This window comes from Castor canadensis, chromosome 15 (assembly GCF_047511655.1).
Source record: "Castor canadensis chromosome 15, mCasCan1.hap1v2, whole genome shotgun sequence".
In the NCBI taxonomy this organism is placed as follows: domain Eukaryota; kingdom Metazoa; phylum Chordata; class Mammalia; order Rodentia; family Castoridae; genus Castor; species Castor canadensis.
Genome location: NC_133400.1, coordinates 92,163,918 through 92,308,096, shown reverse-complemented (window position 1 = coordinate 92,308,096; position 144,179 = coordinate 92,163,918). Strand labels below are relative to the sequence as shown.

The 144,179-nt window shown below is 38.7% G+C and overlaps 2 long non-coding RNA genes and 1 other non-coding gene across 7 annotated transcripts; 2 read left to right on the top strand and 1 right to left on the bottom strand.

Annotated features, from left to right (window-relative positions):
* Window positions 1–34,643: 34,643 nt before the first annotated feature.
* Window positions 34,644–107,322, top strand: LOC141417551 (uncharacterized). 4 transcript variants are annotated; one of them, XR_012442199.1, is made up of 6 exons: window positions 34,644–34,729; window positions 42,364–42,468; window positions 67,836–67,995; window positions 69,672–69,781; window positions 74,842–74,960; window positions 106,775–107,322. It is a non-coding gene; the product is annotated as an uncharacterized lncRNA (long non-coding RNA). The 4 variants fall into 4 exon arrangements; XR_012442198.1 differs by lacking the exon at window positions 106,775–107,322 and adding an exon at window positions 80,943–81,940; XR_012442200.1 differs by lacking the exons at window positions 67,836–67,995; window positions 106,775–107,322 and adding an exon at window positions 80,943–81,940.
* On the bottom strand, window positions 76,994–77,098 carry LOC141417645 (U6 spliceosomal RNA). The gene has a single exon (XR_012442296.1). It is a non-coding gene; the product is annotated as a U6 spliceosomal RNA (small nuclear RNA).
* Window positions 107,323–113,430: 6,108 nt separating the features above from the next.
* On the top strand, window positions 113,431–139,082 carry LOC141417313 (uncharacterized). 2 transcript variants are annotated; one of them, XR_012441836.1, is made up of 4 exons: window positions 113,431–113,618; window positions 137,306–137,513; window positions 137,633–137,710; window positions 137,805–139,082. It is a non-coding gene; the product is annotated as an uncharacterized lncRNA (long non-coding RNA). The 2 variants fall into 2 exon arrangements; XR_012441837.1 differs by lacking the exon at window positions 113,431–113,618 and adding an exon at window positions 125,873–125,956.
* The last annotated feature ends 5,097 nt before the right edge of the window (window positions 139,083–144,179 follow it).

Here is a 144,179-nt window from a genome sequence, read left to right as displayed (position 1 = left end):
GACCCTTTCCAACCCATCTCCCCTGGTTGCAATGCCAGAGAAAAGAGAATGGGTGGACCCCAAGTGGATTTGACAGCTGCTACCTGTAGGTGACACCATCGCTTCTACTCCCATTTAATTAGCAAATCCTATGGCAATGCCTGTGCTCAAGTGTTCATGCTAGAATAAGACAGATTTGTAAGAGTCACACAGTTGGTCTCCACTAGGACCTCCTGTTCCTGTTAGGTAAATTGCATATGTAGAAAAAGTCACAGTCTCACAAGTGTATTGAATTTCAAAATTGCCTTTCAGGAGCCTCGTAAAACCTTCAGAAGTCTCATAAAACCTCCTAGAGTATGGTGAAGACCTAATTCTTGTGTCATTTTGGTATCTCTTAAGGGCATAGGGACTGAAGTCATTGAGTTGTGTTAGAGTTTAATCAGTTAGATTGTATGGAAAAGAGCACTTAATCGTCTGTTTTGTTGGAGCACTTATTAATTGAGACACACAAGCTTGAGATACTGAAGCATATTTGTGCAGCCCTTCAGAAGGAGAGAAGAATGATGTCCATGTTCTCAGAGTATGTGAAATGTGAACCACAGACTCCTGGGAAAGGGTGAGCATACCCAAGGAAGACATTCCCAGAAGGTCGGGGATTTGCAAGAGTAGAGCTGGGTTCCTTAAGATTTAGTCCAATTAAATGGATTAATTGGGGGAGGTTTCACTCAGAGCCTACACGGTGCAACAATGCGGTCTTTACATCAAATGCAGTCTGAGGTGTGAGGAGAAATGGACGTGTGCAGGACAGCAGAGGATTGCTAAGATCTTTGCCAGTCTTGCGCAAGGTACAAGTGACTCTTCAGACTTTTCATTGAACATGTTCTCTTACATGTTGGACAGGAATGAGGTAAATATCAGGGGGAATAATAACTCAATTGCCTTCATACTTGGCACACAAGGAGGTGCAGATAGAAAAGTTTGTTAAATACATAGCAGAGAGCAGGAGGTGCATTTACTTCTATGGGACTAGAGCAAAAAGAGAGGTTTGATGCTGGCAGAGTCCCCTGGCCGTGCTTCCATATGGAAAGTATATTGCTAGGTTGGGTGTCTGTCACCCTTCTGAAGAATCTAATGGTGCTGGGGGAAAAGCCACAGTTATGAGTACAGGCACTACGACATCCTCCTCACCACACACACCTCTGCCAAATCCCTGAGCATCCTGTGAGCTGATGGAAGACTCCTTTTCCCATAGCACACCTCTGACAAAGGTATCACATCCTTAAGTCAGATTCTATTCGAATAAACCAGAAGAATTGCTCCTAAGCTTTTATTAACTCAGTGTTAGGTTATTGTTAAATGATTTGAAATTGTTGAACAGGTCAGGCATCTTTTATTTGGAGAGCAAATTTTTCCCTTAATAATTTTCCTTCTGAGCTTTTGGCAGTCTTATAATTCCTCATATTTATTTTTGCCCTTGTTCTCAGCCCACAGATGTTGTCATCGCTGAGGTAAACCCCCAGTCTAGAAATGAGAGCCAAAATTATGGTTTCTCTATTTGCTTTTTAATGTAGCTTCAGAACTGTTTATTATTTCAACCTCTCCTGCTAAGATACTAAGAGTTCAGTGAAAAATAGACATTCTTAAATCAAATCAGCTTTAAAGTAGGTCAGTTTTGGTGCTACTATAATCGCATTTGACATTTTGCTTTAAACAAAGTCACACATTGCTAACAACTTAAATAAACCGTATTCTTTGAAGGCAAGATTGAAAAATGGACCTGTCCCATCATATGAGTGAGGTTTGCTCTACTAGCTGAACTTGTAATAGAAAGAGGATGGGAAGAAACTTACAAAAACAGAGAACAGATCTCTGCGGCTTGTCAAATGGAGTTCCCTTCTTTCAGCTGTTGATTTCTTATTGACTGGGAGAATTCTCTGCTTTAGTCAGATCCTATTTCTCACTCCTATTCTGAATTCATTTCCTTCTATCCATCAATTATTCATCAGTTAATTGCCCCAAGTCCTCTTTTTCCAAAGAGTTTCTGGTATTTTCTTCAGGTATCTTGGTTATGTGGGATTTTCTCTCTCCTATCTTCACAGCTAGGTATAAAATTTTCAGGTCTCACATTTTGCATCATTATGGCTTCATTTAGGGCGGTGAGTATTGCATCAGTGTTTTTATGTGTTGCTTTGTAAATTGATAATCTGCTCCTACTTTATCTGCCCTCCTCACCTCCCTAGGTCAATCACCTGCACATTTGCAGATTTTTTTCTTTTAAATGTTATCATTAGCTCATTTGTTAAAAATATATGCAGAATGCTATTGCTTAGCTCATTGTAAGCACTGAGCTTGCATGTCCTAAGATGTTTGCTTTTAATTTTTTCTTTGCTTTTTGCTCCCTCCCATTTATTTTGGTCTGCTCTAGAAAGTTAATTCATTTCCATATTTATTCTCCTTTCCTGCCATCGTAGACATACTCATATCTTCATCGTTTTCCTCTGTATTCTCAAGCTTATTTACCAAGTGACTGGCCTAATTATTCAGCAGCAGCAATTATATTATTTACTGTTCTAGGCATTTTATCTCCTCCTTATTTTGCTTGTGTGGGTCCTAAATTCAATTTGTTCTGTTATGTAGTGATCTCTTCTGAAATTCAGATGTGCTTCTGCAAATCAGGTCTATTCAGCATAACTTTGTGAGGGTCACATGGTTGGTCTCCCCCAAGACCTCCTGTTCCATTAGGTAAATTTTCAGTCCATTTACACACATGTTCCATCATTTTTATGGTTTTTCATCACCCCTTTTTTACCTTGTGACTCTATACTTCTCTCTTAGGGAGGTCATATCCTTGTGTGGTCTACTAAAGACACTGATGGGCACTCCAGAAGTCTCCTCTGTGTCTCCCCAGAAATCCCTCTCAGGGATGAGTCCTTCTTCTGTCCCTCAATCTCTGGCACACACATGCTTTCTTTTTTTTCATCTTGTTAGTTCTCTCTTAACTCATCCTCAAGCAAAACAAGATGTGGGATAAGAGCTTGCCAATAATAAGATAAAGGGTCAACTCAGGGGCCTACTCCAGTGGTGTGAGGCCTGATTCTGTATCCCTGTTAGTCCCACTCAGAACTGGTACTGATGCTCTTTTAATTGTTGCTTTGCACATAGCACTATATAATTTAGGGTACTCCATTTTCCAGAATGTGCTGCAGTAAAGTAAGCTAATGTCCGACTGTCACACAATTTTGAATTTTGAGATGTTTAATTCCCACCTAAATATCATGAAGAGTGTTGGTAATGGTGTAGCTGAGGATTGTTTTGATGGTTTTGGGAATGGTTATGGTGTTGGTGTTGGGATGATGGTGGTTGATGGTTTTCCTGAGGAAGACATTTCTTTGATGGTATTTGCCATAGTCAAACACCATCAAAGAAATAACCATAGTTATTTGTGATTGTGTTGGTAACCATGGTGACAACTTTACTGTTTGTGATGATGTTCCCAATGGCATTTTGATGGTATTGATGATGTTTGTAGTGTTACTGGTATTGGTGATGGTAGTTTTGAAGTTGGTGATAGTGGTTCTGATGGTATTTTTGGTGACAGTGTTTGGGTTGGTGATGGGGTTGGTGGTGATGATGGTTTTGCTTTCTGTAATGATGTTTCTGGTGGAATTTTTGGTACTGGTGATGGTGTTAGTGTTGGTGATGAGGTATTATCCTGACCTTGGCCTTACCCAGGACCTCACAGTGGGACAAAGGAGTAGAGGACAGTTGCCCAGATGCATATCAAGGGACGTATATTACCTTGGTTGTTTTTCTTGTGTTTGAGAAGTGTGAAGGAGTTTAAGAATCTGTATATGGATTTCCTAAGGAATATAGGTTCAGAAGTATATGTGCTACTGTTTGTAGGCATCCTACACCAGAAAGTAATTATAATCACTTATGAATTTTATAGTAATTTTTATTAGCATACATTAACAGTCCTAAGGAATTTTGTAGTGATAATTCCATAGATGTGTACAGTGTACTTTGAACAAGTTCACTCCCTTTATTATATTTCCTTAAGTCCCCTTTTCAAAGTAGTTGGTGGGCTTCATTATTTACATATAAAATGTACTTCCATCCTCTTCACCCTTATTACTCAGTCCTTTCCTCACCCTTCTTCCAGTGATCTCCCCCAAGCAATCCCTCTTTTACACTCATGGCTCATTATTATTATTGTCATCATAACTTTAGGTCTAGATTCCACATATGTCACTTATGATTTTGAACCTTGCATCATTCACTTTGCCTCTCTTTACTTCTTACTACAAAACATATTCCTTAGAAGACAAAATGATCTTTTCTACTCTCTATCATCTGGCTCTCAGGACGAATTTCTCTAGATCTTCCTGGAACAGTGATGCATCTTCTGAGAAGTGAGATTGGTTCTTCTTTTGTACATTCCTGGCCAATCACTAGTATGTATCCTGGGCATCTGTTGGCAGGTCAATCTCAGAGGGATCTTTTATTTGACTTATTTTCCTGCCTTTCCTCTTGCCCTGGTTTCACCACTTATTCTATTGTTTTTAAAGTTTATATACTGTTATAAGCTTTTTTAAACTCGTCTTGGAAAAGACAAAAGATAAGTAAAAAAATAAATGGATGAAATCTAATTTCAGTGATAGAATACAAGGTAGGGAAGGGGACAAATCAGAAACCCATGGTCCTTACTCAAAAATGCTTATTTTCCTTTCATCTGGATACAGCATTACTTAACGCATCAAACTGTCAAACTCCAGATTCATCTTTTGATTCACCATTTATTTATTTATTTATTTATATTTCAAAAGTAATGACATGGTTCCACATATCTAATTTTTATGTAAATTCAGGGATGTGTTGGTCAGACTTTGATGATCCAACAGGCCTTGGGGCTCTGGAAGGATCCATGGTTTACCCAGTTCTGCAAGGCCTTTTCTAAATCTGTGCTGGGCTGTGCTTTTATAATAATTGGCACTTCTGTAATGGCAACCTGTTACCTATCTTAGGTTAGGCTGATGAGTAGCTGAGAATCCATGCTCTGCAGATGCATAGGCTCATTCTACTTCTTCCTAGCCATTTTGACTTCATTCTTCTTTTGGGGCACTCAAAGAATCTACTTTTTGCTGAATATAAATATCATAAATTTGATAATCATTATAGCTAATATAAGTAAAAGGAAAGATTTGTTTTCCTCACCTTAGCTTGCTTTTTGAGTTATTCAATGATGTTAGACACCTGGGCACATAGACTTATTTTTTTCTAATTATTTCAGGTATGGTTCTGGAAAGTTGCAGTGTTCTGACTATTTCTGGAATTCAGACATACTACAGTAGTCTGAAAATTTCCTCTGACATGTCATGAGGGGGAAAGATAGGATACATTTTTATCACAGGGGTGGAAGTTGCTCACTCTACTCCAGAGACAGATCTGAATTAGAAACACACACACAAACTTATTATATGAAAATTTCAGACCTATGCAAAAATAAATTTATAATAAACTTCTTTATATGTTTCAGCCAAATTTCTGAACTCTCCGTTGGTGGCTGATTTTGTTTCATTCATGCTTAACCTATTGTTTCTTCTCTGTCTCTGTTGGGATTACTTAGAAACAAATTTCAAAGATGTTTCCTTTTTGCCAAGAAAGCCTTAGCAAATAGCCCAGTGGAATGATCTATATTCCTCATTTCCAGTTCTACAATAGCAGGACTCCAGCTTTTCTAAGATGCCAACAAGTATGGTGATGCTAACTTACTTTCCACAAACACAAGAGTCTTGAATTTTATGGCAGTTTTTTTTTTAATAGCGCATCTTTTCCAGCAAGTAAAATTCTGTCATTCATTCTCTAAGCTTAAGAGTATCTGTGTTTCCACACCCATCTAAGGGCCCTCTTGCCAATCACCAGAAGGGTCAAAGTTCCTGCTTAGCACCCACTAATATTTAAACATTCTTTTACTACTTTTGATTCTCTTTTTTAAAATTCCTCCCATTTAGAAAAACATGGAGACTAGAAGCAAGGAAAAAACCTGCTTCTCACAGATAAAAATATCCTCCCAAATGGACTGTTGTTTCCTTGTATCTCAGCTTTTGAAACTCATGAGCTAAGAATTTGCCTATTGTTTCTCTCTGGGATCCGCTGTGTCTTTGATTTCCTGTTCACTAAGACAAAAAAACAATAACTATTTGGTCAGGGTGTGTAAAACAAAAAATTGCTGGGAGAAATTGTGAGTAAGTCAAAATGTTCATCACAGTGATTCTGTGAACCCCAGAATTTCAAACTTAAGGCTTATGAAAATTTGTGAAATAGGTAAAAAATGTCTTTCAAAACAGTAATACCCTCTGAGGATACCAATATCAAAGTACGTGCTCTATGCTAGGTCTTATGGCAACTCCAAAGATGAGTCAGAGTTGTCTGTTATCCTTAAGAACATGATTGAGTGGAGATTATGTGTATTTATAGATATAAATAGATATGTACATTCACAACTGCACACAAGGCGGACCATGTCAAATGATATAATGGAAGTAAATCCAAGTGCAGATGCTGTGGTTTAATCCTCATAGCTATGCTATGAACTAGATGCTGCTGTGTTCCCTGTTTTACATATAGGAAAATTGAGTTGTAGAGAAGGGAAATAATTTGTCTGTGCTACACTAACAAATGATAAAGGCAAGTCCACCCTGGGTCAGATTCCAGAGCCACTTGGGGTAGGGTGGGGTGAGTCTGGATCCCAGGAAGCACATAGAAAACCTACATTCCACAAGGAGAGTGGCATTGGGGATTTGAGAAGCAGGAAAGCAGGGGCTAGACTACAACAAGCAAGTGTGGAGAGCAGCATTAGTGATCCTAGAATCAAATTGGAAACAGAACAAATGTCCACATATTCTTTTTGACCACAGTCATGTAGGGGCTTCAGTCCCCACCTCTGCAGATGGGGACAAGAAGAGCACCTGCTGATTGAGGACCTCACCAGGCAAGTACTATTGCAGTGTGCAGGAGGTAGCAGCTCCACAAATTGGATGCTGGAGGCAGCTGCAGAAGTACCTGTGGTAGATCCTCTGAGTGAAAGAGCATACACAATTGGCACTATTCCAATCACATATTTGAAAAACAAAATAGTCCTGGCCCTCACTAGCCACAGAGCATTGGTTCAGAACCTCTGAGAATACCGATATCTGAGGATGCAAATATTCCTTATGAAAATGGGTATACTATTTGCATATAGCCTCTACCTAGCTTCCTGTTTACTTTATATCACCTTCAGATTGCTTATAATACCAGAGACAATGTAAATAGTATGTAAATAGTTGTTATACCCTATTGTTCAGTTAATAATAGCAATAAAAGTCTGTATATGCTCAGTACACTTGCGATTTTTTCCAGCATTCTCAATTCATAATTATTTCAATCCATGAAGGGGGAATCTGCAAGTACTCAGGGTCAACTGTAATAGGAAAAACTCCTGATGTCAGGCCATGGTAAAGGAAAAGACATGCCATAATATGATCCAGGCTAAATATACAAAAATATCAGAGAGCAACTCATAGAAAGTATTAGCAGTACTTTTTCCACTGCATGTGGTAGTTCAAGCCTATAATCCTAGCTACTTGGGAGGCAGAGATAGGGAGTATAGTAGGTTGAGGCCAGCCCAGGCAAAAAAGTTGTGAGACCCTATTTCAAACAATGACTGGGTACAGTGGTGCACATCTATCATCCCCAGCTACATGGGGAAGCACAAATAGGAGGATCAGAGCATCGTGGTCCATGCCAGTCTGCGCACAGTGTGACCCTATCTCAAAAATAACCAAATCAATAAGAGCTGGGTGCATGCTCAAGTGGTAGAGTATCTGCTCACCTGCCTAGCAAATGCGAGGTCCTGAGTTCAGCATGAGTACTGCCAAAAAAAAAAAAAGCATTAACAGTGCTTTTTCTCTAGCTGAGAAAACTGTAAGAGAGTTTTTCTTTCCTTATTCATTTCACGTTTCCTGATTTTATTCAGTAGAATGCCAGTTTTGTCATCCAGACACATTTTGATATTTTTCTTAAGAAAACAAAATTGTGGACATAGATAAGGTACACACATATCTTGTTGTATTGGACTTTGCTTTATTGTGTCACAGATATATATATATATATATATATATATATATATATATATATATTTGGACTTTGCTTTATTGTGTCACAGATATATATATATATATATATATATATATATATATATTTACAGATTGTAGGTTTGTGGCAAAGCCAGGTGAGCAAGTTGTACTGGCGTCAATAGTCCAATAGTATATGCTCATTTTCTCATCTCTGTATCATATTTTGGTAATTACAACTATTTGAAACTTTTTATTATCATTGTAAGTTTTTTTTTGGTATAGTTATTAATGCAAGAAAATATTATATAGTTTATGTAGTGATCTGTGGTGTTAAGTGGAGACTGAAGTGGCTATTGTAATTGTTTGGGGATGTAAGAAGACATGCCTGTAGAAGATGGTGAAATTAGTTAATAAATGCTGTGTGTGTTCTGACTGCTCCATTTATTGGTCATTGTCCCATCTCTTTGGGCTTCCACATTCTCCAAAATATTGAAATTAGGCCAACAAATAACCCTACAAAGGACTGTAAGTTTCAAGGGGAAGGCAGAATCACACATCTGTCACTTTAAATCAAAATCTACAAGTGATTAAGCTCATTGAAAAATGCACGTCAAAAGTAGAGTCAGGGTGAAAGCTAGGCCTCTTGCATAGAACAGTTACCCAAGTTATGAGTGCCAAGGAAAAGTTCTTGAAAGTTAAAATGCTACTCTGTGACCACATGAATGATAAAGCAGAACCACCTCATTGCTGATAAGGAGTAATTTTCAGTGATCTGGACAGAAGATCAAACCTGTCACAATATTCCCTTAAGCCAAAGCCTAATGGAGGGCAAAGTCCTCACGCTGTGAGGGACACGGGAGGCAAAGATGCTGCAGAAGGAAATTTTGAAGCTAGTAAAAGTTGATTACTGAGGTTAAAGGAACATACAAGTTGGGTGAAGCAGCAATTTCTGATACAGAGGCTGGGCAGCGAATGCTCCAGAAGATCCAGCTAAGATCACTGAAGTTGGTTAGGCAATGGATGCTTCACGTAGATGAAACAGCCTGCTATTGGAAGAAGCTGCCATCTAGAACGTGCATAGCTAGAGAGAAGTCAATACCTGGCTTGAAAGGACTGATAGACTCTCTTACTAGGGGCTAATGCAACTGAGGACTTTTAAGTTGAAGCTTATGCTCATTTAATGTTCTGAAAAATCCCAGGTTCCTTAAGAATTATACTCAACCTACTCTGCCTGTGCTCTGTGAATGGAAGAACAAAACCTGGATGGATGCACATCTGTTTACAACATGGGTTTGTAATCCAGACACATTTTGATATTTTTTCCTAAGAAGACAAAAATGTGGACATAGATAAAGCATAGGCATACCTTGTTGTATTCTAAGTTTGCTTTTGAGACCTATTGCTCAATGGAAAAGATTTCTTTTAAAACATCACTGTTCATTAAAGATGCACCCATTCACTCCAGAGCTCTGATGGAAATGTACAATGAGATAATGTGGTTTTCATGCCTGCTGGCACAATACCCATTCTGCAGCCCATGTTGCAAGGAGTAATTTAGACTTTCAAGTCTCCATGTTTAAGAAATAAGGCTCTAGCTGCCATAGAGAACAATCCTTCTAATGGATCTGGGCACAGTAAATTGAAAGTCTTCTGGAAAGGATTTACCATTCCAGGAGCCATTAAGAACATTCATGATTCTTGGGGAGAGGTCACAATATCACATTAATGGGAGTTTGGAAGAAGTGGATGGCTTTGAGGAGTTGAAGACTCAGTGGAGGAAGTCTCTGAAGTAGTGGAAATAGTGTGAGAACCAGAATTAGAAGTGGAGCCTGCAGATCTGACTGAACTGCCGTACTCTAGCGATAGAAATTTAATGGATGAGAAGTTGCTTCAAATGGATGAGCAAAGAAAGTGTCTCCTCAGATGGAATCTCTTCCTGATGAAGATGCTAGGAATATTGTTGAAATGATGATAATCCTAGCTACTCCAGAAGCAGAGATCAGGAGGATGGTAGTTGGAGGCCAGCCTGGACAAATGGTTTGTAAGACCCTATCTTGAAAATACCTAACACAAGAAAGGGCTGGTGGAGTGGCTTAAGTGGTAGAATGCCTGCCTAGCAACTGTGAGGCCCTGAGTTCAAACCCCAGTACTGCCAAAAAAAAAAGAAGAGAAGAAAAAGAATTTATAATATTGCATCAACTTAGTTGATAAGGCAAAGAAGAGTTTACAAGGGTCACCTCTCATTTTAATAAAAAGTACTACTGAGGCCAAAATGGTATCAAATAGCATCATAAGCTACAGAGAAATACCCCATGAAAGGAAGAGTTAATTGATGCAGCAAATATCATTGTCATCTTAGTTCAAGAAATTTCCAGCAAATGCCAAAAAACACATGAAAAAGCACTCACCATCACTGGCCATAGAGGAAATGCAAATCAAAACCATGCTAAGATTCCACCTCACCCCTGTTAGAATAGTTATCATCAAAAGTACCACCAACAACAGGTTTTGGCAAGGATGTGGGGAAAAGAAACCCTCATTCACTGCTGGTGGGAATGCAAGCTAGTGCAACCACTCTGGAAAACAATATGTAGGCATTTTAAAAAGTAAACATAGATCTGCCATATGATCCAAAAATCCCACTCCTAAGAATATACCCAAAGGAATGCGACTCAGGTTACTCCAGAGGCACCTGCACACCCATGTTTATTTCAGTGCTATTCACAATAGCCAAGTTATGGAAACAGCCAAGATGCCCCACTGCTGATGAATGGATTAAGAAAATGTGGTATTTATACACAATGGAATTTTACTCCATAAAATTCAGTCATAAAGAAGATGAAATCTTATCATTCACAAATAAATGGATGGAACTCGAGAAGATCTTCCTGAGCGAGGTTAGCCAGGCTCAGAAGACCAAAAATCATATGTTCTCCCTTATATGCGGACTTTAGCTCTAGGGAAAAGGCAGTAATGTTGTTGGACTTGGGTTGCATGCTAAGGAGAGAGCTCATATGGGAGGAATGGGGACAGGTAGGAAACCCAAAACTTGAAAGTGTTTGATGTCCCCACTGCAGAGGAGCTAATACAGTAATCTTAAAGTGACAGAGGTCAATATAGGAAGGTGACTGGGAAGTAGTGAAGAGGTCAGGTAGAGATGAGTCAAGTTGGGTTGTAATACACTTGTGCATGGAAGCAAAGCTAGGAATCTCTCTGTATAGCTATCCTTATCTCAACGAGCAAACACGCTTTGTCTTTCTTATCATTGCTTATGTCTTCTCTTCAACAAAATTGAAGCAAAGGGCAGAACAGGTTCTGCCTGGAATCGAGGGGGTGGGAAGGAGAGGAAGGGGGCGAGGAGCGGGGGATGGGGGCGAAATGGCCCAAACAATGTATGCACATATGAATAAATGAATAAAGAGAAATTTCCAGGTATCCCAACTTTCAGCAGCTACCACTATGATCACTCACTCAGTTGCCAGCACTGAGGCAAGACGCTCCTCCAGCAAAACGTTATGCCCTACTGCAGACTAGCATGATTTAGCAATGTGGTATGTTAAAATTCAGGTTTGCATATTTGTTTAGACATAATGCTACTGAATACTTAATAGTCTTTAGTGCAGTGTAAACATAACATTGATACATTTTGTTTTCCAGAAACCAAAAACATTGTGTATCTCACCTTATTGTGTGGTCTGGAAATGAATTGCTCCAAATCTGCAAGGTACCCCTGTGTACTCAATTGATTTCTCACTACTGTTTTTAGTAGGCATAATAAAAATTAGCCAACTCATAACAGAATTGGGATACAGGAGCTTATTATAGAAATATCAAAGATATTCTAGCTCAAACCAATACTCCACAGAAGAGGAAACTGAGGACCAAAAAGTGGGTAACACGTCCAGTTTCAATGGTGCCCATAGGGGAAGGGTGTCTAGCTGTCCCAGATTGTGATCTGGTGACATCTCCATCTTCCAGTTCCCGCAGACTGAAGTAAAGTCAAGTGTTCGTTACTCTCCTTTTCTTCCATGAACATGCTCTCAGGTTACAAGATCTCCTGGTTTTTAAAGGTTATACTCACAAGTGTCTCTTTTTCAGCATTTTAATTTGCATAGATGTATATATATGAATCTTAATCCATGGCTAGGTTTCTAAAGACAACAGTCTCCTGTCAACAATACTTAAATATGTTCAAGCAATTTCTATTTTCCCTTAACATAGCAGAAGTGCATTAAACATTTTTGAGGTGGTCTTTTGTGATTCAGATATTCCATAATAATAGTAATATTTCTTTTGAAGGCACAGAATAGGTTTATACTTTATCACAATTTTCAGCACTTTGCCTGGAAGGACTTTAATAGTCACGATAAAACAATCTACTCTCCACAGTTCATGGCAAAAATCCTCCTGGAGACCATTTGTAACTCTTTGAGGAAGGACCCATTTGTTCCATCAAAAAATAATAACTTTAGCCGGGTGCCAGTGGCTCATGCCTATAATCCTAGCTACTCAGGAAGCAGAGATCAGGAGGATCATGGTTCGAAGCCAGCCCAGGCAAAAAGTTCCACGAGACCCTATCTTGAAAAAAAAAACCCTTCACAAAGAAGGGCTGGTAGAGTAGCTTAAGGTGTAGGCCTTGAGTTCAAATCCCAGTACCACAAAAAAAAGAACTTTCATGAAATAAAATAGCAGTTTAATGTCACGGCACTCAGAATACCAATAAGGCAATGCTGTCTTATTCATGGACACCCTGGGACCTCATACAGCACTGATCATGGCCAGCAGTTCCTGTCCCTTTGGGTTTGGGCTGTAATGACTTTCTTCCTAGGGGCTATGTCCCAAGTTGGAGGCACATTATAAGGGCAGCAGAGAACTTTGCTAATCCAGGGATTCCTTGGTCAGAATATATTGACTTTTTTTACACATCTGTCCTAGGGTTCATGAATGACTTTGGACAAGGGAGCAGGCCACTGGATGTAACTGGGCAAGATAAAGGACTCAGCACAGGGTCTTGCAGGCAACTCATTCAGATACATATGACTCTGTCTTCTCCTCCTCCCTCTCCCCCTTCCCCCCTCCCCCTCCTGCTCCTCTTCCTCCTCTCTCCTCCCTCTCCCCCCTCTTCCTCCTCCCCCCTCCCACCCCAGGCCGCCTCCTCCTCCTCCTCCTCCTCCTTCTTCTTCTTCTTCTTCTTCTTCTTCTTCATTTGAGACAGGGTTTTGCTGTTTAGCCCAGATTGGCCTTGAACTCACAATCCTCCTCTCTCAGCCTTAGAAGTGCTGAAATTATGAGTCACCATGCTCAGCTATGAATCTCCCTTCTAAAGTATGCACAGGGTTTAGGGATTGAGGCTATCTAATTGGTATTCGGGTTATTAGCCTTCTATATTTTATTTCTTAACTAAAATGCCTTTTTCAAGTCTTGCTTTATTATTTCAAGACATTTGCAGATGGGACATCCCTTTATGATCTTATACGACCCATTAAGAGAAACTTAAGGCATAAGACGGGGCCTTATTTTCTTTTAGTGACGAATTAGGCACTCACCAGCCAAAAACGGTGTTAAGCATATCTAGTGCCTCATAAAAAACAGGGCCCATAGGGGAAGTAAACTCAGTGAAGAGCAAAAAGATAGATGAGCTAGACATAGAACAACTCTCAGAATTTCCCAGGAAACCTCATCTTTTGGAAATAACGTATTGTTTTTTCATAAAACATTTCTTGGGGGCAAGTCAAGTTAATTGAGGGAAGCTCTTTTAGCTTTCCCCAATTTTTTGTTGCAATGATGTGAACATGGACTCAATGACAAATGCCATATATAAAAAGATCATGAGCCTTGGTTCTTCTAGGGGTTGAAGAAGATAGAGTTTTAACTGATCCTTGTAGGCAGAGCTGGGAGTGGAGCTGAAGTTATGACGTTGTTGAGGTGATGTTCCTACTGGGGCCATAGGGCACATGATAGAGTACTTGCCCAGAAAGTGCAAGGTTCTGAATTCAATTCCCAGTACTGCCAAAACAAAACAAAACAAAACAACCTTGCCCCAAAACTGCACATTAATCTCAGTCTTGCCAGACTCAGAAAAAAAATAATGTGGTACCCAGTTAAATGTGAATTTCAGATAAACAAGTCAATATTTAGCATAAGTATATCATTTAATATCAGGAATGCTTATACTAAAGCCTTGTTCGTGAAATTCAAATATATCTGCGTTTCTTGGCAACCCCAATCAATGACTATTTTACACGAGCAAAAAATTTAGCAAAGATATCTTGCTTGCAGAAAGCCCTGGGTTTTCTCTTCAGCACTGAAAAAAAAAAGAGGAAAAGAACCCAAACATAAAGTATGAAATTGCATTAAGATAACTTCCTAGCTAGTATCAGACCATCTGAGCCACCCCACTCCCAGAGCTGACTTGGGTCAAACAGGTCACTCCTAGGCTCCACGACTTTGCTAGTTCGGGGATGTGATGTGTGTGTGTGTATAGGCAGGAAAGATGGAATTAGTCCTAGAGCCAACTGGGAGAATGCAAAGATCATGTCAGATTCAGCTGACCATTAGATTCAGGTGGCTATCTGAATCTCGTCTGAACAATCAAGATCAGGGATTGGACAGGCTGACTGATCGATTCATGGGATCATTTATTCATGCCTCCATGCTACTTGTTCCATAGTACAGACGATGCTGAGCAGGGAGTTTGCAACCAAGTGTGGCATGTCTTCGAAGAGGAAGCTTAGGGGGCTACTGAGTAGGTTGACTCAAGGGTTTCATCAGGGTGGTTGATTGGGGACATGAGGCCCAGTGCTGTGCTGAGCCATATTGGAGTTGGAGGTCAAAAAAAAGAAAATAGGAATAGCAATCTTGTTTAAAATTTTGATATATATTATGAGTTTTTGCATTAATTTTGATTTTTTTAACACATTCCTTTGGCAGTACATCTTCTCTCTGAGTAGCTCTCTCCCTCCCTATTTTTTGGTTGTGGTGGGTTTGAACTCAGGACCTTGTGCTTGCTTGCCAAAGACTCTACTCCTTGAGCCGTCTCCCAGCCCTTTTGCTTTTAGTTTGTTTTTCAGATAGGGCCTCGTGCTAACTTTGTCCAGGCTAGCTTCAGACCAATGTCCTCCTATCTGTGCCTCCTGAGTAGCTGGGATTAGATGGAGCTGGGATTCTAGATATCTACCTCCATGCTCAGCCCTTTCTCTGTTTCTTAATGGCAGCAGGAAGTGGCTGTGGAGGAAAGACTCCAGAGGTTTTATTTGGATGGGGCCAGAGAAATGTCAGAAATGTCACTACACAAGGTTAGTACAGAAATATTCACTCCTACATTTTTTTGGGGGGTGGGTAGTACTGGGGTTTGAACCTGTACTTGCTAGGCAAATACTCTACCAGTTGATCTATGTGCCCAGCCCTTATTGTTTTAGGTTAGTTTTCAGATTGGGTCTCACAGTTTTGATTGAAGTTGGCCTTGGATGGTGATCCTCTTACCTATGTCTCCCTCATAGCTAGCATTACAGATGAGAGTACGGTTTACTTGTTGAGATAGAGTCTTGCTAGCTTTTTGCCAGGGCTGGCCTTGAACTGCAGTCCCTCCCATTTATGCCTCCAGAGTAGCTGGGATTGCATGCTTGAACTACTATCCCTGGCTCATTCATGCTTTATTTGTTCATCTTTTCAACAATCTTTTACTGGTCCAAGGCATCAGTCAGTCAGGATCTGGTTCTGGGACCAAAGTACACCAGGTCTTTGTGTTACTCTCCCTTCCAGAGGAGAAGGCTCTGCTTCCTGCCCTACCCTCTTCAGCCACTAAAAATGAGCCCAGTGCTTTCATGGCTTCCTTCCTTCCTTTCCTTTCAGTCTTGGCTAGCAGAAGCAGGAAAAACAACATAGCTTTGGCAACTATTACATATAATTGCTACTCTGCCTGGCGACAGGCGCTGTCCCTGTCACCTGGTTTCTAGGGGGCCTAAGGATGCAGTCTCCAGCAGAGTTACCCTAGCCAAGGTCAAAGGTAGCTGGCTGGAATCAGGGCAGAAACAGGGCAAGTTCTGTGTGGCATGTACTTTTGCTTTTTTTTTTTTTTTTTTTTTTTGGTGGTGGTTCCAGGGTTTCAGCTCAAGGCTTTGCACTTGCTAGGCAGGTGCTCTACAAATTGAGCCATATACCCTCCCCCAGCCATTTTTGTTTTAGTTTGTTTTTTAGGTAGAGTCTAGAGCTTTTGCTCAGAGATCCTCCCATCTCTGTCTCCCATATAGGTGGAATGGCAGTCATGACAGTCATGTACCACCATACCTGGCCTGTATTCTTGCACTTTTGAAACCCAATTTAGGGACCTTGTGTGTATGTGGAAGCCTGCAGCCACACAGCACCTTAGCAAGGAGATAGATTTACACACTTAAATGCAGGGCTGGCTTTCCTGCTGAAGCAGGGAGCAAGACAGGAAAACATGAGAAGGGATTCGAGTGTGGAGTTAAGGGTTGGATTACCCCAGAAGGACTTGGGCTTCTTCCAAGCCCTGAAAATGAAAGGGGGATAGAAAGAAGTCTTTCTTCCTCTTGAGACCGGGAAACACATGTTCTCTGATTCAAAGGGCAGAGCCGCAGTGCTCAGCTCATGTGTTATTCATGAGCCATCCCACTTCTAGGTTTGAGGGACAGTTATTTATAGCATATAATCCTTTTTACAAAATGACACTACCCAGGCTGCAGGCTGAATTACATTTAAGGCAAGTGTCCCTAACCGGATGGAAATCCTATTGATGATTCAGAACATATCTAATGTGTGCTTGAAAACGAGTGTGTAGAACTCGTATTTTTGCCACATGTCTTCACAATAGAACAGGTTTTCGGCAGCCAGTCCCAGTGGTGAGCTATGGCTAAGAATGGAATAGCTCAGTGTCTATTTATATCTATTTTTAAATGCCAGGAAAAACCCCCCGAAGCTTTATACAGTGGCTGTGTGATGCACAGTGTCGCACAAAGCCCTGCTTGCAGGACTCCATCTTGATTTTCTTCACGTTTCCCAGTCCTGACAGCCAGTGGACAGCATAGTCACAGTAAAGGACAAACCAAACAAGTTAAGTTCAGCCAGGGAAGACCACTGTCCAGAATACATGGCCACCTACCTCCCATACACCTTTGCACTGCTGCATACAGACACAAGTCTGGCTAAATATTACCCTTAGCATTCATTAGAAGAGATACAAAAGTTAGAACAGAGCAGATGGAGAGATTGACTAAGACTGGGAGAGGTGGAGCTGAGATCCAATCAAGTCATCTCATCCCATGAAGTGATCTTTAGCACAGGGTAGAGAAGACGTTGATGGCCATGAGGTTAAAAAGTGTATTCTGTGTGTGAAACCCACATAGTGCTGTTTTGTTTTGTTTTATACTAAAGAAGACTATCCTTATTGCACAGACAACCTCCCATCATGGCAGATGGTAATACTTCACTTTCAAAATAGATAATAATTTCTGCATGATGATCATTTTTAATTAGAGGATTACAGAGAAATGGATCAATTCAATCAAAATCTGTAATCCTTAGAACAGGCTAGAATTCGGCCTATTCCCAGGATTTTTTTTTTTAGCAGTACTGATTTAAAAAACAATGGGAGAGCCAGGCATGCCTCTCAGGTATGTCTCTCAGATGTCTCTGTAGGAGCTTATTCAGGACATCAGATTGGCTGAAGTCTATATCAGAGCAAGTGTAGGAGTGAAAGGAAAAATTTTTCCGCCCTCTTTAGTTTCCATTTTCTGAGTCTACAAAAATAAACTGAGAATAGACAGAGAAAAAGGCATACAAATTTATTAACATGGGAGTCCCACAAAGTGTGAAACTCAAAAAAGAGCTTAAATACCCTCTTTATAGAGAAGAGGGGTTGGGGTTGTTGAAAATTTTAGAGAAAGAGTAAATTAATTTTAAGGAGCTTGGGGTAATACTTGCCTGGGCTCTGGTGAGTGTTACCTTCTCAAGGACCTGGCTTTTAGGTAGACAGGGGAACCTAAGAGAAAGCTCCTGGCACCTCAGGAGGGGAAAGTGAAGGAGAATCAGGATAGGATGGGATGGGAGAAGGTCGGAGATCTTTTTCCTCCTTTAGTTCAAATTATTCAGTAAGTCAAAGCACCATACTTTGGGATATAATTTTCCGAGTTCCAACATAAGCATCTGGAGATGAAGTAGCCTGTGATGGCTGTGAGCCCTGAAATCTTTGTCATAATCATAGACTTGTCAGGAAACTCCCAATGCAGAGAAAGAGATATGGAAGAAAAACACTGCTTTATTCTGGAAGTAAATCTTGGCCTTAGATTAGGAAGTGTGTTTACAGAGGAATTCCCTGCTCAGTCTCATTTCTTGCACATAATTGTTCTCCCAGAAGCAAGGTATGCGAAAGCAGCAGTCCAGCCTTTCAGGTCCACACCCCTAGCTCTCTGGCATCAGTCAACAGTGATGACCCCTGCTCTACCTTAGTGGTCATCTGGGTCTCCAAGCATATCTGTACTCAAGAGTCTTTCAGTGACAGTGTGTGTGTGTGTGTGTGTGTGTGTCACTGGCAGCAGTCTCATGCACAGACACATGCACAGCCCCCCAAAGGACACACAGTGCTTGACATTAAGGGCACAGTGGCATGTGTGTCCACATGGATGTCCTGGAACTGAGCTGCTTCACTCTGCAATGGGGAGGAGGAGTACTTGAAGGTAAGAAGGATGGGTAGGTAATCATTGATTGCTTCCTTGGAGCAAAGCAAAAAACACTATTAGAGAATGAACTGGCCCCAGGGACAACTAGAGATGGCATTATTTCTATACTTTGATTTCCCTGGTACTCTTGTTCCTCTCTCATCCTTAATCTTTTTGTCTCAAGAGATCTGCATTTTCCTGCCCTCCTCTCTTTTGTATGATAGGAAAATGGATTCACTGCATAAACGAGGTCTTGTTTAGGGATGTGATGAAAACATAGTTGTTTAGGGATATGAAAACAAGTTAAACTTCATTCCTTACAGTGGGAATTCCAGGCCAGAGATCATAAATCATTTCACACTTTGGAAAATAAGGAAGAGCTGCCAGGCTTGTTCTGTCTTGCTCAGAAAGCTGTGGTTTTAGCTCTTGTCTAGAACACAGAGAAAGGATAGAATAATACGTATGTTAGACTGGAGGGTATGAGGAGGGTGTGTAGGAAATGAGAGAGATTTAGTTAATCACATCTATGTTATAGTTGGCATATATTAAAAGCTAGGATATTAGGAGAGGAAAATTAAATTTAAAGTACATCCTAGTTACTATGAAAAACTAGGGAGGCCCAAGAGATAGGAAAAGAATAATGACTCCTAGTTAGTTTTGTTAGAATAATAACTCCTAGTTAGAGACCAAGAGTGCCTATGACACCGTTTCTAGGTTTATAGAGGATTTTGGAGGCTCATGGAGGTTACAGGTCCTGTGGAATTTCAACTTTAAAAATACCTATGGGCTTGTTTTCAGTTTTGGTCCTTTTGATCATGAAGGCATTAGTCTGCCACAGTGAAGTGCTTGGTAGTAGCTGAGATCATGGTGATGCCTGAGAACATCAGGCCAACCCTATGCCGTTGGTGACCAAACACGAAGGTGGGAAGAGAATGGGCCTTCAGTGAGCTGTCACTAGGTGTCGCCATCTTCCTCAGAATGGAGTCTGCGCTGCTCCTTCTGCACCATTGAAATGAGCTAGAACGAAATTTTCTAGATTTCAAGGAAATCATTCTTTCTAATAATAATGAGATGGTAATTAGTATAGGGAATGGCATAACATTATTTCACCATTTAGGAAAACCATGATGATTCTAAACTAACAGAAAAGATGTCTTTTTAAAAGTTTATTCTGTGAGCTTGTAAAAACATCTAGGTTTTCTCTTCTGGTTTAACTTGGCCGATCATGCCTGTTGAGGATCTCATCTCTTCTCTTGCTAGCTTCATCCTTGTCCTGTTACACACACGATTAAGGGTCCATGGTCTGCACGTTGCAGATCCCCAGTAGGCTCCTGAGGGAGACTTGTGGAAGACTTCCAAAGGCTAAAATTCTTATGTTCTCACATGGCATAGAATAAAGACCTTTGTGGCCCCTTGGTAAAGTGCAGGACATTCAGATGACAGGGAACTCTTAGCAGGTGCGGGCAGGAGGCTAAGTACACCTCGGTAACTTCTCATACAACTGACCTCTATTTTACTCATGAAGATGAGGACAAATTTGCAACTTTTTGCAGAGTCAAGTTCAAAGTCAAAGTGGATTTCAAGATGTATGTCTGTTTGGCTCCAAGGTCCCTGCTGTTTCCATTATGCTTCGAAGTCTCCTGTGGTTCAAAGTGGCCACCTGGTAAAAGATGTGGAAAAGAATGGAAGGCAGAAATGAGAATTCTTCTTCTTCTTCTTCTTTTTTTGAGAAGAATTATTTCTTAAGAAAACCCCCCAAAATAAAGAGAACAAAAAGACCACAGCACTCTTTACAATTTAGCTCTATTACTGCAAAGAAGGGATTCCATGCTGAGGAAAGAATGAGACTAGTTAGGCTTTGCCAAATGGGATGTTTTCTGAACCAATCAAGATAAAATGAAAACGAGTTTGGGACAAATGTCAGTGTCTCCAGAGAAAGTGGCAGCTTCCCTCCCAGTCAGGCAACTATCAGCCAGGGAGTAAAAATAGATGGGGGCTGGGCTTCGCTTGGCTATTGTTTCCCAGTTCTGGCTCTGAATGCTTTCCTATCATTTTGTTTGAGAGACTCCGCCTCATCCTCTTACACCATTATGTGCTTTTCTCCACATGCAGAAATAATTATGCATAGCAGACTGGAACAAGAACCAACCTTTGTAGTTACTTACTGGCTGCAATTGTCAGATTGGAGCTGTTTTCCCGTCAGCTCTAAATAAGAGACACCTGATCTCAGGTTGGGAAAATTGCTGCCATAGGTTGCAGAGGTACTTTGCGAAGTATTTTTCTATTAAGAACCATTGCACATAGCTGTGGTCTGCCTTTCCCTTTGAGGGATCCACAGAGAATCTGCACAATAAGTGGGGCATTTTCCCTGCAGCTTTATTCTGTAATTTGGCACTTGCTCCAGGGCCCCCATATTTCTAAGAACTGTAGCCCAGCGTCATTAAAGGAGGTATTATTTTGTGTTTAGTAGAGCACTAAATTGGTGATATATCGTTGTGATTCTGGTAGTGAATACCCCTGTTACCATGGCAATGATATTACGCTATGTTAGGTTGTCCTGGGTGTTTCTGTGAGCAACCAGGTCTCCAGAAACTCCCCCATTCACTTTGGAGATTGTAATAGCTGGCATTTATGCAAGCTGACTAAAATCAGGCATCTTAGGCTGCAGCGCTGAGAATGCATCTGACTCTGTTATTATGCCAACTTACTACACATTCATGAGGCATTAGCCTTAAAGTAAAATAGACAATTGGTGAACTGCAAATGACTAATGCACATATACTGTAAGAATTTGTCTTCTTCATATTCTAAGCACTTATGAGAGCTCCAAGTTCTGCATAGTCAGCTGCTGCCCTCAAGGGTCTGCATGTGAGACTTGGCATGTTGAGCACACACATTCACGTATGTGCACGCATGCACACGTGTGCCTTTTCACGCACATCCGCACACACACATCTGTGAGGAAGTCATTTGCATGAAGCAGCCTCTGCTGTATAAGCTATGTCTGAATGCAAAAAGTGAAAGAAAATGTAACAACACATCGGCTACCTTGGAAGAGGAAATGAAGGGAAGGATTTTGGAGTAGGAAAAATAGGCAGATACTATAATCAAGAATTTTCTTCTCTGCATAGCTGTTTCTGTTGATCCAGTCGTTCATCCTGGCATCCTTTGAAAATGATGAGGGCTCAGTTTAAGGAGTATTTGAAGGATGTGTCTGTGCGTATAGTGTGTATATATATATATATATATATGTGTGTGTGTGTGTGTGGTGTGTGTATATGTGGTGTGTATGTGCAAAGGGTGTGCCAGTGTGAGGGTGCAGGTATGCATGTGCAATGTGAGTGTGGTGAGTATGCGTTTGTGTGAATGTGTGTCTGTGGCATGTGTACATGTATGTGTGTATGTGTTAGTGTGGGTGTGCATGGTGCCTAGCTGAGTGAGTGCATGTGCGAATCTGTGGTGTGTTTGATGGAGCAAGAAGCATGAAGAGACAGAGAATTTGGAAAGGGGAGGAAGAGGAGACAAGGAGGCAGAGGAGGAGGATATCACTGTGACACTAAGAGGAGTGACCTTAGGCATGTGTGAGGGAGGGCCTTGCTGGCCTTGTCGCATTCCAACACGTGCTCTGAATCTCATTTTCTGAACCAAAAGCTCAGAGCACTTCCTGGCTGGCTGCCCATTGGTTTCAGCCTCCACTGAGCAGACAGAACTCCCAGGAGAAGACCCTGATCCTGTGCAGATTGGGTGAAGCTCAGTTTGACAATGAGTCTTGAGTTTTAGTCTTGCTGGGAAAACACATCTGGGGTGACTTTCCCCACTGCCCCTGGGCTTTCCCCCTGGGGAGTTCATGACAGGAGCTTTTGCAGGGTATGCCAGCAGGCTGCAGTGTGACCAACAACTGTCTTCTGGGATCCTTCATTAAACACTGTTACCTGCAGGAGCCAAAGGAAAGGAGCTTCTTTTCTCATTACTAACTTTGAATGTCATTGAATGATAAGGGGAAGAAACATGGCGAGCTTTGAAATAGTAAAGCACAGCAGACAGCATTCTCTTTCAGCTTAAGAAATACATATTTATTATCACTATATTGAATAAGTCATATTAGAAACACAGGTTAGCAAATTTCATGACTTCACAGGTATACTCTGACCCCAAGGTCCTAATGCCATTAAGTGAATCAACAAAAGTCCAAACAATTTTATCCCTGGTGACTCCAAAGTTTCAAGAACATGACATGAAATGTAAATTGCTTACAGGTGAAAGTGATTTGTGGCAAGAACTGGCATCTTTTGGAATTAGGAAACTTTACAGGGACATATATGAGAATGAAAGTTGAAGAAATCAAGTGATTTTTGACAACAATAGAGTTTGCCTGTGGATAATATTTTGAGTAAAAATAGAAAATATACACCTCACATACAGATGTTTTGTCTGTATAATGTCAAACATCTTAACACTTAGATTGACCACAATTTAGTCTTAATATCCGCCTCATTCTTCCCTAGGCAGCTAGACTTTTAGTGTGGGTTAAATGTGATATTGTTTGACATTGGGCAAGCAATTTTTCACTTTTTCTTAAGGGAGGCATTTTTTGGAGTGTGATAAGTTCGGAATATGTAAATTCATGATATCGTTTTCCACAGATAAAATATGTTCAAGCCAGAAGGAGGCTTGCAGCACCTGAGGCTCTCCAAATGTCTCCATTTGGAGAATAAAGAGTCCTGGTAGAGGAAGTGGGGATCATGGGAGATCACACAACCCTGTATGACTCAAGTCTCCTGTTTCCTAGGTGTGATGCTTTGGGACTATTGTGGGAATGGTCTTAAGGATTTAACAGAGCCCTCCTTGAATAATACATAGGGACACAACTCCTGGTTAGCCATCTTTCTTTGTTTAACTAGGTTTTGTATTCACACATACTGGTTATTCCTTCCTTTTATGTCCATAAATTACTGCCGTACCTTCCCTTTTTTTCGGTGAAGTCATTACCTGCAGGGTGCTTTATGTAAGTGAGATGATTATTGGCTTCATCCTGCCCTTCAGTGGCTTCACTTAGTGATTACTGGCAATTTCACCATTACTGCAGGGCACAAGTTCCCTTGTTTATTTTAGCAAAATTTCTTAATAGCCTTAATCTGCTGTCAAATCAATAATGTGTTCATCAGCTTTTGTGAAAAATATAATCATTTATTGAAAGAAGCCTGATGAAGTGTTGGTCTCTAAGTACTTAAAAAGACTAGAATATTTTTTCCAGCTTTTTATCTTGTGTGTTGGGATGCCCAGAACGAGGTCATCCTCAACCACTTTGTTTTGGAAAGCTTTTATAAGAGCTGACCTAGTTCTTTTACCCTCTCCTTTTAAGAAGACGGACTTTTAACTTCAGAAGAATTGTGTTCTACAGAGCTAACTGTAGATTACCAAGAGGGGACAAGTTTCCATGTGGTCAACTGGTATGATGCTGAAAAACTATTTACAGGTATATTTCCTTTCTTTGCTTCAGGGGTCAGACATTCCATTAGTTGGTTCACTCCTTTGAACCAAAATATTAAGTCTTTAAAAAGCATTAAACCTACTGGATAAGGAGATTATTTTCCTCCAACCCCATGGAAGTCAGATAAGGACTGGGACTCTCCACCTTGGAGACTGGTGGTGGGAATTTCTCATCAGTCTCTGTGTGATATGAAAACCAATGAAAAGCCCAACACTCCAACCGTGCAAACATGGAGCCACAAGTCACGTGGGGTAGCTGTGATGAAGCTATCAAAAGGCATTGGTAGGGTTGCCCTGGGGCAGATGAAAAATTCCAAGGCCATAACCAAAGTCAAGGAAGAGCTAGAGACTAAAAACAGTTACAACATGGGTGACTACTGAGAAGATCTGCAGGCATTTGTAGCCAAATTTGATCAGTCTACTTGACTTTAATAAACAGATCTGGGAGAAGGTTAGCATGGACAGGGGAAGGCTTGGCTCAGAATCACAGAGCCTCAACACTCCCCAAGCCACATAAGGCATTAGGTAAGTGGGGATAGGGAAGGAGTCAAGCCTACCTGAGTTGGCTTTATGATTTCCCCAGGGCCCATCTCATTGCCATATACAGAATGTGTCTATTAGTGCACACCTATTGATGAGGGAAGCTGGGCATTCATAGGTTTCAGTTGTTGGGTTCCAACAGCTCCTTGGTATAATGGGTACAAATGAAGGGCACTAGGGTGTCATTACAGCTGATTGGCTTTCTTGTATTCTCATTGCTCAATTATTATTTCAGTTAATGTGTGTCAATATTTCAACCTCAGTGGACTAGTGTCCAGTAGTCTTGTGCCTACAGAGGCCATGATCTATGCTGGAGTTCTGACTTTTTTATGTATATTTATTAATAAAATCCATTGTTCCCAGAAAGCAAATGTCAAGAGAAAACAATCGTATATTAATGTTGTAGGAATTTCCCTGATGTCAGATGAAGAGATTAAAACATTTTGTAAAAGAGTAGGGGATAGGCAGTCTCTTCCTTTAAAGAAATTTCAATTTATTGCACACTTGTGGGTCCCAGTGAGGTGGAAAGCATAATGTTATCTATTGTGGGTACAGAAAGAAGAATGAGGCATTCTTCCTTCTCTGAAGCAGGCTTTACACTGAGGGGAGAGGGGCTCACACATTAAAATGCTAATACAAGAAAAATAAGGAGACTGGGGTTGTGGCACACATCTGTAATCCCAGCTACTTGAGAGCAAAAGCAGGATGACGGTGAGTTCCAGGCCAGCCTGAGCAAAGTTATTGAGACCCTATCTCAAAAACACAATGCAAATAAAAAAGGGTTGGGGTGTGGCCCAAGTTCAGGTGGTAGCACTTGCCTATTGTGCGTTAGGCCCTGGGTTCCATACAGTACAGTCAATGGGAGTGTGATGCAGAGAGATTTTAATTTAATTATTTGTTCATTTAATTCTTTGGTTCTAGGATGATCTGGAGTCTTGAGCATGTTAAGCATATGCTACGTACACTGCAGCCCTTTTTGGATCATTTTAATGTGTGCATTTAATTTTGCAGTTATATAGAAGGCCCCTGCTCTATTAATCATGTCCCAATTCAAAAAGAGAATAAACCCCAAACAACACAAGTGCTTTGTGAACAGTGATGGGAATGTTCTTAAGTGTTTCAATCACTTAATCTTGATTTGACCTTTCCAATGTAAAAGAGAGATTTATTGTTTATTTGGGTGTCCAGTAAATTCAATAAAGTTCAGAAGCCTGGTCAGTGTAGCTTAGATAAGAAAAAGAAGGCAACAATGCCATTTTTGTCCCGAGCAGCAGTGCTCACCCAGTGCTGGTCTGTATTTCTGACACTGGCCCTCGTTCTGCCTTTGGTCCTTTCTGAGCAGTAGAAGACTGGACAGACTGAATGTAGCCAAATAATGGGTGTAATTTCAGAAAATAACCCATCTTCTTAAAGGTTTCAGAAGAAAGTAACTGTCTTTTACATGTTTTGAAGAGACTGCAGAACTCACTGCCCAGCACTAAACTTAAGCTCCTAGGCAAGGGCTCTGTGTGAGCTAAAACCATACATTTTTTTCTGCTCTTAATTTTCAGTGAAGTAAATGTGAGAATTTAAATGTGTCATCCTTCATATGATTTGCACAGTCATATAAAATGCAAAGCATGCCAACTCTCTTCCTTGTGACCATTTGAATCCAGAGTGAGTGCACAGACAAATGTGGTTTAGAGATCCATTTGCACAGCCTAGTTCTCTTCTTGTCCCACAGAAAGCTCTGTGGCTATATTTATGAGTGTGTTTATGATTCAGGGACATGGGAGTAGGGTGATTTCTCTCCTCACTGAAAGAGATTCCTGGTCCTCAAAGGTAAGGCCTATATGCTCCATCCTTGCTTCAGTTCTTAGAGGTCTTTATAGTGACTTTCTATCATTATGGAAAAGCTTTTTCTGGAATCTTTGATGGCTGTTGTGGCCTCAGAATCTCATGTAGAATTGATGCATATATGTGTTCTGATGTGATTTTTCTGAAGTAGATCAGGGATTAACTTCTGAACTTCACATAGAGGAGACAAAGATTTACTGAGGACAGTTGCAGTGACAATGTAGTCCTGCTCAAGTCAGGCAGGTTTGAGAGGGGAGGCCATGATGATGCTACATGAATTCCAAGGCACATTTTCCAACCTTTGTTGGTTTGAAATGGGATGTTCCAGTTTTGAGTCTGCCCAGGGTTCCTAGTGAGCCATAGACGTAAATAAATGTTTGTCCCCTCCTTTTGCTCCTCTTTATTCTCTTTCCATTTCTTGTCTTCTCTGGACCTGAAGTGAATATTCCTGGCCCACCCAAGATTAGGTTAGATGTCCATGTCAGAGGTCTGGACACCTTACTACTGGCGCACGAGCCATGAGTAGTGGCAGCAACAACAAACTGGACTTACGGTTTCCTTCACATCAAGGTTATTATCTCAAGCAGTGTGCTTCAAATCTGTGTTACACTTCAAATCAAATGTGGGGTATGCTCATGAAGTCTTCTTTCTCCTAAGGGAGAAGGAAGAAATAAGGCACAAGAGGGAGAGAAGGAGAAGAATGAGGAAAAGAGTTAGGGAAGGAAGGAAGGTAGACCAGAGGGGAGGCAAGAAGGAAGGAAGAAATATGGATATGGGAACTAGAATAGAAAATATTTGAGCATGTTATACACAAAAAGCATAGTTGCATGTGCTAATATATAGCTGTATATAGTGTATGAGTTTACTGAATCACAGCATAAAATCATATTAAGGGGACTTAATAATTATTTAATTTGATGTATTTCAGGTGGCACATACATGGGTTCCCACATTTGGATTTTTTACTTAAAAATAGAAGGAATTGAATTAAAATTTTGTAAAATAATTAATGCCATATATATATACACATATATATATACATACATACACATATATATATATCAAGATTTATATTATTAGAGTTATCTTTGAAAACATCAAAGAGGAGTTTTTCCCTATCAACTAAGTTCCTTTCTTCCTTCCTTCTTTTTCTATTTTTCAATTTAATTTAATCTTTTTTGGTGGTCCTGGAGTTTGAACTTGGGGCCTTGTGCTTTCTAGGCAGGTGCTCTACCACTTGAGACATGCCCCAAGCCCTTTTTTGCTTTAATTACTTTTCAAATAGGATTTCATGCTTTTGTCTCAGACAGGCTCAAACCTTGATCCTGATCCTTCTAACTCTCCCTCCATGTAGCTGAGATTGAAGGTATGAACCACCCACCCAACTTGTTCTTTGAGACAAGGTTTTGAGCTTCTTGCCCAGGCTGGCCTTTTCCCTCTGTCTCCCAAGTAACTGTGATTACAGGCACAGGCCACTGCACTTGGCACTTTTTCAATCTTTAAAAAAATTTTCATCTAATATAAATAGTTTTTTAAAAGTAAAAGCAGGATTATTGTTGGTTCCAATCCAGAGTGCATCTTCCTAGCTAGGAAGCCTGCAGGATTATATAGTTTCTATTTTAAAAAGATGGAGAGAGCAGAGAGCAGAAATTAGGTAAGTCAGGCGCAGTAGGGAGAGAATATTGGATTCAATTTCCTCTGTTATGTTTCCTGACTCTGAGCGGCTGTGGCGGTGAATGAATGACCTTTTAGCTTTATACTCTGTTTCCCCTTTACTAGGTTAAACTGTAATTTTTCAGTACATTCATTCCAGTAACATGCTGTAAATCTACTCTTACTTTAAGAAAGAACTCATTTCACAACATATTTTCTTGACAAAAGCCTGTGATGAGGGTAGTTTGCAAAGGTTTGTTCTCCCTGATTTTTCCCCCTGTGAGTAAGCAGCAATCTGGAGAACAGTTAATGGAGCCCGTGACTCAGCTCATCTTTTGCTATGGTTTCTGTGCTGTGATCAGCAAGGGTGGCTTGGGTGGTTGTTTTCATAGAAACCAAGGAGAGTCCTGGAAAAAATGACAAGGGTAGGTGTGGTACTCCAACTCAGAGATGCACCAACTCAAATTTTAGTTTAGAAATGTTGTACTTTAACACTTGCTTGAATTGAAAACAATTTCACTTCCCACGGATTCAGTGTTGAGCTTAAAAATTGAGATCTAGTGGGAGGAATAAATGTTTTCTTATATGATTGTTTAATTCAGTTTGTCTTCTCATCTTTGTATAGATGAGTTCCAGAGTAAAATACTTTACTAAAAAAGGGCAAAATAAGGTTTGCAATTGCAACTATAAAATTTGTAAAGGACAACGATTCATATTGGATAATAAGTGGATCAAGATGACAATGGTCATTTATTTGATGGAATGACTCACTGCAAATTCCCTAAAATAGTAAACCAGGCTGAATTTAGTTAAATTACAGTATGTTTGACCTGAAACTTCTCAGAAATAACAAATATTTCCTAAGGAGACATCCAGCTTAACAGATTTGACTTTCATGATTTTTATTCATATAAAGAACAGTGTCTTTTGACACTCAAAACAAGTAATTGAGAGGAAAACTTGAGCAACATATTATGAAAACTGGCAAAGTTGATACACAGATTGATAAGTCTGTAAAACTGCTTAAATTTATTGGATAGATTTAATTTTCCAAAGATATACACTGTGTTTAATTATTAGTTAAATATTTCTTATAAAATTAAGTTAGAAAGTAGATTTAATTCTTTCTCTCCGTTGCTATTTTCAGTTAAGAATTTCTCCCAGGAACCAATCTGCACCAGGGATAATGATAAGAATTAGGGTGATCAATAATATTTGAAGACTGATGAAGCTTCTAAGGTAGCTATTGTGTCTTACAGATCTAAGGACAGTCTTAGCTAAAAATACTTGATTACAAGTTTATAGTTGGATGGGTGTGAGACTACAGACCTTTCAGATATAGTAATCAACTTAATGTCAACTATTTATGTTATAAATATTACTATAGCCATATTTAAAACAGAACATTTATTAATTCAAAATATACTGCTATTATTGGTTTTTAATATCAATATAAATATATATGCACATATACACACATATAGGCACATGTATATATGAACATTTATACACACACACACACATATATATATAAAACTTGAATTTTTGGAAACTTTAGCTATGCTGTCAACTTTGGAAAAAATTACCCTAGTTTACTGTATTGAATTGGCATTATACAAAAACTGATAGCCATATTGGTCTCAAAACATTAAATTTAAATCTTTTTCATTTGTAGGAGGCTAATATAAACACCTTGTATTAAGTATGTAAGGTCTCATCTACATGTCTACATGGGTTTGAATATAGAGACTAATAAAGTGTTCTCTACATAATAAAAAATAAAACCAAACATTTTAACCTCATGTTGAGGCAAAAAGTCACATCATACTCTGTGACTTGGATGCTTCATTATTGTCTTTGCAAAGGGCTTCATGTTCCATCTTTGGCTTGAGGCTGGCATGCTAGCTGTTGTGACAAGCTTGTACATAAGCCTCCTGGTCATATTCATTTTCTACTTAAAGCTGGGTAAGAGCTGAAAGCTCAAATGTCAAGTGCCAAAGCAACAGATTTGTGGAAGACAATGTCAAACAGAATTTGTGAAAATATCCACTATCCACGTGCAGGAAATAATAATCACAAAGCCTTGCATTAATTCAGTGCTTCACCAAGCAATGTGAAATTTGCCAAATGTTCCAGACTCATTTGTTTTTCACAAAAATCCTACAAGAATAGCTGGTAGACATCCCTGTTTTATGGATGAGGAATCTGAGGGTCAGGGATTGTCAGGGCTTTGCCAAGGCTACTGATAGAGCCTGGGATCGTTCTGAAGCTTCTGGTGTTAAGTTTTAGCTCTTGCATATCCTACATTGACAGGCACACTCAATACTTCTGAACAGCAGTAATGATCTTGTAATTGGATAATAGGACACTATAGCAGAGCCAAGCAACCAAAAGTCAGACCAGTAATTCAGTAGTCTGTTTTAACATAACAGAACTCTTTTGGTTTTGGTGTTTGTGAGTTTGTGCAATTGAGGGGGCATACAAAGGAAAAAAATATGATATTCCATTATTTCTTCTTCCAAACTCATTGTGTCTTCATTTCCAAAGCTTCTATAACTATCTTGTGTTCATATTCTATTTCTCTCATCTTTTTATCGCAATTATAAATTTGAATATTTGAAGGGTATAAGTTTGTTTAGCACAAGTAGAATTGAAGTAAATACATATAAAGGAGAAAGAAAAGTGCACGTTTTACACCAATATAATTTTCTGGCTTTGCCAACAACAATGTTGAAAAAATGTATACCCTAAAACTAGAGTAGGTAAGACCCATAACTTAGCTGCATAGACTGAGATTTCCAACACACAGAAAGGGAGAAAGGAAAGTTGATGATAGATTACTCTTTTGTACTTTTTTCACTTATAGATGGGATTCTAGATTTTATGTACTAGTCTCCTGTTTTCTCTATGACTATACAGGCATAAACAAATGAAAAGATGGATTGATAAACCGGTGTTCATTATTTAGAAGAAATACTATGTTTGAATTCTGATGATGCATTAAATCAATTAAGTTTGTACACTCAGGAAACCTGCCATTTAGAATTTGAAGTGATTCATTTGTGATCTTTTGCAAATATCAGTAAAAAAATAAATTTCTGAGCTAATGAAAACTTAAATTTGAGCAAAACAGAGGTTTAGTTATTATTACTAAAGATGTTATCAAATTCCCAAATGAAAGCTGAGAAAAACAAGCAAACAAATAAGGATCTGACCAATTAAACATTTTTGCAGGTAACGTTGGTGAAGGCAGGACATGTGCCCTGAGGACATTTGGAAATTTGGACTGTTGGTACAATAGCCAGTTTCACATGTACTAAGATGTTGCAGTTCAAACAGATGCCCTCAGGCTTGGGAAGCAAGCTTGGAGTTTCAGATGCTGATTATCCAAAAATCCATTAGAATGGGGAGAAAGGTTGGCAGTCCACTTTAGAAACCATTTCAAGGGATGGCATCATTCCTCTGTTGATTTTGTGTTGGGGAGAGACAGGATGAAGTTTAACATGCCTCTTGATTTAGCAGAATTGGAAAATGACCAAAAGCTTCCACACCTTTCAAAGAAAAGCCATGTAATGAACTCTTTTGAAAAGTCACTATGTCCCTCGTGGTTTGGCAGTTGGAAGCAAGAGCTAGGGAAGCCTGTAAAGACTTCAAATCTCCCTTCAAATTCAGTTTTTCTTTCCATTTTTACTGGAAGGATAATTACTTATCCTCTTGTTGACCACAGTCATTCTCCGTCTGCGAGTTGTAGCTGATAGATTTGGACAGAATTACCCAGAAAGAACACGGGACTGAGGAAATATTGCCTATTCCCACAGAACATTGACAAGCCATTCATTAAAAATGGCTACCTCTAAAATAATGAAAGTGAAGTATTAACACTTTCTTATGTTGTGATCTTTCAGACAAGAGAAGTTTGTGTATTAGTGACAGATCAGTTAACAATAACTGTATTTTTTTAAAGTTATATTTTAAAGAGAATTACTGGTCTATTTTCTTTTTCCTATCAGCTTATAATTAGGGATAATAATTTTAACATTTGGGGCTTACCTGATATTCTTTGTGTCTGTCTGTCTATCTGTCTATCTATCTATCTATCTATCTATCTATCTTTCAACTTATCTGTTTACCCATCTACCTGTTAGCCTATCTACCCATACAACCACCTGTCCATCTGTCTGTCTGTCATACATGCACCAAGCTGTCTCAGTTTTTCATGGTACAGAGATGTTGTTTCTTTCCTTTCAAGCAGAATCTGAAAAGGAAAGAACAGACAAGTGCTGAAAGTTAGTTAGCTAAAATTGGAATCAAGGTCTTTGAACTCAATTATCTCACTTTTCATCAAATCCAGTAAAATAATGAGAGTACTTCTGCTCTTCTGAAATAAACAAACAAAAATCTGATTTTCAACAAGTGACATTATATAATGAAGTTCATAAATTTTCTTTCTGTATTAAAAGAATATTGTTGAAATATGGAAACAATGGTCAACTCTTAGCTGCACACACTCAGAAAGTTTGTTTTAAAAGAGTAACATTCTTTAGCTATCCCAATCATTACATAGCCTGCTTCCCCATTGCTGGTTGCATAGAACAATCTCCTTTGACTTTTTTTATTATCTTGTGTTATTTAACATTTTCATTCTTATTTTTTCTTTTTCTTTTCTTTTCTTAAGGGTCTTGCAATGTAGCCCAGGCTAGTCTTGAAGTTGTGATCCATCTGTCTTGGCTTCCTAAGTGTGAGGACTAGAACCACATCTGGTTCTACTCTATCTTATTTATTTATATATTTTTTTGGCAGAACTGGAGGTTTTGAACTCAAGGCCCCTAGGCAGGTGCTCTACCAATTGAGCCACTCACTAGCCCTTTCTGCTTTAGCTATTTTTATCATAGGTGGGGATATGGTCTCATGTTTTTGCTTGGGCCAGCCTTGCCTGTGATCCTTCTTTTAAGCCTCCTACCTAGCTGTGATGACAGGTGCACGCCAACATGCCCAGCTTTTTATTGGTTGAGATGGGTTCTCGTTAATGTTTTGCTCTGACCTCAAACTTTAATCTTCCTGATCTCTGCTATCTGAGTAGCTAAGATTACATACAAGAGCCACAGCCCCTGTATATTCTACCACTTTTTAAGGCATCAAAACACTTAATGATTTTTTTCTTCAAGAGCAATTTTCATCATATTTTACTCTCCCTGACTTTTAAAAATGTTTTTGCAATATTTCAGGTTACCTATTGACTGGTAGCAAAAGTCAACAAATGCATACACTTCCCACACTGTGAGACTAGATTAATACTTCATGTAATTAACCAAAGGATTCAAAATATTTACAAAAGAGACCTGACTTTGCAAACAGGAACAGATGCCTCCCATTTCTATCCAGCTTACTGTGCCCAGAGAGTTGAGAGTGGAAACACACAGAATTCTTGTTTCCTCTGACCATGCAAGGTGGAGGTAGGCCACATCTGAGCTCAATGCTTTGGCAAAGATGCCCTTGGTTGTGGTGACCTTGCTGAACCATTCAGGATCATAACACAGAATATATTTGCTTCTACATAAAGGAATTCTCATAAACCCTCTGTTTCTTTACTTTCTTAAATTAAATTGTTCCTTGGGTAGGGCGGAGAGGGAGAAAGCCCAGTCCATGATCAGGGAGCTCTAAATTTACTGCCTGCAACTTTCCATGTCCCAGACAACCATTTCTTCACACTGAGCCTGGACTTGGATTTGGGGTCATTTCTGGAGTGGTACTCTGGGAAGGAAACCCACCCTCCCAACCTGAAATGACTCTATGTCTTGTAGAAATATACTCAAATAAGTGGTATTTTCCAGCATTTTGTAGTTTTCTGTTTGCATCAAGTTTACAATGCTACTTATAAATTAAAACAGATGTGAACATAGAACTTTGGTCTTGAATATTGAATCCTGCTGATAATGTGTTGTAGGTTGATGGTCATCTCTGGTTTCATATTTACTTTGAATGGCTTCATTTTATAGTTAGTTCTCAGTCTAGGATTTAATGGATACATTTTAGTTGACCAGACGTAATCTTAATTTACATAGTTGCATGCCTCTAGTATTTTCAGATTTGAATGTAAAGACATTTAGAACACATGAGAAACCTCCAACTATACAGAAATCAGCAGGTATGTTAAAGAACTGTAAAGTAACTTTTATTTATGTTTATATCAAATACTGATCAGGATATTTATTTGGACTCTAAGTCAGATGAAATTCTTGTCCTTCAAACAATCCTCTCTTTGTCTATAGAGGACATGGCAGTGCCAACCATGTGGGGCCATTGGGAGGGGTGAATTTTGTGACATGTCCCTCTTGAAAAGCTCTCACAATAGCTCAGAAGAAGCAAGTCTCTGGATGAAAAGGATGTGAGGGTGATTATAACTGCAGTGACCATGGAACATTTCAGAGAAGTGGCACTGTTGTGAGTACACTGTGGGAGATCCTTTCTCAAAATCATCCCCATGGTCTCATTTTTTTAAAATTTCTGATGTCTTTGTAAGCACTTGCAGCAAATATCATTTTTAAACAAATATTAATATTTTAAAAATTGAGGTTACTGTGTACTCTTTTGCATCTTTCTTCTTTACTTAATGTACTCTCTGCTTACAAGGTGGTTTATGTTTATTTTTCTTCCTAATAATTCTTGGAAAAAAATGAAAATATTATCAAAATCCAGATGAGAAAATGCATAAAAAAGACATTCCTGCCTATATTCAGGATCTCCAAGGGCTGGGGGGAGAGATTTCTCTTTCCTGATGTCCTCCAACCCCCAAGTTTTCTAGGAATCCTGTTACTATAGTTATGCCTTATCTTATGGGAAAGGCAGAGGTGAGAGAATATTTTAAAGGAATACTGTTACCAACTCAACAAAACCTTTGGCATTAGATCTCTCTGAAGAGACTTAACACCTTCTCAGAGGGGTTGAAGTATGTTTTTTTTTCAACTACACCTTCTGTAGGGAGAAATGGAAGGGATAGGGGAGATTTTATGCAACATAGTTTTTGTCAAAATAAGCTAAAATAAAATATGTACAGGAAGTCATTGACCTTAATGAGATTGTGATATATTTTTAAAGTAACAATGAACCTTCAGCTCAAGAGCACTTCCCTGGACCAGCCTGAATTCTGCATCCCATCCCTGTCAAAGATGAGCTGAAACTAGAAACTCTGCAATGCTGATTGTTGATTACTGATCTTAATTCCTCCTTCATGTCCAGGCCAATCAAGCAAAAGACCATGTTGATGTGTGCAGAGGTGGTTTTCTCTTTCAATCTTTATCCTAGGACACACTAAAGAAAGCCACAGCCCAAGACTCTGGCAGACAAGAGAGAAGAGAAGGGACACATCCAATCATTTCCAGATTGGGTGCTCAGCCATATTGGACCTCACTTACTTTCTTGATTCACACTCTCTTCTCCCTAGCTTTATTAACAGTCTAAAGAGAACAAGCAAAATATGTCTTCTTGGAGCTTGAAGAAATTTGTTTGTTAGTTTATTTGTTTTGAGGTAACTGAGGCCAACTAGCTTACTTTATAAATAAGAGTAACTGAGAACAGAGAGGCCAAGAGATTCCTGGGCTTTGTTAGGGGAAATCAGTAAGGACAAGGCACAAATCCATCTTTGTAAATATGGTTCTGAACTCATTCCTCTAACCCACAGCCTTCTCACTTACTGCAAATGTCAAAGAAAATCCTGTTTAGAGCAACAGAGATTTCAAAGGAAGCCTGCCCAGCTAAGATTATTAGTCCTGTTGTAAGTTATGGGTCTTGAGTGGACCATAAATTCACACTAAAAAGACTATTTTTCCTATATAATACATGCTTTGGCCCTAACTGGCTATAAAATTAATTCATACCCTTTTCCATTATCATTTGATTAAAATAACTGGTGACTCCATGGGGTTCAGAGACTGCTGGGAAGATGTGGGCACAGGAGGGATAGTGATAAGAAATGTACTCCCCTACAGTGACCCTAGGGGAGGAGTCTGAAAAGAAGTCAGTGTTGATTGGCTAGAGATAGATCTCCACCTATGCTGATGTGTTCTTCTTATCACCCAGGGACTGGCTGCATCTGGGCAAGGTATCCTTCAGCTTATGAGTCTATCAGCGAGAAATAACACACAGGGTGCAGAGGATCACATGGGAATCTTAGTCAGCACATAGTTTTTCTTCCCTTTTCTTTGGTCTTCTCAAGTTCTATTTTAGCTCCTAATTCCTGGAAATTCTCACTCCAACTTGGTAATTAACAGAGGTTCACCCTAACTTTCCTAGCTATGTTTGGTTTCCATGATTATATTTTTAAAAAATCTAACTAAAAGTTTTCTAGAAAATGACTGAAAGAATTGAGCTTTGTCATGGTGTGAGGTTCCCTGGGACTTTAATGGAGTCCCAAGGACCTATTTTATTGAGTGCTAGCTAAATGGCTATGTTCTTAGCCAAGACAAAATGAGCCAATTCAATCCCAAGCCATATAGCTCCATTATTAAGAGCCTCAAATAACATTTCTCTTTCACTGAGCTGCCTGCACGATGATACAATCTCCAGCAAGCCTGTGGAAGGAGGCACCGGGGGTTCTTAGGAAGTAATGGACATCCCTCACCTCTCAAACCCACTCCTGTGGCGGCATAGAGCCCAGGAAGCACGAGTACTTTTCACGTGGACTTTGTTTCACTCTGTGTCTTCTAAAGCCAAGGAGAGGGAGGAAACACAGAATTCAAACACTAACTCTCTATCCTTCATGCTTTATGGATGTTCTTAATATCCCTCAACAGAACTGTAAAGCAGGTTTTGTGGTTTTAAGCAGATTTAGCTAACTGTTCACTTAGCAGTCTGTGCATGACTGTGTGCCACCACGAATAGCTGTCATATAGTATCAGAAATTAATTAACAACCAATGCCAAAGGAAAACTCTTTGGGAGAAGGAGACACAAGGGGCTGGTAAGTGGCTCAAGTGGTAGAATGCCTGCCTAGCAAGCATGAAGCCCTGAGTTCAAACCCCAGTACTGCCAAAAAAAAAAAAAGACCAATTTTCAACTCCCTGTATAGCTATCCTTATCTCAACTAGCAAAAATACTTGTTCCTTCCTATTATCGCTTATACTCTCTCTTCAACAAAATTAGAGATAAGGGCAAAATAGTTTCTGCTGGATAGCGAGGGCATGGGGGGAGAGATGGAGGGGGCGGAGTGGGTGGTAAGGGAGGGGGTGGGGGCAGGGGGGAGAAAATGACCAAGCATGTATGCACATATGAATAATAAAACAATTAAAAAAAAAGAAGGGGACACAGTGTCTATGATGCATTTTCTCTTCTGTGTTTCCCAGCATAAAGTTGTCCTGAATTTTAGCACAGCTTCTCCTGGGCAGAACTGCTGATGACAAACACCTGTGCCTCTTTCCCCACCACACCTACTCTGAGCAGCCCAAGGTTCACCTCTGCCTTTGTTCCTGATTCTAGCTGCTGTGCTCCAGGCAGGCACTGTGCTCAGTGCTCCTACCTAGCATCTCATGACATCCTAAGATAGCTACATTTCACTGTGTTTCTTAGATGAGAAATTTATAGCCCAGAGAAGCTGTGCATTTGTTGTTTTTGTATTTTGTTTGTTTGTTTTTATTCAGACAGGGTCATACTATGTAGCTCAGCATGGCTTTGAACTTTCTACGTAGCCTGAGCTGGCCTTGAACTCATGATCCTCCTGCCTATGCCCCCTGAAGTACAGATATTACAGGTGTATGCCACCATGCTGGGCAAGGCTGTGCATTATTAACAGATCCCCTAGTCAGAGAAACCACAGACTGGGTCCTCTGAGTACTTGTTTTTCTCTGTCAAAGTCAGGGGAAAACACAGAAGCATGTAAGGAGGAAAGTCAAATTCAACCAATACCCCACAGCTAGAATTCACTACTCTTCTACAATGCTGGTGCTTTTCCTTGCCAGGTATTTTCAACAGTAATCATGTATGTGTGTGCACATGTGTACTTAACATGATTTGATTTATAAAAGGCTTCATGTATGACATTGTGTCCAGGTCTTTCACTTAATATATTAAGTCATGAGGTTTGTCATAAATTGTTAACTGAACAATGTCACCACCCCAGCTACAACTGAGAGAGGTCCAACAACTGGTCCTATTGTTGGGAAGTAATAAAACCAGAATCCTGTCCTAAGCAAACTGACTAATAAGGCCAAGGTTTCCTCCCATATCAGAATTTCAACAGCATCATGAGCTGGTGAGGGAAGGAGCGAGCATGGGCACTTCAGGTACTTCCCCAGGACCTGAGCAGTACTTTCTGCCTTGGCAATTCATGTCCATTAATAGTTCCTTGCAGTTCCCTGAAAAACTTGAGTTTTTCTTGAACCCAATTGCCTTTGAGTGATTTTGGTCTGGAGTTACTAGGCCCATGTAAGGTAAATATACATTTTCCTTATGTCAAGGGGCTCATTTGATCATGTTGGGTTCATTTGATCATTTCTGAGTATACGTGCAATGGCATTGTATTACATACATCTATTTTGTTTTGCTACCATCATGACCATTCAGCTCCAGAAGGTTTCATCTTCAAAATCTTTAACTCTGTCCCCACTAAATAACTTCCCTTTTCCTCAGTCCCTAACATTCCCCTTTCAATTTTCTGTCTCTGTGAGTTTGACTCTTTTAGGTACCCTGTAGACGTACAATCATGAAGTTTTTGACCATAAGGTACTTTTTTTTGATAAATTAAAATACCTAAGTCCATAATTACAATGTGTTGGAGATAAAAGTGCAAGGTACAATACAGGTGCATGACGAGAGTTCTAATCCAAGCTAGAGCCCTGAGAAAATGTCACTTAAGTGGGCACCTTCGGGGAGGGTGACAGGAGCTGCAAGACAGGCTGTTCCCAGGGATGTATCACCAGCAGAAAATAGTGTGACTATTGGCTTAGGAAGGAGGTTAGAATATTCAGATGATAAACAGAATGTCCTTGACTTTAAAGTAGAAATACCTGATTAGACAAGTAATTGATTCTTCCTTTTTGTCACTTACACTCTGAATCAGCAGGAAGCCATAAAAGGAGTTGAATTTGCAGATGTGAGGGAGGATCAGTGGGAGCTCACAAATATTCAGCCATGAAGGTTCAGAGATCCAAGCTGTTGCTAGATTGAGAGGTACAGTTGGGTCGGCAATGGCTGATGGAGGTGAAAGGCATGTGCCAGAGTGCCTGGGATCATGGCCCACATCTGCTCTGCCCTGGGCCTCTTGCCCTGGGGGCAGAATGTCCACAGAAATAAGCTACCTCCATTCCCGTACAGAAATGAGCATAGCATGCCATGGGACCAGGCAAACTCTTATAGTGTAAAGTGTTCTCAGCACTGTGATATGTCACATGCACTATTGTACTTATTTTCACCATCAACTGAAATGAGGAAGATGCTATTACCATCTTTATTTTCTCATAAGAAAACTGAGGTCTGAGAGCTTGTGTTTCTGGTAAAGGCATCCCATTGAGTAGGAAGCAGGACTGGCTGCAGAAGCCAAGTTTACTTCTAAATGTTACAGTCTTTGCCAGAGGGTTCGTGTGGTCTATTTTAGCTTTAGATTCAGTTCCAAATGAGAGATCGTTTGGATGATTTCTCTCTTTATGAGAGGTATTTTAATACTGCAGGATGCTATTCAGGCAACATGGAACTGGGGAAAGTAACTTCTTTCTCTTTGCCAGTGTTCATTTAAACATCAACAATGTTGCAGTGAGCTCTCTTGCGAAGATTAGCAGGGAAGCATGAGTCCCTCAGACAGGCAAAACCACGAATTCAAAAGTGCTGTTCTTTTTTAAACAAGGGATAGATGGACTCACAGTGCACATTTCAAAAGGTTAAATCCTATATAGCCAGGCCAATATTTGTTTAACTACACTAAGTGAAAGATAATTTGACTGAGGGACCAGGGAGAGATCTTTTATTTGATTTTATTTTACACAAACCTTTCTGCACACAGAGAGGGCAAGAAGGTTCCAGATCCTTATCATAACCATCATTAGATATCTGCTCAGGGGATGGTTCATCTTCACTCCAAATGTCATTTCTTAGATGCTGACTTTAAGGCCTATTGTGATAACTCAAGTTTATCCATATCTGATGTACTCAGCTGTGGACACAATACCTGGAGACCTGCTTAGGTAGAGATTTTGACTGCTCTAGTGAAAGTTTTTGAATAGAAAATATGTAGATCAAAATGCTCTGCAGTACAGAGGTTATTGAGAGAATATTTATAATTATCTGAAAAGAAAACAGCAACTGGAAGGAGCTATCTTACATCCATTTCCCTTTGTGTCGGTGGGATACAAAACCACATGAATAGCTGTGCAGCCCTGAGATCTTTAGTAAGTGGGTAACTCTTATGTATTTTAAGAGATAGGATGAGATAAATAAACTAGACCTTTAAATAAACTACAACTCCACTAATCAGAATGATTAACCCACTTTCTGTTTGCCAATTGCATTCTATATTTAGAACCAAGAGCTAAATCTCAAGGAAAACAGATTAAATTATGACTTGATCTAAAAAGCCACTTTGAGCACATATATATACCAAGGTTGGCTATTTCTAAAATTTGACTTTACATATAATTTAAGGGTTGATGAGTTTATGGTTGAAATGATGATCCATGGTATTGAATGGTATGAAATCATTAGAAGGATGCTGGAGTAGCTCACTGACTTCTGTGTTTTGAGTCAGGGAATAGAGAAACTAGCTCATAGTCTAAATAAAGAACTTTACAAGTCGATGGGAACAATTCAGCAATGCTTATTTAAAAGACTATTACTGTCTAGAATACTTGGCTCTATTAATCTCATAGCAAATCAAAGTTCAAGAGACAAGGCAGAATTTTGGGAGCACCTGAGGATATTTCATTAGAATAAGGAGGAGGAGGAAGACAAGAAAGAAGAGGAGGAAAAAAAAACTGAAGTGCAGTCAGGAGTCCTTGGCATGCAGGAGCCTACAGCTGTGGTATAATGACTTACAGTTCTCTGTTCTCTGTGGGGCAGGGCTGAAGTAATGCAGAATGAATTGATTTAGGAGCATCTATTGTGCAGTTACCCGTCTATTATGAAACATGCCAGAAACCAACCAGAATAGTTAATAGCTTTGCAGTGAGAGACACCTGAGTGCAAATCTTAATAATATCAACTGTTGGCAAGTTGCCTAAGCCAAGCTTCCCTCCCTCCTGGGGTTGACATGAAGTTTAAACTCAACAATGGGCATGTATCTCTTCACATGGTACCTGTTCATAGGAGACACACACAATGGGTGTTAATTATTAGTTTGGAAAGAGGTAGAGGAGATCAAATAGAGCAAAGAACAAAGAATTTGCCAAGGACTCCTGGTTGCTCTATGGTATGCGTTCTCTGTAAAGACAGCATTTCCAACCCTCCTTGTAGTTACGTATAGTATGGGACTAAATACTAACCAGTGAAAGAGGTTTCTTTAAAAGAGAGGAGGGCAAGAGTGTAGTAGGGAAGAAGGATATGATCAAAGCCAGGTATATGCATGTATGAAAATGTCACCATGAACCCATTAAAATGTAAATGTAATAAGAGTTAATAATCATAATAAAAAAAGAGAGTGAACTCTTCCTTTGCTCCTTTTTTCTGACTTCATTGTAGAAGGTTTGGATGGTACTTGAGCAACCATTTTTTTGACCATGAGACAGGGAGGGGCAACATGTGAGAGAAGAAAAGATTTTAAGTCAAGTGTGGCGTCAAGACTCTGTAGGTTAACAAAGCAACAGCATCCTTACACATGTCTCAGGATTCCCTCTTCCTAATCCCATCTGATCCCCTGACACTTTTCTCTGCCTTGGACTTGAGAACTCCCTCTAACAGCACTGGCATTGCCACCTTTGCCAGCTGCACAATAGTCATGCCACTGCTGTATCAGATAGGGTTCTAGTTGTGATGTTAATCTCAATTAACTTGATTGCATTGAGAAGTGCCTCGAAGATTAGTAAAGCAAACCACTGGGTGTGTCTGTAAGGGTGTTTCCAAAGAGGACTAACTAAGGTATGAACTACACCCCTAACTTAGGTGGCATCATCCAATCGTCTAAGGGTCCAGAAGGAAGTAAAAGGGGAAGAAGGAGGGAGTCCACAGTACAGGCCTTCTCTCTCTCTGCTTCCTGGCTACCATGAGGTGAGTAGATTTCCTCCACTGCACCTTTCTGCCATTTGTTCTGCCTCACCACAGGCCCATAGCAATGGACCCATCCAAACATGTACTGAAACTTCTGAAATGATGAGCCAAACAAATAATTCCTTTTTAAGTTGTTTTCCTCAGGTACATGTCACAGAGGTGAAAAGTCTGACTAACATGCTAATGATCAGTGCTAAATTACTTTATAATCACAGCAACAATGATAAACAATAAATTATTTGTTTAACCTCTATTGCTATCAAGTGATCTGAGTGAAAATAGGGCCTGCAGGCTCTGTGCGGTGGGGACAAGGAAAACAGTATCACTCTGAGAAACTCAGACTTGTAGATAGATAAAATGGGAGAGAAGAAGTTGACCCCCAAATCAGAGAAGGGATTGGCTGAAGGAGCATGGGTTCCCATTCTAAGGTGTAAGGTGGCTCCAAGAGGGAGGCTGGGAGGGATATTTATCCTACACTTCCATTAAATTATACCTATAGGTGTTTTATACACACGTATGTTTCATATGAATTAAAGCAGCATTGGTTGTCCTTACAGCAACTTGGCAAACCAAAGGAATGATATGTTTTTTTCTTAAGGAAATGCCAATGAGACTCTGGGATTGAAGAGTCTGGGACCTGGATGGATAGCTAACCATCACCCTATGGGGAGAGGGAGCATGTGGGAGATAGGAAATTGTTAGGCAAGAGGTGGGGAAGAATAAATCAGCACTAACCAATTTTCTTTTACCACACACAGGAAACCAAAGACCTTCTGAGGACTAATTTTTGTGTAAAGCAAACACTTGGTTCACTCCATGCTAATGTGAGGTAGTGACCATTAGGATGAGGAAGATCTTGGAATGTGGCTTTGGGATACACTCTTCCTGGTCTGCAGTTGTCTGGGGGAAATGCTGCTGGGCTCACTTTCTGTGAGCAATAATGAATGTCCACATGTACTGCCTCTGTTCTATTCTAGGTGCTTCCACAGAGAAGAAGGCTTTTGACCAAATTACAAGTAGCAGCAACTGGGTCAAGTCTCAGGTCCTCAGTGGACAGACATCATGTCTGTGATTTGGCAGGATGGATGGTCCCTGGACACAAGAGGGGGCAGCTGACTGCCAAGGAGAAAGCCCCTTCTAGCCCTTCACCTCAGGAAATCAGTATTAAGGAGTTTTCTAATTGCAGGGATGTTTTCATGAATCCTTTCCAAAAAAATCAAGCCAGCAGGTACACTGTGTACTTAATTCTGGTAACCACACCATGTATTGGGTTCCCTAACCCCCAACTTGCAAAGATTTTGTTTCTGATCATCTGTTTTTCAGATTTGTTCCACAAAGTGGAGGTTCTTAGTTCCCTGTGGCCATTTATTTTGTTGCTTTCAATGGAATGCAGAATGACTTTTGCCTTCCTTGTCAATCTTTTTTTTTTTCTTCCTGTTTTGCAACTTGTGGCTGCTACACATGACCCAGAAATGACTTCTGAGGGTGGTGGTACCACCTCGCTCTGACCCTCTAGTTTAATTGCTTCCTCTGGCAACTCATATTTTTACAAACAATCTCTGGGTCTCCATCAGAGTCCCCTCAAGAAGTGTTCATTTTAGGCAATCACAGAACAATAACAGGATACAGTCCTGGCCTTTCTCAGAACCTTTTCTTTGTTTGATATTTCAACCCTCCTTTCCCTACAAAACTTCCTGACAGAGCCAACCCATTAAAGCTAGGTCTCTGCAATAAGGCAACATCAGTTTTCTAGACAGGACCTAAATGAAAGCTGGCCTAAGTGATGTACAGTCTGTTTATTTCTTGAGCATTGTTATTGGCTCTTCCATGCCTGGCAGCTCCCCCACTGCCACACATACAGTGTAATGAGCATTATTAGCAAATGAGGGGATCACATATTTTGGTGATATGTTAAAAACCTCAGTGAGCCAGCATAGGTGGACTTGCAGGTTGAATGATTCATAGGCCAAATGACATGGGAGTAGGTATCTGGGAGCACAAAATAAGTTTCTCCTGTCCTTAGATCTCTCTCCCTCTCACATGGGAGAAAGGAAAGTTTAAGGTTAAAGAAAGCATGATCATATTTGAGAAGATTAAATGATTTGGTGACCCAGCTGGACACTCCCTACACTCTACTGCCTCCCTACTTCTTTAGCCTGGAATTAAGGGTTATTTACTTCCAGGATTTATCATTTAAAAGTCAAAAAAATTCTAATATAGCCAAGGGTGGTGGTGCACCCTTATAATCCCAACCCTTAGGAGGCTGAGGCAGAAGAATCGTGAGTTTGGTCTAGCCTGGGATATATGCAATACCTTGTCTCAAGCAACACTACAAAATTAATATAATAATTTACAGTAGATTAAAAAGTCAAATTTAATAGAATTAAAGTGAAAATTAATAAATTTTACTTCTTTAATTTCTTATTTTTTTCTTTTTTGTCCATTGTAACTCATTCATTAATCAGCAGTATTTGTTAAATTCCACTGCATGCCAGGAATGGTTCTAATTATTGTGGATGCACTAGACTAACTAACTCCCTTATGATGCCCTAAAGATGGTGGTGGCTGTGACCACCAAAAATGACCCAGCAAGTTGATAGTTACCATGGGTCACGTGATGATCTGAGAGGTAGCAAGTGACAGGGCGAGATGCATGTTGCTGCAGATAAGGTGGATCAGATGCCCTCTCTGATAAGTCAACATTGGAAAGTGTCTTACAGTAACACTCTTTGCTTTCTGTATGCCTATCTGAGTATAAATATTTGTTCTTAATATTTTTAAAACATCTTAACCAAAGTACCATCATGTTTTTTGAAACGTTCTTCACATAAAAATGTACCTCAAGATCTACCAAAAATATTAAAAATAGAATTGCCATATAATGCATCCATTCTAATTCTGTGTATATATACCAAAAAGGATCTCAAAGAGATACCCATACAGCATTTTCACAGCAGCCAAAAGGTGGAAGCAGCTCAAGTATCCACCAATAGATGAGTGGATAAACAAAATGTGGTCTACCCACACCATGGAATTATTCAGCCTTAAAAAGAAAAGAAATTTAACACTGAGGACTTTATGGTACGTGAAATAAATCAGTCGTAAAAAGACAATACTGTAGAATTCCATTTATATGTGGTATCTATGGGAACAGAAAGTAGAATTGTAGTTGCTAGGGGTTGGGGTAAGGGGAGAATGGACAATTAGTGTTTAGTTGGAACAGAGTTTCAGTTTGGGAAGATGAAGAGTTCTGTGGATGCATGGTGGTGATGTTTCCACGACAATGTGAACATACTTAATGCCACTCAATTGTGCACTTAAAAATAGTTAAAACGGGGCTGGATGTGGTAGCTCAAGTCTCTAATTCTAGCTACTTGAGAGGCTGAGATTGGGAGGATCTCTGTTCAAGGTTATCCCAGGCAAAAAGTTAGTGAGGCTCCATCTCACTAACTCTCACTAGTGGTTGGGTGCAGTGATGCTCACTTGTCATCCTAGCTGTGTAAGAAAGAACAAATAGAAGGATCATGGTACAGGTTGGGTTGGGCATAAAGTGAGACCCTATCTCCAAAATCATCAGAGCAAAAGGTCTGGTGACTTGGCTCAAGTGGTAGAGTGCCTGCCTAGCAAGCACAAGGCTCAGAGTTTAACCCCCAGTACTGCCAAGGGAAAAAAAAAAGTCTAAATGAAAACCTTTATGTTATGTACCTTTTATCACAATTGAAAAAGTACCCATGAAATATATCTCACACTTTATTCATACATTTAGTATTATAAATATGATTACTTACGTTTAAAATTGTAAGATTAATATATACAACTGTGAAAAATTTTTAATCCGGATGGAAGACTATGATAAAAATTAAAACCTCCTGGATTGCAAGTATAACTCAGTGGTAGAGCTCTTGCCTAGTATGAGCAAGGCCTTGGGTTTGACCCCAGCACAATCCAGACATTCATCTCCCAGAATTTCTGATCTTGTGCATTGGATAAAACCACTTTAAACCATTCCCACATCAATTTATTTATTCCTTGTTGTCACCCAATGTATGTTGATGCCTGTTAGGAGGAATTAGTAATCTAGCAGATTTATAGGTGCCTACCCAACACTTCTATTTTTAAATCACTTTTTTCTACTATTCTTTTAGAGGTTAGTTCATAAATTTAAATAGTGCTTCTAAAATGACTTTAAAAATTGTCAATTTATCTATATCTACTCTTTGCATGAAATATGAGGATCTTAGCAAATACACATATTTTCACTTTCTTCTTCCAACATCTTCTGATTTTCCTGTGATATTATTCTTTCTACATTTCCAAAGCTTATATCACTTAGATTTGTTTTACAAATATAGTTAAGTATTTGATGCTTTGTTTAAATGTGGTTTCTTTTAAAAATGTATACACAATAAATACACTTCCAATATCATAAATATGTAAGTACTTTTTACTTCAAGGAAATAATAAAAATGTGATTTCTCAAGCAGTTGGGTTCTAATATGTATCTTTTTTTTTTCCATGTCTGTTATTACAAGAGAGATAATGTGACCCTTGGTTCTATGTACTTATGAAATGGGTCCAGAAATGCTTTTCCTGGTGGGGGACTGGAGGACAGTAGAGAGAAAAGATGGCTTTATTTAAATCTGTGAAATTTTATTGATTAAAGGTTTGGGAAAAGATAATCTTGAGTCATAAGGAAAGAACTAAAGTTTCTGCCATTTTTCTCCCTTCTATCTCAGAATTCCCTAAGTTGTGCTGTCCAGGTATTTGGTCCACAGTCTTTATAGGGCTCTCTGGGTGGGAAAGAAACATTGTGACTTCTGAGAGAGACTATGAAAGTTGTCCTGGTCCAGCTGCTTCAAGTGCAGGTTCCTTAATAATTGCCATACGGATTCTACTAGGTCCTTAATTATCAACTTGGCGTCTCTTACACTCTATGGGTATAATCATTTTGCCTTTGGTGTCAGGGGCCAGGTTTTCTTTATCAATCCAGTCCAAGATTAGGAATTCCCTTTGAAGTCACTATTGATACCTAACACTTTTGCAGGACTGTTATGATTTGATTTATTCTGAAATGCACCTTTTCTGTTATTTTTATGAGCTCTTAGGAGACATGAAATGTAGATGTATTTTCAAGGGCTGTTTTGAACGACAATTCTTCAAAAATTCTTTGAAATGATGACATAATAGTACAATGTATGGATGTCTTAACTAGGCCTTTTGTTTTCTGTGTTCTGATTCTTTGACATCTGAGGTTTGGCTGACCCTGGAGGACTGGCTCTCCAAAGATTAGCCAATTCCTAGAGATAGTGTAGGACTCATCTGTGAGTATGGTTTTCATATGCAAATGTATCCACCCACCTCCTTTATTGATCTCTGATACCAGGGTTACTATTCCCCTGTTCTAATCACCCCAGTGCCAGTTGCCAGAGAACAGCGACAGGCGACCTGTTTCAGGTTGCTGAAATTATTCCAAGCAAAAAACCTTAGCTGCTTCATCCTGCCTCATCCAGTCCTTCCCAGAGAAACAAAAATAAAGGTTCTGGCCCATGTTTTTCCCTCCCTAACCTGCCTCCTGATCAACCCAGGTGCTGCCTGTTGTGACCCACACCATGGTGCAGTGTGCCCTCTCCTCCTGGAAGTTGTAATACATGGTTGTTTCAATAGCAACTGTCTCCTGATCTGTTGGTCCTACTAGATAACAAATTTCCTATTAATATACTGTTTTAAATAATGCATGAACTATGATTTGTTGTCATATTCTAGCTTTTTAGAATTTTTAGAAACTTGAATTTTTGAAAGTTTATTACCTGAAATTCATCAAAGTATGTGCTTTTTATAAGTTGCTATCCTTTAGAACAAATATTGCTGGAAAGGCTTAAAGCCTAAAATCTGCTACAACAGAGATCAGCAGACTGATCAGTAAGAAATACTTAATGAAAATTATGCAGATAACTACATCTCAATGGACACACAGGGAGGATTTTAGATAGCTATAGGCAGAATTTGGGTTTACATACTTGGTGGGCCTCAAAAGATACTTTAGAAAATTGAAAAGAGGTATAACAAGTTCACAAGGAAAAAACTGCTTTACTATTTTGCCTTACACATGCCTCATGCTCAACATTGACTAGTGATATTATAGAGGTTGTAATTATTATTAAAAATAGCATTCAACATGTCTATAAGGATTTGCATTTCTGTTCCAGATCTGAAGTTCTATGAATCCATGTCAGATACAGATATGATCCACTGATGTTCAGTTGTAAGCAATAATCAAGGAATAGTGCTAGTGTTTTAGATATTTCTAAATTCTCAGTATTTTAGAGTATAGAAATTAATCCTTAAAACCACCCCATGAGTTTGACTAATTTTCATCCTGCTTTTCACGAGAGGTGTTTTAAAATCATGTTTGATTATTTTGTCTACAGTTATGTAACCTGTAAATGGAGAAGCCATAATGTGGAGTTAAGTAGTCTTGATTTCTTTTCTGAATCCTTAAGGTGGGGATTGTTGGGGTATATGTGGGGGGAGGGGACAAAGATTTGAGTTGAAGAGAGACAGTGGATATTATTTGCTCTTATGTCCTAAGGTGACAGGAAGCAAAATTTTGACTTCTAGTTTATTAAGTGCTCAGTCTGCTGGTTTTTGTTTGATTAATGGTCCACCTCTCTCAGATCTATAAAAAGATTGGATAGAAACTTCACCCTATTGCTGAGAAGCCTAATATTAAAATTGTGTGAACTTGTGTTTGTTTGGGCCACCAGTTTCCATTCTTCTCTCTGCTATTTCTTTACTTCTACCTCCTCATGGACTCAGTTACACAAGAAGACCCCTTTCATTGAGTCCCCCTCCTACTCCTTTCCAGGTTGGATTTCACTGCAGAATTTAGAGTAACATTGTCTTAGTTTAGACTTTCCCCAAACTCAGACCCCAAGACAAGAGCTTGACCATAGGTCTGTATTTTCAGGAGTTGACTCTGGGAGGCACAGATTAGGGAATAAGAGACATAGAGTAGGAAAATATGTGCTCTGACTGCAAATTGCTCTGGGCATTGGTGCCTGCTCAGTTCTGCTTTCTGAGGACTGTGTTGAGCATACCTCAGAATTGTCTCATGATGGGAACAGGAATCTAGTGCATATATTCTTAGGCTCGGCCCTCATTGCTGAAGCGCCCATGTGGATGGTTTTCTCCCTGCCAGTGTCTCAATGTCCAGCCCACATGGTGCTAAACACCATTAGTTAGCAAAGCAGAGAGATTTCCCTGATGTGATGACCCATCCAAGTTATGGAAACTGCCCAGGAGGCTGCAGGAGGATATAAGTAGGCAAGGGGGGAGGGCAGTGGGACATCCACTGAATCTGACACCACCTGTGAGTATAGGATATATCTCAACACCTTAAGAAAAATTATCACAACTGGGCCACCAATGGTAGTTTTTAGAAGACAAGGAGAAAGGTTTTGGAAAAGCAAAGGCCAAGGACTTTACATGGTTTGTCTCAGGCTCCTTTCTCCTCCACTCTGTTCATTTGCATTGTTCTCCTAACCACAGATGACCACAAATTAATACTACTCCTTTTGCTTCAGTGACCGATGGCCCTGTCCCCTAAGTCTGAGTGTTCCTCTCTTTCCTGGTTTCTCTTGGTTTGCTCTCCCTCACCCCAACAGATCATCTTTCTGTCTGTATTATTTTGGCAATCACTTTGTTCTCACCTTTTAATCTTTTCTTCTTGAACTTGACAGACAACATAGAGGAAAGGATGGGTAGGGGAGGCTTCCCGAGAGGTTTATCCAGTTATCTTGATAGTTTATACATTGTATTTCCCTAAGGGACCTAGAATACCTGTTAACAAATTAATTGTTCTCAACTTTCTGTGCTATTATGTATCATTTTAATGCATATCATTTGGTATTTGTTTTGCATTTTGTTTTTCTCCCCAAGGGAGAAGTCCTTGCAAGAGAGGAATTGCATCTTACATTTTTGAAAGTCCACTGGTATCTAATAGGATGTTTGAAAGGTGGCTAAATGTTCAATAAATATCTATTGATTGCTTAAAAAGTCAATGAAGTATAGACTAAAGATGATTCTGAAAACTGTTTTATAAGTCTTTCCTTTAGTGGGGCTTCTCTCTCTCTCTGTTAGTTTTTCTTTTTTGCTTTGTTTTTTGAGACAGTCTCACTATGTAGCCCTAGCCCAGGGTGGCTTCGAACTTACATTCTTCATCTCTCAGCCTCCCGAGTGCTGAGATTGTAGGCATGTACCACCATGCCTGGCTGGCCTTCCATTTTACTTCCAGACCATAAGATTTCACTGCAATTGCCAGAGGCATAGAATTGAAATCTGTTTAAAAACTCAGAACTGCCAATCTCTTCATTTCCCATTGGAGTAGCAATACCTAAGACTAACATTCAAACCTTTCCTCTCCCTATCTGGGGGGGGTTGTCCATCCAGGCAGAGCATTCACTTTCAAGGAGGGTGAACTCTATAGAGGTTGCTCTGTCCCTTAGCAAACTGAAGGCATCTCCTTTGTTTTCCAGTACAACGTATAAATGTACACATTTAAGCAAATGTAGTACTGTTATGGAGTGCAGGTTTATGTCCCCTCTCTCTCCAAGTTTTTATGTTCACCTCTTGACATGTAATGGAATAGTATTTGGGTAGAGCCTCTGGGAGGTGATTAGGTCTTGAGAGTGGAAGCCTAATGAATGGGATTAGTGCTCTTATTAAAAAGATCCCTGTCTCTTTTTCTGTCATGTGAGGATGCAATGAAAAGGCAGCTGTCTGAATCAGAGAAGAAAGCTCTTTCCAGACACTAATTCTGACATATTGGTCTTGGAGTTTCCAACTTCCACAATGTGAGAAATAAATGTCTGCTTAGAAAACATTCAGCTTTATTTTGTTATAGCAGACTGAATGAACTAAGACATTACCAAAGCATTATGAAATAATCCTTCCTTAATGACAATCAGAAACTAGCAACTGTAGTAGAAAATAATGAACAAAATGGTAAAAATCTGTGCTCATTTTTGCTGAGTCTTGTGATAGCTCCAGCATCTGTGCATCCATGAGGAAGACTCCGACTCCATTTGAGCAGGAGCATGTCTCCTTCCAGATGCCAAGTGGCCTCTGGACCAAATAACACTGGGAGAGGCATTGAAACAATGTTGAAGGGTAGGAAGAGCTGTTAGAGACTCAAGTACACTCTTGCAGGGCTCTTTGAACTGACTTGATCACAATGCAAAGTGGACAAGATGTAGCCTTTGGGTATTACACCCAGACCAGGGAGATAAACAGATGAATGGTATTTAAGAGCTGGAGAAGAGGTGAGGATGCTATGGTTTGAATCTAAAATTTTCCCAAGGGCTCCTGTGTTAAAAATTTGCTCCTTAACCTGAGGTACTATTGAGAGGTACTGGACCTCTCAACATTTAAGAGGTTAGGCCAATGCAAGGAAGTTAGGTCTTTGGAGGGCATGTCCTTTGGACTCTAGCCCCTCCTTCTCTCTCTCTCTCTCTCTCTCTCTCTCTCTCTCTCTCTCTCTCTCTCTCTCTGTCTCTCACTTCCTGGTCACTATAAGGTGAACATATTGCTCTACCATGTGATCCCTGTCACATTGTGTCCTCACTAAAGGCCCAATAGCTATAGGATCAAATGACCTTAGACTGAAACCTCTGAAAACTATGAGCCAAAATAGACCTTTCCTCCTTTTATGTTTATTCATTCCAGGTGTTTGTTATAGTAACAGAGAACAGAGCCACAAAGTTTACCCTAAAACAAAGAAAATAGCATGTAACTCAATATTTTAAAAATCACAGTTCTGCAATGCCTGTCTGTTCACCATCCCCGGAGAATTTGTGCATTTACACAGTCTGTCTTCTTTACAACTCTTCACTTGGCTTTTCTATTTCTCTGTCACCCCTTCACCCTCCAGATGGGACAACCACTTTCTTCTCACTCTTCTCCACCTGCAGGATCTGTACACTTCGCACATGAAACTGCTGCACACTCAGTTTTACCTTCCCAGAACTGATCTGATACAGCACAACCAAAGGGCCTTCCCCTGAAGCTCTGCCAGTAGCAAAATACCAAAAAGAAATCTTCTTTGCAATGTGAATTGCTTGTTCTGTTCCAGGTCATCTGATAAATGTGTTTCATGTTGATCGTCTTACTTATCCTCCAAATAATGAAGTCAGGCTCAGAAGACTCTCTGAAGACTGAGTCACATTGCTGTAAGTGGCAAAGTTGACATTTGCACCTGAGTCTGGCTGACTGTCTACAGATCACAGTGGCGAAGGTATTTGGTAGCCAGTGCTTTCAAAACCCAGCATACAATATCCAGCTTCCATCACAATCTCTTTGCAGAAGACACTTAACAAACACTTGATCAATGAATGAGGTACATACTCTAACCTACAAGACACTCCTTTGTGCATTACCAGAATTCCTGTGCAAGGCAGAACTCAGATCAAACAGCTGGTTCAGTATAACCGTGTGCTCATTTTTGAAATAAACAACACCTCCATGTTGCAAATCATGCACTTCTGGAGATCTGATGCATTGTCTTCAGAAAGTTAGAGCTCCAATCAAACCTAAAGGATTCAGGAAAACTCTTCATACTATAAAGTAATGCAACTGTTTGACCTCAGTTCAAACTGCATCTTGGGCCACAGGAATATTTTGTGCCTAATATTGCATTTGAATAACCTCAGTTCAGTTCAAGTTTGAGTTAAGTCTTTCAGTTTAATTTACTTAACTTTTCCTGTTTTCTTGTTTTCTGATGAAACCGAACATTACCTCTTACACCTGCAGGTAGTCAGAGTGGTATTGCAACTCCTAGTTTCTCCTCAACTGATTCTTCAAACCTCTTACAAATTACAACTCTGTCAAATAACCCTGAGGTGACAGCAACCCCAGTGGATCAAGCAGGAACCCTTCTGGCACTAAAAAGTAGTTCTGGCATTGACACTCTGTTCCTTGCTGTGTTCATTTAAGTTTGGCTATTGGAATCCCCATGGCTCCCCAAACACACACACACACACACACACACACACACATACTTAGAAGTTGTCAATTTGGTAGATCCACTTTGTAAATTTCCAACTCAATTGTCCCCAAATTCTACTGTTTTCCTCTGCAGAAAAGGAATGTCAATGAATAATTTTCTTTTTACAAATCTTTCACAAAAATGATAGTAGTTACAGACATGACAACTGTATAATCAAAAGAAAACACCATCAAAATGTACCTTTGTACATAAAATGTAAAAACTGAGACTATTATTGTTTTTTCTGGTGATATGATAGAAAGAGAAAATTGTGACTTTTCTTCAGCAGCAGGAAGTTGACCAAAGCAGCTGTATGTGTTCATTTTGGTTTTCATAGATTTGAATTGGAGAGGTGTAGAAAATTGTGCCTGCTGATTCTTGGCTCACACCAAGAACAAGGGGTGGAATCTGGCTGGAGTGTTCCTAATATGGAGGAATATTTATTTTCTGTAGTCATTTTTGAAATTAAATTACAAAGACACAAAGTAAGCATATAAAATAATAGCTCTCAAAGAGTCTTCTAAGAAATTAACTTTGAACAAAAATCTGTTTCTCTTAGGTCTTTTCTTCTTCCCCATGTTTAGTGGCATCTCCTAATTTCTGAATATTAGCAGGTGAAAACACTAAGTAGAGTGTCAGGTTCAAAGCAGTTTAGGCATCACCTTTCTGTCTGTGTAGAGATTCGGAGGGTTATTTGTTTTGTTTTGGTGGCACTGGGGTTTGAACTCAGCACCTCGTGCTTGCTAGGTAGGTTCTCTTACCACTTGAGCCACTCCATCAGCCCTGTGCAGAGATTCTGTAATCTCTGTTTCCTTCCTTAGCCAAGACTAGAAGGGGATCCATGCTTACTTGTGTTTATCTCACCAAGCATCCTAAAATTTTTGACTTCTAAATCAGCATTCTTAGTATGCTTCAATGCCCAGGTGTACAATGATTGGCAAACATCCCAACTTTATAAAAATGTCATACTCTTAAAAAGTTTGTTCAAGATCTTGAGAAATCTCTGAAGTGAAAGAGATCAGTCAAATACTAATTTTCAATCAGTCTTCTTACACCAGTAAACCATAATTCTGGTGAAGAGGATTGTGGTTGGCCTGATGGGTGCTGGCCTCCACTTCCAGTACTCTGTCCTTCCTGGAAGCTGGAAGACTGGGTATGTACCTCATGGTGCTATGTGGCTCATTTGCCATATTGGGTGGTAGCTGGAAGTCTAGGGTGTCACTTACATGCCTAAAGTAATTTTCTACTTTTAAGGACCCAGGGGCTGACAACATTTGTGACAAATGTGCTCTTCTTTGGAATGGATGTTGAATGAAATGCCTGTCGGCCACAAGAGACACAATGGAGTGTGCCTGGCAAAATTATACTGGTAATATCAGAAACATACAGTCAACAAACCAGCAGATAGGTCTGGGAACCACTGCAGAAGGTCAGCAAATATATATAAATTGCAGAATTTTAGAGTAGGAAAAATCTGTCTTGTTTATATCAAAGAGCAATGGGGTGTGTAAAATAGACAGTGAGTCATTCTGGATTCATTCATGAGATGGTGGGGTGACACAAAATAAGGATTAGAATTAATGAACTCCTTAGAATTCCAAGTGAGGCAAAAGATTTTCTTGGCTTACCCGGTGTGAACAACATTTAGTTCATGCTGTGTTTCTCTCTTCACTTATGTTAAATCTTTTTTTTTATATCAATGATGTTTTGTGCCTGCATGCTACCTGTCTGACCTTGAGAGAGCAAGAATAGAAGATTTTCCTTCCCTTGCTTTAAAAGGGCTTAAATGTTATTTTCTGATATTTTGTAAAAGTAGGAGCATTTCTGTTGCACTAAAATATACTTTAAAGGCAATTTGGTAAGATGGGGTAATACAATTCTGGGCTAAATTCCTGGGTCAGGTGTTTTATCTCAATGCAACTAGATATTCTTGAATTTTAATGTGTTCAAGCATCTTTGGGTTGAATTTGGCTGGGTTTTGATCAGAAGTTCTGAGTTTCATACTGACACAAACTTTTTAAATGGTGAGGATATGACCATCCAACATTAATTCCTTATAACCTGTTTGTTCAGGAAGTGGGAGTAGAAGGTATTGTGCAAGTGACTGAAGATATAGAATTATTCATTCAATTAGGTCTACACTTTATGTACAGACCCCTGGGACCTTGACAGATGTTTTGCTATGAAATGCATCAAAATTCTTACCTTATAATGCCAGCCACATGGAAGACAGCAAATCTGTGCACTTTGAGTGAGTGAAATAATTTGGTCTAACTTCCCAAAGCCCCTAAAATAAATACATACAGTTTTAATACTAGAATATGCACATATATTCTATTTCCTTAATAAAACTGAAGCTTCTTAGAGAAATACAGAGGTAGACTCTCTTAATCCGTTAGGCTGTTATAATAAGTTACCAAACACTGGGTGACTTGTATACATTTATTTCTCATAATTCCAGAGGTTTCAAGCCTAAGAAAGGTCATGGGCAGATTTGGTATCTGGTGATGGCTGCTTCCTGGTTCCAAGAAGTTGCTTTTTTTTTTTTTTGTGGGACTCAGATTTGAATTCCTGGCTTTATCCTTGCAAAGCAGACACTCTACCCACTTTCTCTGGTAATTTTAGAGATGGGGTCTTGTCAACTATTTGCCCAAGGCTGGCCTCAAACCATGATCATCTCAATATTAGCCTCCCAGGTAGCCAGAAATGCAGGCATGAGCAACCAACACTAGGCTAGAAGTTGTCTCCTTGTCATATCTTCACTTGGTTGAAGGAGAGGGGCAGTTCTGTGGAGCCTCTTTTGTAAGGGCACAAATTCCACTTATGAGTGTTCCACTCATAAATGATGGCATACTCCATCTCCTAATACCATCACTTTAGGGGTTAGGACTTCAACATATGATTCTTAGGGAGTTGCAAGTATTTAATCTACAGTGTGAACTATGAAAAATGGGGGAGATGTGACCTAATAAATACACCTGTTGATAGTTTGTTGGTGCTAACTAAACAACTTGTGAGTAGAGACAGGATTTGTCTTCAAGTGAAGTCCAGGTCTTCCTGAGACCACCATACTTTGCAAGTGTTTACTTAGTGCCCTCCTCAGGTTGTTGTTTATTGGGACTTTGCCTCCTTGGAAACTCTTGGATATATGACTCTTGCTTTGAAATAATTTATTCCCCTGAAATTATCTTTACAATAACATGGTATCATATTAATCCATTCAGAGATAACTTGAGCAATTCTGACTCAAACACAAGGAAATTGGCCTTTTGAGGATCAAATAACTCATTATTTCACAGGCTGGACTAATAACCTCAGTTCAATGTCTAGATCAACTCAGGTGATGAAGTTTTCATCCTTCTTGTTGATTTGGGTGAGTTCATAAATAACTTGATATCTATAGATACAGATGTCAGGGAACTGCCAGTTTTCCATAAATATTGAATCAATGGAAATTTTGTTTTACATAGATAGATATGATTTTCAGAAGAAAGAAGTAGGCAAAGTAGATACACTTGTCAGCAGAAAGTGTTAAGATAGATAGTACACCCTGAGAAAAATATTTTGGCAGCTTGATTTCCTGTTCAGCTGCCATATCTGAACACAATTGCCCTGACAATTTTCAGTTTCAGGCAGCATCTTTGAAGGATGTTTGTTTTGTAAGTCATAAGTCCATAATTGTGTCACCTTCACTGCTATTGCTTTTTGCTTTTGCAAAGGAAGAGGCATCCAGGTTCATTTCAGTATAGCAAAACTATGTACGATGACTTGATGGGTCAGAAACCCCACATAGGCACAATTAGATAAAATAATTTGCATTTCAACTGCAGAAAATGGAGTATTGCATTTCATCATAGGATGAGTTTTATTTATCTGGTGTTTCAGAGACTCATTCATGAGTGTACTCTGGGAATGTTTTCAACAATGAAAAATTAGGTAGGCTATTGAATTGGCATTGAGGAAATGAGCACTGTTTTATCTGAGGTTTGCCTATTTGCCAGTTATAAAAAACAATTTTGACTAACTTAGAGCTAGTCTTATTCTCAGAATCCAGCTTCTCCTATTTTAGCAGTGATATCCAACCTGGGCTCAAAAATGAAGATTAATATTCATATTTCATTATAGGATAAAATGTTATTAAACTGCTATTGGTTTATTCAAAACACTGTATAATTTGATGAGATGGTCATTCTCTAGATGGATAGATACCTTCCTTATTTTTTAATTAGAGTACTGAAAATTCTGAACATCTTTCACTCCAGGACCATTTCTTCCCTACATTCTAAATCAATGGTATTTTTACCAGCCTGGTGCAAGCCACAGTCTATGATAGATGAGTTTGTTTTCGAAACTGTTTCTTGTATGGTGAATCTTTGTAGCCTGATTAAGAAATTTATACATCACTTACTGAGTTAACCTTTGGAGGGAAATATCTTATTTTAATGAGACCCTCAGGAGGCATGAAGACCATATTGCTTAATTTTAGATTTTATGTTTTGCCTCGTGCTAAAACTAGCACTCAGAGAACTGGCTACTATCATCTTTCAACATAACTGAGGCAATCCCAGTGTGGTGTCCTCTGAAAGTGACAAAGCTTCATTAGGTTCAAGCAAAATTTTCATTTCTTCTTAACTAGAAGAAGTGATTACATAGCAGTGTCTCCTGATCATACAAGGAGCATTCTTGGAGCTGACCGTGGGAATATCATTTCTCCCAGATTCTTGGTTTGGCTGGAGCTGCTTCTGTCCTTTCTTACCTTGTCCACTTTCAGTTTCTTAAACACAGGCTAGGAAAGATGGAGCCAGCCTTCATCAGCTTGGAGCCAGCAAGCTAGTGTTCAGAGAAATTAAGCTAATTGAGTTAATAGTAGGGGTAAAAGTGAAGGGCCTATCATTTACATAACAGCAGCAGTTTCCTGTGCAATGTGCATTGCACATGTTACCAGTCTCAGGAGACAGTTATGATCTGTATGGATTTAAGTATCTAGGGCTGAATAAGGATAGAGGTTTTGGTGAACAATAAGCTAACTTATTTGTAAACCCAGCAGATTTTTCTCTAGCTGTGTAATGCTCTCCAGATTTGGGCTTTAGAGATTCTATAATCTACTTGAAGAAGGGAGAAGGACCGAGCTAAATCCCAAGGTATTTAAATTTGTCAGGTGGCTCATCATGTTAGTTAAGTGGAGGGAATTTTTCCTCATGGTAATTGTTTCGTGAGTAAGTGACACTTCTTACAGCTAATGATTTTGCTGCTTTGGAAAAATACAGAGAGCAGTCAATCAACAAAGCCTTCCTGGCCTATGAATTCTAATGTAAACCAGAAGATTTTCTATTACAGTCATTTGTTGTTACATCACACACAGATCTCACTAATGACCAACAATTTCCTGAGTAGAAAATGGAATTGTTATTGGCACTTATTAAAGGAGAGGCGGGTGGATCCTGGTGGGTTAAGGCAGGGCCAATGGTTGTGCCATTTGCAACACTTATGAGAAGGTTTCCTTCCTAAACTGTAGTCATAATTGTTTATGAGCATTTAGAGGCAGGCTAAGAAGGAAAGGGAGAAAGAAATGTACAAGGTACAAAGAATACTTTTGTGTGAAAATGAACAATTGGTAAGAAGCCAGAACCAATCAAAAAGGATTACTCCAATATGACTGACATTGCTCTCACTTCCTATCTTACTACTCATTATTATCATAAAAGGTTTGATGGCCCATATTCCCATTATTTTAATATTGTAACAAAAGAACACCATTTGCACAATTTCTATTCTCTTCATATTAACACCTTTAGTATTAGATGCTCAGATAAGAGGAAATGAGAGTGAAGTCTTTTGAATTATTAATAGATATTCTTAGCCTAATGTGTATATGATATCTAAAGGATAGTTACAAGCATAATATTTGCTTATAGTAAATTCCCATTTAAAACAATTATTGTTACAAACAGGCCTGAGAGACACAGTTCACTTAAATAATATTAACTGGAAAAGTTTGTCATAAAACAATTCTCTAAGCTTCTTCTCTACTTACACTTTATCATCATATTTAGTTCTCTTTCTTAATCTCTTTCTCCTTTACTCTCTCCCATTACCCCACACACAGATATGAAGAATCCTAGTGTTTGAGCAAAACCAAATCATTTTTGTTGGCTAAACTGAAGCTAGGTAGAGCTGATGAAAGCTTCTCTTTGATGTAGAGCTGCTGTAAAGGCTTCTGCTTCAAGTTGCCCATGTGGAGGGCTGATCACAGTGTGATAGGAATCTTCACTAATTTAATCTCTTTTGGTAGGGTTCTTATGCCTATGAGAAGTTTTGTAGCACTACCTGCATTTCCTGCACATTTATCTGTGAGTATTTCCCAAGCATACCTGTGCTATTGTCCTTGATTCTTGGATACCTGAGGAGTCTTCAGTTTTAAACAAAGAACACACAATTCCCCCAAGGAAAATGACAAAGGACTGCATCCCCCATGTTTTATTTTTAATAATTTATTTTATTAATTTTTAGGGACAAGTCTTTTACAAATAAGTTTCACAAAAATATTTTTGCATTAGCTCTTCAGTAAAACCACTTGGCCCCGATGTGCACATTTTATTTCCAAGCCGCACAGAGGACAAAATGGCAAGAACCAAAAATTGCTACACAATATACCACAATTTTACTTGCTTTTTGAACCTCTAAACACAAAATTAGTCCAGGGACAAAAATAAGGATTATATCCTATCTTCATATGGTGCTTAATTTTTTTTATTTTTAAAATTTATTTATTTAAAAATTTTATTTTATTAATTAAATTTTTTTATTGTTCTTCCTTTTTTTGGTTTCACAATGATCAGGTAACACAGTTTAGGACATTATTAGCCCTAATTCACAGAGGAAGAACTTGAAATCCAAAGAGGCTGTCTGTCATCATACCATGAAGATGAATAGAGGAGACAAAGGAGAAAAGAGTTGAAAGTGTAGGTGGTAAAAAAGTCAAAGCAGCAGTAGATAAGAGGGAATGATATAAGTGATGAATGAAATGAATGATGTTGAAATGGAAATGCATGCAATAAAGAAGAACAAGCAGTGACCTTAACTGTCACTTACACATGGTTATTTAGTTACAGTTGAGTCAGGATTTCAATAATAAACACTGTCATCATTAATAATGAGAAGAATCTAAAAAGGGCTGCAGAACTTCTCATGTTTCCTGCAAGGGATGGGGCAATCCTCTACCTCACCTTATCCTTATTCCTTATATCCACTTAGAACCTGTCATTTATGTTCTCTCTGAAGCTATCAGGACCAGCCAGTCTCGCAAGAGTACATATTACCAGGGTCTTCACATGGTGTACAAGACACACTGGTTCTCTGACTCCTATATGATTCTACACAGCCTCTACTCTGATCCAAGAATCCCTCCTCCAAGATTTCATTTAACCTTGTGAAATTCATGGCTATCAGCTGCCCTATAGCTTCAGTCTTTTCTCTAAATATTTAATTCACCTATAAAAAAGAGAGAAGCATCAGTAGCAAGTGGGGCAGGAGGAAATTTGGGAGGTGCAAAGACCCGAGAGTCTGGTGAGGGAAGTGATGGAGTAGAAATGAGGCTGGCCAGTTATGAGTCAAGCTGCTGAGAGGTCAGAAGGGGAAGACTCCACATGGGTTTAGTCACATGGATGCCACTGGTGATTCCGGCAAAAGCTGTCTTTGTGGACCACTGTGGGTAGAAACAACCAGAGTGATTCAAACAGAATAGGAAGAAAGGAAAATAGAAACAGTAAACATGGTATGGTACATATTGGTTAGTGTAAATAGTGCTTCCTTGTCACTGTGACAGAATGTTTGACATAAACAACTTAAAAGAAGGAAAGATTTCTTTAGTTCTTCATCTCAAAGGTTTCAGTCCATCAGAGTGGGGTGGTGTGATGGAGCAGTTCACATTATGGTGAACTGAAGGCAGAGAAAAGGGATTACAGGAAGGGGTCAGTCCCCAAGAACACACTGACAATGACCTACTTCTCCCAACACCTCCTACTTTTCACCACCCACCAATAATGCTATCATATTATGAATGCATTAGGGTTAACCCATTGATTAGGTCAAAGCCCATGGAATTCAGTCATTTCCCCAAAGCCCACCAGTTGCCAAACAAGTTCACAGTACATGATCCTATGGGAGACATTTCATATTTAAGCCATAACATAAGGCTTATACCATTTGAATGTGTACTCTGAGGGATCATGAGTTAGAAGCTTAGTCCTCCGAATGGCGGTGCTGAGAGGCAGTGGGACCTTTAAAGAGGTACGCCAATGGGAAGTCCTAAGGCCATTGGGCTAGCTTCCCTTGGAAAGGATGAAGGTAGCAGTCATGGGATCACTGAACTCTCTCAAGAGAAGTTGTTCAAAGAGAAACCTGAGCCAGGCACCAGTGGTTCACACCTGTAATCCTAGCAACTCAGGAGGCAGAGATCAGGAGACTCTCACAGTTCAAAGCCAGCCCAGACAAATAGTTGGAGATCCTATGTCAAAAATATGCAACACAAAAAGTGTGACTCAAGTGGTTGAGCACCTATGTATTAAGTGTTAGGTCTTGAGTTCAAACCCCAGTCCCATCCCTCTACCCAATAAAAGTGAATCTGATCTCTGAATCACTCTCTGACTTCGTTTCGAGTTGTGATCTCTTCCCCCCATAACAACTCCTGTCTCATCATTGTGACCCTATCTATCATTAGATTTGATGGACAACTAGACATCTGTCATAGGAGAAGGAAGGCATTAGTTGGTGTGGCACAAATGGAGGGATTTTAAAATAAAATGAAATAAATACCACATGTTTTTATGCTGTTGGGAATGATTCAACATGTAGGACAGAGAGAGAGATTGCAGCTGATGAAGAAATGTTCTTAAAGCAGTGAGAAGAAACAGGACCTAGGATATAAATCACAGGACTGAATCACATTAGCATACATGAATTTTCTAAGAGACATAGAGCTGGTGGGAGCAAGCCATTGGGGGCTCCTGACGGAGCTTGTAGAAGCTCTCTCTTTGGTCTACATCATTCCTGATGGAGATGAGGGCTTCAAGAAGGGAAGTGAGGGTCACAGAGTTACCAGGAAAATGGAGCAGTGGTCAATAGGGCTGGATAGGAGATGCGACTTCCATCCACTGTTTGCTCAGTAGCACCATTTGACTTTTTAAATGGATGTCAAGTTTAATGAATATAACTTTTTGAGATCTGCTACCTTAACTGTGTTCTAACTCCATCCCTTCTTATTTCTGTAAACACCATCACTATTTATCTTTTGTTTAAGACACAAACTTGGAAATAATTGTGGATTTCTCACTCTCCTGGACCAACATCAGTGAGTCGAGGTATAGTAGGCCTTACATTTTGGAAGCATCCCACAACTTGAATCAACTTTGTCCTTTATTTCTCATTATGATCTCCTTCCTTCCTTCCCTACTTCCCCATGCTCTTCTCCCTGCTCCTTTTCCTAAGTTCCTGGAGCAAAAAGTGTTTAACTCTCAGGCTCCCAGAGCCATGTGGATACCTTTACCTGTGAACACTTGCCCTGCATTCATTCTGCTTGAGAGTCTGGAAACTTATCAGTCTTTTACTAATTGTACAAGTTAAAGAAAGGTGTAAAAAAATCACATAACCTGAAAATGCAGATTGTTCCTTTCCAATCCTTTTGCTTATTTTTCTTACCTGCAAGTACCTGCAGCATATTTCAATACAGGTGTTGAGAGTGGTCATTCTTGTTCCTGATTTGAAGGGCGAAATTAAACATTCAACAGTAGATGATGTTATTGTAGTTTTAATCTTTTGTTAAATTTAGGACATTCCCTTTTATTCTGAGTACATGAGTTGATTCTGTGTTTTAGGGGTGGAGGTTTCTTTCCTACTGAGAAGGTAGCTATTTCTGCTCACAAGTTTATTAGGGGATGACTTGCTGTGGAAGGCCCCACTTGGGCACTTTAAGCATTTATGAAATTTCAGTTCACTTTTACTGGTGCCCTGAAGACACAGCTGTTTGCTTGGCTAAACCCTTGTTACAGGCTTATATTCTACCAGGGTAATTCTCCTCTATCTTGTCAGATAGTCAATAGTTTTTAAATATGTTTCTATAGAGTTCCATTAGCATTTTATTACTTTCAAAGAGATAAATGACCTGTGTAACCTAGTGTGCCTACTTACTGGAAATGGAATTCTCTCGGCTGAACTTCAAAATGCAGTTGCTCCTATTTTCCGTCTTCGTTTTTAGAAAAAATATTGCAAGTTTAAATCATTCAAAGAGCTGTTTCCCATTTTATAATGGCAGTCAAGAAAAGACCCATGGTGGCCTGTAATACAAGTTTATTGGGAGGCAGAGATACTAGGATCATGGTTTGAGGCTATTCTGGGCAAAAATTTGTAACAAAACTCCATCTCAATCAATAAGCTAGGCGTGGTGGTACACATCTGTAATCTTACAGCAGGATTGCAGTCCAAGGCCAGCCCGGACAAAGTGCAGGATCTTATTTGAAAAATAAACGAAAGCAAGAAGGGCTGGGATGTGTGCTCAAGTGATATAGCCCTTGTCTAGCAAGTGCAAGGACCTGAGTTCAAACCCCAGCACTGCCTAAGAACAAAAAAAGGCCCAAATAAATGTGCATGTTCACCATTCCTTAAGTAAAAGTTTTCCGAAGATATTATCTTTGTGGCCAAGGAAAACATGAAGTTCCAGAAATCAAATGGATGATCAGTAGCTGAACTGAAATAGGAGAAGAAAATATTTTTTAAAAAAGAAAAAAACAGGTAATTTTCCCTAGCATTTTAAATTAAAATTGCCACTTATTGAGAAGAAATTGTTTACGTGTTTTGAAGAAACACATCTAACATTAAAAAGTACTTGCCTCCCCCAGGATAACCCGAGTCATAACAAATATTTTGGAGTCTTTCTTTTTAAACTCTGGCAGTGTATTCTATGCAGTGGAGTTGAGTTTTTGAAAACAGCCAACAGTTAGATTCAGTCAAAAATGGTGAATCAAGAGTGTTGGATTAACATGTTGCCAATTTTTCATAACTACCTTGCATGCGTGTGTATGGATGTGTGCACCACTAAAGAAACGTCATTCTTGGTAATTTCTTGACAACTGGAGGCAGTTATAGATGGAGGTCCCAATAGATGTTTAGAGGCTATTTGAGAGTCTGATGGAGGTAAATGGCTTAAATGGAAGAGAAATGTGTTAGCAACATGTGTCTTAGTGATGCTCACTGGGAGGACAGTCTGGATTGACATGACTTCATCCTTGATCTTCTGAACATTATTGTTTTTGGTTTTAATTATTTTATTTTGAAATAATATAAAATGTACAGAAAAGTAAGAATTACAGTGTGAAAAAGACCTTTCCCCCTGAACCATTAAAGACTAAGTTGCTACCATGATGCCCATCACTGCCATGTGATTTAGTATAATTCCCAAAAATTAAGAGCATTCCTTCATACAACAATCAACATCAGGAAACAAACCGACTCCTTTCAAGATCTCCCAGATGTTTCAATAACAGCAAGATGAACCAGACACATATTGTACTATTTGGTATCAGCTCTGGTTCCAAAATGCAAAGTTCCCTAGACAATGTAGACCAGAATGGTGCTTAGAAGCCAAATATTACTTTCTGTTGGTGTTTATTGCTTTTGACTGTTGCCAATATCAGGCTATCTTAGGAGACAGAGCTAAGATGCACTTGTGTTTGTACATACACATTCATATCTACATCTAATTATTTGTACATATAAAATCATGAGTTCATATCAATACCTATAATTTCAGCCTAACACTACAGAATTCGTTCCTGTTTTAGCCCTTTTGATATTTATGTCTGTCCTACAACAATGGGAAAACTGGTTCCTATTACACTTAATATATTTACTCATTTGATCAATTCCTTATACACAATCCATTGTCTCTGACATCACTGATGCTCCCCTCACCCTAGATAAGCTCTGATGAATGGCACTATGCTGCTTCTTGCTTTCTTTACCTCATCTAACATCCCACGATGGAGTGCTCTCCCTCATGAATGTCCTCCTGAACCAAGCTGTTCCTCCAAGGTTGAAAATGATTTCCAGAGACAGTACTATGCTTTGAATACTTCAGACTAGCTCCCTGGGCTTCCCAGTGATCTCCAAGTCATTGTTTGACATAGAAGAGAAGAAGCAAATAGCAACAATTAATTGAGCAGAAGTTGTGTCAAGTTTGAAGTGTGCCCCTTTGGGGAATGTGGAAATATTCTATGATCAGTGATTCTGCTGTTAAATAAAACTAAGGGTCTTGTACTTTCTTATTCTCAGGAGCAAATGTTGTTAGTAGTTCTTGCATTTTCCTATACAGCTGTCCCAATGCACTGTCGATCCCACAGTAGCCTATGAATCTATGATATCAGTATGTTTATCAGTAAGCACAATGCCTTTGTGCTTATTCAGGGAAATGGCTTCACAGCTTTTAGCTTTGGGTACTGCCATGACAATGTTCACATTTTAACTTTCATTTCCCATTATGTCCCCCTTGGGGGATATTGCCATGGTGTTCAAAGAAAACTTCTAGAAAAATCTTAGTTCTTGTGTGAAGTTATGTTTGATCTGGAAGATAAGTATTTTAAGCTTCCTCTGCTGTTTCTCATGGTAGATTTCTCATAGCACTGACAACAGAAATTCCAGTGATTCATCTCCTTTCTTGGCATAAAATACATATGTTTCTTTCAGCTTGCCAGAGAGTCCTACAAGCTCCCTACCCCAAGTCTTTCTGAAAGTGAAGAATTCTACCCTTTCTTCAAGGAGCCATGATTTAAACATCACCAGTAGCAAAGAAGGTTGGAATCAGAGAATCTCTTCTGATCCACTATTCTTTTGGTAGAAACTTTCAATCTCCACCAAATGTCAAATGTGAATTAGAGTTCTTCTTTGTCCCTCCTCTGTTCTCATAAGTGTGAAAAGGAAGAGTGCAAGGGCAAGGACAGAGAGGGCAAGGTCTCTGGATCTCTCACAACATTGCACTCTTTTCTGTCATTTATTTTTCGTCACCCCCATTATTGAGCTTCCTTTTATCCTGGGGGTTTCTTTCTCCTTCTGGTGGTTTAGGCTCAGCATATGTTGTAATGTTTGTGACTAAATGGGACAGGACTAAAGGGGCATAAAACCTCTTATATTAACAGTTAATATAAAAATAAAAATGTGAAATAAAAAAAGTGTCTGCTTTTTTTTTTTTTGGATGTAGCTAAGCATACCAGAAGCATTCCTGTAGCGTATCATTGTCTGTTCTGAACAGTCTAAAAGTGGCATAATTACTTGCTGAGCTTCATATCAACTTCCTTTTCTCCTGAAGAACTCCTTTGCTTAGCTCTTGCCTTATTCCAGGAGTAGTTTCCCAGTAATAAAAGTTCACCAGACTGCCTGAATTTATGTCTTCCTGCTACAGTGAGAGTTTGTTTCCTAAGGTTGTATCAGATTAACTCCTAGAAAAGGGAAAGACTGTTGGCAGCTTTACCTGGTCATCATGTGACCTGCCAACATTTGCACCATCCAGGAGGAATTTGAGGAAATAGATAAGAAACCACTTGTTTTAATGTTAGAGTAAAAAGTATATAAATAACACTATGGAGAAATTTGATGTCTGTAGGCAAAAAAGAACATGTCTTTTACAAAAATGATCACAGATTTTTAAGTTCTTAATCATTTAATGAAAATTATAATCCATAAAAGAAAAAAGATTGACAAACTGGAATTCATCAATTTCAAAACTCCCCCGCCTTTGAAGGACCCTGCTAAAAGCCTTAAGATGAGCTGTGGTAAGAGATGAGCCATGGCCTAGAAGAAAATATTTTTGAACCACCTATTTAGTAAAGTGCTGGTATCTAGAATACATAAAGAACATTAAATTCAACATTGAAATGAATAATCATGGGTAAGAGATATGAGTAGACATTTCACTGTATATGATGTATGGATGACAGAGTAAATGGTAAGATATTTAATATTATTAGCTGTTAGTGAGTTTCAAGTTAAAATCACAGTAAGTTTTTATTAGACATCTATTAGATTAGCTAAAATAAAAAATAATGACAATGTCAGCTTGCTAGTGAAGAAGCAGAGAAATTTGATCATCCATACAGTGCTGTTTGGGATAAAAATGGCATGAGCTGTCCTGGAAAACAGAATGTTTCTTAAAAATACTAGACATACACATATCAACATGACCCAGAGGTTGCTTTCCTGGGCACTTACTCCAGAGAAATGAAGATTTCTGTTTATATAAGTAACTGTACATGATTGTTAATGGCTGCTTTATTTCTAATAGCTAAAAACGGAAAACAACCAAGATGCCTCTGGATTGTTAAATAAACCTGGGATGGCCATTTCCAAGGACACTATTGGGCCAAGAAAAAGTAACAAAGGATGGACACAGAAAACGATGTGGATGGAACTCAAGGGCATTAAAGAAAAGCCAACCTTATGAGGTCACTAACACTATAATTCCATTTACATAAGATTACTAAAATGACAAAACTATAGACTGGTGACTGTCAGGGATGGTAGGGGAATGGGGCAGAGGAGGTGGGTCTAACTATAAAGTGGCATTGGTTTCATAGAACTATCATGACAAATTATCACAAACTACATGGCTTAAGCAACTAAACTTCAAAGTTTTGGAGGCCAGGATTCAAAAATTATGATATTGACAGAGCCAGCTCCCTCTGAAGGTCCTAGGGGAAAATTCAGGATCTTCCTTGCAGGCATTCCTTGGCATCCTTGGTTTGTAGATGCATCATTTCAATCTCTTGTCTCCCTCTTCACATGCTCTTATCCCACGTGTTGGTATCTGCGTCTCTCCTCCTCTTCCTACAAGGACAACTTAATCCAATAGGGGTCTACCCTTCTTTAGTATGACCTCCTCTTATCATGATTACATTTGCAAAGAGCGTATTTCCAAATAAGGTCACATTCACAGTTACTGAGGGAGAGCACAAATTTTTTTAGTTATGCAATTCAGTAGGTAGCTCAAAGGAAAGCTTAATGGTAATGAAATATCCTTTATGACTAATCCAGTAGTAATAAAATGACATAAAATCAGACACACACATTGCAGACCCTCATATCACAAACAAATGCGTCTTATGTCTATGTTATTGTAGGTTGACTTGAGTTTTAAAAGAACTTTGTGCATGGGTATGTGACTGTTTCTGTGGAAGAAGATATCATTCTTCTAGTCAGAAAATTCATAGTTCAGTTGAGGAAATCATGAGCATCGATTGCAGGACAATTCCAGAATACTTCACAGAATTTCAGCATCTGTCATCGTTTTTCACTGTCCATAATACTGCTTAGTTCTCTTAACATCTCATTTTGGGGTCAGAATTTGCTGGAGTGACCAAGAGTTTGTTTACTGAGAACACTTAGGATCCTTTTGTCCCTGTCAGATCAGAAAAGAAATTAAGATTTTTGGTGTTCTTGGTGGCAAAAGTCATTCTTTCAATAAAGTCTGGTTTACTTCTAGGCCACCCACATTTATTTTACCAAATCTGAAAAAAAAAAAAAAAGCTATGAGATTCCTCATCTGTGTGCTCACAATAGTTTATAGGATCAGTTTGTTTTTGATGTTGATTTTCTTTTGGAATACATAAAAGCTGCTGATTCATTTTGGATAGAAAAACATTAACCAAATACATTATATTACAATTTTTTTATTGGCAGGAAGAGGCAGTCATTTTTTAATGTGGTCTTATTCAGAGTGTTTTAAACCTCATCACATGGGAATTGAGAATATGATTTTAGCCGTAAATGTAAATGTGTAACAGCTTCATTGAGGAATAGCTCTGAACTTGCTGGTTAGCTCATACTTGCTCTTTTTTAAATGGCCATTTCTTGTGTGGCATAGAAGTGATGTATGTATTTCTTGTCTCCTATTGATGAACTTTCTACAGGGAAAACACTTTATCCTCTCTCAGCATACATAGGTATAAGGGTTGAGGTCTGAATGGGTAGTTTTCTTGATCTTTGATGTTCTGATTGTACAGTCCAACTCACATTGTGGAAAATGGAACATTTTATGAAGTTCATACATTTTCAAAATTGCTCCCACAATGATGCTTTCATTTTGTGTTAGAACTGGAATGATGGCTTCTATCTGTTCCAGGAAACTTCAATATTGCCTCAAGCGCAAAGGAAAAGCTCATATTTCAAGGCCACTGACTGCAGCCCACTCACAGTCTACAAGGGAATGCACGGTTGCCAGCGCCTCTTAAGGTAAAGAAAAGGGATGCATTGTAGCCCCATTGCCTATCTTTCCACCGTTTTCTTGGTTTGTAGATCAGCCTGCGGGGCTGCTATAACAGGATTAAAATGTAATGTCCCCCAGTGAGCTAGTGAATATCAACACTCTTTCACTTTCTGTATGTAAACTCCCTCTTTAGTGGATAAAGCCATTAGAAGACAAAGGTACTGACATTTTTATGGGATTGTTTTTGGAAAAGAATAACATGTAATTTTAAATTCAACATATGGTAGTGGTCAAATTGTGTTTCTACTGTGTAAAATACTTGAATAATAACCTACTGCATTCTCTTGGCCAGTACACAGAGAAAAACTTGATTAATTTCACCAGTATCCCTTAATCTCCTTCCTCGGCTCACATCCCGTTTTGCAAGGGTTGATAAATCTTACATTCCCTGAAGATTATTACAGTTTCTAATAGTGTTATGACATTAGAAAGAAGCTAGGCTCAATGGCAAAAATACATCCACAAAATGAAATCACATCAATAATTTAGTTTTCACAATTTAATTTTTATGGGGTGTTTTTTAGTTGTTGTTGCTATTGTTTATGGGGAATAATAAGGACTGTTGGCTTACCATGCAATAAATAAAGAGGAAACATTTTGACACCAAAAATTTCAGTGTCATTCCTGCCTTTCACTATTGGCAATGCTCAACCACTCAGTTTCAACCTAAGGTCATGCAAATTTCCTAAATCATACTATCAGAGAGGCAAATGCACATGGAAAAAAAACCTGTCCTCTGTTTTTTTTTAAACAAAATCAGCCAATCTTCTTTTCTTGTCAGAAATATTTTCCTGTCATAAGCCTAGGGTAAATTATTGCTTATCTTTGTTTGGAAATAACCAGGCCAACTCAAGATCATCAGTACATAGCTCTTAAGAATCCTCTGGCTCTTAAAAATAATGTGTATTACTAAGCTCTCTCTTCATGTCTGAGACACTGCTAAGTACTACAGTGGATGTATGTAATTAGGATGAGGGCCCTTATTCTTGAGAAGTTACTCCTTCATGAACACATGAGCATAAATGGCAAAATATAAGTGCTTCCAAAACGGCAAGAGGTGATATACAGCAATACGTAGTTAACAAAGGAATGTAAAAAAGTTTGTTTGACTTCACAGATCCTTGTCTTTGCTTTAGAGTAGCTTTCAATTAGTCAAGTACAAATATTTGAGGTGAACAATACATAAAATTTGCATTGCATTTACAGTGAAATTAATGAACAAGTAATATTTAGATTATGTTGACATGAGTTAGTCATGTCACCGTAACTTCTCAATCCTTAGCTAATTGATGGTCAGTCTGAAAGTTGAAATATGTCTTAAGGCTTAGTCCTTTTATATAAAGACAGCTGAGTTGCTTTGATTCAAACATCTTACGGCAGGTATAGTGGTCACACCTGGAAATGCAAGAGAGCCCAGTGCACGTTCCCATTCTCTAGCTCTTCCATCATTCCTAAGAATGATGGGGAAGAGATGTGAGGATCTCTGTCATTCATTGAACAACTGCTGTCTGCTGCCAGGAAATATGACAGCAGGTATCTCTTAGTTTTTTCCTGCATGCATGCACGAAAACCCTCAAACTTAAAAACTTTAAGTGAGACTTCAGGTATTCTCATGAATGTGGATAATTGGTGATCTTTCTGATGGTATTGTGAGGTCACTGTGGTGACTGGGTTCAAGTGGCAGTTGGGCTGGGGGAAGATCTGAGGTGGTCTGCCCAGATGCTTGGGCCCTAGAAGGTGCCCCTCAATTCTTCTTCATGAGCCACCTTCCTCTGGGAGACCACTTGGCTTTCTCACATGGTGCTCAGGACCTGACCCATAGCAAATACTTTCTAGATCTCTTATGATTTGCCTAGAAAAGGCACAGAGTCACTTATACTGCATCCATGTTAAACAAAGTCACAAAATAAGCCCCAATTCAAGGGTAGGGGATGTACATCACCCCTAGTGGAAAAGAGGTGCTCGTGAGAGTGGAGTTGTTGGCAGATGTACCTCTGTGCATCAGCCCACACTACCTTCACAGCATTGAGTTAAAGGAAGGGATTTCATCATTACTATTTTGTGCTATTTTAAGGTGATAAAACTGAAGATGAGAGACATAAAGAAATTACTTAAGTCAGGCTTTGATAGCACACAGCTGCAATCCCTGCATTAAGGAAGTTTGTGAGTTTGAGGCCAGTATGGGCTTCAAAGCAAGATCTTGTATCAAAAGATAAAATAAAAAAAAGAAAGAAATTACTTCACTACTTGAAAATCCTTAAACACTGTTGGGAGTATTTGTCATGGGGCTTAAAATAAATGGAATGGCAATTAAATACTTCTGCAAATTACTGTTTGTGAAACTGAGGGCAATTTGTTTATCTTCTCTGTGGAATGGGCATAATAATACTTCTCTTACATAATTCTTTTCAGAAATGAGCAGGATGGTGTATGTCAAAGTCTTCATTAGTGCCCAGAAATATTCAGTCAGCCTGGTGGAATACTACCAAGGAATGCTGATTTGGTAGCCCAGGGCTCTGATGTCTTGCCTGAGGGGGTCACTATTTGGCTATCATGTTTTGAAGAGAGTATGTAAATTCTCTAAAACAAATGTCTTAATTTATAAAATGAAGAAGTTTGATGACTTTTAAAAGATTTCTTCCAGGGATATATGTCCTTCCCAATCTTACTTGCAGATTTGTAAACAGCAAGGATACCATGGCAATTAAAATCAGAGTGGAAAAAAGGCAAAAAATTAGCATTGCTTATAAGGTGTTATTTTCAAGCCAAAAGAAAATAAAAACATGTTAGTAGATATATGGTGGATATTGTCAACCATTTCCACAAAAGTCAATTAGTGAAAGAATTACAAATAACCCATCAATCCATTCGAACACAATTAACCTCAATAATCAGAGATATTCAAATATAGAGGAAGAGATCAACATTCACTTATTAAATCAATAAATTTTTTAAGGTGCCCAACATTAAAGTCTAACTGTCCTAGATTATCAGAGCTAGAGTATCAAAACTTCAAGAGAGGTCAGTTATATCATTGTCAAAAGCATTAAGAATTCATCTTTATTTCATCCCTTAGAAATGTGGTGATGTCTGCACCAAAAATCAACCCATTTATTGCAGCATAACTAATAATATTTCAATTCAGAGAGCTACTAAAGTATTCAAAAAATGGGGAATTAAATATATTATTATACATCTTGGTACTAATAATACAGCCTTTTAAATCTGTACCTTTAAGAATATTTTATACTATGTGAAAATGCTTGCTATATAATGGTAAATGAAAAGAAAGAATAAATTCAAGCAGAAAATCCAATCATATCCTATCTACAGAAAAAAATGTAAACATATACCCAAAGTGAAATTTTTAGGCACCAAAATGTCGAGTGCTTATTGAAAAAATAATTGAGTAGCTGATAATTTTTATTTTATTCTCTATATTGCTCTGATTTTTCTGTACAGAATCTGTAGTCTTTCTTATAAAACCAAACAAACAGACAATGCAAAGACAAATGTCTTTCCCCTTCAGATATTCTATAAGTCATCTTGGCATAACTACTTGTCTTAGTCTGTTTTATGTTGCTATAATAAAATACCAGAGACTGGACACTTTCTAAGCAAAGGAGGTTAGTTTGGGTTTATGGTTTTGATGACTGAAAAGTCCAAGCTTGAGCAGCCACATCTGGCCAGGATCTCATGCTACATCAATAACTTAGCAGATGGTGTTACATGGTTGGAGTGTGAGGAGAGTGGTGTGTGTGTCTGAGTCTAAGCACATGGGGAGGTCTTGCTTTGTAACAACTCACTCTTACAGTAAGGTGATGGGCATTAGTGTGTTTTGAGGGTGGTGCCCTAATTACTTCCTGCTAGGGCCCCTCTTAAATGTCCCTCTTGCACTGGGAATCAAGCCACCAGCACACGAACCTTCAAAGTCCAAACCCCATCTACACCACAGCAAGCATACTCTGCTATGTCACTCTGTAGGACTCTGTGGCCGCTCACAGCCCTCAACTGGTCCTACAGTCGTGCTCAGGAACCGACGGCACCATCCCAGGTGTAGAGCCAGTTAGCAAAATCAAGGACAGCTGGGCTTCTTGGCGGCAGAACTGCAGTTGATTGCTTCCAAATGCAAACCACTTTTCTTGTTTTTTAAGAAAAACTAATAGATTTTTTTTCTTAGAGTATATTAGGCTACAGAATAATTAGCCATAAAACACAGAAAGTTCTCATATATGATATTTCTCTTGCATGTTATTTGGGTTTAAAAAGTTTCCAAGTGTAATTTAGCACAGTGTACATCAATTAAGTGGGGGAAATGTTCATTTTATTTTAACTGCTCCAATGCTGTGCTTAAAAGGAGAGTTAATTTTGTTGATAAATACCGCACACAGCATTTCTGGCCTCTTTCACCAGCAGTGAGCTAGAGAGCATGTCCTAAAGTAGCTTGTCCATGGAGATATGCCACAGTCTACCTGTCATGTCAGAACTGAAAAGCCAACCTGGGACCTCCTTTCACTTCTCTGAGCTCTTTGTCACATGGCAAAAGGGGTTGCTTTCAGAAGAGCTAAATGTCACCATAAATATTTATAAGGGACCCAGTATTGCTGAACTGGAGGGCAGTTTACTGTTATAAAAGTCACAAATAGAATTGAAAAATCAGCTACGTGTAGGTATATGTCTGTACTTGTGTGTGTGCATGCCTATCTACATTTATATACACATAAACATGTTACATCTGTGGAGTTGAATTGGATACAACTGAGCACTTCTACACCTGGATTATTTTTTAAAAAACCAAATACATTTATCTCATTTTAAAATTTAACTTTTATTGCTGTTTATCCATTCTATAACCCATATAACATACATGCATGGGTTCCATTGTACGGTTGTCTTTTTGTTGCCCTGTGGCCAAAATTGTGTGGTGTGCAGACAGAATTTCTCAGTGTACAATGGAAGATTTCAAGTATTATTTCTGAATCAGATTAAAAGCTAGGACTCTCTTAATGTCTCATCTGTTTTCCAGGTGTATAAGGGACACAGAATCATAGACTTTGGTGAACATGTGTATACCTCTGAGAAACTGCTCAGGTTGCTGGAGAGTCCTATGTAATAACATGGTCAGCTGTGACGACAATATCACAGGTAATTTGCAAGTATTAATGATGAAAATACCAAAGTTTACTGTTTGGTAAATAAAAACAAATTACTAAAAACAGTTAAAGTAACTTTAATCAAATTATCTCTACGACAATGCATTCTGGTGTGATTTGGTGTGACTGAGGAGTGAGTGTTTTACAGGCTTGCATACTGCAGTGCTAGCAGGAGTCCCCAGTTTTCATCTTTGGTGCCTTCTTGCTCCACCAAAGTCCTCCAATAATGGCCATTTTCTTGGCCACCCCGACTGCCAGTGCTAAATCCAGCCCCAATGTCTCCAAAATCATTATGACACTTGAAAAGTTCTCCTTTAACTCTTTCTCTTCTTTGGCATTGGGTACGCACCTGTCCCTGGTTTTCTTCAGCCGGTGCTCTTCCTCAGCACTTCTGACTGGACTGTCCTCATTTCTCCAGTGAAGCTTTGCCTTGCCCATAGCGTACCGAGGCAGGAACTTCCCTTCAAAGCCATGCAGAGTATTTCTGCATCTGCCTCCACCTCACAGTCTCCTCCGAACAGCATGCAGTGTACCAGATATTTACTGGATATCTTCACTCTTCTGTTCAGACTCAGTGGATCCAAGCTCCCAATTTCCCCTGCTCCTAAGAAAATTGGACACTTTTGCTCTCCAAGTTAGTAACCAGCAATTCCATCCTTAAAGCTGCTTAGCCAAGAATATTTGGAGCAGAGTGAGAATGAAGAGGTCCTTGCTACAAGCTGAGTTATTTCTCTGCAAAATTTATAAGCAGAGACCTATACTCTAGAATCTCAGAATGTGACTGTATTTGGAAGTAAGGTCTTTAAAGAGGTTGATAAGGTGAAAAGAAGTCATTGAAGTGGGACCTAACCCAATGTGGCTGGTGTTCTTTTAAAAAAGAGGTCAGGAGACAGACAGACATAGAGGGACTACCAAATGAGGTCACAGTGAAAAGATGGACATCTATAAGCCAAGAAGAGAGGCCTCAGGAGAGATACACCCTCCTGACACCTTGATCTCAGATTTTCAGTCTCCAGAATAGGGAAAGCATAAGTCCCTGAACTTAAGTCTCCCAGTCTGTTACATTTTGTTTTGGCAGCCCTAACAAAATTTGACAAGACCCTTGTTAAAAATAATTAAGTATTCTAAGTGACCCAGCAGGGCGGGCACTAAACCACGCACGGAGCTTTCTGAATGTGGAAGCCATGTGCAGACTGAGTCACTGCCCCTTCAGACCAGCCCTGTCCCTATGTCAGCTTGGCTGCTCCCTTTCATTCACACTGATGTCCAATCCACCCCAGGTCCCATTCTTGCTGCCTTCAGAACACACTAAAAACAGGACTGCCTCCTGATTGGCTATTGCTGTGGTCCACTGTATCATCTCTGATCTTGTGTTTTCCTGGCCCTTTTCCCTGCTCCTTTCAGCTTGCTGACTTTTCTTTTCCACAGTAGAGTCAGAGTCAGTGTGATCCTTTTAAATCACTGGCCAGGTTCCCTCACTTCTCAGTATAAATCCCTTCAATGCCTTCTCATTACACTCAGAATGAAACAGTGTCCTCCTTTAAGTATGTATGCTTGATGTATTCTTCCATCTGCACCTTGACTTCCTACCTGCTCTGCTCTTGCCTCCTCTCTTCCTCTTCTTGCCAGCCCTTTGACATGGTTGATGTGATTCCCTACTGGGCCTTTCACATGTCGCTTGCTGGACATGATCTTCCCTCCGTACCCACAGCTCTGAGGTCTTACTCCTTTTGGGTCATTGCAAATGTCCCTCTATAAATAATTCTCACAACCACCCTTGTCATCCTTCTTATTTACTAGTCTCTCTATTTATTTTCCCCTGAGCACACATCCCCATTTGGCATTTTATGTACCTATTTGCTTATTCCCTGACTTCCTCCAGTGGAAATTAGCTTCTTGGTGGCTAGGATTTTGAAAATGTCTTCTCTATTCTGTCCCCAGGGATTAGAAAATTTCCTGGCATTTAGAAAGCACACAACAAATATTCACTGAATATTAAATGGAATCCAGTGTTTATCTTTTTTTTTTAATATGGAATGCTTCATGAATTTGTGTCATCCTTGCACAGAGGCCATGCTAATCTTATCTGTATTGTTCCAGTTTTAGTACATGTGCTGCCGAAGTGAGCACTAGTGTTTGTCTTGAAGTCTATATGATTCAGTCCAAAGTGAACAAGATTTTCAAATGAGTTGTCATTTTTTCCCCAATAACCTGATTGGGACTTCTATTGTCTCTGGCAATAGTGTGTGTTCTCCCCATGCAGTGGCCTCTGGTGGTTGGTGGAGGATAAGAGCAGCTATTGGGAATGAGCTGGGAAAGAACTCTGAGAGTGCTCTGGCCAAGTGCTCACTGTCAACCTGGCATGGGTTGGGCTTCTTGGAGGGGAAAGTTGTCCTTTGCCCCATACACCAGGCCAGCCACTATTTGCTGCCTCAGCGCCAGCCTCATCCCATCCTTCTACACTCCTGCCTGAAGGACTTAGAGCCAAAGATCTTCCTACCTTGAGGCCTTTACTACTGGGCTTACGTCAGGAAGAAGGATGGGAGTAGCCATTATGCCCCTGGTCAGTTCAGGCAGTGTGGCCTAACGGATGGCCTTTCTGAGGCTTTACCCAAGGCTTTGAGTATTTTTCTGAATATGAAGAAGCATCCCTATGGCCTTTCATGAACAGAAACCTGAAATGCATCTTCCTGGCCTTTTCCTGAGTGGCTTTGAATCATTTTCTGTTTTAAACCTCTTCTCCCTCAGTAGGCCATTGTGTCTCACAAAACCCTAGTGATAGCCAGGTAGTCTGAGCAGAAAGTAGGACAACTCTTAGTTTATCCATTGGCCAGCCTGGATGATACACAAGCCCTAGGATGGGTTCAATCTTTCCAATAAAGGGGCGCATCATTGACCAGCTCAACAGACCATTGTAACAGCCCACAAAGCAAAGCCTCAGAAACCACAGCTTTTAATACCAGGGCTAGGAGTGGATTACTTTGGACAATGACTTCCTTTTAAAACAGCCCCTACTGTCCAAATAGACTAAAACTGCATTTTTCCTTTGAAAATATGTTATAAGCAGTAAATGAACTCCGATCATTGGGAGACAACCTGGAAATTTCCAAACTTAACAATAGAAACCTATTCTAACTTCCAGTGATAACAGAGAAGAGCATAGACATATACTGTGTCTGGTTAAGAATGCAGATTGCCAGGCACCAGTGGCTCACACCTGTAATCCTAGCTACTCAGGAGGCAGAGTTTAGGACAAATCGTTATGTGAGATCCTATCTCGAAAAAAACCCATCACAAAAAACGGATGGTGGAGTGGCTCAAGGTGAAGGCCCTGAGTTCAATTCCCAGTACCACAAAAAAAAATGCACTTGTTAGAATTTGATGCCCAAATTCCTTTGTCACTTATTAGGTGTGCAACCATAAGTGAGCCACTGCAATTTTCTGTGCCTCAGAAAGTTGCAGGGACTGCACATATGTACTGCACACTGCAATTTTCTGTGCCTCAGAAAGTTGCAGGGACTGCACATATGTACTGCACATAGCAGTACATATTTTACAGAAGCATTTTACAAATGTGTTAATCTGAAAATACTTAGAACAGCATATCATATGTGTAAATTGTCATGACTACTATGAAGACAAACATGGTATACACTTTTATCTTCTATCAAATAGAAAAGAAACAATTACTGCTCAGATAGAGAATAAAAGCAATCAGATCAATGATGCTAATGTGAATTATTTTAATGCTTTAGTACATAGACTGTCAAGCATGCAAGATGTTTCTGTTTCAAACATTTTTAAAGCAACCATAAATCTTACAATATTTAAAAGCAATTTTAAATTTATCACTGAAACTAAACCATCTTCACATGTAGTCTTCAGAGAACCCCGTAAAGTAAGTAATGCAGGTTTTAGTTCCAATTTAGAGATGAGAAAATTTTGCACAAGGCTTAACAGACCTAAGTTCCTGGCCAATATCCTTCCATTGTTCCAGGAAGTATCCAAGATCAAATGAATGCTGGAAATGAGAAAAGTCATTGAGGAAATGTGAACACAGGGTGAGGCAGAGGAAGTCCTTGGCTATATTTAAATAACATTGCAATGGATGAGTGGACTTGTACATGCTTCTCTAGGAAATGATGGGTGTTCCTATATAATTAACTATAAACAGTGTGCATGCTGTGAACCATAGAAACATAAATAACAGTTACTGCTTTTCTCAATGTGCAGTCCTTGATACACAGCAGCTCTATGTTTACTATTACAGAGGTGTGAATAGGGCGAATCCATGAGAATTTTCACATTCAAGGGGTGGAAAGGCAGGGCATTGGAGATGTTCTAATTAGAGAGGAGATGTTTGGAAGTGATTGTTCTGTTGCAACTTGCTCTGTTACTGTTGTGCTTTATATTCTTTCTTTGCAGTTTAAAAATCCATTTTAGGGCAAGCAAGCAACTGAATGGAAGTAGTAAGGAAATTCATCAGCAAAAATCTGAGATTGGGTGTCTTCTACTTAAAAATTCTCTCCTTGCCTTCCTAGTTGCTGGCAGAGAGTAATAATTATTTCCCATAAAGCAACTGGCTCAGCCATCTACTTTGTATGCTGTGGGGAGGTATTTAAGAAGAAATAGCTATGATGCATTCTCAAAAACTTTCTTCATTGTTCTCAAAAGGTTTCTTCATTGTTCTCAAAAGATTTTTTTTTATTGATCATACATCTGTGATTGTGTGTGTGTATATGAAGAAACTCTTTTACAGTCTTGATCACTCAACTATATTCTATAAGGTGTTTCTACTTCACAGAAGAACAGCAAGGAGTACATTTAAGTTCTAGTTTGTTTGGGTACTCATGGCAGATATAAAATAGAACATGCTGCTATTTGACAGTGCATTGGAGAACTTCAACTCCAGAGGCTGAAAGAAGTGTAAGTCACCTCCTACTTTTGCAGTTTATGATGTATCTCTCTAATAATAAGTCACCCTCTGCCCCAATAAAGGAAGACTAATTTACACCAATAACTAGGAAGAAAAACTGCCCAGAAAGGAAGGCTGGAGTATCAATAGGCTGTGCTATAATCTGCCATGATGGCTTCCTTGGCTCTAGGAAGCATCCTTCTGACTTCCCACCAAGTGTGCATGAGTGTCACTTAGGACCTCACATTCAGGGACATGAGAGGAGGCTATGACACAAGTAAACTGGACACCCCAAGCCAGGCATTTCAAAAGGCTCATTGGCATGCTCTTGGAGATATGTGAGTACCCAGGAAGGCACGTGTAGATCACGTGACATTCCAGCTACAGAATGGGATCAAGTGAATGGCAGCACACAGACAGACAGATGGAATTTCCATGCCATTGTTCTGTGCCTGTATTTCCTTTTGCACATTGTGAATTCAAGCAAGGAAAGAGAAGGACTCTTAACTGTGACACAAAAAACATAACTACAGTAACAAAAATCCAACTCAGACTTGGTAATTATTAAGGGTAACATTTTTCTTGCTACATTGAATCACAGTGGTCAGAAAGTTATAGGCATGCTTGAAAATCCAAAGGCAGAGCTAGAAAAGCAAAACTCCAGTTCTGCTTGCAAAAAAGCCAAACTGCAACTGGCTTTCAAATAACAATTTGATATATTGTTCTTAGAAATTCTTACTGGATAATCCGTCTGAATTCTTAACTGGTTCAGAGTTGTTAATAAGAAAGTCAAGTTTTCTACCACAAGTGACCAAAAGGGTTTCCAAGAAAAAAAAAAAAAGAGAAAAGAAAGAAAAGAAAAGAAAGGAAAAGAAATACATTCATATCCCATGTTAACGCAATACTGCTGAGGTGCCTGAACACAGCAGGCAGTAAGTCGTCCTTGTCATTTCCAGGGACTGGAGGACATCAATTCAGAGGAGCTTCACACACAGGGACATTTTGTCATAAAAGTGGTATGTCCAATAGTCTGACATTTTTGTTTTGGTCCATCAACAGGGAAATGTTCATTCCTCTTTTGTAAGAAAAAGTGAAAGGAGAAGACTTGAAAGAACAATTCCAGAAAATACATCGTTGCCAAGCAGCTGAGAGGGTTTTATTACAAACACTGGGAGTTAAATGTGATGCCATCATGGATTGGACTCAATGGACCATGTCTTTCTGACCATTTTATGTTAGAAGGTTGAATGTGGGCTTTCAAAAGACTATGAAGGCAAGTGGTTTCATTGTTTGGGCAGCTGCAGGACATTCATATCATTTGTTCCCCAGAAATATTAATAGAATTACGTTTTCAAGCAGAGGTTTCTAAAGTTTATTAAGAAAATGGCAGAATTCTTTGTGTTATTTGGGTTTTAATTCTTCAGTTCATGAAATGTCTGGATGACTAATAATAGCAAGTTTATTTGGTTCCAAATGTGCCTACCGGGGACAGCTACTGTCAGTAGAAATAGGGAGCTGCTCTGCCCAGACTTCACACAAATGCAGACAAAGAATGGAATTGTTTCCTGACACAGCTTTTAGAGAACACTTCTCTGACATTAAGTAAAGACTGGACTGGCCACATTTTCAGAACTGCACCTTGATGTTCTTTAAACTAATCCTACATTTTTCTATTCTCTTTGGGTATTGGCACTTTGGCTAGGATGCAGCATTGGTTTTCACGGGGAGAATGCTGACCACCTCATCTGAAGGAGGAAGATGCATTAGCCTCCCATTACATTTGCTATGTGCTCATTTGGAAGATAAGTATGTCTGAATTTACATTGGAGCTAGCCACCAGGATGCAGTCAATCAGTTGAACAAGATGTAAATCATGAGCTCTGGTACCATTAACAAAAGAGCAAATCAATATTTGTGCAATATCAGAAACCTCAAGTGTATTTATGTCTATTCTTCCCACATGAAATCTCCCACCAAGAAATCTGAAAAAACTAGTAATGAGATGTGCACATGACAAGAATTCCTTTTTCATCAAAAAGCACTCCATAGGCATTAATCGTGACAACTCCATTATGTGGTGTGCAATATATGCATTCACTTGAGAAAATTAGGAAGCAAGACAATTTCCCCAAGTCCTTACACTGACTTAAAATCAGCAAAAGGCAGCAGGAGCTGGGGTGCTCTTGACATATGTCTTTCATCTGAGATGTTATGTGTGGCGTGATTTTTCACAGCCAAAGGAGGATGCCTGCCAAGGGAGATAAGAACATCTTAGGATTTGGTGTGTGTGGATGCTAGGGGCCCAGAATTAATGTCTCTACAACTTCTATGACCCCAAAGTCCCCATGTTTTTCAAGGCTGTCCTTCTTCTAAAGACCACTGTGGTCAAATAGAATGACCTAGGGACCCTTTGTCCTGAACACAGCAACTCAGAAAGACCTAAGAGGGATACTCCAGCCATGTGCCTCCCTAAGGTGAACTCCTTGTTGCTTCTTTGAGCGGAGAGTTCTGTCCCATCTGCTGCTACTTGGTCTTGGTTGCTGTTTCTCTAACTTTAATGCCCATGTGTAGATCCCCCCTCTCAGGATCTCATTAAAACACTCATTCTGAGTCTGTAGGTTGGAGTTGGGTGGAGATTCGGTGTCTCTCATAGGCTCCTAGGTAAGACCAAAGCTTCCCAATCAAAGGGTGCATAAAGAGCAGCAAGAAATAAACAATGAAACTGTGGATCTAGCACACAACGACTGTGAAGGAAAATTCCATCATAGAAGTTGTGGAGGCAGCCAGTGAGGAAGTGATGCAGAAGACAAGGATAAAAGTCTCTGAAGTGGGGTATTCAGGAATCAAAAAAAGATAATCCATATCTGATTTGGCTTGAGATTAGGATAAACATGTTGGAAGGATGGGCTTATAAAAAATAAGCCAAGTTAAATGTGAAGCAATTTTTAGCTTTAAGAAAAATAAACCAAAAGAAAAGAAAAAAATAGCAATCATAGTGTGCTACAGTCGTGACACATGACACAACATGTGACAATGTTTCAGTTAATGATAGACCACCTGGACAGCATTGATCTCATATGATTACAAGGTAGCTGTAAATTTCCTATTGTCAAGTGACATCCAAATGCAATGTATTGCTCATGTGTTTGTGGTGACACTAGTGTAAACAAATATTCTACATTGCCAGTTTTATAAAAATATAGTACATAATTCCAAATAATGATAGTAAGTGACCATTAACTGGCTTATATATTTTCTGTAATAAACCTTTACTCATTATTTTAAAGTCTATTCCTGCTTACAAGATACTCTTTACTGTGAAGCACTATGTTCTGTTACTCAGGTAGCAACCTCATACATCTCTTGTTGACTGTGTCTCCTGCTTACATCCTTTTCTCTTGTATTCAATTTAATCTTAGGTGTTTTATTTATCATGTCCCTAAGGACACAAATCTACTAGTTTACTAGTAAGAGGTCAATGAGTGAGGTTGCCATGTTGAGTGGTTGGCTAGAAACAAAATTAAAGATGACAAAGGACTATGAAGATGGAGAACCAGGGATATTACCCATCAGTCAGGCGTGTCCTATTAGTGCATATGTATGATCTGAAGAACAAGAACAAGTTGGTGGAATCACCTAAAAGAGTTGCTTCATTGGAGGCAACACGACTGACAAAAATTACGGAGTGGCTTATATCAGATATGGAGAACCTCGAAAAGAGCTGGACTGAAGACCAAGCATTATGATGTTCATAGCCAAAACAAAAGGTTTTCGATGTTGAAAGAAAAGGCTGAGACCAACTACCGTGTTGAATCTGGTGCTGGCTCTGGCTGGATGAAACAATGCAAGAGTCATCGTTCATTATCTGATGTCAAAGTACTAATGTGAAGGGAGCGGAATTTTTGGAAACTTGAGATAAGTTGACTGTGGAGGAAAATTACTTGCCAAAGCAAACCTTCAGTATGGATGAAACCTCCCTGGTCCAGAAATGGATGCCCAAAAAGACTTCATCTAAGACATAAGAGGGCTAAGTCAAGGACAGGTTGCAAGGCTTTTAAGGCACGGGATCACAGTGTTGCTTGGGTTTATTGTTTCAGGGCACACATTGAAGCTTTTTGTGATCAGCATAGTGAGAGCCCCAGGGCCTTCAAGCATATCAATAAGCACACAAACTATGAAGCTCTAAGAAGTCAGGGATGACACAGCTCCTCCTATTTGCTACATCTGCTATACCAGCAAAATATAGATGGCGGTAATTGGAGAATAACACACCTTTCAAGATTTTGATCATTTTTAATGATGTTTCCACATCTTCTCCTTTTTTTGGTAATTTTCCTTTCAATACAAAGTAGTTCTTCCATCCTCTAAGTACTACCTCTTTGCTCCAACCAATAGATCCAGGAGTCACAGCAGCTTTTAAGTTCGTCTATCTAGGGTGAACTTTTGCCCAAGCTGTTGTTGCAATGGAGGAAGAACTGGGAAGACACTGATGCAATTCTGGAAGTATAACAATATCTATGTTGGTATCAAGAAGCTTGCTTGGACTTGGGATGGTGTCACCAAGTTGGGTATGAAAGACATCTGGATGAATATACTTGACAGGCTCATCAATTACTTCAAAGGATTTTCCAAGAATGAGGAGGTTGCAAAACCCAGCAAGGTTGTGAATGAGATAGCAAACAATACTAATCTGTGGACAGGATGACATGGAGAAGCTCTTAGACATGGTTCCCAAGGAACTGACTATTGAGCAATTGTTGGAATTGGACCAGGAACACATAGCTAAAGAAAAGGCAAGAGAAAAGGAAACTGCAGAAGAAGATAAAGAAGAGCCCTCAAGAAAATCCACAGTGAAGGTATTAGCAAAAGGTTTTGTAGACCTAACCAAGCTCCTTAAACAGTTTGCAAACATGGATCCCAACGTGAAATCATTTCCATTAAATGAAACAGATGTTCATGGTGCATTATCTACAAACAAGCAAATTTATGATGACATAAGAAAGAAACCTTATGGACATATTTCTGCAGAGTGATACCACATCCAGAAGAGCTCCAGACAGTTCCTTTGGCAGGGATCCAGAAGAAGCACTGTCCTCACAGTAGGTAACAGAGCCATGTGTGTCACTGCCCCTCATGATCCCCTAGCAGGACAAGATGTAGAGGTGGAAGACAGTAATATTTAAGATCCTGACCCTGTGTAGTCCTAGGCTAATACATTTGTTTGTGTCTTAGAGTTTGTTAAAAAAGTTAAAATGGAATTAATTAAAAGAAAAAGGCTTATGGAATAAGAAAATATATTTGTACAGGTGTACAATGTGTTTGTGTTTTAAGCTATGTGTTATTATAAGAGTTGAAAAATGAAGAGTTAAAAAGTTAAGCTATTATTAAGGAAAGAAATTTTTTCATGATTTTAGTGTAGCCTAAATGTAAGAATAGGGTGTTTATGAAGGCTACAGGAGAAAGACAAAAATATCCTAGGACTTCATGTTCACTCACTCACTCACCCAGAGAAATTTCCAGTCCTGTAAACTCTAGTCATAGTAAGTGACATACACAGGTGTACCATTTTTTATTATTTTTTGTAGTATGTTTTTTACTAGGGTACATTAATTGTGCAGTGTAATAGGTTTCAGTGTGACCTTCCCATACATGCACTTAATGTACTTTGATAAGATTCACCCCTTCTAATGTTTTTTTTGGTTCCCCCTCTCACGTTTCTCCTTCCATATCCATAATAGTCTGTCTACTTTCAGATCTTTTCTCCTCTAGACTCCACATATAAGAAAGAACATGCAATACTTTTTCAGTCTGGCTTACTATGCTTAACATGATTATCTCCATTTTCCTGAAAACAACACTATTTCATTCTTCTTTATGGGTGAATTAAACTCCATTGTGAATATATGCACATTTTCTTTTTCCATTCATCTGTCGATGGGAACCTAACTTGACTGTCATGGATAGTGTTACAATAAACATGGGTATTCAGGTGTCTCTATAGTAAGCTGACTTAGACTCTTTTGAGTATATACCTGTAAGTGGTCTATCTGTATTATATGTGAATGCTATTGCTAATTTTTTGAGGAACCACTATACTGATTTCCATAGTAGCTAGACTAAGTTGTATATTCCCATCAACTCTGTAAAAGGTTTCTTTTCCTTCACATATTCAACATATTGCTGCTTTTTGTTTTGTTGATGATAGCCATTCTTCCTGGGGTGAGATTGACTCTCAGTGTACTTTCAATTTGCATTTTCTTGATGGCTAAAGATAGTGAACACTTCTTCATGTATTTATTGGTCACCTGTACTTCTTTATTTAAACAATATCTGTTCAATTTACTTGCCAGTTTATTGATTGGACTATTTGTTACTTTGGTGTTGAATTTTTTGCTTTTTATCAATTCTTTTTTCAACTCTAATTTTATTGACTTATGTTTTCCCCTTTTTTCTGGTTAATTTGGCAAAAGATTTGTCTCTTTTTTACTTTTCAAAAAATCAACTTGTTTTATTGATCCTTTGTATTATTTTTGGGGTTTCTGTTTCATTAATTTCTGTTCTAATATTTATTATTTATTTCCTTTTACTAACTTTGGGTTTGGCTTACTTCTCTAAGACTGTAAGGTATATCATTGTTATTTATTTGAGATCACTCTAATTTTTTAATGTAGGTGTGCATAACTGTAATGTAAAGTATGAGAAAACATGATAAAACAAATACAGAGCAAGACAAAAACAAAATAACATGTATTTCTTTCTGAAAAACTTGAGATGCAGAATGCAGTTGTTTTGCTTTTTTCTTAGTCATGTCATTTTGAAATTTACTTATTATCTAGGGAAGGTGGGTATTGAGTGATTTCCTTTCTAAAGCCCAAACAGGTTAAATCAGAAAGGCCTGTTTGAGGCTGAGACCCAACCTGTCTTTCCTGCCAGGGCACACACCTTACTATAACAGGCTGGTTTGAATTCCTGCTAGTGTTCTTTCTATGCTGGCCTGGCAACATGGTGAGTGTAGGAGCCCCCCTCAAGCAGCTCCTACCAGCTTAGCCTATGGATCTCTTGTCGGATAATTCTTTGTATCTTAGGTGCTCCCACAGTGTGTACATTGGTGTAAGAAACACCCAAACAGGGGCCAAGTTAGATGTCTCTGGGATTCTGAGAGTGTACAAAGCACTCAAACTAAGGCAATGAATGCTGATGGGGCAAGATATGCGCACTGAGTGATCCTCCCTCTAGGACATGCTGGTCTCATCCCAGACTATCAGCTTGTATTAACACACAGCTGGTTTTCCTTTAGTTCCCGGATGCCAGGCTGCTATTCCCAAATAGATATGCTCTCCACCTTCCAAACCATGATCCACACTTTGAAACCACATAGAACTCAGTCTGCAAATCCTTATCCAGGTCACAAGTTTGTTGCGACCACAAATTCTACGGGTGGTCACTTGCTTAGCCAGTGGAGAAGGAAGGCCTTTGGGGATTGGCAATATAAAAATGCAGGGGCTTCTGCTCCCCTTAGCTGAATTCCTCTCTTAAGATGATTCCCTACCACAGTACCAGTAAGCAAGTTAGGAAGTGCAGAGGGACCTTTCTCTAGCATTTACATGCTGTGTGAATTGCCCTTAATTATACTTTTACAGCGTGCCAGATTCTTTGCTTATACAACTTGTCAAGGCTTTCCTCTTCTCTTTTGCTTAAAGCCACACTGAAGGGTAATGCTCCCTTCCTTATCATTTTGACCAGCACCTGATGTTAGGGCCTTTTGTTTTTTTTACAAATCTAAAGTTCAATATCTCTGGGTTTCACCTGGTCCCTAACTGTCTACTGTCTACTGTTGCCCTGCCTTGCCTTGCAAACCACCCACTTCTTTCTGCATCCACACATCTGATGTTTAATTTTAGACCTGTGGATATATAGGAAACTTCTGCTCATCTTTAAATCTTTTAAAGCACATTTTTACTTAACATTTTTATGCTAAGATACACAAATATTTGCCATTGTTATAATTGCATATAGTATTCAGCATAGTAACATTTAGCATGTTGTATAGGTCTGTAATCAAGGAACAATAGTTTCTACCTCATAATCCAGGGGTGAAATAGGCTAGGTGAGTAGCAGGCAGGTGTGTAGAGGTTTTGTGTAAATATACTCTGCGACATTCACACAATAATGAAATCACCTAATGCCATGTTTCTCAGAGCATATGCCCATAGGATATGTACTTGGATTTATGAAGAAAAATACTTATCTGGCCATGATAATGTATATTTCTATTATTGATTTGTCTCTCATGTTATGTTAACAAGGCATAACAGAATGAGAGGCAAGGTAGAGGGAGAAATTAAGAGGGCTCCATCCTCAGATAGTAAATCAGGGATACAATCTAAAATAAAGTAATACAATCAAAAAGCATAGCCATTGGTAATCAAAAATGGGATTAGAGGGAGAAGTATGACAGGCGGTTGTTTTTCATTTTAAACCTTTATATAGTATTTGGTTCTTATGTTATGTGTACTTTTTACTATGGAAGAATGAATGGAGAAAGAAAGGGAGAAAGGAAGAGGGAAAAGGAAACAGAAAAAAGTGGAACAAACTTAGATCTGAGTACTCATTTGGTGGCAGAGACGAGGATGGAGTTGGAAGGTGTTCAGGCAATTTTCCTGCCTAGGACTGGAGAGGGAAGATGCTAACAAGGAGGTGAAAAAACGTACATCCACCACTTACACAGAAGGTGCCCTCTGAATATCGTTAATCCTCACACTAACTTGTGAATTTGCTATCCCATTCTCTAGATTAAAAGGGTGAAGTTTACAGATACCCACTGAGTTATTAGAGGCTTTAGACAGACCTGTCCTTGGCATGAGGCTGAGAAAGTGACTCCAAGTAGAGCTTGGGTACAGAAAGAGCTACTTCTAGCATTTGTCTGCTGCAAAATTGAAGTTTCCAACAGCAGCATAACTTTTGTCTATTTTGTCTAAGGATCCCCTGTTCAAATGCTACTCTGTTCCCTGACATGATGCTAATCCATTGTGAAAATTTAAAACTTCAGAGCCCAAGGTGGTGGGAACTACTGGGAAAGAAGCAAAAACCCAGCACTGCCCTGGCCAGGCAGAATAGAACAACCTGAGGTGCTGGCCAACAGATGAAGTCCCCAGGAATGAAACTGAGAGGCAGACAGGGAAGATAAGACCTTGTCCCATATTGACTGTGAGAAGGCCTCTTTCTCATGTCTGCATCACAACCCAGTATTGTTGAAGGCCAAAGACCTTCTGCTTTGGTTTATAGTCCGGAGTGTCCCATGTCAACTCTGATAATTCAAATTACAGATTGGAAAGTGGATTTTGAAGCATCTAAATTGTATTAACTATTAGTTTTTTTGTTTCAATATTTAGGATCAGTATTTACATTTCACTAACTAGAGTTCCTTATTTAGGAGAAAAGGGGTCAAATTTTCTCTCTAACTTGGGGTAGAGTAGGCTGTATACTGGAAAAGAGAAATTCTGAGGAGGGGATAAATTTGAGACTTTGATCCTATGGAGTTTAACTTCCAGGAGGCAGGCTGCAGATCTCATATTCTGTATATGGTACCCACTAGTAGGCTGTGTAAAATTAGGGAATTATTTAACCACTATCATCATAATGAAATCATAATAAAGTTTACTCTGAATATGTTACAAGTCACTAAAAGTGATTTTCCATCTTTATTTTTCCTTAGGATGTGGGAAAGAATTGGGAAGAGTTTTCTCTTTGCAAAATCAAATGTAAGAAATGTCATTTTGAGGAAGGAAACATTCCCTTCAATATGCTACAACACAGTAAAAATAATGAAAAGTTCTCATGCTAATTAAAGAGCCGGCAGTTTAACAATAAGCAGTTGTTACACAATCTCCAGGGTGACAAGTTTTGTAGAGTGGGATGGCAGAGAAAGATCAATGCCAAATGGAGCTTAGCACAAACTCTTTTGGCTAAACAGATACAGCCACGTGAGGCTGGCTTGTGTGCCATGTGAGTAGTGCTGCCTATAGTGAAGAGGAGGAAATAATATGTCTAGAAGCAGGAATGATCCAGTAGGTGTCTCCTCCCCACTGTACTTTTTCCTCACTTTTTGTTAAGACGATGATCCATCTCTTTCCCTTGCTTCCTTGATTCTCCTAATCAAACTCCCATTCCTCTAGATGGCAGAAGTGGGGGACAGAAAGTAAGGCTTTTGAGAAATGTGATAAACCTTGTATGTTCAGCCACCTTCTAAGATTTCAGATGAATCATAAGACTATAACACAGTAGAAGAAAATGATCAGACACAAAGTTTAAAATATGTGCAAATATTTTCATGTTTCTGGGACTATAGCTAAACATACCTTCTCATCTAGCCAAGCACAAATGAAATGAAATGATAATTGGTGTTAGGGAAAATGATGGGTAGTAAGCAAAGGCATTGTGAAGCAGTGAGCTGTAGGTGGCATTGGTCAGTGGGTCAATGTTTGTGCCTGATGGGCAGAGAGATGGGGGAGGGAAAGATAGAGATTCCCTACCCCTTCTTTAGATGAATAAATCAGAGTGTAGGAAAAGTGTTTCTCTGATCTGCTCCATGCACTCCTAATTCCACGTTTGGGTTTTTTTTTTTTTTTTGGGAGGGTGGTGATTTGTGCTCCTAATTGCCGCATGAACCTGGATGAGACAAGACAGTGCAGAAGTCTTTAACCTGGAACACAAGGGTGTGAGATGCTCACTGAGCTATACAATGCCCCTGCATTCTAGTCTGATTGGTTTTGCAGTATTGGGCTCAACCAACAGAGGAAGAAACCATCAGTCAGGAAGACAGCATGACTTCTACAGGATCATTCATTTTGTAAGTAGCAAACAATGGGTGTGACCTCAGGCCCTCCTGCTGTGGGAAATACTGTTTTTCACATATACAAAGTAATAATCAGACCAGACACTGGCCAAATGCCAGTACTATTATAAGCGCTTTGCTCATAAAACTTGTAACATACTCATTTCCCCATTATATGGATGAGGAAATAGAGGCCCAAGGAAGTTATGTAACCTACTCTAGGTTGTACAGATAGGACATAGTAAATGTGGGCTCATATTTGTGTGGCAGGAGGCAAACATGTTCCTTTATTGCAAGTGCTGAGTATGATCAGGAGAATTCATTCTCTCTCCTCTCTCTCTCTAATGCCTTCTGAGCATCTGCCCATTTTCCCATATGGCTTCTGCTTTGAATGTGAATTTTTGCCTTTTTGGGGGAGGGAAGGATGGAAAAACAGGTCTCTCTGGGATGCAATAAAGAACATGATCTCTCTTGTTCAGAGACAGCTAGAAGTGTTTTTACAACAAGACTAGGATCATTTAATTTTGATGTCAGTAAATTAATAAAACTCTAGGGGATGGCCAGTGACAATCTAATTAAACTTTACAGAATGCTGTCCAATTAGGTAACCAAGTGGGCTTACTTTCAGATAGATTAGTCTTTGATACACATCAGCCTGTTAATCACTTCTCTGCCATATCGTGTAAATTGGGATTAGGCATTTCGTCTCACAAAACCTGTGTACATTCTAACTCCTTGTCAGGGTCTTCTTTTGTTGGCAGAGGTCAGCTCACTCTGCTGCAAAGACTGTTGATTACAGAATGACTGCCACCTGCCCATTTAGGACCTGGGCAAGGTGAACACATTCTGAATACCTCAAGTGTCCATGACAGGGCCTTGCATGTGCTAGTCAAGCACTCTACCACTTTAGCCACATCTCCAGTCCTTTCTGCTTTCATTTTGTTTTTACAGACAGAGTCTCATGCTAACTTTTTCAGGGCTGACCTTGAACCAAGATCCTCCTCCCTCTGCCTCTTGAGTAGCTGGGACCACAGATATCACCACTACTTCTGGCTTGTTTTTGAAATAGGCTGTTGTGAACTTTTGCCCAGACTGGCCTGGAACTGTGATCTCTTGTCTCTGCTTCCTAAGCATCTGGGATTACAGGTGTGCCACCAGCCTGGCCAACACATACGTTTTTGTATATTTATACTGTGGAAAATTATCAATAATTAAAATAGATAAATTAAAACTCAACATATCAATATGGACAAATGAGAGAAAATGGTGATTGAACACAAGACATAGAATTATACTCATAATATTATGCCATATATGTATAAAGTTTAATTTACTATTCATGGAAACATACCCTTACATACAGGAAAATATGAAAATATTATTGGAGTAATTAAATACCAATACTGTGATAATGATTACCTCTCAAGAAGGATAAAATAGAAAGAATTTGAGAAGTATATATGGAGGATTTCAATTGTAATTATATTTAAATCCTTTAAAATAGTATAACTGAAGTAATCACACAAAATATTGTTCTGGGGGAGGCAAGTTTCTGAGTGTTCATTATTTTAGTGTTTATTTTTTCTGTGATGCTTAAAATAGTTTGGAATATATAAAGAGGTTTCTGTGGGTCAGGCATTAAGGCATTCAGATAATTGTACTGATGCCTGCAAGCAAAGGACAGGCAACAAAGAAAGGAAAAAGTCACTTAGGACACCCTTGTAGCTGGTACCACCAACAGCAAAGATGGAATAATGACAGCATGAATCCTATCTTTGATAAAAGCAGACTTGATGTGACAACCTTTCTCTAGAGCAAAATCTACTCCAAAAATAACTTACTTTGCTGAAATCTTCTCTCTATAAATGTGACATATAAATGAACTAGCAGTTCAAAGTCAGTGGTACAGAACAAGTGCAAAGTAATGGAGGACTTGGAAAGACATCCTCACTAGGGGGTGCCTGGTTGCAAACCTTTTGATTTTATTACTAATTTTAAATTACTTTGGCTGGCTATATTATAGGAAGGACAGAAACACAGGTGGCTCTGAGCACCTGCCGACTTCTGATGGATGGAAATCTTGGCATGAGTATGTCACCATCCACAGCAGGTCACTATAGCAGGTTCAGCTGATGGCACCTGATCCACTGTTTCCTGCTCAGGATTTTTTCCCATAAATATTTAGAAATTGCTTGACACTCCACTTTTTTATATTCACTTCACATGTAGACGAATTTGGCAAAAGTCAGAGAAACAGTCAGTAGCCAAGTGAATGGGAATAGTTTAAGCCACAGATCACAAGCTCCCAGTGGGCAAGCACTAAGCTTTCATCTGTTCTCCAAAATGTTCCAAATATCACTGCAAACTTCTTTAATGATGATTAGCTTGACTCAGAAGATACATTTAGTTTCTATAGAGACAGAGTTGCTCATGATAGAAAGAATAAGTTAAATTCATTTTCTTTGTGTTCTCTGATCTTCCTTAGAAAGTTCAGATACAAGTCCAACATAGTACTTTCATTTCAGTGGATATTACATAGCTATTGTTGATTATTACAGATCCCTGCTCCAAAACACATGATAGCTATGGCTTTATGATGAGGTAACTACACACAGAGATCTAAAATGTTATTAAGAGTTTGGTTCATTCACTTTTCACTATTTTATTTAATAAGATGTGTTGCAAACTCCTCTGGCTCTCCATATCACATCTCTTCAATTCACATAGAATTTCAGTTAAGCTATGGTACACAATTCCACATGAGCTCACCTACAATGACAGCATCTCATTCACACACCTGCTGTATGTTTTTTTGTTTGTTTCTGCTTCAGCATCTTCCCAAGGTCATGGAATCCCATTGTCTCCTCTCACATGAGTGCAGACAGCATGTTAGAAGAGATTCACTTCTGTGATGGTTAATTTTATATGTCAATTTGACAAAGCTAAGGGCTGCCCAAATAGCTGTATGCCCTGTTTCTGGGAGTGACTGTGAGGGTATTTCTGGAAGAGATTAGTGCTTGAATCAGTAGACAAAGTAAGGAAGATTACCCTGACCAGTGGAGTTGGATATAACCCAATGTGGTGAGGACCTGCATAGAAGAGAAAGATGAGGGAAAGTGAATTCTTTCTTTGAGGGGAGACATTCATGTTCTACTGCTCTTGGAAAGACATCAGCATTCCTAGAGCCTTTGGGCTTGGATTGCAATTACACCACTGGCTTTTTTTATTCTCTAGCTCACAGACAGCAGTTTATACAATCTCTTGAATTCACGATTATGTGAGTCAGTTCATATATGTATGTATTGGTTCTGTTTTTCTGGAGAACCTTGAATAATACAACCTCCTAGGTGAACCCTAATCAATGGAAAACAAAAGTCCTCATGAAAGTGTTTAAGTCTCCTCTCCTTCAGAAAGTTGACCTAGAAGGGTTTTCTGTATCAATGTGTGTGTGTGTGTGTGTGTGTGTTTTAAAACTTAACCTAATTGAGTTTTATGTTCTTTTGATACTACAGCTTTGTCAGTTTTGGAAGCGTTCCATAAAAATTTCTCTCTTTTTTGCTCTTCTTTGCTGCTGGGATCCAATTTGCACCCTGCATCTCCTTGTGCATCATTCTGATCATTGTTTTTCTGGGCCTTGCTTCCAGCTTTCTAATTCTGTTCTCATCTTTGTATAAGCTACTATTAAACTCAGTGAATTTAAATTTCTTTTTAAAATTATGTATTTATGTTGTACGTTTTTTGTTCTTTCTTTATAATCTCTGGATTTTAACTTTTCTTAGTTCTTTAAATGCATTGATCATACCTAATAATAGGTTATTTTAAATTCCCATTTGCATCTATTGTCAGTTGCTCCACATTATCTTCTGCTTATTTGTGCTCTTATTTTTTATTGAGTACTAGACATTGCATATGATAAAATTCAAATTTTCTGTTTAAGATGGTATTTCCTTTCTTCAAAGAGGATACACACTTATTTTGATAAGTGGATAGGAAGAGGCATTAGAAATCTTAGAAAAATCTGATCCATTTAAGGAATTCAAAGATTTTAAGCCAAACTTTGGTTCCTGTGAATGGTCATCTCTTTCTGTTTTACCACTAGTTATAAAGTGTGATCTTTTATATTTCCACTTGTTGGCAAATGACAGATTCTCATCTTTTGCCTCTATCCTTGTGAAGTTGCCAAATTTATGCTCAGCTCCTAAGCATGAGTAGGATGGGTTTTGTATTCTCCTGGATCTTATCTTATTGCTTTATTATCTCTTCAATAATTATATTAAACATACTTTGTTCTCTTTCTTTAGTTGCTCTAGATGAGAGACATGATATGCTCTTCCTACTTGTATTAGTTTTCTAGGGCTGCCACAATAAAACACTACAGACAGGATGGCATAAACAACAGAATTCTTTTCCCCTTGGTTCTATAGGCGGGATGTTGAAGGTCAAAGTCAGAACAGGTTTAGTTTCTTCTGAGACATCTCTACTTGGCTTGCAGATGGCTTTGTTCTTACTAGATCTTTACATGGTCATTTTACTGTGCATCTGTGCATGTACTGTGATGTTTTTTGCATTCAAATATCTTCTAACAGCATTACTCAAATTAGATTAGGGTCAATTATCTCAGCCTCATTTTAACTTAATTACCTCCTTAAAATTCCTATCTTAAAGATAGGAGGTAGTAGGGGTAGAAGTTCAATACATGAATTTTGGGGGTAGTAGCAACTCAGACCACAGCACTAGTTTACCATTTTAGGGAGACAAATCCCTTACTTGAAAGAGAATGGAGTTATTAATTGTATCATCTTCATTAATTTAATTCCATTTTAATGAAACACAATATGTGCATATGTATGTATAAAAGCCAGAAAATAGTGCTAGATGAGAAAATTATTGCAGATCCTGTGCTTACAACCTCTCAGGATTTCTGAATTCATAAAATCTCCATCTATGTAAAATATATTTTAATCAAATTTTTGGCAAGATTGACAAATTTGCATACAGGAAATGAATTTCATTAGTGCAAGGTAATTCATTTCTAAACTTTGTGTACCACTTAAAATGTATTTATTTCTATGAAGGTATTCCATTTGATATTATCATTTTCCCATTTAGACATTTATTAAAAGTTGATTTCATTCAACGTTTTTTGCCCATATCGGATTTTATTGATTAGAGCCTACCAATATACTACATAGTACCCATGTTCTGTGTAACAATAATTTTTGAACAGGTGTTCCTATTTTTCTTTAGGTAACCTATGAAGCATTCAAGCTACTTGGAATTTGACTTTTCTCCTTTTTTTAGACAACAGCAAACCTTACTATGTGCAATTTTTACCATTATTGTCAGTTTTCTTTGTGTTTCTTTCCCCCAACAATCGAATAAAAAAACTGTGAATAAAGGAAAGATAGGGAGCTTTTTATTAATTTCTTAAATAACACAGGAAAAGAATATCAATTTTATGAAACAGTACTGGAAAGAAAGAGGAGTACAGTGAAAGGTAGGGAAAAGATACTCAAAGGTAGAAGGAGAGAAATGGGAATATGGCCAAAATGTTGAGCTAAAATTGTTAGAGTAAAATGTCATTATTCTGAACTGAAACCTGTTCTGAATAACATTTTCTTAATATGTAGATCATGAACAATAAAATGATGCATTTAAATACCTTTGTGATCTTTGGTATAGAGACCCTCCATTAATAAATACTATTACTGACTTTGTGGTCCTGCTCATTTCTCTATACTGAGAGCAGTATTCAGATGACATAGTATATGAATTTTTAAATAGAAAATTCTGAAATGTCTTCCTTATTTCTCTAATCTTGAATTAACTACTATGGAATGTGAAGAAATGGTGGCATTTATGTTTGCCAAGGTCTCTTTAACCTCTGTATCCACATTCACCAGCTCTTGAATATTCACATAGTAACTTGACCTCGTGTAAAGTTTGCACCGAGCATGTGTAGATTGTATTTCATGTGCCCGTCACAGCTCTGACCAGTTGTCCTGTCAGCTGCTTTCTAGCATCTGTTGTTCTTTACACTTCTTGGTTGGCTCTCTTCTTCACTTGGCATCCTGTCCACTAGGCTTATTCCCTCTGCATCTTCACAGCCATCAAGAGTCTAAGGATAGTCAAGATTCCATTACAAAGATGGGTGATCCTAATTTCTTAAGGTAGTAAGTTCTGCTTATTAGTAGATGTCAAAGCTGTAAAATAGATTATAGTTTCGGTTCGATATATACATATTTTATATTTAGCACCATATTTGACCCTCATTTTAAGAAACCCATGATGTAGAAACTATTGTTGATGTGGTTAATTTATGGAGTAGGAAATTGAGGCTTGGAGAAAGTACATAGCTCACTCAAAGTGACATAAAAGTAAGAAGCAGAGACGCCATGCCCAAAGCCAATCTCTTCCCATCCTCAGTACACAGTAAAGTAAAATTCCTCCTTTGCATTGACTTTACTTGGATGCTGTGATGAAGGCACATGTGAGCTTGGCTGATAGATTGTTGGGAAGGGTAGTTTTTACATGCCTGTGTATACAGTTGGTTTGCTTGGAATTAGGGATTTTATGTTTGAGCATGCAGGGAGTGATTCCATAGGGGATGCCTACATAATGTGATTTTCCTCTTTGTCAATGGATGGATGTATGCCTCTTTATGGAGAGAGGCTCTAGGTAGAAGTTGGTTTAGTTGTCTTAATGCTCAAGAAGATAGAAAGGGCAAAATTACCTCTTTTGAACAGATCATATGGTAGCCTCAAAGATAGAGCACCACAGGATATCTAGGGAGGATGTATTGACACAGCCATGAATGGTGCTACTCAAGCTTCAGAACCAAGGGCGTGGACAGGGTGTTGTCCTCAGACAGCTTTTCTAGCAGCAGCTGTCATGGAGAGAGCTGCAGGGGAATATGATAGGGAAGTTGGTAGATTTATATGAAGCACCCCAGCAATGCCTACAGGCAGCTCGAAGTGAGCTAGAAGAAGAGTCAATGACTTTCTTCCCATTAAGCATTTCACTTTGGAAAGAGGAATGGGGGCTCTTTAACATACAACAAAATGGTAAGCTAGAGTTGCTAATATGAGGACAAAATATTTTCCTTAAGTCACCAATGCCCAGTCATTAACAGAGTGATTCCCTGGGGTTATTTGACTCCATGCTATCTCTTCCTTTCTAACAGTTGCATCTATTTTTAATTAAAATGACTTGTTTGAAGATTGCTATATAATTTTTGTTTTTCTTGTAAGATTTCAGATATCATGATCCATTGCACGACTCAGGATAAAGATTAAGATTCAATTCGAAGTGTAAATGACAGAAAAGAAAATTTAGAATGTCAAAAATAACTTGTGATCATTATGGCTGATGTAGACATAGTTAAGTTGCTAAACCAATATATTCCAAGTTTTATACTAGTTGTCAGCCGTGAACATGACTAATGTTGGCGTCTGTGATAAAGAATTTTTACTTTGGCAGTCCTTTTTTATTAAAGAAAAGAAAATCACTACTGAATATAGCATAGTTTTATTCCAGTTGACTGGAATTTTAAGAAGACTATGTAGAGAGTTTGGGACTTATGCCACCATGAACCTGTGCTTTGAGGATAGATGTTGAAACATGCTCTTTGCCATGTTTTACCTGAAGCATAAATGAAAATATTGGATTACTTTTTGAATAGTTTAGAACATGTAAGTCTTGGTAGAGTTAGAGGTCTGTAAGGAGTTTTTCATTAGCTCCTTAAGCAATTTGATGTATGACTAGAGATCTCCAAGTTCTCCTATACTTTTTTGGGAGAGTTCATAATTGTAGAAGTCATTCACATTTTCTATATTCTCTCTATCCACTGGCATCATGAGTATATAACAATGCTTTGTGTGCACATCTGTTACTTCATTAAAACACATTGCTTTTATATTATCCACCAACATGCTTCTCTCTCAAAGTCCTTGTGAGCAGGGACTATTATATTAATTATTTTTATTCTATAACCTACCCAGAGACTGACACATAGCACACATACAGTCTTTCAGTGTTTGTTGAATGAGTAGATAAACAAATGCATGATGATTGAATATATATTTCTAAGAGAAATATTTTGATTGAATATATATTTCTAAGAGAAATATTTGAAATTATCCACAAAAGTATCCTGTTCTCAATACTTATTGTGATTTACACCTCCTCCCCTTTGACAGAACTGGGGTTTGAGGTCAGGGCTTTGCACTTGCTGGGCTGTTGCTTTACCATTTGAGCCACATCTCCAACCCTGTGTTCTTAATACTTGGATCTCTTCAGAGATGTATGTACATTCACTCAGAAATATTGATTAAACACTTACTAAGCACCATGAAAAATGTTAAAAGCTGGTGACAAGGTGAAGATTTACCAACATGGAGATCTCCATTGTTGATTTTGGTAAGAGAAGTTTGCATGAGGTGGTGAGGAGGTAGCTGACTGAAATGTGTAGACCCATGAGTTGATGGTAATAAAACACAAGAATCAAGTACGCAGATGGCCTAAATACATTTAGACATTGGCAGAAGAGAGTTTCACCAGTGGTAAACAGAGCCAGGAGAGATCTTTATTGTGTAAGGCAAACATGATAATCACTACACTAAGGAAACCACAGATCTTTATTGTGAAGTGGAAGAACTGGGATGTATTTAAATACTGATAGGAAAGATTCAATAAAGGTGAAATAGAAGTATAGAAAGAATGCAAGAGGTAAAAACTGAGAGGCCAGGTGCCTCTCAGACTCATGTCTATAATCCTAGCTACATGGAAGCTGTGATTGGGAAGATTGTACTTTAAGGCTAGTCCTGGGGCTGGGCAGAGAAATGTTTGTGAGACCCCATCTCAACCACCTGTCATCTCAGCTACATGAGAGGTATAAACAGGAGAACCATGGTCTACGCAGGCCTGGACATAAAGAGAGACCCTATCTCAAAAACAATTAAAACATTAAAGGGCTGGGGCATAGCTCGAATGATAGAGCACCTGCCCAGCAAATGCAAGGTCCTGAGGTCAAACTCCAGTATTATACAAAACAACAGAACTATGAAAAAAGTAAGCGTGGTAGTATAGATCGGGTTGATAATTGCCTAATATAGTGATTACTATTTTGCCTATATAATAAGAAGTCTAGTAAAAGGCCAAGAGTTAGGATGGAGGAAAGCAATGACTTAAAATTGTAAGAGTAATATGGATTTTTAAAAATGGTTTCTATGATGAATAGAAGAATAGAACAGACTGATTTTGAGTGTAAATGCTATCTTATGGAGGGCTGGGCAGAAGATAATAGTGGCTAGATGATGACATATTTTCTCATGAAGTACAACATCTGATAAAAATAAGAGCTAAGGGGCTGGCAGAGTGATTCAAATGGTAGAGCACCTGCCTAGCAAGCATGAGACCATGAGTTCAAACCCAGGTATCATAAAAAAAAAAAAAAAAAGAAAAAAAAAGGAACGAGAAAAAAGAAAGCCTGCTGAGGCTGGCAACCACATGACTTTGGGACTGCTTTTATGTTTTGATTGGTCAATTTCTCCAGCAATTCCAAGCAGCCAGTGTATAGAGACATAACAAAGTGGATAGTTGGGTGAATTCAAATCTGAGGTTTTTTAAATGGGTACCATGAAAGGATAGTGTGTCAAGGAAATTCAGAATATTAGTGAAAGTGCTGTAATTGGAATGTCACATAACCCTGGTTAGATGGGAAGAAAAGCTAAGAGAAAGGGTCTAAAGAAAAGGAGGTGCTGTTACTTCCAGGGAGACTAGCTCTGTGATCGTTACACAGCTAAAAGCACAGGTTGATGTGGACACAGCGTGGAAATTTGGCAATGGTATATTTCAATTTGTCACATGATAATGGGAGTAGATAAATGAAGATATGTGTAAGGAGTGGGTGAAGAGAACAAGGAACTAAAACTAAACTCTTAGATGAGTTATTCTTATGGAATTTCTGCTCACTCAAAATTGCAGCTAGACTTGGAGTAGGGAAGAAGGGGAAAAGAGAAGTCCAAGTCATCGACATATGAGAGGTAGCAACTGGCAAAGAGGTAAGGAGTGGTGATGAAAAAGCTGATTGACCCATGAGTCACATTGCTAGAGGAGCATGGTGTTCCCAGGACAAAGGAGTGATGTCTAGATATGGCAATGTGTAATGGATTGCACATGATTCTGTCTTATTCCTAAATTAGATCAGTAGATTAGTGGAATAGACTGGATTGTGTGCCACACAAATTCATAAATTGAAGCACCAGCTCCCAGTGGGATGGTATTTGAAGGTGTTTCTGCAGAAAGGTGGGTCTCTGGATGAACTTGGTTGACTTACCTCTTCTTCTTGCTTGGATTTCTCAGGATAGCTGAAGAATGTAGCATCCTGAGATAAAAAGGAACTACCGGGAATTTGTCCTTACTCCTAGAAAAAGGTGCTCTATAATGCTTTAGCTCTGTGTCTGACTTTCCCAGATTATAAAACCAGAGCAAGAAGGCAGATATCTGCAATAAGTGTTCCTTGGCTGCTGTGCAAGAGGAGCAAGTGCAGCTATAGCTCCATTTACCTCAGTGAGCTTCCCTGAATTGTGGGTTTCAGTTTCTCATCGATCACAGGCTCCTCTTTAGCCTTGTTGTCTATTCATGAATAATAAATGTGCTTTACCTATGTGTGTCCCCTCTCACTGGACTCCTATTCTCTGTGATTTTGTGCAAAACCTCCTGCCAGATTTTATGAGTATGTTGGAGTCCTTCTAGATATAGGAATGTTAGCAGAATTGTCAAGGTGCTTGAATTGGTGCACAGTGTATTTATGCTTCACATGGCCCTTTGGCAGATAATTAGGTTTAGAAGGGGTCTTAGGGTGGGAACTCCATGATGGAATTAGAGCCCTTATAAGAAGAGATACCAGAGAACTTCCTCTTTATCTCTGTGCCATTTGTGGGCACAGTGGTAGTTGTGTACAAGTCAGAAGGATATACCACACCAGGAACACAATTAATGGGAATCTTTATCTGGGACTTCCACCCTTCGGAATGATAAGAACATGAATGTCTATTGTATAAGACACCCAATCTATGGTATGTTGTTGTGACAACCTAATATGACTAATACAATTAGTTCCTCCTTCAAGATTGTCATTTATAAAGTTTTAATCAATAATTGAGTGTTTTAATCAATACTATAGGGATTCTGGAGCACAGAATCATGGCTTATATTTCTGGTGAGTATACCACGTCTACCAGACTCACTTGTTGAAATTACATATACATATATATATCTATTATATGCCTATATATATATATATATGTATTTATATATATATATAAATACATATATAACAAGGCAAGAAGAGGGAGGATAAAGGAGCAATAAGGAGACAAAAGGGGGAAAAGAATTATCTAGGAGTCAGAATGACTAGTTTTATTCTCATCTACACTATGATTTGCCTTTTCCATCTGTTATGAATAATAATACTCACCACCTACGTACTTTGCAGGTTGTTGTTGAAAGTGTATTAGAAATAATAACTTTGATCTTCTCATATAAAGGGGTTGTGTTTGCACAAAACACTATATTAGCTCAATCATGGTAAAATTGGCTTTTGCTTTCAACAGGGCCAGAATTGTTGAAGATTGAAAAGTTTGCATGGAATGAATTATGCAAGTAGGTTGCTCTTAACATGAGTGAAAACAACCCAATTTATGCTTTCAGAAAGGAATAAGAAGGCACTGGAAAAAAATCTCTGAGCCAAAAGATGCTGTTCTATTTTTGCAAGATGAGCAGATAACCTGAGCTCTGTGGAGCAGCCTACAACTCAGCTTCCTATGAAACAGTCACACAAAAGCTTTGAACCCACCGTTAGAAAAGGGAACAGAAGAAAAGCACCGAGATTTTTAAATGATTTCCCTCTTTTTTCTCAAGGGCTTTTCTTCTGGAGCACAATTCCTGCTGATTTCAGAGGAAAACTTAGAGCAGCTTAACTGATATGTCCACCAGCTGCTCAGGTTGAGTCCTATGCAGACATTAAGCCAAATAATAGCGATTAGCAAGGTGTGATCTGAGGGAGACCTGCTGCAAAAATATCCCATTCCCATCTGCCATGATCTGGGGATTCTTCTCTCTAGAAGGTGGCTGCTAAATTGCTCATCTTTCCTTGGGAAGGTAGTACTTTTGCTTGTGAGTATTTCTGTAATCCTCCCACCAAATTGTTCTCAAGAAGTTTTAGTAAGGAACTCTATTCCATATAGAAGGCTTAGTTTTTGTTTTTGAAGAACATGCAATGTGTTTGAGGAATTAAACCACACATTAATGATTGCAAGCTTTTTTCATTTCTATTTTAATTATCTTTAGGTCCAGGACTATGTCATAAAACACATAGATTCTCTGGAGACTAGAACTTGACAGACATAGAAGGCCACACCAGTCAAGGTACAAGCAGAAAAGCAGAACCAATAGCTATTTATTCCAGAGAAATGGCTCACACAATTGTGGGCCTGAAGAAGTGGTTTCTGTAAGACTTGATCTCCTTGTTTGATGGAGTTTAAAGTCCACATTGCTGATGGCCGGGAATGGAGGATCACTGGTGGGCTGGAAAACCCATGAACATGATCTCTCCCGAGGATAGACAGAAACTGGATTTATCCTTGTTGCCTCTGACCTCAGCAGTGGAGAGGAATCTTTCAGGAGCTTAGGCCATTCATTATGAAGAAAACAAACATTTAAGGTCCAGGACTCCAGAGATGGAAGGGAAATTGAGGGAAGGCAAAACAATTGCAGGCCCAGATGCTGCTTCATGAGACTGAGGTGTGTCTGCAAATCATCAAACATGTGCAAATTCAAAAATGACTTTGCCTTCATTCCACCCAGAAAATCTCACAAGATTTGCCCCTGTGGTTTACTGCAATCAGAATGATGCAAAAAAGCAGATTGAGGGAGATGGAGTTAAGCTTAACAAGTGGACACAGCACAAAACTATCACCTGGTTGATCAAACAATACTTGTTGATTATGATGTTTAAAAATGAAGATTAACCTGAAAACAATTATCACTGAATACAAAGTGTTGTAGGACAAATTATTTTCTTGAGTAATATAGACAAGAAAGAGAAACAATGTGGGGCAAGGATGATCAGAGAGAGGAAACATTGAGTAGGTTTTCAAGAACAGATAGAATTATAAAATCTGAAACTTGAGAAAAGCTTCCAAAGCTAGAAGCAATGATCTGATAAAACACAGCTATTATTCATTCATTTAGATATTCACTGATTCTACAAATACTTACTGCATGCTAACTATTTTAGGCACTGAAGAGATGCATAAAGATATGATATTAGAAAAAGAGAAAGTAAAGAACTGAACAATGAGAGCAAGATCATACTTACCTACCATACCATGGTTTAAGAGAGAACCCACAACCTATCTCAACACATTCACCCTTTCTACCACTGTTGCATTGATGTGACTAGAACAGATTCTATTCTGCATAATTCCCTTTCCATAAGTCATCACAAGGAGCCTAGACTCCCAGGCCACCTCCTGGTTTTAGCACTTCACTTCCCAGATGGCCCTGCTCATTCTCTATTCTATTTTCATCACTTATTCCTTTCCATTCTTAAACCACTTCTATCGTAAGAATTCATAATTCAAACATGATATGACCTTAGTTCAGGTCTATCTAATACCTCAGACATTGTCATAAACAAGACTCTCACCTTCTCCATAAACTCATTTCCATGAATCCACTCTGATCATTATCTTAATCTATTCAGCTCTGAACAACATCTCCACCTCCACCTCATTGCGATACCCCATCAAAAAGTCCACCCTCCTTTCCACCATACATTTGCCCCCTTGGTGAATCTCTTCTCTGTTTGCCTAGCTATTTCCACATCTTCATGACTTCACCTTCTCTCCTCATTTTTCATAAGTGAACACAGTTCTGAACAAAACCAGTTCTCCTTTACTGTCTCTGTGTTTAAGCACTCAAATGTGATTGGAGAAAACCCCTTCACTGCACTAACTGGTCTCATATCCACGACCCTGAATGCTACCTGGAAACGACCTGAGCCCATAAGTCCCTGGTCTATTAACTCTCCTACTATTTTGGGGAGGGGATGAATAGGGTTTCAGCCTAGGCTGTCCTGGAACTCACTATATAGCTTGGGATTGCTTCAAATTCACAGTCTTCCTGCCTTTGTCTCCTGGGATTACAGGCCTGAACAACCACATTCAACTTAACTCTCCTAATTTTGGAGACTCCTATTTTATCCCTTGTTTTCTTTAACCCTTCAATCTTTCTTCTCTGTGATTCTCAGTTGATGATCTTGCTTCCAACATTACTCACAATATTCAAGAAATCAGAAATCGAAGGACTGGCAATGTAGCTCAGTGGTGGAATACTTAGCCTAGCATGAACAAAACCCTGGGTTGGATCCCTAGCACAACACACACACACACACACACACACACACACACAGTAAGTAAGGAAGTAAGCAAATAAATAAATAAACCACAAACTGATTGCTAAAGACTCCCACACCACATCTACCAACTACCAGCACATATTTCCATTCCTTGCTCTTCTGTGGAGTTGAACCATCCCAACTCTGATTGAAGCCAACATTTTTCCAGGAATTCTCTCTTGCTCTTTTTTTATCCATTCCCAACCCTTCCAAATTAACAAACAAACCAGCAAGTACTTCCTAAACCTTTTCCATTCAGCTTTGACCTCTGGCAGCAAAGCTTTGAGAAAAGAGTTGTCTAAATCAATTGCTTCTAATCTATTCCAGTTGGGAATATACCTTCAGTACTCTACAAGAATTGCTCTTTTCTGGTCACTGATGAATTCTCTATTGCTAGATCAGTTGGTAAATTCTCTGTATTAAATTGCCTACTCACCCTATGGACTTGGTTGTATCACAGATCCTTTCATTCTTAGCACATCCAAAACTGGGACTCTATCTCTCTTCCCTCACCCCACATGGTTCAGAGTCCACTTCTCACCTTAGTTATTGGCAATGCACTCTTCTAGTTGCCTAGGCCAAACTTTGATGAGATCATTGACCCTTACTTTCAATTGTACCTCATATTTGATCAGTCAGCAAATCCATTTGTTTTTACCATCAAAATATACCCAGCATCCAACACTTTCTCATTACTTTCATTGCATTTACATTGGCTTAAGCCATGTCCCTCACTTACTTGAAATCCTCCAATGACTTCCCATGTCAATTGTAGTCATATTCTACATCTTTGCACTTGTCCTGCAATGCTCTTTGTAAAATGGTTCACATTGTCATTCTAGTCTCAACTCCTGCTCTCTCTCTCTGGCCTTAGGTTTTGCTGTGGCTGATGCTTCCTGTGGAAATGTTATTTCCTTATATATCTTTTATGACTCATTCCTTCTGCTCCTTCAAACTTCTGATTAAAGGTCATCTTATCTAAGAAGTTTAAGCAATACAATTAAAATTTCAACTTTTGTTTTACCTCCACTCATTTGTCTAGTCTTTTTTTTTTGTATTTATTTCACTTTCCATCAAGTGACATAAATTACTTATTTATTGACTGTCTCCCCACTTGAGTGTAAGTTCTATGAAATGAGATACTTTTATTTTCCCTACTTTGTTTGGTGGTGTGTCTAATATATCTAGGTTAGTGTCCAGGACAGTGCAGCTACTCAACAAATATTTTTAAATGAATAAGTAAACAAATGAATACATTTATATCTGTACTTTATAAGACAACTTTGTATATAATGTATGGGGATTAAGTAATTACTGAATATCAAATTGATTCCTACATAGCTTACTGTAGATTTATTCTTAGTAATTGTCACATCTTCTGAATGGCTCTTGCCAAATATATAGAAAATGCATTTTCCAATGAATTACATGAAAGTAAGGTTTATTTGGATAATTTCTACATCTTGTGCTTACAGAGGAACAATTTATGACTAAACATAGACTCTTGCAAATTGTTGAAAATTGTCCAGGTTATTTGTTTTATCAAGTCTTCATGCAGATGGAAAATATTCTTTACAATATTGACTATCTTCCCAGCAGCACAAACAGAAAACACCAGGCACAAATACAGACTGCTCATTTAAAGCATTTGGTGAAGCTTAATCACAACTATTTTCCTTGGAAATGTTCAGGTTAGTAAACTAAAGATGCTTGTGTAATGTGGAAATTGGGTGGTCCAATCATAACAATAGTTTTTGGAAAACTTTGAGAAATGACAGTTCTTTAGAAATTAAAGTAGAACAAATATTGGCATCTCAACAATAAGGCATAAGAGTAAGTGAATAAATGTTCCATTGGGGAAATTGGATGGAATATTTCCATGGTATTAAAATACGTGTTTGCTTTGGAATCGTTTGCTTCTGTGAGCTCCAATTTGGTATCTCAGTATATGAGGCATAGTTAAGACAGAAAATAGTTTATTTCTATCTCCTTCCCTCCCTCTCTGCCTCTCTCTCTGCCTCCCTCTATCCTTTCCTCTTTGTCCTTAATTTTTTGATTAGTCTTCATTTCCTTCCTTCCCTCTTTCCTTCCCTCTCTTCCTTCCATTTTTCCAGAATAATTTTTCTATGCTCAAGCTTTTAACATTACCTTGCATTTATCATCCTTCCATAATAGGATTTATGGATGATAGGCATAGTCTTAAATCATCCTCAGCCTCCAGATTTTATCTACAATGTATGTTTTTTTACACAATATCGAGATTTAGATGAGTCAGTAGCTACACACTCCATCATATGGTGGGGATTACATATACATCATCCTCCTCTCCAGAGAAAGGCTGTAAACTTCCTAATCAATGTGCTGTTTAAGGAATTCAAAGTCAAAATAGACAAAGAAACAAAAGACTTGCTGTAGTCTGTGGTTCACACAACAATAAGGTAATATAGCAATATGACAGCATGCATCTGCTTGGTATTCTCCAATGTATAAACACTGGTGTAATATATTCTAGCTTGTAACTCAAGTGTGTGTACATGTGAATTTACTATCACAAAGTTTAAAAAATTTAAAAACAAAAGTAAATGACTGATGGAATAAATAAATAAAATGAGAAGAAGAGACAACTTTTCCTTACAGAAGAATTCCAAATGATTAAGTGTGGAAGGAAATGGGAGGCCACCAGGACTTGTCAGTAATAGCTACCAGAGCTGACTGAGAGGGGTTAAGGGCTTCTATACTCAGGAGTTGCACATGGTCAGTCATTATGATAGAATTGGTCCAGATCCAGGGCTGTGCTGGTAAACTGACTCTCAAAAAACAAAAGTCTTGAATTTCAGCCTGTACCAATTCCCATAGTGTAAATAATCCCACTGTGTCTAATTCAAGCTACCAACATGATATACCTGAACAAATTCAACTCCTGTGAGACCCATGACTGTGTGCCTCATTAATATTCTGAGCTGTCAGACTCAGTGAGGGGCTGCTATGCACAATCATGTGCCTGATTATACACAAGGTTCTAAATTCAGGGCTGTAAGGTCACAATCAACTGGGTCATGAATAAACAAAATAAGATTCTGGGCCAAGGCTTAAAAATTTCATTTTCTTCTTATTGTACTGGGTGAAATAGTATCTTTCCAAACTTCACATCCCATGGAACCTCAGAATATAGCCTTATTCATAAGGTATTTGCTGCTGATGTGATTGATTATGTTAAGAGAAGGTCATGCTAATTTAGGGTAGGCTCCTAATCCAATAGCTGATGTCTTTTTAAGACTACCATATGAAGATACAGAGAGATGGGAAGAAGATCATGTGATGACAGAGAATTGGGTCATGCAGGTGCCAGCCTGGGAACACCACCAGTTTCTGGCAACTATCTGAAGCTGGAAGAAGCAAGGAAGGATTCTCCCTCAGGTTTATGAGCATTTGTGGATCTTCTGACACCTTGATTTTGGACACCTGGCCTCTAGAACTGAGCAAGAACACAGTCTCCCAGCTGGTAGTAATTTTCTAGAACAGTCACAGGAAACTCGTACGCTATCCATTCTTTTATGTCCTTGCTAGAAAGGGACACCTGAGTAAATCAGCTGAGTTTGAATATCATTATAAGGATCATTTCAAAAATATTTTCCAGAGATTTTGGTACACAGTCATCAAAAGGAAAAAAAATCAATGAGAATTAAATGTGCTTATAAAAATCACAATCTGTCATCACTTCGTGACTACCAGTCCCCATGACTCCTCCTAAGGGAAGCAAGGATCAGTTTTTTCGTAATTTCCCGTGTGGCACAATGACTTGTTGATGTCTATAATAAAATAACACAAATTAGCTATTGTGGATTTGTTCCTTCATTCAAAGGGAATATGTTTCATGCCAATTTTCACTTTGTACGTCCGACCCAAGTAGCAACAATTGTTAAAAATCTAAACATTTAAGAAAATTTCCACAGAGTTTAATTTCCTTCGTATTATTTACAGATAATTGAAATTGGCTTATTTCCTTTGCAGTGAAGGAAATAAAGCAGGAGTGAAAGTCCACAGTGATGATGCCCTATGGAAGTGCTATCACTGCTCCCTAGTCCTGCTTTTGGGTCCTTATTCCTATAATTTCAATCCTTCACAAAGAGTCTCCCAGTGGTTCCAACAGCTGGTAACATAGAACTATGGTCTTTTCAATACCCTTTGTCTGCTGGCTTCTGCTCTTCTACAACCTGATTTCCTGTTATTCCTCTTGCTGAATGGCTGAATCTTCCTACCACCCAGATTTCTAAAGCAATCTTGACTTTGTTCACTGCTGAATTTATTGTCAACACTTTGGATTTCTGGATTACCACAGAGATTCATCCCAGTCTCTCATTCTGTACCTTTCAGATTTAAAAAAAGTTATATTCTGTATGATAAGTCACTCTGCTTTCCTGAGATGTCTCCATGCCCCACCCCAGCCTGCCTGAACTTCCTGTCTGGATTTGTGTAACACTTTTTCTTCAATACAAACCTGAGGGTTTGTCACTTTGACCACTTTTGACCTCTGGAAGAGATAAAGGGAAACTGTAGCCATGTATCCAAAGTGGCATAGTGCAGAGTGAGACCACTTATTTCTAACACATGTCATATATGTGATTCATTATTGTATAAAGGCAGACAATTTAGTAACTTCACCAACTACAGTCCTCATGAGAAACCACGTAAAAGATACCATGTCTATGTGTTATGAGATAACATACATTATGTGTGTGTGTGTGTGTGTGTGTATAAATATATATATGCCAAGTCACACTTCTTTATATTCCACCAGAACTTTGTGTAGGAGAGAGGTGGTCATTTAAGACACCTGGTAGATCATTTATAATAGGTGCAGGCAAAGAAAATCAGTGCAAGAGACTGAAAGACATGATAATACTGAATAGGTAGATTATAATGGTAAAGGCTGAGAAACTAGGTCACTGGATTTCCATGCAACTGTTTCTTATGCCTTTATACTTTTATTCTTTAGACTGAGATAGAGATTAAGCAATAGATATCCAATAAGTATTATCAGCTAACCATGCTAGGCTATTTTATTTATGTGTTCTTTTACCAAAACCTTCCCTGTGGGCTACTGATTTATAATCCAAATGGCTAAATGAATTATGTTCTTATATATAAGTCTTCCCAAATTTTCTCTACTAATGCTAAAAGAATGTTATTTTGAAGAACATTTTACACAACATATGCAAAAAACGTTTATAATTTTGAGTTAGAGTTCTCTCTCTTCCCAAGGAAACAGACTGAGTTGAAAGGAATAACTCAATCTTTTGCTGCTTCTCCTTTCAAAGCTGCCTATTGTATAGGGTATATAAGCAAAAATCCTAATGAAAATTATTCCATGTTGCCAGTGAGAAGAATGCTACATCCTCTGCCTGGAGTTCCTGTTGAGGTTCTTATATTCCAGAACAATAAGAAAAAATAATAAAAAAACCCTCATTGTCTTCAGTTTTGCAGGTGTGTTCTGTGCTCAGTGCTTTGGGAATTTGTTAATCTCTGCAACAAAGCTGGCTTTGCCTTCCTTGTCAACAGGCTGTCGCACCTGCATCACTTGCTGTCCTCTAATGCCTCTACCAGATATTTCCTGTTTTTCCATAAAGGAGAATGACAAATCCTATTCTCCTTTATTTCACTGTGGCCAACGCAGTTTTCTGTATTTAATCCCCCTTTTTTTGGAGTCGTTTATTATGGTGCTGGAGATAGAACCCAGGGTCTCTTGCCTGCTAGGCAAGTGCTCTATCATGAGCTATACCCCCCACTCCTTTAGCTCTATTACTTAAGCAGTCCTATTTTAAATTGTATGTTCCTCTTTTTAAAGAAAGGTATCTAATCTAGAATGCCAGAAGCATTTGTCTCTTCTGGGTATAAAAATATGGGAATGTAGATATAACATAAAAATAACTATGCAGTTTCAAGTATTCAGATAAAAATAATATAAATGAGGGACCAAAATGTTTGTGCTTGAAATAGCTATAATAGAAAGTGGAATATATTTCACCTTTTTATTTTCACTGGAATAATTGAGTTTTCAATTGCTCAGTCAGTGTTTAGTGTCCAAGAGCTTCTAGGGTTCTTTGATTTCTGCCACAGAAAATGTCTGTAATATCCCTGAGTTGCTTCTAGCCAGTCTTTCATTGACTGTATCCGTGCCCCTTCTTGGCATCCCCTTCATCTTCATGTTACTAAGTTAGCTATTGATTAGGACAATCTTGTGTTCTCAACATCCTCTCCAAATCTAAATCATGATCCTCAGGGAGGTATCAGCATCTCCTTAAAATTAAGGTTTGATCTTATCAACCCATTTCTTAGGATATCCCAGTGATTTTCCTTTCTCTTTTAGTAGGACTGACACAAAACACGTGTCACACTTGTGCGTACCATTTGGCTTCACCTCAAAGCTACTTCATTTAATTTTTTAATGGGGGAAGTTGGAGACTTGTTTCTAGCAAAGTTTGTTGTTTGTTGTGTGTAAACTTAACAAACAAGCATCTTGCATAGAATTGTCTTTCATTTTGCAGTGTTCTCATGTTCAAAAAACTATTCTCCACCTTGCCTTGGTTTCTTTAAAATTTTTGAAGCCAGCTGCATTGTTGGAATGACCTTCACTTATATGGAAAAGTCAGAACAGGGCACCACAAAAATGCTCCACTGCATTTTTTTCAGATGGGCTGCACTGCAGTGCATCACTTGAGGCTCGCGCTACCATCTTCCCATTTGAGTATGTTCTCTGCTTCATGAGTCACAGCACCAAAATATGCTTCCTCAGTTTTATAAGTGGTAAAACGGCAATGCTATGAAAAACGATGGACAGCTTATGACCAGTTTTTTCTCCAAATGTTGATGCCTGGAGGACCTACCTCTCTCTCCCCCAATTTTAGCCTTCCCTTAGTCTATTAGGTAAGTTCCCAGTTCTTCTGCATAGCATATAGGATCCTTCATTATGGGCCCATACATCTCTAACTGACTCCATTTCTCCGTACTATCCTTGTTTTCCCATGCCCATTTTCTTGTGAGTACTTATCAAATGGAATTACTCAAAACTTCAAAAAAAGGCACACCTCAATCCTTGACTTCTTCCCACTGCTGACTTGCCCTTTTCTCTGATTTATCTTGGATGAGTCCTGTTTATATCTTACCTACCTTGTGGAAATAGGTAGCCCACCACAGTTATGTAACTAAGGGAAATTGAATGGTAGAACCACATCCCAAGGTGTGAAAAGAGCTACATAAGCAATAAAGAATGAGGGAGCACCCAGAGTCAACATTAAATGGGAGAAGTGGATAAAAAACAGCCATATTCTCCTTCTACCCCTCAGATCTCCTTCCACGGGAGGACCCCATGAGAAAGGTGGGGGAGTCTATGAAGAAAGACCACATGGCCCAGCTCCCTGAGGTACAGAACAGGACAGATAAGGATATGGGGCATATCTGAAAAGGCAACTATCATCCATCAATCTTCAGATAAAAGATGAATTCCTGAAAGCCTATTCAGTTTCCTTCAGGTGTGGAAATGCTTGCTCTGTGCCTATTCCAGTATTGCAACTTATAAAAATGCATTATGCAATTGTTTCTGTGTTGGTCTCCTCCCTGGATAGGAAGTTCACAGAGAGAGAAGACTATACTTTGTGTATCCCCGATTTTAGGGATTTAGGGTCTAGTCTGATGTCAGAGACAGATAACTCAGGTTGAGGGCTACTGAAGAGCTGGGATTCAGGTTGGGGAGACTCTAGTTTTTGAAGCACTCAGGGAGGGGATGGCTGGAGAGTCCTTCATCATTGAATGGAAATTTGAATAAAGTTTTAAAGGGAAGAAATTATTTTCTCAAAAAACTCCAATGTTTGAAATAAACAGCTTTAAGATCCTTAATAAGTACTATAAAAATAATTTGTATACATTACTTATTTTTGTTGAAGATTACTTTGGAGATCATGTGTATGGTATTTATATGCCTCATTATTTATATTGAAAATCCCTAAAATATTTAAGTTTTTTATTCTGTCTCCATATGTCGTCCTTACAAATAGTTTCCCTATTGTTCCTTTTCGAATCTGGGATAGTTAGCTTTGTGGTTCCTTTATGGTATATACACATCATTTTCATATGATGAAATTCATTATGATTCATTAAATTTGCTCATAAAAAGAGCTTGATATCCCTGGGGGTAAGTTCATTAAAAGAATCTCTGGTTCCATTATGAATCATTTACCTCTGTATTCAAAGGCAGCTCCTAAGAGTTACCATGGGCAATGAGAGTCTCACAAGACAAATTCAGAAATCCACAGCCAAAAATCAAGACCTGTGCAGAAATTTCTGAATAAAAATATCACAGAGGGAGAGGGAGGACCATATGGCTGTCTAGTGGTGCTCTATGCCTGGCATCAACTGAATTCCCAAGGACCGACTTGTACAGGAGGTAATTATATCACTGCACATTGTGCTGGGAGGTGTTAGATGCAGAATCTGTGTCAGCTAGTGAGGCCGGGCCTTTCGGGTTGATCAAAGCAAATTTGTTTTGTTGTTACCCATTGAAAGATTTTAGAAAGTCACAGCTTGGAAGATAAAAACTTAGATCTAAGACGTTTCTTTGGCATTCTCATTTTTCTTCCATAATTAACAAAAATTCTCCCCCATGAGTTCGTGTTTTCATTGCTATTTCCATCCCTGGCCTCTCTTTGCAGGTTAACCAGGGTGGGGCATTTTCTTGGTTATTTTGCGTATGTGTTTCACAGCAACAACAACAGTAATTGTATCTTTTTTTGTGAAGCTACATGCAATCATAAAGGAAGAAAGAGTTAGCTTTCAGAACATATTTCACAAGTGGGTCTCTAGGGGTCATTTATATGCCACTTCTGTAACTTGTCTCCTCTCAAAAAATGTCTGTAGCTTTGACAATATTTTAACACTTAGGGAAAAATGCGCCCTTTGCCCCTTGCCAAATGTGTCACGTTTCTAAATCAAAAGGTTATTTATTCATCTGATTTTGTGGCCTGGGGCTGCCAGCACAATGGTGTGATGCTGCCAGCTACCCTCGTATGGCAAAGAGGAGGGAAAGAGCTGCTGTTCAGGAGTGATAGCTGAGAATGCAGTGCCTGGAGGCCCCAGGGTGGAAAGTGTGCCCCCTCCCAGGAAAAGAGCCAAAGAAAAGACTGGAAAGAACGACCTGCAAGGAAGGGTTGCCATGTTATCCTGGATTCCTGCTCTCTGTATAATTTTCTTTCCTTTCCTTCTTGGAGGTAGGCTTTGGGGACTATAAGCATGCTCTAAAATAATTATTTATATGTGCATTAAAATAAATAAATAGATTTAGTTGGTTTTTTTCATCTTTTTACCCTATAGAAAGTTTGAGATTATGAAATTAGAGAGTTGGGGGAAAAATAGGAATCACTGTCTTTGGTCTTTCATAGACCTTGTCATCTGACTTTTAAAAAATACTTGTATTTCAGAATAATTAGAGTAACAGGAGGTTGTAAAGACTAGTTTGTGAATTCCCATGGCCTTTTACCCAGTTCCTTCCCTTATGTCTGACACATATTTGTAGTGCAAGGTCATATATGCTAAGATGATGGGAGAGGTCCACCATGGTTAGCTGGACCATACAGATGTTTTTTAGCATTTATCAGCTTTTACATGTGTTTGTGTGTTGGGGGTAGAGGTGTAGTATCCAAGGCAATTTTATCCCATGGATCAATTTCTGTAACCACCACTACAATTGCAATGCAGAAGTGTCTCATCCCCTTGAGGCCCTCCCTCACTCTGCCCTTTTACTTCTGCACTTCTATTCCCAGTGCTTATCCCCGGGCAACAGTGAATCTGTTCTCCATCTCCTGTGTCATTTTGAGAATGTTTCGAAATGGAATCACACAATATGGAACCTTTTGAGACTGACATTTTCCACCAAGTCCTAATGCCCTGGAGATCCATCCAGTTGCTGCATATGTCATGAGGCTGTTTCTTTTTATTGCTAAATAGCCATCAGCTCTATTGATGAACTATGATTTGAATAACCTTTCATCCACTGAAGGAAATTTGGCTTGATTCAGGTTTTTTGCTGTTATGAAGACAGTTACTCTAAGCATTCATGTACAGCTTTTTTGGTATTTGTAAGCTTTTATTTCTCTGGGAAAATGCCCCAAAGTGTACCCGCTGGGTTATATAGGTACATGTTCAGCATTGCAAGAAACTGCCAAACTGTTTCTAGAGTAGTCCTGCCATTTCCTTTCCAGCAGTCCTGCACAAGAGGTCCACTTTCTCCACATCCTCCCCAGCACTTGGTGTTTTTATTACCTGTTGTTTTCACTGTCCTAGTAGATATGTAATGATAATTCATTATGCTGCTTAGCTTACACATTCCTAATGGGTAATGGTGTTGAATATATTTCTATGTGGGCACCTGTATCTCCTCTTCAGTGTTTCCTAAATGTGTTGTTTGGTCTTTGCTGTCAAGATTTGAGATTTAAGAATTCCTTACATATTCTAGGTACAAGTACTTCGTTGAACATGGGGCTGCACATAGTATCTTCCAGTTTGTAGTTTGTCTTTTTGTCTTTTTCATAGGGATTTTCACCAGCGTAATTTTTTATTTTGATGACATCCACTTTATCAGTTTTCCCTTGTGGTTTCTGTGTTTAGTGTCATGTCTCCGAACTCTACCCAGATTGAGATTTTGAAGATTTCCTCCTATCTTTTTTCCTAAAATTTTGCAGTTTGGCATTTTAAATCTGAATTTTTTTTTTGTACAGCATAAAGTTTAGGCAAAGTTTTGTTTGTTTATGTCTTTCTTCTTTTATTTTACTTTATATATGTAATAGTTCCAGCACTTTTTAAAACTAGTGGCAAAATAAATATGTTTTGTTATGTTCACTATTTCTAAACCAGTGACATTAAGCACCTTCGCTTGGTTATGTAGCCAGAACTTTTGCAACTTCCCATACTAAAGCTGCACCCACTAAACAATAGTCCTCACTGGTTCTTAACCACTGTGGCTTTTTGCCTCTCTGAATCTGACTACTTTAGCTATCTTATATGAAAAAAATTATTCACGATATGTGCCCTTTTGTGAACTGATTATATCATTTAGGATAATGAAATTCATCTATGTTTGTAGTATACTGGGGTCAGAATTTTTTTCCATCTTAAGGCTGTACAGTATTCCATTGTATGTACAGGCAACATAATGTTTAATCGAAGAGAACTGAAAGCCAGGTTGTAAAGATATATTTATACATCTTTGTTTTTAGCAGCATTATAAACAATATCCAAAAGTTGAAAGCAATTCAAATGTCCAGTATGATTTTTTAAAAAACTATTCTTCCTTCTCCTTTGACAAAATCCTATCTGGTGTAATGGTGAGTTTCTCTAAGCTCTCTATCCCTTTAAGCCACGAGCTTGTCCCTCATAGTGTCTTAATTATTGTGGCTATGTCATAAGTCTTGAAGTTGAGTAAAAAACAACATTCTAATTTATTCTTTTTTTTCAAAAGTTATTTTAAATGTTCTAGTTTTTTTTATCTTTCTATATAAACTTTTACATAATCTTATCTTTATCTAATAAAACACTGTGTTGAGATTACTCTGGGGAGAAAGAACAAATTTATTAGGTTGACTCTTCCAGTACTCAAACATAAATTTTTCCTTTATTTAGGTCTTTAAAAAAATTTTTAATGTGCTCTTTAATCACATACAGCTCTTTGTTGTTTAATCATAGTTTGAGATTCAGGAAATCCTCAGCAAGGGACCTAAAAGATTATGATTGTGATGTACTGAACCAGTTGGCACCTATTCACCATGGCCAGTTGCGCTCATCTGCTCCTGACTCTGAGCTCAGTACGAACAACTTGTGTAGACAGAAACTGCCCTTGGTGGGCACATTTACACCACAAAAATGGACAAATGCTACAATGTAGACCTTTCTTTCTCTCCTCTGCCCCTTTAGTCCTTTTTTTTTCTTTCTTCTCTCCCTCCCTCTGTTCCTTTTTTATCCCTTTCTCTTCTTTCTTTGGAGGCTGTTCAACAGTGCCTAGCATATTACCAAGCATATTTAACTCATGACTCTCTTATGCAGTATAGACTGAGTCCTTGGGTTGGCCTCCCCTTTTTGTTCTGGAGAGGGTGCTTCCATTGTCAAATATAGTTCTTTTTCTGGTCATAATGTTTACCTTCTTATGTAGCACCCACTAGAATAAAAATGTGCATTGGAATATAAAAGAGGACAATAAAAAAATAAGTAAGATGCTGAATTTAGGAATATCCCTTTGTGAGATTAAATCATTGAGCTACAGACACTGGATTAGTTTAAATCAAATAGTTGCCAAACATTCAGCCAGCATTATATGAGTAATTCCTGAATTCAAATGACAAAGGACTTACACTTGTAGTCCCATTAAAAATGGCAATTTGTTAAAAGCATTCCCAATTTAAAGGGGCAAATTGATTCTAGTAAAGCTGTATCCATGATTACCTATCCTCTCCTTAATATATGTTGAGATATTTGGTAGTTTAGGTAGTAAAGTTGATTCTGACAGGGAGGTTGGAAATGAAGAAAAGTTAACTGGAGAGATAGATGCACTCATTCAGAGTGAAGGCAACCCACCTCCCTACATGACTGGAGCACTTGCACCTGACGCATACAGAATGCTCTAGTGTGTGAAGATTCCAAGAATAGAGCTGGGCTTGATGAAACATATTCGTAATTTCAGCATATGGGAAGTGGAGGCAGAAGGAACATCAGTTCAAGGCCAGTCTGGGCTACGCAGCAAGACCCTGTCTCAAAAAAAGACATTGGACACCAATGTTTTACTGGTCTTTTACTTTAGTAACTCTCTTCATTTCTTATTGTAATGTGTTTAGGACTACAACATTGATGCTATCATTCCAGAATACATTGAGAGCTTTCAAAAAATGGGAGGAAGAAAGACTGGGAGATGACCCTGAATTTTCCTTCAAGCATTCAGAGCTAGCAACTGTTAATGTGTGAGCATAAAATCCTGCAGTCTCCTCATTCCATGCCAGGATACCAGTATTTAACTGCCTTGTTTCTCCCTTTATTGCTGTTTTCTCTTCAGAAATAGGAGCTTATTTTTTCACTGAACCACATTTTGTGAATATTTTTCTTTGTCAGAAAATGTTTTATGTGAGCCCTGGGAGACTTAGTAAGAGCTGCAAATATGTGAAGTGAGGGGCAAAAAACAATGAACAAATGCTATCCATACTTCTGGGAATAAAATGAGAAGACTGGAGCTAAATGTAATAGGAACAAGGACCACAAGATTTTGGCAAAAACCTCACTGAGGCTGGGGTGCATATAAATCACAACAAACATCTATCCAGATTAAAAATTTAAAAACTGACAGTAGAATAAACAGTTTCTGTGGGGCTGGGGGGCAGGACCATGGAATCTTTGTTCAGAAGGGTTGGCTATAATGGATAATTTATCATGACAGATCATTGTGGAAACCAGTCTATCTTAGATGTTGAATATAAACCCGCCTGGAGGAGGGGAGAGGACTGAATGCTCTTTCAAGGTCTTGGCCAAACCTGTGATTACATGATTAGTCTGAATAATTGATGCTCTAAATTGCCATTATTTTCCTCCTCCAGGGTAGACAGTATGCATAAAGGCAATTGTAAAGAAAAATGTGCTACAAACGCTCCAGAGGGTCATTTAGATGCTGGGATTTTCCTCTTTGCATCTGCTGCAGAGTGAGTTGCATGTGTTTAAATGACTTTGCTTCAGGTCACATTCTATGTGACAACTCCAGAAGCCCACTGCTAACTAATCCATAGTGCTTTCCTTACTTTTTTTTCTTGCCTTGTCTTAAGAAACAATGGATAATGTAGCAAGACATTTGTTTCAGCCTCCAGTTGTATTAGCCTTGGCAATTTGCATACACCAATATTAAAATTTTGCATTGTCTTTTGCAATTACTGTCTTAATCTAGTAAAAGAAAGTATCTGGAGACAGTGATTTTTCCCTGAACCCACTGTACTTGTGTATATTCACTGAATATGAAAAGGGCCATACAGATGATGATAGAGATGAAGCTGACCTGGAATTGGACATCTGCAACACCACAAACTTTGAACACTGCCCTTAACAATGACCCTCGGCCTTAATATGCAAGCTCCCTCTGCCATAAGCACAACCCATCACCTGCATTTAGTTTTACTGCTCATTTTCTTCAATTTTCACTCTATTTTTAGTTGAGAATCCTCCATTTCCCCCTTGTTGAAATACATTAGTTGCTATGGAAACGGATGTCACTAGCATGGATGGAGTTGGATGACATGCAAAACTGCCTAGCACAGTCAGCATATACAGCAGTGGGAAATGGAGTGTCATGACTGTGGACTCTCCCAAAGGGCACCTGAAGGGCAGATGAGAATAATGACACAGTGGACATCATGACTTCTAGGAAGATACATCACACTCCTGGGTGAGAAGTTTGGGAAGAAGGTGTAGGTAGCAAAAGCCCACCCACAATGAGGCATAGCTCTTGGAGTATCCCCAAACCCCAGGGACATCTAGTATCTTTCTTTATTTAGAAAATGAAAACTGGATCATAGATGGGACTGCAATATAAATATCTTGATAAATACAACAATTTATTTCAATTGCATTTTTAAACCTTTTGCATAGGATATCTTGTCACCCTTCCTGTAGTATATGTGCTTTGAATATTTCCTGTTAGGGGGGAAAATTTAACATGTAGTATTGATTTTCTCTCTTGTAAGTCTTCCTTGAATAAGTGGTCAGTCTGGAGAGTAAATGATCCTTGTGAGAGTGGGTCACATAAAATAGCAAGTCAGTGGGTCTCCAACTCAGATCTTCCTATAACATACCCCATGATACTTCAACCTGATTGCTGTGGTTTCCCTCCAGAATAAGATCTAGAGGGCAGCCACCATCTTCCAAGCTCTGTTAGACAGATTTCTTTTTTCTGTGACAATATATCTGAGAAAACAAGCTAAAGGAAGAAAGGTTTATTTTAGCTTACAGTTTCAGAGGTTTCAGTCCATGGTTGAATGACTCCATTGGTGTGGGCCTGAGATGAAACAGAATATCATGGCAGTGGGAGCTTGTGGTGGAGGAGGATTTACACCTCATGTTGGCAAAGAAGCAGACAGATGGAGAGAGGAAGAGGTCAGGGACAAAATATCTCTTCAAAAGCAAGCCCATAGTGACCCAATTACTCTAATCAGTCACCACTACCTCCCAATAATGCATCCAATTATTACCTCTTTGGATTAATTCATTGACCAGGGCAGTGCCCTCTTGGTCATTTCCCAAAAGCTCCTTCTGTCAACATTGCACTGACGATCGAGACTTCAACACATGAGCCTTCAGGTTACATTTCATATCAAAACTATAACACAATCACCCAGCCCCTTTGTCATTATTGCACATCATAATATTCTCTGTTCTCAGTTCCTGTCACCCTGCCCCTTTGCAAAAGGTGTGAAAACAAGATTGAGCTGGATACCACCTGCCAGCCAAGCCATGTGAAACTCTAGTCAGGTGACTCCAATCCATGTAAATTTCTTCTTCCTTGAGAAGAAGTTCACATTAATTATGCATATAATAGCAGTTCATGTACTATTTCTTGCTCCAAATTTAGCAATGCACAATACAGTATCTTATTTGGCATTTTTTTCTCTTTTTTGTGTGACTGGTTTTGTGGACTATTTTAAGTACTAATTCATATACTTCTTGTTCATCAATATTGAGCAATGTATAATAAAACTATTTTATTTATTATTACTCTCCTGTCTCTTTTTAGACCTTGAGTTTACAATTTTTCTACATGATGCAAGACAAAAATGCTTATTTTTTAATTCTTAATACAGATCTAAGTCCGAATGAGGTACTCATTTTTCATTGATTAATGGGAAACAATTTCTCTTTAGAACAACAGGAGCACAACAGTATCTGGCCATGTGTTTTAAGGTAAGGGAAGGTGATTTAGGAACTGAGGTTCCCTCCCTTTCAAGGTTGGGCAGGTTATGATGATGGACATTTATTTTGCACTTTGTGCCAGGAGCCATACAAAATGCATTATAGCCAGTATTCCATTTAATGTTTACAACTACAGTCCAAGGGGGGAGAAGTACAATTATTATCCCTATGTTATAAATGGGGAAACAGAGTTCTTCGTTTAAATAGCTAGTAAATTAGAATGTCCTGAAACCCACATCCATCTTTCAATCCTACTTTATGTGACCTGTAACCCCAAAGCTTCAAGAATCGAATGGCTGCATCTACTTCTTTGTAGCTCCAGATCCATAATCTGCCAATGGTCTCCCTCCTTCCATTATTTTTAGTCCGTGTTATTTTTTGGCCTCTGTGCATTTTCTGAAATCTGGAGGTTAATTCGTAAGTTGTGAGAGTGCATGCTTAGGTAAAGAGTTGTCTCAGATAACATTTCTTTCTCGTTCATTTTTTCCCTCTCTCTTGCAAGTTCTTGCTTTATAAAGCTCTTGTCAGAGTAACAAGGTCCTTTTGCAACATGTATAAGAAAGGATGTCATCTAAATCTAACAAGGGAATAAAATTCAGCTATCAAGCCCACACATTCATGAATGAGCTTTTCACCCAAATGGCTGTAGTTTCCCGTAGTGCCTGTAATTGGAACAACTACATTATTAGCTGACAGTTCTGGAGATAAAAATAAAGAATACAAACCCTTACTTTGGTCTGTGGAGGAAAGGCACACATTGTATCTGTCAATCTAGATGAAAAAATTTGTCCATAAGACCTGTGATTCTATTACAGGAGTGGGATGTAATGTGTCTTGGGTACTGAAGCCATCTCTGGTTGAGATGTAACATGTGGTAATGTGATTAAGAACATGACTTTATTATATAGATAAATGACATATAGAAGAAAGAGAGTAAGTTTCTGTCTGCATAAAGAATAGACCTAGTAACTGATCTGAAAGAGTCTCACTTTACTGAAACTGCTTATTTGCACATGGAGGTATATAATGCAAATGTGAAAATGCCATTGATATACAAATAATATGTTATAAATAAAGTAGCCAGTTAGTCAACTTAAACCTAATTCAATGAATGCTTCTTTTCTAAAAGGACCTGCCAACTGTTTTGTCTTATCTTACTTTTTTGCCCATTAGAACATGAGCATTTGTAGTGATATAGCTGTTTGACAGGCCATAAAACCATAAAACTTTATTTAAAAAATAAATAAGCAGGTTTCAGAATGTCTCCAGTGTAATTGTACAAGAAAGTTATAACCTTTTCCACCCCCAGCGATGGAACTTCATAGACAGCTAAATTGTGGGAAGGGGTTGGAAAACTAGAGTCACTTATTTGCTTCAGAAAAGGAAGATGGAATTCTTTAGTTCATCACCACTTTTTGATAAGGAAAGACAATAAATGCTAATGAATAATTAAAGGCAATGCTTACCAGGAACCTAAACAACTTAGAAAATAAAAACTGTAGCAAAGCCTCATGGGACTTGGGATGTAGTCTGCCCAGTGGCAGAGTGCTTACCTAGCATGGGCAAGGCCCTGGGTTTAATCCTCAGCATTGCAAAAAAAAAAAAAAAAACCCAAGCAAAAACAAGCAAAAAAACTTCATGGGTTTCCACAGCACAACAGAAGATCAAGAATAGACAAAGATCTTTAAGTCTGTAGCAGGATGAAGATTCTGATATTGAATAAGACAGATTTGTACTGTGAGTGGACCACACTTGATGAGTAGATCCAGTGAGGTAAATGCTCCCTGAAGACACAGGATCTGTGTCTGGTGTGGTCTTGAAGTCACCCTCTGAGTTCTTCCTATAGGGACCCAAAGTGTCTTTATTTTGCTCACTCATAAAAAAAAGTTAAAGTTAGTTCCTGTATTAAAAAATTGGTAGGACAGGAAATTGAGGACAGGATAGTGGTTTTTTAAACCAGTTTTTCTTGAAAGCATAGTAGAAAGATAACCTGGACTCAGCAAGAACTGGGTAATATAAATAAATAACATGGAATTATATGGACAAAGCTATGGAGCCAATGTAGAAAAAAGAAGTTTCAAAGAACGTTTTATTTACCAGAAACTTAGAGATGAAAATACATGATCCAGAGTTTCTCAAGCTTTTCTACCAAAGAACTTTAGGAGGCAGGAGGAAGGCTAGGTTCAAGGAATGACCCGGGCCTTCACACAGGGCTCTGTACATGTTATTAATAGATTTTGAATAAGAGATTCCCTCTTCATATTGCCTTGGGCCCTGTTCATTGTGTGGACTTCTAATGGGGGAGAATATGTTTCCTGTGGATGAGTATGGCTTCTGATGTTCCTTGGGCCCTAGAATCTGAGTTTGAGCACTAAGAACTCCAGCTTAAAGTTGCTGACTTAGCAAGTGAATTCAGACATTGCACAGGATATACTTTTACTAAGATAGTGATCCATCATTTATCTGAAATGCAAATTCAAGTAGGCATTCTATATTTCACTTGGTAACCCTACTCTTGTCTATATAGAATTTTATTAATCTTAGAAACTAGCACAGTAATAACCAATATTTCTTGAGTATAGACAGTATGCTTGATTCCACTGTTTGAGTTTTAGATCCACTAACTTGTTTAAGCTCCAAGGACACGTGTAAGGTGGGTATTACTGTTCGGCTTTTTCAGAGGAAGAAACTGAAGCACAAGCAGGTGGATAACTCAGGGCAGATTCCATGACAAATGAGAAGGTGCCAGTGTTGCACTTAGCCCTCTGGCAGAGATACCCAGATCTTTCATATCAGTGGCTGATGAGGAACTATGTAAAAATGATAGAATTGGATGCAAGTTGGTCCAAGTGTGGTCCTCACCCAAGCCAGCTCACAGTAACCCCAGGCCTCTGGTGGGGCTTGACTTAATGATCTGTAATGAATTAAAGAGAAAGAGTATGTTTCGGTCACAGTTGTTCCAGCTGGTTTTGTGAAAAGGTGCTAGTGCCTTTGTGAAAAGGTGTCAGTATTTGGAAGAAAACAAATCCATGAACAAGATGAGTCATTCTCAAAATAGTTCACACAAGCATAGCTTAGGCAGGGATTATTGAATGTAGCAGAAGGTGGAGGTAAATTCCTTCATGCACTTTCCAAATATTTCAGGTTCAGGAAAATATAAGGCATATGGTGCCAATGCCTTTTTTTACTTCAAGGCTGAAAGCCATGTGTATTTTCAAAGGAAGGCAATTCATGTTCCACAGTCATTCACACTTAACTCATCAATAAGTAGTTTGTTAGTTGATGTGCAGGTAAATGTTCAGAGCTCTTTGGCTGTGAAATGCACAGAAAAAATTCTTATTATGCATTTCATAGTGCAAAGCATTTACATTAATTTCCTAAAGAGTCAAATATATAACTTCCCTCTGTATCGCTTTGCTGAAGTTTGCCAAGTGTAAGCCCACATGTGAGGGGTGCTGCGACTGCCCAGGTCTACTGAGGTGGCCTGGCAGAGAGGAAGCCCATGTCTACTGCTGAAAAGCCATCATCTCCTAAGTGAAGGCGTGTGGCTCTTCCTTATATGTCTGTGCTCATACCACTTTCCTGAGATACTGTTCAACTCCAGCCCCATTCTGGGTCTAACCACCCAACATCTGCACCCTCTTAACTGAAACTTAATTTAAATTTAGTATTTTTGAAATCAGTTGACTACCAGTTTCTAATAATGACTTTTGGCATTCTCTCAATATTTTGCATGTTCATTCTGTATTTAAAAAGATGATTAAAATAATTGATTTTAACATGATTTAAAATAGTTTTATATAATGGACTGATGGTTTTAATTATGTTTTAGGGAGCTGAATTGCATAACTTTTATTGAATATTTAAATACCTGTAAAGATGTGTAAATATTTAAAGAGCTACTGACATTTAATATTTAAGGACTTAATTGTTCAGGAAATTGTTTAGATGAGTGAATGAAGCATTAAAACGTGTATGAAGCATTAAAACGTGTATCTGTAATAGCTCCTGCTTCACCGATTATTTCAGATATGTCAAATATATATGAAATTGTTGTGGATTTGTTAGGCGACTGAATGTGACAGGTAGTTGAGTCTGAATTAGAGTGAGCCAGACATTAAATTGTTATTATGACAGGTTTCTGAAAGTGTTTACTGTAGAAAATTGGTGTTTCAAGGAAGATTTATAAATGCTCTACAAAATAGAGTTCAGAGGTCAAGTTAGTTTCAGAAATGTTGGTCACTCCATCAACTCTTAGGGATATTCAAGTCAATTCAGCATATTAAAGATACTGAGAAGTCCTGTATCAGCAATGTCTTATCGAAACTCAATCTACATCACAAATGCCATGGGAAATTTTCTTATGATCATGTTGAACAAAGTAAAAAGGGAGCAGGTAAAATAAATTTTAATCATATATTTAACCCTATGTATTCAAAATCTTACCACTTCATTATGTAATCCATGTGAAAATATTAATGAGATTTTATGCTGGTTTTCATATCATGACTAACAAATTGGACATCTGTTTTTGCCCTTACAAATGTTGATTTGGACTGGCCTCAATTTGGGTGCTTAACAGCTGTGGCCTGGGTTTACCATGTTGGAGAGGACAAATTCTTCTTGTAAAGACATGTTTCACTGTGGATAAGCTCCACCATTTCACGAATATATTTGACTTTAGAAATCTCCTCCATTTCCAACAGAAACATATGGTTTGATTGGAAGCCCATTAACATCTTGTCTCACTAGACTCAACTGTGTACTGAACCCGTTGGTAGGAAGTCCACTGACTGCCAGGTAAATGTATGAAATTAAAAATTTATCTTCTTCTGCACCTATCATCTTTTACAGTCCCTCTTGCTCTTTAAGAATTGACTATTTTGCTAGAAATTCAGTGCTATTAAGCAGCCTTTAGGCACCTTAGGCTGGTGGGGCAGTGACTCCTTTATCCACCCCATTTCCTTACTCACTCACTTCTTTGGTGTATGAACTTGGGCTGCAATGGGAGCAGCATATCTCTGTTCACAAACTACTTATTTTATTTTCCCCTAACAACAATGACTAAACTCTTAATAGGATGTGCCTTCATGAATGGATGGGCACCTGGGGGGAGAGCTCATGTGGGAAAGATTTTGTTGAGGGGACCTTGGAGCTGCTGTGTCTATGAGAGGTCTGATCATCTCCATCCTCTAAAGGCCAAGGCCACTTTCAGAAGAAGAAATGTCCACTTTCTCCCTGCAGTTTGTACATCATCTCTAAGATACCTCGAAAAGCAATGGGTTGCTTTCTAAATGAAATCACTGCAGTCATTTTTTAAAATATCAGGGAGGAATCCATTTCACAATTGGATCCAGAGATCTGAGAACTTACTAAGAACTGTTAGGAGAAAACCCTCAAGTGATGGAATCCTGGAAATGATCTGAGGTTCTTTTTGAAACAATGCTTTTTGACCTAGAATAAAAATAAGAAAGCTGCCAAAGTAGCAGATGTAGAAAAGGAAGCAGCTGAGGAAGTTGATTTCAATCCTCCACACAGCTTCTAAGGAGAAAGGGGTGAATGTGGGGGGTTAGTAGCTCAGAGCTACTAATGATCCCGATTCTGTTATTTCCTGCATAAAAAGGCTCTTCAACCTTTACTGAATCCCAAAGTGTGCTTCTTAATGGAAGATCCTCCCATGCATAAGTGACCAAAGACTAGATTTATAAGAGAAACTCTGAGAGATTCCTGAATCTAGTGGGAGAGACCAATGTTGCTCTTATTGATTAAGTAAATGACCTATTTTACATGGAACTTTATGTGCACGCATATACTGCATAAATTACACAAAACAGTTTCAGCATAGTTAATGAACTTGCCCCTGGGCTAATGAGAAATGCTTAACTAAGTCCCTTTATTTTTTTCTCCTTTATGCATAACAGCATTTTACTTAATAGCATTTGTCAAACTGAAGGACCATCTGTATTAAAACTTAAACAACATTTTTTAGGCTGTGTGTAGGCATAAAATAAAGTGCTTGGGTTATAAATCAGGGCTCCATTTGCCATGAGATAAAAGGGCTTGTCTGCTGTCTAGATTTTTTTTATAGGGTTCTTGCTCACTTAAAGAGAGTCTAAATATGAAAGAATATTCAAATTAGTTGAGGGCTTTGCTTTTTTTCTTCATGGTCAGTAGCTGTGTGGCTTATTAACACAATTAGTATAACATGTTCACTCCAATAAGTTACCTTATCTTTGGACACCCAGAGTTTGTTCCATTTGAGTCAATAATTAGTGATGTTCTTGAATAACAACTTGACTTGTCTCAGCTACATCTTTTTATATATATTAAAAAGATGAGAGAGGGTTTGAACTCAGGGACTTAAAATTGCTAGGTAGTTGTTCTTTCGTTTGAGCCATACCCCAACCCTTTTTGCTTTAATTATTTTTCAGTTAGAACCTTATGCTTTTTTGCCCAGGCCACCCTTGGACCATTCCCCTCCTTATGTCTCCCAAATAGCTAGGATGACAGACATGTGCCACCAGAACCCAGCTTGTTTGTTGAGATGGTATCTCACTAACTTTTTGTCACAGCTGGCCTTGAACCTTGATCCTCCTGATCTCCTCCTACTGAGTAGCTGGAATTTCAGACATGAACCACCATGCACAACCCTCAACCTCATCTTTAAAATGGGGGCACCAGTATAAGCACTCTCTCTTTGGTGATATCAAATGAGATTACAGATAAAAAGCTCCAGAACTATAGTGACAATTGGCCACAAAGAAAACGTGCACAAGTCACGATCAAAGATGATCAGTAGAAAAACCTGAGTTATAGGTGTGAGAAGCTCAAATACCTGCTCATGGGGTGGTTACTATAAGTACTTTATCAATGATACAAGTGATAGCTAATGGCCAATAAACACATGAGAAGATGCTAAACACTACAGTAGAGGAATGTAATCTAAAACCATAGTGAGGCACCCATTAGGATGTCTATTAGGAAAAAGAGAAAATATCAAGAATTAGTGAATATTTAGAGAAGTTGGAGCCCTTGTGCATTATGGGTGGGAATGGGATATGATGCAGCTGCTGTGGGAAATAGTATTTTGGTCTCTCAAAAGGTTAAATGTAGAATTGTTATATGATCCAGTAGTCCCACTTTTGGGTATATACATAAAAGGATGGGGAACGTGATCTGTCTCAAACAGATGTTTGCATATGCAGTCCATGGCAGCTTTATTTACAATTGCTCAAAGGTGGAGGCAGGCCAAGTGTCCTGTGGGGTTGCAGGGGTGGAGGGCTAAGGGCAAAGGGTGGGGAACAGAGAATGGTTTAATGGGGACGGTTTCAATTGGAGAAGATGAAAATGTTCTGGAGATTGACAGTGGTGATGTTTGCATAACAATGTGCATATGTTTCAGGTCTGGGCACTTAAATATAGCTGAGATTATAAATTTTATGTTGCTTGTATTTTACTACAATTTAAAAATGTAAAATATAATCAAGTTGTTCATGTTTCAGTATACTGAGTACTGGTGTTTGCTCCTTGTTTCCTTAATGGCAGTCTCTTCCTTCATTCATGTTTTTATCTTTTCATTCTTCAAATCTTAAAAATTGTCCTTACTCCTATAGCATATGGAAATCTATGGCAGATAAATACAACCTGGTGTCTGATTTCCTCAATCTGAGAGTCTGGAAAGAAGGGCAATCATGAGATGAGATTATCACAGGATCAACTGAAAGAAGGAGCATTTGAAAGATAGTGAAATGATAAAAAAGCAGAGAAATACAAAGGTGAGAACAGGAAAGGTGATGAAAGAAAAGCCCATTTTACACAAAATTAATACATGATTGGAAGAATGCAATTCTCTCCTCTATTTCATAAAATTGACTGGATTTATATTATCATCTCTGCCATTTGATTTTAAATTTTCCATTAAAAATGATTACTATATTGATGAGGATGCTAAGGACACTTTACACTGAAACTTATAAAGGTGAATGTAAAGTAAAAGCTTACATAATTAACTTGTAACACATATGTGTCTATTATTCAGGTTTTCAGAAAGTGCCTTTGTCCTTACATTATTCTCCATTTTCTAAAGCAGCTCATATCTGTCTGACACAAGTGACCCAATACTTACTGATATCATATAAGATTAATCTCACATTTATGAAACACTGTCATAAGCTTTCAGCAAGATTTCTGTTTCATGAGGGGGTCAGGAAAGTTTTCTTCTGAGAGCGCAAATGATTTCATTCTGGTTGGATAGAAGAGACAGACAAGGTCTATGCTCATGTCTTGAGGAATGGATCCACTTAGTGTAATGGGTGTGTTCATTCACTTAACCAATAGTCAACACGCATGTTGGGTTAGATGCTGATAAATGTGACAAGAATGCAGTAATGAACAGGACAGGCATGATTTTCCTCTTAAAACCTTGCAATCTGGGGAAAGTAAGTTTTTATTTGGCTACTTGAGGTGAGTACAGGAACTGGCAGAGAGGGCAAAGCAACCATCAACAGAAAAGTAGATAGGATATAGCAACATGGTCATCTTTGTTTTGTTTTGTTTCTTAAAAAATACTTATAAGGAAAGCCCTGATGCTTAGGGACAGTCAGGATTTGGAAAGGGGATTTAAGGAGTATATTAAGGAAATGCTGTATTTAAAAATAACTGTTGGATATTAAGAATTTTATTTAAAAATCTTATAGAGAATACTCCAAATATTTGACTTTATTTAGTCTTAACTCTTTGTATCAAAAGTAATGTTTTATTTTAGTGTTTTAAAGACTATAAAGGAAAAATGTATTGCCCCAATTGCAATATCCAGAGTTTAAGTAATTTCATTAAAAAATTTTTTTTGGTGATATTAGGGTTTGAACTCAGGGCCTCATGCTTGCTAGGCAGGTGATCTACCACTTCAGCCACTCCACCAGCCCTGTTTTTGTGTTGGGCATCTTCAAAATAGGGTCTTGCAGACTATTTGCCCCTCTGGCTTCAAACTGCAATCCTCCTGATCTTTGCCTCCTGAGTAACTAGGATTACAGATGTGAGCCACTGGTGCCTGGCTCAGAGTGCAAGTAATTTTGATAATTTCTGAATTTACTGTTCATCAATACCCCTGAATGAGAATTTGTTTTGGTTTCTGTTTTTCATAGTTGATTTTCCTTCTCATGTTCTGAATTATATGAATTGGAATGTTGGGGGTGGAACACACAATGGTCATACAGGACTGGGGAGATTTTTATTATTGTTTTGCAGTGAACTCAAGACCTTGCACTTGCTAGGCAAGCACACTACTCCCTGAGCCATGTCCCCAGTCCTTTTGCTGTTTGTTTGTTCTTCAGATTGGCTTTCATGTTAACTTTTGTTTAGGCTGGCTTTGAACCTGAAACCTCCCATCTCTACTTTCTTTTGGTTATTTGTTGTTGTTGGAAGTCTTAAAAAATAAAATTAAACCTAAATAAAGCTATAGATACTGATGACAAAGATGCTTTCCTTCACCAAACCTGATTCACGCTCTTCTGAGCCCCTCCTAGACTAATTTCTGACCTTGGGCTCTACGCAGTTTAAGCAAGAATGCAGGCGGGTGAGTTTGGATTAAATTCCTCATTCTCACCTTCAAATATCTTGCCTTCTGGTCTGCATCCACCAAAATTTCCCTTCAGTTGTTTTAGCAAGATTCCCGCCATACTTCTCATGCTTCCCATTAGTAATTTTCCATCCACTAGCACACACCGTGCTCCTTGGATGTAAATCCCCACTTGTTAATGTTTTATTTATAGTCAAGCACACTCTGCCCACTGCCAAACCCCACTTCAGTAGTCCCTTCTCAAACAATGCCTTCTATATAGTCTTTAGCAAGTGCCAGAGTAATTTTTCCTTTGCACTAATCAAATACAATTTCACACTTGGTTAAAATTTTAAGTGCTCCTGATAATATTATCTGGCAACTTTTTACTTTTCTACAGGTTCTCTTTCCTTCTTAGCGCCCAAAACACTACAAAAAAATTAATCGATAGCATTATGTGAGGTGGGAGCTGCAGAGAAGTAGAGATTTTATGGGAGCGGAGATAATGAGTTTAGTTTGGGGCAAACTGAATTTGAATTTCCAGCAACATGGCACCTGGGAGTATTTAACAGGCATTTGAAGTTTTGAGTCTAATTCAAATGAAAAGTTAGTGCTAGAAATGGAGATTTGCAAGCTATCTACCCAGAGAGGGGAGTTGAAGCTCTGGTCATGATTGAGTGTGTTTATGGGGAGTATGGATGTCAGTGCCCTGTAGTAAATGACAGCCAGGACACCCTTGGGCTTAAATAAGTTGAAATGGGGGCAGTATACACACACACTGGGTAAATGTTGGGTGTCTCATCCACAGGGCACTAGAAATGACTTATAGGATTTGGGTTTGAGTTAGGTGGTTTTGAGGTTGTTTGAAGTAATTGAAGGTGCTCTCTAGACAAGATGCTGTTAGGAAGCAGGGTAGGTCCATGACTGGGTATCTTCATAAATATTATCTAGAAGTAGGGCATACAAGACTAAGGACATAGCAGGACTAAGGTTATAACTAGCAAAGAAGCCACAGTCAGGCCTTTTGGCACAGAGAAAAGGATATTGGGTTCTTTTTGTGGCTTGTGCAATATTCACATTTTGTTTGTATTCAGAAGTAGTTACATGGAGTTTGTTATGGTTTGAATATGAAATGACCATCACAAGCTAAGTTGATGAATGCTTTGTTCCCAAGTGGTATGCTGCTTGGGGAGGTGCTGGAAATTTTAAGAGGCAGAATAAGTAGGTCAGTAGTCTTTGAAGATTATACCTGATGCCTAGTCCCGTCCTTGCTCTCTGCTTTCTGTCTGCCATGAGGTGAAGAACTACCTCTGCAACTATGGATTAAACCCTCTAAAGCCATGAAGAAAATAAATAAATCCTCATTTTAAGTTGCTTTGGCAGGTATTTTGTCATAGAAAATGCAGTCTGACTAATACAAAAAATTAGTACCAGAGGAGTAGGATCATGGTGTAAGTAGCTGACCAAGTGGAACTGATTTAAGGGAGGATATTGGAAAAGTTTGAAGATGTCTAGAAAGCCCTAGAATATTATAAGTGTAGCTTAATGGGCTATTCTGGTGGACACTCAAAGGACCAGAAGACTGATGGAATTGCATATAGTAAAGATGTTTCAGATAGGAAAGATGGCTCTATTGGGAATTGGACTAGGCTATTCATGACACATTCTGGCAAAGAATTTGTCTAAATTTTGTCTATGTCCTGAGACTTTGTGGGAGGTTGAATTTAATGACACACTAGTTAATAAAGCAGAGGAAATTATATAGCATTTAGACCCTTGCATGTTTATTGCTGGCTACTTTTAGCCAGGAGGAAAGAGCAGAGCAGAAAAACTTGAAAACTTGCACTTTGGTCACAAAAGTCAGTGTAACATTGGGACTAAGGAAGACAATGGCTTCTGAAAAGATTAATGCCATTAAAAAGAAGCTGGATATTTTTTATCTGAACAATAGGATGGCATCTCAGGAATTGGCCAGATTCTAACCATTTCAGGCTCAAAGGAATAAAACAATAAACTCATTTGAAAGACATTCCTTTGAGAAGTGGGGAGCCCTGCTCACCTATGGCTGCTACGAGGTTGTTTCCCTGTAATTTTACCCATCAGTACTCAGGTAACTTCAGCCAAGGCTCTATCCTTGGTACTGTTGGCATGTGGAATGCAAGAGGTATGGTGTCATGGAGGCTTCCACCCAGATTTCAAGATAAAAAGCCCTGGAGGCCAGGCATTGTGTGGCATGGTCAGTATCTCTGGAGGCAGCCCATGAGAAGGCAATGTGGGAATTTGTGAAGGTGAAGGCTAAGCTGCAATGGAGAAGCTGGCATGTTTGAGCTGGCAGGAATGTGGAATGTCTTCCAAGGAAAGCTCCAGGCAATGAGTGGAGTTAGTAGAAAAGAGAGGCCATGTGGGCTACAAATGCAAGGCCATAATGGTAGGGCTTTTCCAACCTGTTGGAGCTCACATCACACCATCATAGTGTGTTTCAGATACCAGACATGAGCTACATGACTTAATGTTTGTCTTGTTGGGTTTTGGTCTTTCTTTAATCTCATCTTTCCTTGCTATTCTCTTCTTTCTCCCTCTTGGAACAGGAATTTTACTCTGTGCTATTGTGTCTTAGAAGTATGTAATTTTAAATCTTTTTCATTTTTTGGTGGCTCACACCTAAGGGTATGCCTTGAGTCTTAGAAGAAACTTTTAATTTGGACCTTGGAACAATGTTGGAACTGTTAAGACTTTGGGGATGACTAGAAATCAACTAAACCAATTTTGCATTATGAGATGGCCATGACCCTTTGGGGGACAAAGCCAGGATGTTATGTTTAAATATAAGCTGCCCCACAAAGTTCATATGTGTAACACTTGGTCCCTAGCTGGTAGCACTATTTTGGGAGGTGGTGGGTGCTTTAGGAGTTGGAGCCTAATTGGAGGAAGTAGGTCACTGGGGTGTGCCTTTGAAGGTTACACTTGTTCACCAGTCCCTTCGTCATTCTCTGCATTCTGTCTGCCAAGATGTGAAGAACCTACTTTGCCACATGCTCTTGTGGACATGGTACTTTGCCCAAACCATGAACTGAAACCTCTTACACGAAAAGCAAAATAAATAATCCTCCTTTTATGTTATTTTGTCAGTGGCACAAAAGTAACTAACACAGAGGTCTTGATTTTGTCTTGATCTGTCTTAATCAGATATGTATGTTCTGCAAAATTTTTTATACTCACTGGGTGTACATCAGGGCTTAGTTGATGGTTCCAGCATCAGTACTGGAATCACATTCTGCTTTTCTTCCTCAAGTGAAAGGACAGTGCTGGTTAAGAACATCACCTTAAGAAACAATTTCACCCTCCTTATTTCCAGCTACTTGAAGGGTGGCAAAGAAAATGAAAGCAGAATGACGACAGCTTGGGAAATGCTGCATCAGCTCTTCTCATTTCACACTTAAAAAATTATCCTCAGGGTAGAGCCTGAGCATATCATTTAAGAGATCTTGAGTTTAATCTCAAGCACTACACACACACACACACACACACACCCATCCTCCAATGTGAAGAAGTGGTAAGAACCATGCCATAGTGGAATTATCTATAACTCCGCACCTGTAAAAAACAGGTGGATTCCATGAGTTGTAGCTCATGCAGAAACTTCTTGTAAATTCATTTAATTCAATTTATTGGAGTGGGTTTGTAGTCACATAGGGCATCCCTAAGGAAATCTGCAGTTTGCTGACAATATGATGTTATTAAGACTGCTGGGTCATTTTTTAAAGAAGCTATAATGGGTAAAATTCTTGTCCTTTAATGTAATTTTCAAATTGTCTATAAATGATCAATTTATTTGATCTATTCTAACCCGAATGATTCCTGTTAAATTTGGATGTTAAAATTCTTGCCTTTTGCTGAGACTTACAAAGGATTCTGTTAATGCTTCTGGACAATTGTCTGACTATGCTTTCAGGAACTCTTTCCAGATTTGGTTTTCTCAGCCCAGATTTTTAAAGTTCCTACAAATGCCATGGTTACCACCCCTTTCTTTAGCAGCTGATTCTACCCATTTGCATGGAGTCGGAATATGGCTCCTAAGACCACGCTACACAGTTTCTTCATTTGAATGTGAGTTGCTTTTGATCTTGACCCTCGTGCTTCCATTGTGTGGTCCATTGTATTGCGGGGCCCTCTATCCCAGCACCCTTGGTATTCAAGTGTGAGCCTCCTCTCAAGCTCTCCTGGGATACAATGCCCAGGGATGTTCCCTGTCACAGTGCTCACCAGGAGATGTGAGAAACCCGGACATTGCTCAGCCTTCTCTATGTCCTTTGGAATCCCCACAGCTTGCCAGGATGAACTCAGCTAGATGAAAGTTCAGAGAGGGCAACCTGGCACAGAGTGGGCTATAGCCTTCTTGGCTGTATCCCATCCGCCTTCCCAGACCATTTTTTCCCCTGGGAAAAGTCCTGGTGAGGAATGTGCAATGTGTGGGTGTTTTCAAATCGGTACTTTAAACTGATTTCTTTGATGGCTCCATTAGTTGTGCTCATTTTGATCTTGCATTTGAAGTGAAGCTGTCCCAAACCGTCAGCACACGATTGCCATAATGGAGCTATTGTTACAACAGTTCTTTAGATCAATCAAGGGGCCTGGGATGACTGGTAGAGTGCCAGCAACAACACTGCAAAGCACCTCTTATCTGGGTGTCTAATAGACATGAGAGTGTGAAGTTACCAGTGCTAGGAGCCATCCTCAGTCCAGTCATGAGATTTGTTTGCAGTTTAGGAATCAAATCTGGGCAGTTTTAGTGTCTAATAGATATTCATAGGGCATATAACAGCATTGTCATTTAAATATTGTCCTTTCATGCAGCTTTTGTTGAGCTGAGCCCTGGAAAGACTGCATTCTTTTCCCCACGAACATAAGATGCAGTCAGTATGGCATTTGCCTATGTTTCCTGCTATGCCTGATTTATACTAATTTGTCAATAGCTGACACTGTTAATAAAGGATTTAATCACATCATGTGAAATGTCTACATGCTGCTTAAATGCATGCCAATTGGATAAGTTTAGTGTTGCATCAATATATTTTAGAACTTTTGTTTGAGCCCTTGTGGGCCTAAATTGAACCCTAAATAGAAACATATGGACGAGATAGATCCCAGGTGCCTGGGATAAGTGGAGATTTCACTAATTCCATGGATTTGGATATATTTGACATAGGCAAAGTTCATTGACTCTTGTACCTTATGTTAGCAAACTAGCCAATCTTAAGAATTCTCTGAGAGTTCAATTAAATGTACAATTATAATCTCCAAATGTGTCTACAACTCTCTCCTTCACCTGGACAGTTTGACTTTCATTAATTCTTGAGATTCAAAGACTTCCAAGTTTCCTCACCTTCAGATCTCTCAGTTGGGAGACTGAAATGTGCATCCAGCAAATAGGGGAAAAGGGTCTATTTTCTATGTTGGGAATATATTTTATGTTTGTATGAATCCATATTAGCAAAGACACACAATCTTTTCTGGGTGTTTCTTTTATGATATAATACATTCCTGGAGATATACAAAATGTGAGCTTGTTATAGATGTTCAACCTCATTAAGTGGAAATTTAATTAATAGGTGGCAACAGTGTCATCAGAAAAATGAAGCTGTGAAATAAAAAGCAGAAAAACCAAAAGCTACAGACATTCCCCCACTTCACTTGTATATTTGGGTTTATCTTCTCATGCATTAGAGATATAGACAAATATTCTTTCTGAATCACCACCATTTGAAATTATCTCAGTTGATGTCTATTCTGAAGGAGATAACTTGGAAGTTAAAGTTGGGAAATATAGCTTTAATAATTGAACCCTATGAAAAGTATAAATCACCTACATTAAAATTCCAGACTGAAGAAAAATGATTCTTAAGTTAGAAATATAGTGTCCTACTCTTTCCTTTCCATTTTATAGGTGGGCTTCTGCTTTAGTGATACAAAGTTTGAAAAAGGATTTGGGGAAAGAATCTAAATGAAAATAATTGTGCAATGACTGTAAAGGTTTATTCTTAAGCAATAGAAGAGGACTTCTTTTTCAAGACAGTGCCAGGCAAGAAAATTGTCACAGTAAAGCTAAGCAAAAATTAATCTAAATGAAAAAAGTATGAATATATTCTTTATGGATATGGTGAAAAAAATTGCACTATTACTTTATGAAAATCCTTTAAATTTCATGCAAATTTGATTTTTTAAAATATAAAAACAACAGCAGTACATTACCCAAACAATTATAGAACCTCATATCACCGCCTACAAGGACTCTGGATTACTAGAATAAATTAACATTTTTTAATCGTAAAGAAAATGTTATGATTGTTTTGAAAAAAATCTATGCTATACTGGAAGGCACAGGCATTTTGGAACTTATGTCTTGTAACTTCATTTCTCTTGAGGGCTGAATCTCAGAATTTCCAACTTAAGTAGATTGTAAGAAAATATAAAGCATACCCTCTTGATAAACTATGACTCTTATGTTAACATTTCTTATCTGAAATGATTTGAGAATAAAACTCCAAATATTCCCTTTTTAACCTTCATTAATCATAACTCTTTTTTTGTTCCAGATTTATATACTTCTTCACAGTCATTCAATATCCTCCTCGCCATGAGCACTCATTCATACTTCTGAAATGACAAAGAAGAGTAAGCAAAAGAAGGAAAACACCATTGGTAGGGACTGTAGCGATCACCTGTGTCAGTACCTTCAATGCATCCCTGAGGAAGCTGTGGCTGTAAAAGCAAGAGAACTTTGGAAAGACAAAGGAGAAAGAGGTGTGGACTGGGCAGATGGTCCCGAGGAGCTCGGTCTTCTATTCTATGGACTGGAGTTGTATCTCTAGTTGTATGAGCTTGGCAATTACTTCATGTAATTAACTGTTCCTTACCCGTAGATGAGCATCATATGACCAGCTCACAGGTGAAAACAGTTGGGTGACGTGTCTTTTGGTGGCTGTGTTATTTCTAAGGAGGTAAGTACTTCTCAGATTTGTGTTGGCTCAGAAAAGGTGGAGTGAAGATAAAAATTATTAAGTGACTGAAAGTATCCTGCTCCTTATCTTCTAGATTCTTCAAGCCTGTCCAGATGATGAAGTTAGGAGTGCACCCGGGGCGTGAAGAATGGATAGAGTTATGATCCTTTGATGTGGTGGGCTTCATTTATGGGAAGGCTTCTGATCACTGGTTACCCTTTTATTGAAGATCTTTGTAAGGACGCTTAACAATGGAAAGAACCAAGACTAGACCACTGACTTTTCCAGGGAAAAGTCAAAATCCCTAGTAAACAGTGTCATTATCTAAAATTTTTAAGATTCAATGTATTTGGGCTCGACCCCTGTTAGAAAGTAATGTATGTGCTTATTTTCAGAGTCCTAAATCTGATTCTTGTGCTGCCTATGTGAACTCACTTTGTACAACTGTCTGATAGAAGGCCACTCCTCTAGTCTCCTGGTTTCTGGCTCCCATAGCACTTCACTGCAGCCTGGTGCTTTTGACTAGCTGCTCCCCTTAAACAACTTCTAAGTCCTACCCATCATTCAGCTCATACCCTAGAGAAATTACTGTATCTTATTGAAACCTTAAGAAAATCTAGTCTAAATGATCACTCTCATTTCTTATTTGCTGTTTGCCTTTACTCTATGTGTGGTTTGAAGTGAATACAGGGGAAACAATGATTCCAGAGAAAAATATGAGAGAAGTTCTTTCCCGCCTATAGAATCAACTATTGCTCTATGAACTACAAACAGTTAAGATGAGAAAGTTGAAAAAATAATTACCTCGATTCTGTTTCTTAAGCATATAAAATATTGCAGACCCTTCATAAATATTTCATTAGAAAAGAAGAAAAAGAATGAGTGAATAAATGAATGAATGCAAAGCCTGTTTCTTAATACACTGATGAATTAATAAAATGCAGCTCTTCTTGTCTAAAGGAATTGTCAGTATGAAAGGGAAGATAAACTCCTGGCACTTTTCCTTATTACAAAACACAATAGCCAAAATTTTACCAATAATCTGGTGATTGACAGAAGAGAAAGACTATGACTGCCTCAGAAAAGGCTGCATGAAGAAGACAGGACTTGAGAGCATTTAAGATATAAATTGTAGAGAGTCTGGAGCAACACTGCAGAAAACTCTTGAAGGATATAAGTAGGGAATAGAAGCAAGGGCATGGAGGGCTGTGAATTCCTTAAAACCTGAATCTGTGCCCTACTTGTTTTTATATCATCATTTTCATCATCGTGCCTGGAGTGCAGAATTGCTATAGAAATTTAGCTCTTTGTAAATGAAGATCATTAGCTGTCTTTGTCCATTTGTACTGCTATAATAAAATATCTCACCTTGCAGTAATGTAAAAATAACACAAGTCTATTTTTCACAGTTCTGGAGGCTGGGAAGTTCAAATTCAAAATACTGGCTGATTCAGAGTCTGGTGAAGGTCATTGTCTGTTTCGAAAGTGGTGACTTGTTGTTTTGTCCTCTGGAGGATACTAAGACTGTGTCCTCATATGGTGGAAAGAACCAAGGTGCTAAAAGAGTCAAAGGTTCAGGCAGCTCCCTGATGTTTGTGTTATATGGTGCTAACCCATTCGTGAGCGGACAGTTGTCTTGCTTCATCACTTCTCCCAAAGGCCTCACCTCTTACCACCATTACCATGGAGCTCAGTCCAAAATATAAATTTTAGAGGGGCACACACAGTCAGTAGGAGGCTTATTTTTAGCAGATGAGAAATTTCATTGTTAGGATATTTGGAAGAGGAAGTAAATAGTTTCAGAAAGCATTCCTGGTAGAGTAGAAAGCACTAGCTTATAAGATCTAGTCCTTTTCTACTAATCAGTGTGTAATTTTGGAGAAGTTCCACACCTCAAACCTCAAGGTTTCTTACCTGATAAAGTGACATGGAAATGGCTAGATGGGCCTATTGTGTCTTCAAAGGGTGTGTTAGACTTGCTGTGACAAAAATACCTGACATAATAACATAATGGGAGAAAGAAAGATTTTGGTCCACAGTCATTGACTGTTGATTCTGGGCCTGTGGTGGGACAGAACATCATTGTATCAGGAGCTCCTCATTTCATGGCAGTCAGGAAGCAGAAAGAGTAAGAACCAGGGAACAGGGGGCCAGGTATAACTCTCCTAGGCATGCCCAGTGTCCTTCTTCCTCCTTCTTAAAGTTTCCACACCTCCCAAAATAGGGCCGCCAGCTGGCAACCAAACATTCAACACATGAGCTTTGAGGGACATTTTATATTTAAATCATGACATAGGGTTTCAGCTGACCAGATCTATTGGTTAGATTTCTCTTTATGTTTCAGAATCACAAAGCAGTAGGACAAAGGACAAGGTAGTGATTGTTTTCACCTACTACATCCATTGTCTTCCAGCAAATATTCAAAATGAACTCCTCCATAAGGTAGCGTGGACATACTGCCTGGAACTTTAAGTACTGATAGAAATCTTTTAACTCTTTTAATTTATTTTGAAATAAAAAGAAAAATGAATATAATAATGAATTCAGCTTATATTATATTCATCTTTATAGAAATTTAGCCATTAAAGATACCGTTTAATATTTATTTGGAAGATACCCACTCCAACAAGAGTTGATATCCAGGTAACCCTGTTGAGCCATCAATACTGCTGAGGGGCATTGTTCCCTACCAAACTAAACTCAGTAAAGTTATGTGCACATATGTACCTGGAGCTGTACCAATCTTACCAAGTTTTCTCCTTAGGCAGATTTGTGGTTAAAAGGTATTTGGAAATAAAAATGTGATGTCTGTGTGTTTAGAGGCTCTAAAGTGGCAAGATTTATGTTATAGACCAGGAAATCTAGTTTGATTCTGTATATTTCATTTCTATTATAATCTTTTATAAAGAGGTATTCTTTTTAAAAAGTTATCTTTGATGATGGAGATTAAGAAATGCTCTTTATAAAGTAATTCCTCTAATGAGGGCACAAGAAGAAAATGCTGCTTTTTGCATAAAAGTGTCAGTGTTTCCAACTGATGAGAAGCATGGCTAAAAGTGGAGGTTCTATTTCTATTCTCCACAGCCCAGCCATCATAGTGCTAGGTCCGTGCTGCCAAAAAGAGGAGACATGCACAAGTCTGGTCAATAAATATCACCAGTTAGAGAATCCCAGCTGTTATCCTAGGATGCATTTTCTCATTGCTATCTGTCAGGTTCCTTCTCAGAAAATGAGATTCATAGTGCTTTTTAGAGTGGAAAAATAGACATAACATAAAGTTACCTACCATTTTAAGTGTACAATCCAGTGACATTAGGTACATTCAAACTGTTTTACAGCCATCACCATCTTCCATCTCTAGAGCCTTGTCATCACCCTAAACTGAAACTCTGTCCTGGCTCAACAACTCCCCACCTTCCTCCCCACCCAGCCCAGTAACCACCACCCTACTTTCTGTACTTATGAATTTGACTACTCTAGATTCTTCAGATAAGTGTAATCATGCTGTATTTGTTATGCTGTCACTGGCTTATTTCACTTAACAGAATGTCCTTGAGTTTCATCCATGTTCTAGCATGTATTTGAATTTCCTTCCTTTTAAATTGAATAATATTCCATCATATGGAATATGTGTGTGTGTGTGTGTGTGTGTGTGTATGTATTCCTCTGCTGAAGGACATTTGGGATATTTCCATATCTTGACTTTTGAAAATAATGCCACTAACAATATGACTATGAAAATATCTATTTTCTATTCTTTTGGGTATATGCCTAGAAGTGGAATTGCTGGATTATATGGTAATTCTGTTAAATCTCTTGGGAAATGCTGTACTATTTTCCACAGTGGCTGCATACTTTAGATTCCCATCAATAATTCAAAGGGATCAATTTCTTTACATCCTCCCCAAAACTTTTACTTTTCTTCCCTTTCTTTGTATAATAGCCATCCTAATGGGTGTGCAGTAATACCTCATTGTGATTTTGGTTTGTTTTTCTCTAATGATTAATGAGGTTGAACATCACTTCACATGTCAAAGGGCTTTTAACTCAGTGTTCTTTTGGGTTTGTACTGCTCTTTCTTGGCACCAAAATGATGTCACAATTGTAATGTTCACAAGAGTTAGCTGGGTGAAACTTGATAAATGACTAGAGCAGTCATTTTGAGCTTCCTGAAGAAGCCTATTTCTAAGTGGGATAGCATGTGAGACCATCATGTGCATGGTGGAGATGAGTAGGCTTCTCTGTCTGGGAAGATGATGGAGACTGACTCTATCCTGCCTACTGGTTCCTCTTGCTCCAGGATGGGCTCCAGGCCTCCTTCAGGAAATACCTCTTGGAAACCATGCAGTAGGGTCAAGCCCTAATTCTACAGTTGGGCACAGTACCAGCCCAAGGTGACATGGATTGTTAGTGATGACAGAGGACTAAAACTCAGCTCTGCAGAGCATTCTTTCTAACCCAGCTGCCCCTGCCTCTTGTGATGGAATCAAGTGGGGGTGATGACAGGGAAAAAGGAGCATGACTATATTGAAAGCACAAAGGTTCTACACAGTGAGAATGCTATTATAGTCTTAGATATAATTTGTATAAATCTGATATTTTTAGAAGCAACTAAGGGTCTGATATGCTGAATAATATAAATGTTAATTAAACTTAGATCATTTAGGTAGTCAGTAGGACAAATAAAACCATAAGGGAGCTTTCAAATGCTTAAGAATATGGAAAATGGACAGTTAGCTTCTGACAGTTTGGGAGTAGGCTCAGGGAAGTGGAAGTGGGGGGCATACAAGGTGTACAGGGAAGGAAATAACAGACACAGTAGTCCTTGTTATCTGACACAGATTGGCTCCTGAAAATACTCAAATCTATGAATGACCAAGTCCCTATATAAAATAGCCTAGTGCTTGCATATGACCTGCATACAACTTCCCATATACTTTAATTCATCTGTATATTACTTATGGTTCCTATAAAAATGTAAGTGCTATGTAAATAGATGTTATGACTGAATTGTCTAGGGAATAATGACCATAAAATCCTGTACATGTTCAGTATGGACACAATTAAAATATTTTTGATCCTTCATTCCACAGATGTGGAACTTATAGATATGGAAGGCTACCTGTGCTCTGAATAACTGAGCTGATTTTTGACAGAAGGACAGAGTTCATTCAGTGACAGTCCAAGTGAGAATCAAAAGGGAAGATGTGAGGCATGCAGATCCACCAGAGGTTTTTGCTTATTCCAGATGTGGGCCTAGATTAAGGTGCTGGAAATGGGTATGCAGAGTAATGATCCTGTCTATGGGAAACTGAAGAGAAGACAAGAGTACAGCTATCTCTAGGGACTTCTCTAGCAGGATTTGCCAAGGATCCAAAGGTATATGGTGCTGTCAGAAGCCTTTGACATACAAAGAGAATCCTATGCTAAGTGAATGATTTTTCATTTATCATCTTAAAAAGAATAATTTTGATGTAGGCACCAGAAAGGAAAAGAAAGAATATCTTCACACATGGTAAGAGCCAGGATTAACAGATTTTCTAGAATCTTACAGTGAGAGTTGGAATCACAATTTTTTATGAAAAAATGAATACTATGTCCAAGTGTTTCACCTACTGGGCCAGGAAAAAGACTTCATTTATACATGGTTGAACCTAGCTACTTAGCTGACTGAAGAATTATGAAAAACCAAAATGTTATAACATATCATACTCAAACAGCAGTATAATTTAACAAACTTGCCTTTCTAATCTAGAGAATGGGTCTTTCTTTTTTCTCCTTCCCTGCCTCCTTCCCTCCCTTTCTTCTCCTTCCCTCCCTTCCTTCCTCCTCTCCCTCTTTTCTTTCCTCTTTCCCTCCCTCTTTCTCTCTCTCTCTCTCTTTCTTTCTTTGTCCTCCATTTCCATTTAGTTTGGGGATCTAGTAGGGAATAATTCAGAAGAATCAAAAGCTTTTAGAGGGTACACAAATTGGCTTTATTCAATACCTGATGTAGAACTCCAATATTCTAGCTTCAACATGGAGCTAGAAAGATGGGGAAAGATAAGAAATTCCCACAAAAACTTTCAATAAAGGAGGCTGCTGATCTCATGACAGCTAAGAAGCTGAGACAGTAGAAGGACAAAATATTCCCCTCAAAGTCACACTCCTAGTGACCCACTTCCTCCAACTAAGCTCTATGCCCAAGTTTTCATCACCTTGCAAAAATGTCATCAATTTATGAATCCATCAGTTGATTAATCCAATAATCACTGACAATCATGATCCAATTACCCCCTCAATGATTTGATCCAGCTGTGGATCACACCTTCAACACATGAGATTTTGGGAGATACTTCATATGGAAACCATAACACCTGCGAATGAACCATGGGGAAGGGGTAATAGTTTAGGAAACAACAGCATATTCAGTCATGACTGCCATAGAAAAATGCAATGTTTGAGTTGAAAGAATATGCAAAAACTTTTG